This window comes from Astatotilapia calliptera, chromosome 7 (genome assembly GCF_964374335.1).
Source record: "Astatotilapia calliptera chromosome 7, fAstCal68.1, whole genome shotgun sequence".
NCBI classification, from domain to species: domain Eukaryota; kingdom Metazoa; phylum Chordata; class Actinopteri; order Cichliformes; family Cichlidae; genus Astatotilapia; species Astatotilapia calliptera.
Genome location: NC_137428.1, coordinates 39,819,141 through 39,963,319, shown reverse-complemented (window position 1 = coordinate 39,963,319; position 144,179 = coordinate 39,819,141). Strand labels below are relative to the sequence as shown.

General features: G+C 43.1%; 2 protein-coding genes and 6 long non-coding RNA genes across 10 annotated transcripts; 5 read left to right on the top strand and 3 right to left on the bottom strand.

Annotated features, from left to right (window-relative positions):
• Nucleotides 1–29,299: 29,299 nt before the first annotated feature.
• Nucleotides 29,300–70,145, bottom strand: LOC113026160 (plancitoxin-1-like). The gene is made up of 8 exons (XM_026174622.2): nt 69,987–70,145; nt 69,717–69,831; nt 68,387–68,484; nt 58,077–58,236; nt 57,551–57,629; nt 36,215–36,379; nt 35,934–36,119; nt 29,300–30,273 (listed from the first exon to the last, which is right to left on the bottom strand). The coding sequence occupies exons 3-8, from the start codon at nt 68,476–68,478 to the stop codon at nt 29,855–29,857; spliced, it is 1,101 nt and encodes a 366-aa protein (XP_026030407.1). The 5' UTR covers nt 68,479–68,484; nt 69,717–69,831; nt 69,987–70,145; the 3' UTR covers nt 29,300–29,854.
• Nucleotides 31,216–34,841, top strand: LOC145429709 (uncharacterized). Its single transcript, XR_013909988.1, has 2 exons — nt 31,216–33,903; nt 34,515–34,841. It is a non-coding gene; the product is annotated as an uncharacterized LOC145429709 (long non-coding RNA).
• Nucleotides 70,146–70,642: 497 nt separating the features above from the next.
• Nucleotides 70,643–73,196, top strand: LOC145429708 (uncharacterized). Its single transcript, XR_013909987.1, has 2 exons — nt 70,643–71,743; nt 72,631–73,196. It is a non-coding gene; the product is annotated as an uncharacterized LOC145429708 (long non-coding RNA).
• Nucleotides 73,197–77,405: 4,209 nt separating this feature from the next.
• Nucleotides 77,406–90,299, top strand: LOC113026159 (uncharacterized). 2 transcript variants are annotated; one of them, XR_013909986.1, is made up of 3 exons: nt 77,406–77,663; nt 86,486–86,613; nt 90,085–90,299. It is a non-coding gene; the product is annotated as an uncharacterized LOC113026159 (long non-coding RNA). The 2 variants fall into 2 exon arrangements; XR_013909985.1 differs by lacking the exon at nt 90,085–90,299 and adding an exon at nt 88,050–88,550 and having other exon boundaries at nt 77,408–77,663.
• LOC113026158 (uncharacterized) lies at nt 81,811–124,253 on the bottom strand. The gene is made up of 10 exons (XR_013909984.1): nt 122,638–124,253; nt 122,448–122,557; nt 121,477–121,558; nt 120,755–120,851; nt 119,723–119,894; nt 118,912–119,271; nt 90,063–90,168; nt 89,816–89,947; nt 84,140–88,114; nt 81,811–84,007 (listed from the first exon to the last, which is right to left on the bottom strand). It is a non-coding gene; the product is annotated as an uncharacterized LOC113026158 (long non-coding RNA).
• LOC145429707 (uncharacterized) lies at nt 108,130–117,902 on the top strand. The gene is made up of 3 exons (XR_013909983.1): nt 108,130–108,873; nt 111,782–111,896; nt 113,893–117,902. It is a non-coding gene; the product is annotated as an uncharacterized LOC145429707 (long non-coding RNA).
• A 1,708-nt stretch (nt 124,254–125,961) lies between the features above and the next one.
• Nucleotides 125,962–142,969, bottom strand: LOC113026155 (alpha-mannosidase 2-like). 2 transcript variants are annotated; one of them, XM_026174618.2, is made up of 24 exons: nt 142,648–142,969; nt 139,553–139,695; nt 139,008–139,226; nt 137,773–137,917; nt 137,596–137,683; nt 136,870–136,953; nt 135,492–135,619; nt 135,234–135,407; nt 134,779–134,965; nt 133,919–134,096; nt 133,153–133,343; nt 132,867–133,064; nt 130,189–130,303; nt 129,827–129,894; nt 129,269–129,437; nt 128,961–129,197; nt 128,521–128,646; nt 128,325–128,439; nt 128,088–128,221; nt 127,864–128,005; nt 127,598–127,731; nt 127,150–127,344; nt 126,861–126,971; nt 125,962–126,775 (listed from the first exon to the last, which is right to left on the bottom strand). In XM_026174618.2, the coding sequence occupies exons 2-24, from the start codon at nt 139,691–139,693 to the stop codon at nt 126,605–126,607; spliced, it is 3,450 nt and encodes a 1,149-aa protein (XP_026030403.2). In that variant the 5' UTR covers nt 139,694–139,695; nt 142,648–142,969; the 3' UTR covers nt 125,962–126,604. The 2 variants fall into 2 exon arrangements, with proteins under 2 accessions (XP_026030403.2, XP_026030404.2); XM_026174619.2 differs by having other exon boundaries at nt 142,636–142,951.
• On the top strand, nt 140,146–140,939 carry LOC145429706 (uncharacterized). Its single transcript, XR_013909982.1, has 2 exons — nt 140,146–140,406; nt 140,482–140,939. It is a non-coding gene; the product is annotated as an uncharacterized LOC145429706 (long non-coding RNA).
• Nucleotides 142,970–144,179: the final 1,210 nt, after the last annotated feature.

Below are 144,179 nucleotides of genomic sequence, written 5' to 3'. Positions count from 1 at the left end.
TCAGCACCTGAGGTGTATCACAAGACAATACACATGATCTATGAACACCTGGAAGGAGTCGACACGTCAATGGATGACATCATTGTGTGGGGTAGCACAAAAGCTGAACATGACATGAGACTGAGAAATGTTCTTGAAGCAACCAGAAAAGCCAATCTGAAGCTGAACAAAGAGAAATGTCAGCTTGGGGCGAAGGAACTGACATTCGTTGGAGATATCCTGAGCAGTGAAGGCATCAGACCAGATCCTCAAAAGGTGTCTGCAATTGAAAACATGCTGAAGCCCCAATGCAAGAAAGATGTGCAGGGATTTAATGACATGATAAACTACATGGGAAAATTCATACCGAATCTCTCGGGAAAAAATGGCACCACTGAGACAGCTAACTGAAAAGAGAATTGCATGGGAGTGGAATCATGAACATGAGAAAGCATGGCGTGACTTGAAAGATCTGCTTACAAAGGAACCAGTTCTGAAGTTTTATGATCCAATGAGACCTATTAAGATCTCATCAGATGCATCAGAGAGTGGGCTTGGAGCTGTTCTTCTGCAGAGGTATGATGAGTGGCAGCCTGTTGCATATGCATCGCGATCCATGACAGATGCAGAGACAAGATATGCACAGATTGAAAAAGAACTGCTTAACATATCAGGCCCCATCTTATCTTAATGACCTTGTAGTACCATATCACCCTATTAGAGCACTTCGCTCTCGCACTGCAGGCCTACTTGTTGTTCCTAGAGTATTTAAAAGTAGAATGGGAGGGAGAGCCTTCAATTTTCAGGCCCCTCTTCTGTGGAACCAGCTTCCAGTTTGGAGTCGGGAGACAGACACTATCTCTACTTTTAAGATTAGGCTTAAAACTTTTTGCTAAAGCATATAGTTAGGGCTGGACCAGGTGACCCTGAATCCTCCCTTAGTTATACTGCAGTAGACGTAGGCTGCCGGGGATTCCCATGATGCACTGAATATTTCTTTGTCAGTCACCTTTCTCACTCACTATGTGTTAATAGACCTCTCTGCATTGAATCATATCTGTTCTTAACCTCTGTCTCTCTTCCACAGCATGTCTTTATCCTGTCTTCATTCTCTCACCCCAACTGGTCGCAGCAGATGGCCGCTCCTCCCTGAGCCTGGTTCTGCCGGAGGTTTCTTCCTGTTAAAAGGGAGTTTTTCCTCCCCACTGTAGCCAAAGTGCTTGCTCATAGGGGGTCATATGATTGTTGGGCTTTTCTCTGTATCTATTATTGTACGATCTACTGTACAATATAAAGCGCCTTGAGGCGACTGTTGTTTGATTTGGCGCTATATAAATAAAATTGAATTGAAATTGAATATAGATCCACCACAGCTCCTTGAGGTTACCACACAAACTGGCTTCATGGCTAATCTGCATCGCTACCAAATAAACATTAAATATACAATAAAATGCACTAAAAATACACAATAAATAAACACTACACATAATGGGAATTAACAGCCAACTTTCCCACATTCTCTGCAACCCTGTGGACTTATCTTTAGACCAAAGTCAAGTTATTTAGTATTTTGTATCTGCTTACCTGCAAATATATAGATATAGTACATCGTTACACATTTGTACACAGTCTCACACAGCTCTTGTTAGTCGTACTGTATGAGTGGCCTGGCTTGTTTGCTCCCACTGCTCCTGCTATTCATTTCAGGAGATACTCCCTCTTGTGGTGTAACAGAGGAATAAGTACACTTCCAGCACACTGGCTGTCTCCCAATTCAGGGTCTGCAGCCTTAAAGTACGCAGCTTCAACGATCTTCAAGGGCCGCGTACTCAAAGACCGCTAAGGCCGGAAGTGCGAGGCTTGTGTAATGGGACGGTCTAGCCTCCGTTGCGCTGATACTGTTGTTTGTCAATAAAGTTTAAAAAAAAAAAGCCTCCGTTGCGCTGCCCAGGTTGCCTAGCAACCATGATACTAACCACTGGAAACGTGTCATACAGCTTTGTTTGACAGAAATGAAGGAGAAAATATTTTGTTCATTTGTTTGTTTGTTTCTACATGAGCTTTGATCATTCTCTGTAAGATTAAGCTCAGCTATTGAACGGCGTATATTTTAAAGTAAAGATAAGATAAGATAAGATAAGATAAGATAAGATAAGATAAGATAAGATAAGATAAGATAGAACTTTATTAATCCCTCGGGTGGGTTCCTCTGGGAAATTCGATTTCCAAAAAAGCACAGCACCGACAGAAGTTACAGAGTTATACACACACACATATATATAAATACAGAGACAATATAAATAAAATATACGAAGGGGATAAATAGAATAAATAGGAATAAAAATAAAAATACAAGTGAATTTGTCATGGTCCTGGGCCATGTTGGCCCAGCGTTCTTAGTTTCCTTGTATGTTTGTATTTTATTCCATGCTTCCCCTGCCCATTATGTCTAAGTTCTCCCCGTGCTCTCTCTTCCCCCTGTGTACCCTCTATGTATTTATGAGCCCTCGTCCCCTTTCGTGTTTATTCCATGTCTCCCCTGCCTGTTACGTTGGGGTTCTACTCGTGCTCTCTCTCCTCCTGTACTTCCTGTTTCACCTCTCCCGTCAGTGTTCAGTTCACCCCGCCCTGTCTCGTTATGATTATCAGTGTCACCTGTGTTCCCCGTGTGTTCCCACTTCCCTCGTTAACCCTCTGTGTATTTCTGTCTGCGTCTCCCTCTGTTCAGTGTGACGTCGTCCCTCATGCCGTGTGTGGATCTCCCTGTGTCTCTCTGTGAGTTCTTAGTTTGGTTTCCCAGTTTAGTTTAGGTTTGTAAATTTGTTCTGCCGGCAAATAAAGCTGAGTTTTGAGTTCATTCCCTCGTGCCTGTGAGTCCTGCATTTTGGGTCCTACTCCTGCCTGCCGCACGGCGATTCATGACAGTACGACGTCACCAGTAATGGATCCAGCGGACTCACCGTGGAAGCGCAGCTCCCGTTTTGACGGGACTCGGCTAGCGCTTGGAGGGCCTCCGTGCTGCCGCTCCTCACTAGCTGCTTACCCTTCGGTCCACTCACCTGCTTCCTCTCCGCGGACGCCCAGGTCTCGCAGAAAACGCTCCAGCCGGTCCCGGGAGGATTACTACGAGCCTGCAAGCAATCAGCTCACGCCTGCACAAGCCTTCTACAAGATGTTAGGGATTATTATCGTGCCGCCCGACTCACCCAGCGTTTCCACTTCACAGCAGGAGCCTGGGACTCTTCTCGACCAACCGCCTAGGGTGAGTGACAAAGTCCCCCTACATTCGCCTTCTGTGTCGAGGGATAAACGTACCGTTTCCCCCAAGGCCGCTAACGTCGGCTTCATGAACTCTAGATCTTCTGTTCCTCCTGTTCCAGAAAATGACAGTATTTATTTTGAGAGCGATCGTTTCCACTTTGGTTCAAAAGACTGTGCTTCTGATGCTCCTTCGGACCCAGGAGTTAAGACTGTTTCATCTGGAACTGTTTATTCTGGAGCTATGTTTATTCAGTCAGCTGCCCGTACGCTTTCAGCTCAGTCCCCTGCTCAGCAGCCGTCTGTAGCTCAGTCTCCAGTGTCACCTGCTCAGCAGCCACCTGTAGCTCAGTGTCCTGTGTTTCCTGCTCAGAAGCCGCCTGTAGCCCAGACACCAACTCCACCACCACCATTTTCGCCCCAAGCTCTGTTAGCCGCCCGGCCCGAAGCTCTGTTAGCCGCCCGGCCCGAAGCTCTGTTAGCCGCCCGGCCCGAAGCTCTGTTAGCCGCCCGGCCCGAAGCTCAGTCGCCACCTCCACCACATTCAGCCTCGCTTCCCATAGCACAGTCACATCCACAGCCTGACTTACTACAAACCTTATTTCAATCCCTAGCCCAGTCAATAGCTCAGTTGGTAGAGGAATCATCAGCCTTATCGACGGCTCAGTTAGCTCCCTCGCAGCCCTTCACAGCTCAGTTAGCTCCCTCGCAGCCCTTCACAGCTCAGTTAGCTCCCTCGCAGCCACCCTCAGTTCAGTCTCCAGTGTCCCCAGTGCAGTCTCCAGTGTCCCCAGTGCAGTCTCCAGTGTCCCCAGTGCAGTCCCCAGTGCAGTCCCCAGTGCAGTCCCCAGTGCAGTCCCCAGTGCAGTCTCCTTTAGCACAGTCACCCACTCAACCACCAGCACCACAACCGTCACTACCTCTAGTTCATTCCCCTGTGGAGTCATTAACTCCACCACCTACTCCACTCTCACCACCACCGTTACTACAGACATCAGTTCAGGTCCCCGTGTGTCCGGCAGCTCAGGTCCCCGTGTGTCCGGCAGCTCAGCTCGCACCTGAACCTTTGGCCCAGTTCCCCGTAGCAGTGCGGTTTTTTAGCCAGCTTAACATTGAGCCCGGGGTCCCAATCCTCTCTGGCTCTACATCAGCTCCTGCTGGAAGCTCGGATGAGCTCATCCAGGACTCCGTGGCTCCCACGCCGCCATCTACCTCGTCCGCTGGGGGTTCCAGTGAGCCCGGCCAGCACCCCCTCGTCTCCGCTGGAGGGTCCGAGGGGCCCGTTCAGCCTCCTGTCTCCGCTGGAGGGTCCGAGGGGCCCGTTCAGCCTCCTGTCTCCGCTGGAGGGTCCGAGGGGCCCGTTCAGCCTCACGCCGCATCAGCTGGAGGGCCCGAGGAGCCTGTCCAGCCGCCATCTGCGACCGCCTCGTCATCGCCTGGCCCGGCCTCAGCCTCTGCGTCCTCGCCTGGCCCGGCCTCAGCCTCTGCGTCCTCGCCTGGTCCGGCCTCCGAGTCTTCGTCCTCGTCTGGTCCGGCCTCCGAGTCTTCGTCCTCGTCTGGTCCGGCCTCCGAGTCTTCGTCCTCGTCTGGTCCGGCCTCCGAGTCTTCGCCCTCGTCTGGTCCGGCCTCCGAGTCTTCGCCCTCGTCCGCTGCAGCCTCCTCAGAGCCTTCGTCTGCTGCAGCCTCCTCAGAGCCTTCGTCTGCTGCAGCCTCCTCAGAGCCTTCGTCTGCTGCAGCCTCCTCATCAGCTGCTTCGTCTGGTCCAGCCTCCTCATCAGCTGCTTCGTCTGGTCCAGCCTCCTCATCAGCTGCTTCGTCTGGTCCAGCCTCCTCATCAGCTGCTTCGTCTGGTCCAGCTTCCGCCTCGTCTGGTCCAGCTTCCGCCTCGTCTGGCCCTGTGCCCACCAGGCCATGGCCAGCACGCCTGAGACTGGAGGGCCGCCGCTGCCTTCCGCGCGGTCGGCCCCCTGAACTGCTCTGTCGTCTCCTTCGCCGCCGCCGCTGCCTTCCGCGCGGTCGGCCTCCTGAACTGCTCCGTCGTCTCCTTCGCCGCCGCCGCTGCCTTCCGCGCGGTCGGCCTCCTGAACTGCTCCGTCGTCTCCTTCGCCGCCGCCGCTGCCTTCCGCGCGGTCGGCCTCCTGAACTGCTCCGTCGTCTCCTTCGCCGCCGCCGTTGCCTTGCGCACGGCCGGCCTCCTGAACTGTTTCCGCGTCGCCGCCGTTGCCTTGCGCACGGCCGGCCTCCTGTACTGTTTCCGCATCGCCGCCGTTGCCTTGCGCACGGCCGGCCTCCTGAACTGTTTCCGCGTCGCCGCCGTTGCCTTCCGCACGGTCGGCCCCCTGAACTGGTTCCACGTCTCCGCCGTTGCCTTCCGCATGGTCGGCCCCCTGAACTGCTCTGTGTTTGGGTTGTTTTCTTGGGCTCCGGTGTTTGCTGTGCTCCTCTTTTGTTTTCTGTTCCGGGCCCTCCGTCCTGGGCCCCCGCCGCCCGCCCTGGGTTGTTTTCTGTTTGGTTTTGTTTTTCTGTGTTTGGGCTGTCTGGAGCCAGCCCTTGAGGGGGGGGTACTGTCATGGTCCTGGGCCATGTTGGCCCAGCGTTCTTAGTTTCCTTGTATGTTTGTATTTTATTCCATGCTTCCCCTGCCCATTATGTCTAAGTTCTCCTCGTGCTCTCTCTTCCCCCTGTGTACCCTCTATGTATTTATGAGCCCTCGTCCCCTTTCGTGTTTATTCCATGTCTCCCCTGCCTGTTACGTTGGGGTTCTACTCGTGCTCTCTCTCCTCCTGTACTTCCTGTTTCACCTCTCCCATCAGTGTTCAGTTCACCCCGCCCTGTCTCGTTATGATTATCAGTGTCACCTGTGTTCCCCGTGTGTTCCCACTTCCCTCGTTAACCCTCTGTGTATTTCTGTCTGCGTCTCCCTCTGTTCAGTGTGACGTCGTCCCTCATGCCGTGTGTGGATCTCCCTGTGTCTCTCTGTGAGTTCTTAGTTTGGTTTCCCAGTTTAGTTTAGGTTTGTAAATTTGTTCTGCCGGCAAATAAAGCTGAGTTTTGAGTTCATTCCCTCGTGCCTGTGAGTCCTGCATTTTGGGTCCTACTCCTGCCTGCCGCACGGCGATTCATGACAGAATTGCACATTTCAAGTATTGAGTCTATTGCACCGTTGACTATTTACAAAAGTATTGCACAAAAGGTATTGCACAGTGAGGTGAAGAGGCACTACAGCTTAGTTGTTCCCTCCTTTGTCCTCCTGTTTCCCCTCCCTCTCCCCTCCAGAGAGGAGTTAAACAGTCTGATGGCGTGTGGGACAAAGGAGTTTTTAAGTCTGTTAGTTCTTGTCTTTGGGAGAAGCAACCTGTCACTGAACAGACTCTTCTGGTTGTTAATGGCCGTGTGCAGAGGATGCCTGGCATTGTCCATAATGTCCATCAGTTTCTTTAGTGTCCTTTTCTCTGCCACTGTCACCAGAGTGTCCAGCTTCATGCCGACCACAGAGCTAGCCCTCCTGATCAGTTTCTCCAGCCTGGATGAGTCCTTCTTTGCTGTGCTGCTCCCCCAGCACACCACAGCATAGAAAAGTACTCCAGCAACCACCGACTGGTAAAACATCCTCAGGAGCTTCCTGCAGATGTTAAAAGACCTCAGCCTCCTGAGGAAGTACAGTCGGCTTTGGGCTTTTTTATACAGGTGCTCTGTGTTGCATGACCAGTCCAGTTTATTGTCCACCCACAGCCCGAGGTACTTGTACTTGTTGACCACCTCCACCTCCTCCCCCTCTATCTGAACCGGCAGTGGACCTGCTCTAGACCTCCCGAAGTCCACAACCAGTTCCTTAGTCTTTGAGGTGTTGAGTTGCAGGTGGTTTGTGTGACTCCATGCGACAAAGTTCCTCACCAGACTTCTGTACTCCTCTTCCTGATCATCCCAGATACACCCCATGATGGCTGTGTCGTCTGCAAACTTCTGAATGTGGCATAATTCAGAGTTGTAGCAGAAGTCAGAGGTGTACAGGGTGAAGAGAAGAGGGGACAGCACAGTTCCCTGTGGTGCTCCTGTGCTGCTGACCACTGTGTCAGACGTGATGTCCTTCAGCCTGACGTACTGTGGTCTGTCGGTGAGGTAGTCGGAGATCCAAGCCACCAGGCAGGGGTCCACCTCCATCCTGTTCAGTTTTTCTTGAAGCATACAGGGCCGGATGGTATTAAAGGCACTGGAAAAGTCAAGAAACAGGATGCTGACCGTGCCTTTTCCCCCATCCAGGTGTGAGTGGGCTCTGTGTAGGTGGTACAGGATGGCATCCTCCACTCCGACACCCGCCTTGTATGCAAACTGTAGTGGGTCCTGGGCATGTTGTACCTGTGGTCGGAGGAGGTTGAGGAAGAGCCGCTCTAGAGTCTTCATAAGATGTGACGTCAGTGCCACCGGTCGGAAGTCATTCAGCTCATTGGGCCGGTTCTTTTTGGGGACCGGGACGATGCAGGATGTCTTCCATAGGGCGGGCACTCTCCCCAGTCGCAGACTGAGGTTGAAGACTCGTTGTAGCGGCTCCCCAAGTTCAGCAGCACACGCCTTTAGCATCCTAGGACACACCTTGTCTGGGCCTGCTGCCTTTCTGGGGCGAAGCTTCCTCAGTTGTCTCCTGACCTGATCCACTGTGACACTGGGAGATGTTTGGGAAGAGGGGAGGGGGGGAGATGTCTTGCTGCTGAGAGAGGGATTGGAGGAGGGGGGTGTCATGGTGTCAGGAAGGGGGGGAAGCGAGGGAGGTAGGAGAGTGGGGATTGGACTCTGTAGTGAAGGTGAGGGTGGGGGGGTTGTGGGCTGGTCAAACCTGTTGAAGAAGTTGTTGAGTTCGTTTGCCTTCTCCACAGTCCCCCCCACTGTGCTTTTCTTGGTGTTGTGGCCTGTGATGGTTTTCACACCATTCCAGACCTCCCTCATATTGTTCCTCTCCAACTTCTGCTCCACCTTCCTCCTGTAGGTGTCCTTTGCTTCCCTCAGGCAGCGTTTCACCTCCCGCTGTGCTGCCTTCATCTCCTCCTTCACTTTGCTCCTGAAAGCCTTCTTCTTCATGTTGAGGACAGCTTTGACTTCCTGTGTTACCCACGGTTTGTTATTAGGATAACACCGTACCGTCTTAGCAGGGGCGACCGTGTCCACACAAAAGTTGAGGTAGTCTGTAAGACAGTGTGTCGCCCCCTCTATGTCCTCACCATGTGGGCTCAGGAGCACATCCCAGTCTGTGGTGTCATAACAGTCCCTCAGAGCATCCTCCTTTTCTGGGGTCCATCTCCGGATGGAGCGCGTTGTGACCGGCTGCCTTTGGACGAGGGGTGTGTATTGTGGCTGTAAAACCAAGTTAGTACAAACGTCACTAATGTCACATAACTTTGCCGACATGTGGCCAACAGTAATGTTTAATGTTCTTCGTTATTAAACATTTGCACATAAATAAGTGACATAATATTCAGTACTTACTTTTCACAGTTTACTCTTCGGCCGCTCCGCTTCTGCCGTCTGCGGCAGAATTCTCCACACCAACTGCCGTGCTATGAATTGTGGGATATATGGGACCACGAAGTCTACACTGCCACAGCCTTAAAATTCAGGGAAATGAAGGACGCATTTCAGGGCCGCATTTTGAGCAGCCTTTGAATTGGGACAGCCTTCGGCGCGCCGCTGTAACGTAATCGGCCTTGAAATGCGTACTTTAAGGCTGCAGACCCTGAATTGGGAGACAGCCTATGTCTCATTGGAGATTGGGGCACACATTATTTTACAACATCCATCCATTCACTTCCGCTTATCCTTTTCAGGGTCGCGGGGGGCGCTGGAGCCTATCCCAGCTGTCATAGGGCGAGAGGCGGGGTACACCCTGGACAGGTCGCCAGTCTGTCGTAGGGCCAACACACAGGGACAGACAACCATTCACGCTCACATTCACTCCCACATTCACACCTATGGGCAATTTGGATTAACCAATTAACCTATCCCCACTAACTGCATTATTTTACAACAGCTAATGAAAATTGTTATGGTACGGCTGTGTGGTAGGCAGCATGTAGGACCCAAACGCATGTCACTCAAATGGAGGAATAGACTTAAAGAGGCTGCTTTATTGCGGTGCAAAAACTCCACAAAAATAAACACGCAAAAAACAAACAAACTAGAAGCTAATGCTAGACACATGGAAACGGAGCCCAGGGAGAAACACACACAGCATGAAGAGGGTGCAACACAACACTGACAGAGAGAAACGCTGCACCTAAATACAGTGAGGGATGACGAGGGAATGAGACACAGAAGGAGAGCACAGCTGGGAGTAATCAGACCAGACGAGACAAGGGAAGAAAAACCAGACACATGCACACAGGACAGGAACTATCAAACTATCACAGAAGCAAAAGGAACTACTAGAGCTTACAAATACAGAATCATAAACCAAAAGACTAGTAGTGATAAATCATGATGAAATCAAAACACAATAAATAATACAAAAATCGCCGACCAATGACCGTGACAAAAGTATTTGAACAATCAAAACATTTTAACCAAATATTATATTGTAAATAAAAGATTATGTGGGGTGTCTTGTTTTTGTCAATAATGCCTTTCTTGTCCTTACACTAATGTCCCCTCAAACTTCAAACTGACATCATTTTACCAGCTAACACAGGACTCGTGCTTTCAGTGATGATAAACCTACACGCATTCATCTCTCTCCAGTCCAAACAAGTACCGACACGTCCATTTAGGGATGCGGATTTTGTTGGTTTGTGTGATGTTGTGGGCTTGGTCTCTTATTTTTCCTGTTTTTGTTTAACTGGTCTGTGTCATACTTTGGTCATTTTTCTTTACATTGAATTTTTATAGCTATTTTGGCCTTTGCCCAGTTTGACTTCTATCGAGGAATGTTGTAAAATGACCACCATTATGTAGAAAGGCACCACAGACAACCTGATGCTGTTTCAACAGCAAAATTTCATTTAGTAAGTCTCTTCAAAAAAATTACTGATACTTTTTTAAAAATTTGTTCTTTAGAGTTTTGTCATCATACAGATGCAAACATGTTTTATGGCCCAAACATTCCTTGTACAGACTAGCCCCCGCTGTAAAGCCATCAAGCGCCCACCCAACCAAGCTTCATGTAAAGTAAAAATGATGGGGACAGTAATGCTAAGATCATGAAAAGTCAAAGTTTCACACTGATCAAAAGGCCTGATTCTCGGGGACAGCGGCTAATAGGAGTTCTGCTCACCTGTTTACTACCGAGGAGAATAAATGAGAGTATGGCACAGAATAAAAATATATCAATAATCCATGGAGGAAAATAATCCCCAGGCGATCTCTAGAGGCTTCAAACTACTACTGCTTCAAAGCTTGCTTCGGTATGGATCATTACAAGTGACTGATGACATCTGAAGTAGGAAGCTCTGATTAAATCACATGACTGGTCAAAGCCATCGATACAGCCATTTAACCATCCCAGCACACTGTAGTAAAGCTTGTAATGAACCACCGGTCTGTTCCATAAATTGCCAATACTGGAGTTGTTTGGAGCTCTGTGTGCAGTAGCGTTAGTGATGGGCACGCTCGGAGGCGTGCTCCATAACCTGTACAGAGTAATCTGTCGTGCACAGGAATAAGCTGCATAAAGTCTTGGTTAGTTACAATAATACCTTGATAAAATTCAGTGTTGAGTCTTTACTTGAGTCACCATCAACAAAGGTCGTCCTGCTGCCTCTTCTCTAATCCCGATTCATTTTAGGAACAGAGACATCTTTCAACATGGAGCACCTACACCTCTCTCAGGAGGGAAGATTAAGGCACAAATTAGAGACAGGACAAAAACCCTGATGTCTAATGTGTTCAGGTTCAGACAATCAATAACCTGACTTATGGAGACTGAAAAGTCTCTTATTGGTTGTAATAGTTGTTTATCCAAAGGGTGGAGCTCCACACAGTAAAGTTTAAGGACATTTCCGTGCAGAGTCATTAGCTGATGAACTTGTAATAAAGAGACTTTAACTGAGGTGAAAGTGAACCTTTGTCAGGCCTCCTGTCTCAGATTCTCGTTATTTCTTACCAGGACAAACAAAATGAGAGGAAAGCATTAGCACTGACACACACACTGTTTTGTTCTTCACTTCCAGCTGGGATTCAGCTTCATCTGAATAGTTCACATAGAACAGGATAAAAGCTTCTGATTAATGATTATTGGTCTATATAACTTTTTTTAAACAAAGTTTACAAAGAGCTCTGAAATAAGAGCAGAGAGCTGAACACTAACCTTAAACACAAAGACAAAAGGAAAAATCAAATATAGAAACACAAACTGTCACCATGATTCATTAAAAATAAGAGTAATAAAGCTCTCATAACAGATACATTAAAGCTGCAAGAAGTAGTAACTCTCCCTTTGGAAACTGTAACAACACCCAAAACATATTTCAGCCCAAATATTAATCTGTGATTCTATAAAGCAGGGGTGTCAAACTCAAATACACAGTGGGCCAAAATTCAAAACTGGAACAAAGTCGCGGGCTAACATTAATATTTATTGAAAAAAAAATCTTCCTCCAGATATAAGAATGAATCTTTTCTTATGGACTCAAATAAGTTTTGCTGGAAAACTGAATATGGAACAAGCAAAGTTTAATACTAAACAATATATATATTAGCTGTATAATACTAGTAGGCCAGCTCTGATAGTAATTTGGTATGGCTTCGCGGGCCAAATGTAATTAGGCGGCCAGAGTTTGACACCTATGGTATAAAGGAAGAAATACATGAACATAACTTTTCTAGTGAAAATAAAAACAGTCAGTGATGAAGCTCAGAGTTCAGTCATATTAAAAGTGCAGTAAAAACTGTCAGATAAATGGTGTTGATTAGGGGTGTCAACATCAGGCTGGGAGGGGCCAGAATCAGCCAACACTGTATGGTTATGGAAAACATGAGGGAGGGCATAGTTTTTGGACTTTTAACTTTATGAAAAAAGACCACAACAAAATGTTTTTGTTTTGTTTGTTTGTTTTAGTTTTACAGCTTTTCCAGCCTCCCCCGTTATAATAATAAACAACAATGAGCTACCAGAACTTGTAATTTTACAGATTTATTTCTTACAATTTAAGTCCAAAGAGTCATGCTGGCGGATATCTTTTTTTAATACAGCAGAATTCTTTTTTTAGGACGAAAATCAAAAAGACATAATGTTGAAATTACCCTTTTTTTCTTATGTTAATATATCTCAGTGATTAAATGTTCAGTTAAGCTTCTTTACATTGACAGAAAGGAGGGTTTCACTGGTCCAACCCACTAAGATCAAAGTGGGCTGTAAGTGGCCCACACTGTGAAATGAGTTTGACGTCCCGGGTGAGATCAGCAGAGAACATGGAGGAAAGCAGCTCTTTGTGAGGCTGTGGATCCTCTTCATACGACCTCTCTGTGACATCAGGCTGCTGTGGATCAGCTTTACATGAATATACAACAACATCCTGTCTATGAACAGAGGACATGGGGAAGCTTCAGACTCAAACTCTACAAGTCCGTTATACAGTCCAGGTCAAAGTCTGATGATCCTTTATTAATAAAACTTTATTGGTTAGTCAGTGTGAACAGTAAGGCTCACAGGGTGATGGAGGGGGGGGATGGGTGGAGGTGACTTTTCTTTTATTTGATGTAAACTCTTTCAGTTTTGTTCTCATCTTATGAAACTCCTCAATGATCTTCTGACTCTGATCAGCTGCCTTTTTGATGGCGTCTCTTAACTTTTGATCTTCTTCAGGAGTCGCAGTCACTCTGAAGACTTCCTTGATGAGCATTACCAGACCACCCATAACATCCAGCAGGGTTTCAGTTATAATCAGAAGTCCTGAACTCATCTCTTTCAGGTGCGACACCTGTCTGAGGGTCCTCTGAAACTCGTCCACATCAATCTGAGAGTCTCTGGCCTGAGCTTCAGCTGATTCCTTTTCCAGCTTTTCACATATCGTCTTTATTTCTTCCAGGTTCTTCATCATTGGTCTGACTTTGGCCATGAATTCTTCTCCCCACTTTTCTACTTTCTTTGCTTTTCCTTCCTCTGACAGAATTTTTATTACATTGGTAGTAACAACAGTGGCTCCACCTCCGGCAGCTGCAGCTAAACTCACTCCTGCAGTAAACGGAGCTGCTAAGATCCCACCAATAAGAAATCCAACTCCCACTTTTCTCGCAGTGTTAGTTTTTCTCTGCATTTCATCTACTTCATCAGAAATCCTCCTAAACTCTCTCATAATCTCTCTCATGCTTGATTCACTCCTGTCAAACTCTGCAGTGAATGACTTTGCAGAATCTTCAAGTTTGTTCTTTAATTTATGCAATTCAGGAGGCGGGTCATTGCTAATTCTTGCATTTTTTGGAGCTGAGGCCATTTTGCACAGCTTCCTCTGAAGTGGACGTGTGGTGAAAGTTTTACCGTGGGTGAGTAGGTAAGCAGTCTTATGGGAAGCAGCTTGAACTCTGACCTTTGGTTTGGATTGTAAATCAAACTGTTCAGCAAGACTCTGTGGACACAAACAGAAACAGAAACAGGTCATTTTCAAAAACGTTAAAACACTGATGCTCACCTCTGCTGTTAGCTGACAGCCAGCAGCTGTTACCCCGTATGCACTGATTTAAATGTATTCATTTCCTTCCACTTATCCAATTCAGGGTCACAGAGGGGGGCTGGAGCTTATTACAGCTGCTACAAGGCAGGTCACCAGTCTGCGGCAGAGCTAACACAGAGGGTACGTCCACACTAATGTGTTTTCGTTTGTAAACGCATCTTTTTCTCTCCGTTTTGGCTTCCTGTCCACACTGAGACAACGTTTTCTGTCAAGGAAAATGCAGCATTTTGAAAACGCTCTCCAAAGCGGATAGATTTGAAAACGCCATTTTCGTGTTGCACTGTGGACAGTGAACCCGGAGCCTTTTCAAAAACGATGATGCATTTTAGTCATGTGATGCAGTCACGTGACCAATTAAACAAAGATAGCGGAGGGCATTATACAGCAGTTGCTTTGTTTGCTCTCAATTTTGACAGCCCTATTAGAGATTAATATCAGTTTGTACATGCTCTGGAAAGCTTTTCTTCAAATTCTGTAATTCTCACTCGCTTTTGCAACTTTGTACTTTTGTGTTACTCGCAGCAACAATGCCACCTCATTGTTAGTCCATTTAAATACCCGGTGCTTTTCCTCGACCTTTTGCCGCGACGTCTCAAAGAGCCGGAAAGTAAATAAACGGCAGACAGAAATGAGGCAGGCCAAATCTTCTTGATCTTCATCTGTGGGAGGAAGCTGGTGTACCCGGCGAGAACCCACACAGACACAGGGAGAACATGCAAACACAATGCAAATGGTGGAATTCAACTCACGGCCTTCTTGCTGCAAGAAAATAAAAGTCAATAGTAAATAAAATATTTTTTGACATTTACCTGAAAATAAATTTTAAACAACAGCAGATCTTCTTTGCGTTGCTTGATTGATTAATCTTTCTCACTGATGATGATAGAAATACAAACACTGTCAAGGTTCAGCAGGAGGATCAGGCAGGATTCTGGAAACCAGGAATGAACTCAAAAATATAGCTTTACTGCTGAAAGCCCGCCGGAAGACAAAAAAATATCTGCTGAGCTGATTCAAAGGAGACCACAGGAAACACAGAGCAATGAAACACACTACCACGAGGGAGGATGCGACAACTAACAGAGGAAGATTTACATAATAAATACATGAGAGCTAATGAGATGCTGAGATAATCACTGAAGACGAGACAAGAAGGACCTGATACAAGGATCAGAACAAAAGGAACACAGGGAGCTATCCAGGTCTCAGGGCAAAAACTGGAGGCTTAGAGGACATCAGAGGGACAGCTCAGGGAGCAGTTTGGAGACAAAGTTAGAGAGGTGAGTCTGACATGACTTAGACGCGTGCAGAGGAGGGAGAGTGGAGGTGTCAGGCAGGTGGAAGATTACAGAGAAGGTTCATGGACTCCATCCACAACGTGCAAAAGGTGCACAGGCCAGCTTGGGACTCTTTTAACTCAAACAGCTTGAGTAGGAAACACGAAGGCAAGACACTCACTCTTTTATCAGTGAGCTCCAAACATTCTGCACATCACTGCAGAGATTTCAAGTCAAGTCAAGTCAACTTTATTTGTCAATTCTGCCACATGTACAGGACATACACAGAATAGAAATTGCGTTACTCTCAAACCCTAGTGATTAGAAAAATGCAAATAAAATAATTAAAAAGTAAAAATTTAAATAAATACAATACAATTTTACGTATAACAAAAAAAAAAAAAGCTATGCAATATACAATATACAATATTCAAGTAAGAAGGCATAGTGGTGCAAAATAGGCAAATAGTGCAAATGGAGATTTAGTAGTATACGGTAAGAGATAGTGTAACAGCAAAGTCTTATGAGGTAATGGCAGTCCAATGCTCCACAAAGTGACTGGAGCAGGCCAGTGAGTGCGTCAGAGAGTGTGTGTGTGTGTGTGTGTGACAGAGTTCAGTGAGACCGTGGAGGAGAGAGGGGAGAGGGGGCAGAATCGGGAGGGAGTTAAGCTTCCTGACAGCCTGATGGATGAAGCTGTCCTTCAGTCTGCTGGTCCTGGCCTGGAGACTCCGCAGTCTCCTCCCTGACGGCAGCAGCTTGAAGAAGCTTTGCATTGGGTGCGTGGGATCAGCCGCTATGCAAAGGGCTTTTTTAGTGAGACGGGTGCTGTAAATGTCCTGGAGGGAGGGGAGAGAGACACCAATGATCCTCTCTGCAGCTCTCACTATGCGTTGGAGGGTTCTATGGCAGGACGCATTGCAGGCTCCAAACCACACAGTGATGCAGCTCGACAGGATGCTCTCGATGGTGCCTCTGTAGAAAGTGTGCATGATGGGGGCTGGAGCTCCTGCTCTTCTTAGTTTGCGGAGAAAGAAGAGACGCTGCTGTGATTTCTTGGCCAGTGCTGTGGTGTTGTACGTCCAGGAGAGATCCTCTGTGATGTGCACACCCAAGAACTTGGTGCTGCTCACTCTCTCCACAGACGCTCCGTCAATGGTCAGAGGAGCATGTTGGGTGTGCATTCTCCTGAAGTCCACAACAATCTCCTTCGTCTTCTCCACATTCAGAGAGAGATTGTTGTCAGCACACCACGTGGCCAGGCGTCTCACCTCACTTCTGTAGTCGGTCACAGTTAAACAAACTCTGCTGTTCTGTGAGTGATGACGAGCAGCTTCATTCCAGTCAATGAGCATGTCAGCGACAGTAAGACGAACATTTCACATCTAAAAGAAGCTAAACCTCAGTGTTTCTTCAGTTTGTAACAACAATAGAGCTTTGTGTTTTCTCTTTTAATATTTAATCTGGTTTGATATGGATTTATGACATTTAATCTCACACATTCTTGGACTTTGCTGTAGGGCTGTGCGATATGACGAAATATATCAGATGATGAAATTAAAACGTCTATCGTTTCATATTATACACTATTGTTCATTTCGTGGTGTTGCAAAATACACTGTTTACAGCAATATTTTTTCATCGTTTGGATCGTCACCGTGTTGATGCAGGCACAGAGAATAGCAGCATGGCCAGTGAAGATGAGGAAGAACCAAGTAGCTCCAAACAGAAGGACCTCTGTAGCATGCACATGATTTGGTTGTGCTGCAAACAGGTCCCCACCACAGACTCAAACAAACCTCTTCTACCATCCACGCAAGAATCATGTGAAAGAGTATGGAGAGAGTTTACGGATGAGAAGCAAAAAAGAGCTGTCAGGTGCTCAAAATAAACCTTAGACTCAAACTTTAGAACAGGCTTTCCCCGCAGCAAACCGTGTAATAAATACAAAGTAAATGGCAGCCGTTACAACTTTTATCTCAAAACACTGCAGGGACACAACGCCCAGCTGAAAACACTTCACACAAGTCAAGTTGGCCAAGGCTCACAGAAATTACAGAAAAAGAACTATTTTGTGATATATGTCGTTATCGGGATGAGAAATGTCTTATAACGGGATATGAGATTTTGGTCATATCGTACAGCCCTACTTTGCTGGCATTTTTTTTATTAGGAAGGCTGTAAATTAATGTTTTCCCGTTTCTATTCAGTACTTCACCTTCACGTTTCTCTGTCACAGTGATCCTCCACCACTTTTTCTCCAAGAAAATAAATAAAAATATAAAATGAAACCATCATGCAGTGACAATAACAATTAAACAATGATTAAAACACACTAGGACTAGATTTTAAAATATTTTTCATCAACAAGTAAAAAAATGCATATACGCATAGACTTACATTGGAAATAGCAATAAAAACAATAGTAGTAATAACACTAACAACAACTATTTATACAGCGTCTTTCAAGAAGAACTAAGGTTGCTTTACACACAAAGGCGGACAGGTGTGTTGAGTCATGTTTACCTTTCACATGGTCTGAAATGCTCGTGAAAATGTTTGATCACTCTTGTTCACAAATTGTTGAGTTCATAATTTGACAGACTTAAATAAATAAATAATTCACTGCTCACGTTTAGGCATCAAAGCAAACTCCTTCATTAGGATTAGAAAAAGATGAGTTTAGGTTCGGGTGCACTGGCTGTACCTTGTTTAATGACTGAGCAGTAGTCAAACTCAAACTCTCACAGCTCATCCGGAAGAGAAATAGAAATGCAAAGGAAAAGCTAAAACACTGAAAAGATTTATTTTTTAATGAAGAACTTCGAGAAAATTCTGCACTTACTTGGACAGCAGAGCTTGTGGATTGATGGGAGAGAGTTAGTCAGGATGCTTTTGAGTGGTCTGACTTCAGGAATAAGCTGTGAGGTGAATTATTAACTTCTCCACCTTGCTTCATCAGTCACATGACCCGGTATCCCCTCTGTCAGCCTTCAGTCTGCATCGGTGTTTGTGTTCAGTTACAACAGTGATTAACTTTGATCTGATATGCTGGACTGCTGGAATCCAGTTTAAAGTTTGACCATGATTGAAATCTGTATTTCACAGTTCTTTAAACAGTGATAAAGCTGTTCATATGGTATTGGTGGGTTTCTGAGAGGTTATTAATGAGGTGCAGACACACGAGGGAGGGAAAGACTGGCTTTGATAAACTGTCTGTGATCAGAAGTACACTTTACATTTGTATGTATGTACTGTTGAGATGAGATTGCTGAGGCGCCTCAATGCTGTGCTTTATATTTACCAAAGTGTCATATAATTACATAGTGTAGTATTGAATGGAAGCGGTCCTGATATTAAAGGCCTTAGACTACGTGTCCTTTAGTGATAGAAATGTAGGAGACTCTCGCCCACGCTTGTCTGCAGGAGTTGATAACAGGGAACCATCTGCCAGTGGAAATTTACTAGAAGGGAGTAGGGCAAGGATGCAGCCTCGCTGGAGCTGAGTGAAGATGTTTTGCAGCTAATAGACAATAACCTCTGAGTACTCCATGCAACGTGACTACTGAATGCATGTGTAACACTGTTGTTTCGACTAGAGTGGGACAGCTTGTAATAAAACTGTTAAGCGCACACCGCCTTTTCGAGATTTGTGTCAGAATGTCATGCAGGACGCCTCTCCCTTCCGGAAGTAATAAAAGTGTTTAAATGATCTACTGAGCCGTGTGTTGTCTTCCATCAGATGCCTATGAGGAATCAAAAAAATGCAGTGAAGTGTTATGGTAATGGTAAATGGCCTGTATTTGTATAGTGCTTTACTAGTCCCTAAGGACCCCAAAGCGCTTTACACATCCAGTCATCCACCCATTCACGCACTGGTGATGGCAAGCTACATTGTAGCCACAGCCACCCTGGGGCGCACTGACAGAGGCGAGGCTGCCGGACACTGGCGCCACCGGGCCCTCTGACCACCACCAGTAGGCAACGGGTGAAGTGTCTTGCCCAAGGACACAACGACCGAGACTGTTGGAGCCGGGGCTCGAACCGGCAACCTTCCGATTACAAGGCGAACTCCCAACTCTTGAGCCACAATCGCTGTGGTTGATATTTAACAGTACATATGGCTGCACAGGATCACCAAGTCACAGCAGGATCACCTTTTTCAACTTTTGGATTTAACACTTTCCAGTCGCTGCTGCTGAGAGCTATCATGGGAACCCTCAATTATCAGTCTAGGAAACAAACTTCAGACATATTAGTCTGTCGGGTTAGAAATCATAAACCGCTGGGACTCCATTTCACCTGCTTTGTTGCCACTGACAGTAATAACAGGTGCACTGAAGACACATCAACCCACAAACAGGGAGAGGTTAGTATGAGATAGTATCTGCAGCCCCAGCTCCTCCATATGTGCTGTCACAAGAAGCATCCCTGTGTCTCTCCACATGTACATAGCCTGTCTGTCCTCTCTGTCCACATGTGACCCTCTAAACAATCTCAATGTTGATGAATACCTGTACCTATAACCACAGGCAGTATAAAAGACGGATGTAGCTACAGTGATGTCAGCCAATGGTGACGACCTGTTTTGTAGCTCCAAGCATTCGGGCAAAGAAGTGGTTCAACTCATCCGCTAGCAAAGCGTAACCATTAGCAGCTTTGAATCACATCTGTACTGCCACATTTGCCGTGTACTGCTGTAGAAGTAGTTCCCAGTCTTCCTCTTGTAAGCAGCCGTGGTTTCCTTCATGCCTCTTTTCAGGTTATTTGATTCCGGCTGCTAATCTGAATTTTTGATGTTGTATTTTTAGGGTTAGTGCAACTTGCAAAAGTTTAAAAAAACAAACTCAGTCTCTGTCTTCTCCTTTGAACTATAAACTCCTGCTGACGGCCCTTTACAAACTGCTACTGGTAAGTCATATTGTTGTACAGGCAGGCCTGATCAGCTGAACTAATGAACTAAACAAAGATATTAAATGTATTTAATCTAAATCTCTAATCTAAATATATCACCTCAACCTTTAGCCTGTCATCTAAAAGAAAAGCAAATTTTACCACTGCCTTCATTACACTTTGGTTCCATCCAGAAGCTTTAAAAGGTGCTCAGGCCAGCCTGAATACCTTGGAGAGGTGTCTTCATAAACTCTTTTCTCTAGCTATGTTTGCCTGACCTCGATGAAAACATCAAACCTGTCCCAGGTCAGGGCGATGGATCATGATGGTGGAGTGTGAGTGGATTTTCTTCTTCGTTTTTCTCTCCTTTCTAACAATTCAGAGTTCAGAATGAGCAGGTGTGGAGCAGGTCAGCACTTTGGCCTTGGCCCCAAGCCTGAGCCACGGGTCCTGTGGGTTTGCTTAAGGACCGAGCTATGGAAGTGTGGTGTTGTCAGGATCGCAGGGGGCCTCTGCAGCCTGGGAATCCAGCAGGAGTACATTCTCCTGGATTTGGTAAAGGTTGGATATCTGACCTTCCAGCTGGGATCTTTTCTGTCTGAACCAAAGGCATGTTAAGCATTAGCTGTCAAAATCAAATTGAATCTTTATTTTGAACATGTTAAAAAAAGCACAGCAACACAGAAATAAAAAGAGACAAACAAACAAACAAAGGAAAACAAAAGGAAAACAAGCAACCACAACTACACCCTCCCCCCAAAAAACAACAACTTTCATGTTCAAAAAGGAGCAGGAAGTAGCATAACCTTATTTAATCCCACTCCCTTTCCACTATCTAGTAATCCATAGACGACACTTTTTCGACTTGTTTATGCCCTGATCATCAGAAATATCTGATTACAAATACATTATATGTTAGATGTATTTTTCATGTATTAATCATTCAGTTATTCAAGTAGAAACAAAGTAAAACAGACGAGTAGAAATAAGCAGACAGCAGTCGACCGGATAGTGTAGCGTCGCAATGACATAATACATTATTCATAAAACTTTATTTGTTGTTGTTAGTTAGTTAGTTACTGCTGTCTGTAAGTTCATGTGAACTCTCTCAGTTCTTTTCTCATCTTATCAAACTCAGTAACGACCGTCTGACTCTGAGCAGCTGACTGCAGGATGGCGTTGCTTAACTTTTGATCCTCTTCAGGAGTCGCAGTCACTCTGAAGACTTTCTTGATGAGCATTACCACGTTGTCCATAACAACCAGCAGGTTTTCAGTTACAACCAGAAGTCCTGAACTCATCTCTTTCAGGTGAGACACTCGTATGAGGATCCTCTGAAACTTGTCCACATCAGTCTGAGTGTCTCTGGCCTGAGCTTCAGCTGATTCCTTCTCCAGCTTTTCACATATCGTCTTTATGTCCTCCAGGTTCTTTTTCAGTGGTCTGACTTTGGCCAGGAATTCTTCTCCCCACTTTTCTACTTTCTTTGCTTTTCCTTTCTCTGACAGAATATTTATTACATTGGTAGTAAAAACAGTGGCTCCACCTCCGGCAACTGCAGCTAAACTCACTCCTGCAGTGAATGGAGCTGCTAAGATCCCACCAATAAGAAATCCAACTCCCACTTTTCTCGCAGTGTCAGTTTTACTCTGCATTTCTCTGAGTTCCTTTGCAATCTTCAGGAACTCTCTCACAATCTGTCTCATCTGTGACTCGCTGCTGTTGAACTGTTGGATGAATGAAGTTGCATGTCGGACGAAAGAAGCGACCTGTGAACACATGAACATTTTTCGATAATAATAACCACCAAACTAAATAAGTGGATCTAAAAAAATCTGAGACTGGAGTAGTCCAGATTTACCCCATTTATCAAAAGAGAAACCTGAAATAAACAGAGTTCAGCAATAAAGACTGATCACAGTTTCAGAATATATGATGTCTGGAAGCTCAACTGTCAGCCATGAGTTAGCATCCTCAGTGTTGTAACTCCACCAATACACCATCAGAAGGTCAAGGAAAGGGTGAGAGATAATTTATGTGTGTTGCACAGAGAATTGGACTGGTCTTACATAATACAGTTTAATAATTACCCTAATTTATTGATGCAAATGATGGTTTTGCAGTGGTAAAACTAAAACAGCAACATTTTTTCATGTATTATGCTGCTAACATAAATTGGCTCTTTGCAAGCCAAGAACCCAGAGTGATGATACAGCTGAGTGTCAGAAGAATGTGAGAGTCTCTGGCATGTTTGTCACAAATGGAAATAAGGGAAGTTGTTGTGTCTGTTAAAGCGTAGAATCAAATAAAAAGAGTTATGTATGCATTGCATTGCTAAAAGATTAATAAAAAATCATAATGTGTGTGTATGAGTTAAACGGTCCTTAAGACATGAGAAAAAGGAGAAGTAATTTCTGTCTGTATGAAACTTAAGAGTTATTAGGGAAGTTGAGCTGCAGCATTGTTGGGTGGAGTGGAAGAAAAGAAATGCACCAAAATTGCAAGTCATGCCAGTGCGTCAAAGAGCAAAAAGGGGGGGGGGGGGCAAAGGAGGAACATGACATGTCCATAGATGGTGTTTCCATCTAGAAGATGTCTTGACATGTCTGGACAGGTCTGTGGAGGTGTATAAAGATGGGAGGCAAAAACAGAGAGGGTTTTTAGGAAAATTGGGGGAAATAAACTGTTGTACTTGTATGGGAAAGAGTTGGAAAGGGTGGATTGTTTTCGTTTTTTAGGTGTGGTTTTTGACAAGAGATTAACTTGGAAAGATCACATAGAGCACGTTGTGGGGAAAAGTAAAAAGGTTCTTAATATTTTGAGGTGTTTAGCGGGACTGACATGGGGTGCTAATTTTGATGCACTTAAGAGTATTTATATCACGATGATTCGATCAAGATTGGATTATGGGTGTGTGGTATATGGATCAGCGGCTAAGACTTCCTTGAAGACGCTGGATGTAATTCAAGCTCGAGCACTGAGACTTTGCTTAGGGGCAGTTAAAACAACACCAATATGTGCTCTACAAGTGGAATCGGGAGAAATGCAACAGCTGATGGTTAATTATTGGATAAATTTGAAAGGTCATGACGAAAACCATCCTGTTAAGAAAGTGTTAGGGACTTGTTGGGAAAGAGGGAAGGTTTTTAAAAATAGTTTTGGGTGGGTTGGGGATGATAGAGCGAGAACATTTAAAGTGTATGACAAAGACTTCAGTCAGACAGTGTTGTGGCCTTTACGACCCATATGGACAATGAGATATGTTGACGTAGACCGATCATTAACAGACACTGGAAAGAGGAAATTGACCACAGATATTTGTCAAAAACTTTATAACAGATTGGAGAGCAAATACAGTGAATTTTTACAGGTTTATACAGATGGATCAAAAGATCCTAAGACTGAAGCAACTAGTGTAGCAGTGGTAATTCCAGAGTTAAATATCAAGATTGCAAAAAGAACGTCAAATCGTCTGGGTACATATGCAGTTGAATTGTATGCCATACTGCTGGCTCTAGAATGGGTGGAAGACAGCAGAGTCTCAAAAGTACTGATATGTAAGGCAAGGCAAGGCAAGGCAAGTTTATTTGTATAGCACAATTCAACAACAAGGTGATTCAAAGTGCTTTACAGAGACATTAGAAACAAAAACAAATAAAAAGCATGATTTAAAATTGATTAAAACAAGCAAATAAACTAACTAATTATCAAACAAACAAACAAACAAACAAACAAACAAACAAACAAAACAGTATATAAAATCAAAACAGATAAAATCAGAACAGTAGATAAAATCAGTAGTTAAATGTAAGTTTTGAAATTTAAGCTTAAAAGTGTGGATTTGGTGCTTTATTCAAATGCAGCTGAGAACAGGTGAGTCTTCAACCTGGATTTAAATAAACTGAGTGTTTCAGCTGATCTGAGGCTTTCTGGGAGTTTGTTCCAGATATAAGGAGCATAAAAGCTGAATGCAGCTTCTCCGTGTCTGGTTCTGACTCTGGGAACTGATAAAAGACCGGATCCAGATGACCTGAGGGATCTGGAAGGTTCATACTGGGTCAGGAGGTCATTGATGTATTTTGGTCCTAAACCATTCAGAGCTTTATAGACCAGCATCAGAACTTTAAAGTCTATCCTCTGACGGACAGGCAGCCAGTGTAAGAACCTCAGAGCTGGACTGATGTGGTCCACTTTTTTGGTCTTAGTGAGGACTCGAGCAGCAGAGTTCTGAATGAGCTGTAGTTGTCTGACTGATTTTTTAGGTAGACCTGTAAAGATGCTGTTACAGTAATCAAGCCTGCTAAAGATGAATGCATGGACTAGTTTTTCCAGGTCCTGTTGAGACATCAGATCTTTTATCCTTGAAATATTCTTGAGGTGATAGTAAGCTGACTTTGTTATTGTCTTAATGTGTTTTTCTAAGTTTAGGTCTGCATCCATCACTACACCCAAATTTCTCGCCTGGTTTGTGGTTTTTAGATGTATAGATTGAAGTTCTCTGGTGACCTGTAATTGTTTTTCTTTGGCGCCAAAGACTATTACTTCAGTTTTGTTTTTGTTTAGTTGGAGAAAATTGTGGCACAACCAGTCATTAATTTCCTCAATGCATTTACCAAGAGCCTGTACAGGGCCTCGGTCTCCTGGTGACATTGTGATATATATTTGTGTGTCATCTGCATAGCTGTGATAGTTTATTTTGTTGTTCTTTATAATCTGTGCCAGTGGGAGCATGTAAATGTTAAACAGAGGGGGTCCCAAGATGGAACCTTGGGGAACTCCACATGTGATACTTGTCTGCTCGGATGTGAAGTTACCTATTGATACAAAGTATTTCCTGTTTTCTAAGTATGTTTTGAACCAGTTTAGTACAGTTCCTGAAAGACCTGCCCAGTTCTCCAGTCGTTTGAGTAATATGTTGTGGTCAACTGTGTCAAATGCTGCACTGAGATCCAGTAAAACTAAGACTGACATTTTTCCACTGTCTGTGTTCAGACATATGTCATTAAACACTTTTGTCAGAGCGGTTTCAGTGCTGTGGTTCTGTCTAAAACCTGACTGGAAGGCATCATAGCAGTTATTCTGTTTTAAGAAGTAATTGAGCTGTTGGGAAACTGCTTTTTCAATGATCTTACTTAAAAATGGGAGATTTGAGATCGGCCTGTAGTTTTTCATTTGTGTCTTGTCAAGATTGTCCTTTTTCAGTATAGGTTTGATTACAGCAGTTTTTAGTGGTTCTGGAAACACACCTGACATTAAGGAAAAGTTGACGATCTGTAACAGGTCTGACTCTAAAGTCTTTAAGACCTTTTTGAAAAAACTTGTTGGCAGGACATCTAAACAGCAAGAGGAGGAGTTCAGTTGACCTAAGATGTCCTCCAGGTCTTTGCTGTTAATCGGGTGAAACTGTTTGATGGTGTTTAAACAGTTTTTCGGTGGACACAGTACATATCCCGGATCTGCTGTTGATGTACCAACTGCTTGTCTAATCTTTTGGATTTTGTCTGTGAAGAATTTGGCAAAGTCATTGCAGGCCATGGTTGAATGAAGTTCAGCTGCCACTGGCACAGGAGGGTTTGTTAGCCTGTCAACTGTAGAAAATAAGACCCGAGCATTATGGCTGTTTTTAGTGATGATGTCAGAGAAGTAGGACCTTCTTGCTCTCCACAGTTGTAAATTATAATTGTGAAGTTTCTCTTTATAGATGTCATAATGAACCTGGAGGTTTGTTTTTCTCCATCTGCGCTCAGCTTTCCTACACTCTCTTTTTTCATTTTTCACCAGTGTGGAGTTTCTCCATGGAGACTTTTTCCTTCCAGAGATAACCTTCACCTTAATGGGGGCAATAGTATCCATTACATTTAACAGTTTTGCATTAAAGCTATTGACGAGCTCATTGACTGAACCTTTGGACAGGTCAGGTGTTAATGGGAAGACCTGGTTAAAGATCTCACTACTGTCTTCAGTTATACACCGTTTTGTGATCACTGCTGTTGATATATTTGTGTGGGCTGAGATTTTACTTTCAAAGAAAACACAGTAATGATCAGATAAGCCCACATCAGACACAGTAATGTTTGAAATGCTCAGGCTCTTGGAGATCAGTAGGTCAAGAGTGTGTCCTCTATTATGTGTGGCCTCTGTTACATGCTGAGTCAGCCCAAAGTTGCCCAGAGTGTTACTCAGGTCTTTAGTCCCTTTGTCCTGAGGGTTGTCCACATGGATGTTAAAATCCCCAGCAATAATTACACAGTCGAAATCAACACAGATCACAGACAGCAGTTCACTGAGATCATTAAAAAAGTCTGTGCAGTATTTGGGAGGCCTGTAAACATTAAGAAACACAACTTTGGATGGGGCCTTCAGCTGTAAAGCCACATATTCAAAAGACTGAAAACTTCCAGGAGATAGCTGCTTACATTGAAATGATTCATTAAATAAGACAGCAACCCCTCCTCCTCTCCTGCTCACCCTGACCTCACTGATAAAACTGTAGTTAGGAGGGGTCGTCTCGATGAGAACAGCTCCACTGTTACTTTGGTCCAACCAAGTTTCAGTTAAAAACATAAAATCAAGGCTGTGCTCAGTGATTAAATCATTAATTAAAAATGTTTTCCCAGCTAAAGATCTAACGTTTAATAAAGCCAACTTAAGTGTTTTAGAGGCATTACTTGTCCCCTCGTGTTTGGGAGCAGTCTGTGGCACACAAGGTATGTTTACTATATTTAAAGATCTTTTAGAGTGCAGCTCTCTGTGTTTTGACCAGGCCACATGTCTCCTTCTGTCACCTAAAAGTACAGAGATTTTAAAACCTTCTAGTAAACAGGGTCCCAGCTTCTCCTGGGAAAATTCACCACTGCCATAATCCTCGCAGCCCGGACCCTCCACACATCACACATCAGACTGCGGAGACAAAGCAGTGTGTGATTTTGATTGGTCAGACCAGAGGACAGTTTTCCACTTGGCCTCAGTCCATCTTAATTGAGCCTGGGTCCCTGCTCATTGTTGCACTGTGGTTTTATTTCTTTACAAAGAAGAGTCTGAACTTCATGATCCAGTGATGACCCATGTCTGTGTTGATGGTGTTCATAGGTGTTCCTGAACACCACCAACATCAAAGCTCTCCAGCCTGATCCTCGTGTGCACAGATCCTCTGAAGCTTTTCATTCCACCATGCAGATGGTGGAATTCACTAATTCTTTATGTTCTCACAGTCTTTTACTAAACTTGGATTCCCTCGCATTGCAATTTACAAAGACAGTAGAAAACTAAATTTAAAAATAAAATGAACAAAACTTGAAAAACACAGCTGCAGGCTTTACACAAAGTTACTTTATTATTTAGTTACTTTATGGTCTTCCATCCTGCAGATGGCTGGCTGATAACGATGGAAAGACAAGTTTTCCCTAAAAAAATCTATTTTTGTTTCAGGTGTTTTTTGATCTGATGCCATCACATGCTCTGGGTGCTGGATATTAATGGCTGGAGACCAACTTGCCAGGCCCGACAGAGATCACATTGAAAAACTCAATGGACATTACACTGCAAGGCCCTGCACTCCCTACACCCAGGACAGTTAACACCAGTCCCCACCCTGTTGCTCTACTTGGAATGGTTGATGCTAGGCCCTCTCCTGAGACTAGTCTGGCCAGGGCCTCCCCAGAGTCCTCTCAGCCAGTGGATGCTTCTGTGCCTGCTCAGCTTGGTGCCTTCCTTACACCTGTCCTGCACGGTGACAGTCCCCAGTTCTCTGGGGTCCTGCAGTCAGCACCCTCAGTATCTGAATCTGACCTGGCTTCCCATGACACAGTTGTGCCTGGGCCCAAGCTGGCCTCATTTGAGACTATGCACCTCATACCAGAACTGGCTAACTCTGAGCCAATGTATCCTGTGCAGTCTGAACTGGCTGACGTTGTTAATCCTGTGCCCAAGTCAGCTGTCCCTGAGCCTGAAAGTTCTGGGTTGTTTGAACCCGACCGTGTTGTGCTGCCAGACACAGATGCACCTGAGGCTGAGCATCTTCTGCTGCTGCCAGATCATGAGCCAGAGTCTGCTGAGCTGTCTGAGTTGGCCATTCTTGGGCCCATGTATCCTGAGCCCAAGTTGACCGTTCCTGAGAATATACTTCCTGTGCCAGCTACACCTGTGACTGTGTTACGTACCTGGCCTCAAGACGTGGTCCGCCTGCACTGCTGGGCATCTGCTAGAAGGCGTCTGTGTCTGCTGCCGGCTTCCAGCCCAGCTTCCTGCCTGCCCTCCTGAGGAGCTCCGTGTCTGCTCCCGGGGCTTCCTGCATCGGCTCCGTCTCTGTTGCTATACACTGCTTCGCTGTCGCCCGGGTATGGCCCCCTGTGCATCTTATGTGCTTGGTTTTTTGTTACTTAATTTTTTTGGACTTTGTAACCCTAGACTATTGAACCCACCATATTAAATCATACTGACCTCATTAAACTAACAGCTGTTCTGGAACTGAAACCTGCCTTCCTGATGGGATAAAGAAAGTGTAAATGAAATAAAATGATGGGAGGAATACAATAAAGTGTTTCTCATCTTATTCAACACTTGCTCCACAGTTTGTGAAACACTCAACAAATGTGATGAAAAGGTGTTGATTAATGATCCTGAACATGGATCTGCTCATTTTTTTATTTCTTTGTTTTTTAATCATCCATCAGCTCTCTGTTCATTTGCACAAAGTTTTCCTGGTTTAAAGGACTAAAAAGGGTGAGTATGCCACAAAGTACCAGTCCCGTTTCCTTTCTTATCTGTTGTTTGACACATTTTGTTTCTACTTTTCATTTGATATCACATCATTTAAAAAAATATCAGACCGGTCTCATCACTTCTAATTCATGTTCTTCTAGAAATGAACAGATGTATTGAATGTGTAAGTGAATGAAGATTTTCCACTAGAAAAACGGAAACACTCCACATCTGGCACAGTTACTAAAAACTAGGTTTTGAAAAAGATTAGATATCAGTTAAAATGCAGTGGCTGGTAAATTTTCAAAGCTGCAACTTTTCTCTGAAGAGTCTCCAAACACACATGCTGCAGACAGGAAATCTATTATTCCGGCTGAAATACATGAGATTCAAATCTGTGCTGACTGTAACAAAAACAGGACAGTTCATTTACATGACGCACAGAAAGATTGCATATTTCTGTGAGGATTTCACTCTTTGCTCAGGCTGTGCATCAAAGAATCACTTTTTTTTAAATAACAGAATCATTTCAACATGTCATTTGCTTCACTTTAAATATGATTAAAGTTTATTTTCAAGGCAAACACACATCATCTGTTTTCACACGACAACAATAATCCTACAGTTAGATGTTACAAACCAGACATGTGACTTCAGATGTCGGTTACACTGTATATCCACACATCTGGATTGGTTGTTGCATATAAAACATTAGCAGAGGATGAGCATGTTCCTGTTATAAGTTTATTTCTATAATAATACATTTCAGATCGCAACATATTTTCCAAAAGTTTTTGCTTCTTGACATAATTTTTCAACATTTAGTTTCATATTAAATTTCCAGGCAAGATACATGTGAACATAACAGAACCATGAATATGAATATAAGAGATTACTTTACTTTATCATCATTAGGTAGTTATTAATCTGCAGTGCATTTATCTAATTATTTCTCTTGTAATTCTACCCCATCTTTCTGTATGGTCATGGGTTAAAACATGCAGGAAAAGAGCTCATTAGATTTAAGATATAAATTATTTTTAGACATGCCAAATGCTTTAGAGTAACACAGACTTTTTTTTAGTCAGTGTGTAGCTATGGATCACAGTCGGGGTTCAGGATGTTCAGGAAATTTCGAAGATTCAGGACATCCAGGATGTCCAGGAGGCTCCTGTTTTGACAGTCCTCACTTTCTTTTGCAAGATTTTTAAAAATGTCTTTTATTCTTTTATCATTAATACACAGTGCACCTCCATGCCTAGTGTACTGGCTTTGGGCTCTGTTTACATCAGCAACACACACCCAGTTATTCTGTGGATCTTTAGCTACACACCACTTGGAATGGTCCTGTGTATTCTTCCATTGACTGAGGCTAGTTTCTATCATTTTGATATTTTCCACTTTGAATTTATTCTTTCTGCAGAAGGATTTATCCCGGCCAGCCTGGCAGCCCCACGTCTGGACGAGCAGATCGCTGCTGACTCTCTGTGAAATAGTGACATAAAGATCTCCACCTGTAATAACAACAGCAACAGCACTGGTGTTACATGGGCTGCCTCAGTGTTCGTATATTAGCATTCACTCTTTAGTCCAGTTATATCAGACTGTGGTTCTGATTTAACTGGATTATTATTTGAACATATGTACACATAGGAATCAAATTCAAACCCACTGAGCAGTTTTCTATTGATCTGCGGTCTAAAAAGAGTCTAAATGGCACACAGAAATCTTCACAAAAGTCCACATGTGGTTCAGAAATAAACTTTAGCAGACCTTACCTCAGAATTAAATGAGGTTTCATCATTCACACTTGAATATGCTGCAAAGATCATTTTGACCCGCTGGCATTTTCAACTATACATATTATTATTAATATTTCGCAACTTTAAAAAAAATGGTTTATTTATTATACGACAAATTCTGGGATCCGTGCCATAAAAAGGAAAAACAAAAAGTGATATTTATACCCTTCAAAAAAGTAACTGAGTTAGAAGATTCTAAAAGTAATTAATTACTTGAAAAGTAACTATTGCGTTACTTTAAAAAAAAATGTTTAACCCTCTGGGGTCCAGGGTATAATTGGCAATTTTTAACAAATTTTGATGTTTCCTCTAGATTTCACCTTTAAAACTATTTACTTTGTGTTAAGATTCGTTCGACTTGGGTAAGAGAAGAAAGCAGGCCGAGTCCGGGTAGGTGCCAAAAATAGTGATCTTTATTACACACTTTGCGCAGAAGTGTGGGAAGACAACGTACAACAACAATCTCCGCAGGGCGGATGCTTTTTCATTCTTATATTACCCTGATGACGTCAAGTTAAATCTTACTGGAAATGATATCAGTTCTCCACATTCAAAAAGTTCTCCTTATCAATGGCGTGTCCAGCGGGGTGGCCTGGGGGGGGCACAGGCCACCCCCCAAACCAGACTGGCCACCCCAGGTGCCACCCCAAAGGTAAAACAATAAAATTCAATCAAATATCAAATGTCCGATTATATTTTCACGGTGACGCTCAGATATCCGAGTGTAAGTGAATGCAGCATCGCTTCTGCGCTATGCGCATCACGTTAGCAAAGGTAGGAGAGCCAAGCGCGAAAGATGGCACTGCAGGAAACAATTTTTCGGTGAAAGAAAATGAGGACAGAATAAATGTCCCGGTAAGTAATATCAAGTTTGTTGAGTTTAGTAAACTTCGGTGAAATTAGAATACCAAGGAAAAAACACTTAAAGAATTATTGCAGCCGTCGAATATTTCAGACAGTATGCTACTGAGGGCAGCTAACATATAAGAGTTATGAGTTATAAGATATAATCTAAGTCGTAACATTGCTGTATGGAGCTGCAGATTTGGTTGCAGGTTAACATAGCTGGACTGGCCATCGGGCATACCGGGCATATCCCCAGTGACTTGTTTTTTATTTTTTTTGTAATGGCATGAACAATGAGAGGTGGTGGATTGGCCAGATGCAGGTCGATGTGTAGAAATAACTCCGTTGTTTGGTGGTGGCTATGACGGGGCTTCCACAGAGGCAACAGGTGGATGAGGGAAGGGGAGGCAGGAGGAGAGACCCGAAGCAGCCACCAGTCCGAGTGTCAGGTGAACTGAACTTCAGGTAAGAAGTTATGACCTGCAGTCTATCTGGGTCAGATATAAACCAAGTTTAGGTGGAGTTTATTTTCATGTTGCTGACTTTTTACTGTCAGTTGCAATAACTCATACTGCGTTCTAGCCAGTTTGACGGAGTTTTTATACAGCTGGGTGGGTGCTATGATGTTACTGATAGTGAACTTTATTTTATTCATAAGGTTAGTAGAGTTGCCAACGGCTCCTTAAAAAAATGGAATGGTCCCTCATTCAGAGAAAATATTACACGTTTCGTATTGAGCTGAGAAGAGACGCAGTTTGTCCCGGACTTTAGCTAGAATGGAAAAAAGACACAAAGCTGGATTTATTCTGTCTTTATGCTGCACAGCTGCCTCTTCTCTCATTCTCTCCCCCTCTCTCTCCTGTTGCTACTTCAATCATGAAACTGATCAATGATCAGCTGATCGGCTTTTCTCTCTTGTTTATCGCCCACTTTGCGCCAGAAAGAGGAAACCAGCAGATGTCGCGCTAAACAACAGCAGCACGTTTAAGCTTGATCAGCTGTTGTTAGAATGTATTTAATATTAATTTCTAGTATCAGCTGATGTTTGCTGGAGCCACAGCTGTAAAGCTGCTGGTCATGATGTTGGTTTGGATATGTGGTGAGAGGGAAACATGAAGATGAAACCAGGAGATGTCCTTACTGAACCATCAGAGCTGAACAGGTGATGGAGAAACAGGTTTACCTTTTAGGTGACATGAATGAGTTGAAGGGAAGTTATGAACTGTTTCTGAGAGATAAATAACACCAGGATCCTTTTTTATGTAGCTGACAGCTGGTAACTGTGCAGGGGCGGGTCTAGCAAAGTTTTGCCAGGGGGCCAGGTAGGGCATTAACAGGGAAAGGTGGGCACAAAGAAATACTTTTCTTTCTTATTCTCATTTAAAATATCTAGTTTTTATTAAATAATTATCTAAATCTTACAACCAAAGTTTTTATCTGACGTAAAATGTATAGAAATCATACATATACCAACAAGACTGTACATCACTGTCACAACAGGGTTTGTTTTCAGTCAAAGTCTTTATGGCTTTACTACCTGGTGGGTCGGTCTGTAGTAAAAATGCCCAATTTTTTTGTCCCAGTCCAGCCCTGCAGGTTAATACTGGCAGTGTCACCATGCCAGCTGACTGTATTTTATCATCAGCCAGTGTTGTTCTTTATCAATATTAGCAAAGTTTACGATAAGGCAGCATAGAAAGTATTTACTTGCTTTCAGGTTTTATTCAAATGTTAGTCTTTTCAGTTGTTTCCCCACTTTTTTCCTGTTTCAAAATCAAACACCAGTTTGTGAGAAGATTATCTTCTTTTTTTAACAGGCAGATAAAGTTTTGCATTGGCATTGGCTAATTTGTCAATTGTTTGTTACAAATGTTCGTATTTTAATTTTCAAAAATGTTTTTGCCCAAAACATATGTGCACTATATGTCAGTAAAAATACTATGCAAATATTGCTGTCCTTGAATGCTGAGTAAACACTGACAAAGCACTGATTGTATCTCTTGTACTTTATCAACGCAGTATCTAAAAACTTTGCACCGTAGTGGTTAAAATCTCATTCTAATAAGAGTTAAAAGTGCATTTGGTTATTAGGTTTATAGGATTATTGAATTATGGTTAAGGGTTGGTAGAATTTTTTTTTAAACATTATCTGCCAATTAAATCTGCCACCCTTCTCCAAATCTGTGCCCCTACCTGGCCCCCCCAACAAAAATTTTCTAGACACGCCACTGCTCCTTATATAGACATCAGATGCTACCTTATGTAACCACGGTAACTTCTGACCCCACTTCCGCCAGTCCCTTTATTGTGGCGGGAATGAATCCTGTATAAGTTCCGGGTCAATCAGCTGCATGTCCCTGCTCCTCTGGCTGCTGTTGTCCCTGTGGTTGGCGTACTTGTCAGATATCGACAAATTTTGCACTACAGGCCAGTTGACAGCGTGCAATAACCCGGCCGATTCATTCATCTTTACACTACCTCACACTCGACTCAACGGTGAGTTATTTGTTTGTTTTGTTTTGTCACAATTAATGTACATGCGGAGCCGCGATCGCACATCCTACAATGCCGGTAAGCTAATGCTAGGCTAGCGACAGTAAGTGCAATTACTAGTGTCATCTATTGAATATTGTTGTTTTTGTTTATTCCATTATGGCCGAATGTTGACTTAACGTATCTAGAGTTGAACGAGTGATTTGATTTTTGTAGTTTTGTCCGTTTTGGATGTTTTTTGTTACTTTTCTGATGAAATGCCGAAATGGCCTATGAGATTTTGCATTGAGTTAAATTCCATTTACATTATTGAATCTGTTGCGCAACACCTGTGATTAAATGAGTTTTGTAAATATATTTGATTAACTTTGGATAATATTTATTAGCTTTAACGCTGATATACTTTGATGGGACCCATGAGAATGTCTTTCTAGAATAGTATTTAGAATGACATTCATTATAAGAGATGATGGTTTATTGATTGTTGTATGAAACGTGGCATTGATTACTTGACTTTGTTATTTATGGATTTATGTATTTATTTTGTCACAGCAGTAGAATGCTGTTTCATTTTCTTCTGTGAATGATAATTTCTGTTTTTTGACCTTGTGTAGGTCAGGTTTTTTTTGTTCTCCCGCGATCAGCCCTGATCAGCGCGAGATGGCGAGCCACCCGACCACCGCTACGTTGCGGTAGGAATTGTGAACCTATGGACTGAATCACAAATTGTTGACACATGACCTATCACAGGTCCATGGAACTAAACTAAATCACATACTGGACTACACCTCATCCCACCTCCTTTTGGAACCTACTAAGCTGTTTTGTATTGTCAACATTATTTTTGTTTGTGATATATATGCATATGTTTTTATTTCTTTTGTACATCCGTCTATACACTTCTCATAACAAACATAATATATATATATATTTGAGCTCTACTTTCGTTTCCTGTGTTTTATTCACACCCTCAGGCTCCATAGTCGAATCTTATTCTGATAGCTCATTGTCTATGAGGCTGCAGTCAGGCGCCCTGGTCCTTTAACCGCGTTACACTTAGAGACAAACAAGTGTGTGATATGTTGTGTATTTTGTGAAATTGTGTATCCAAGTAGAGAGGATGTCCTAAGACGACCCCCCTGTGTTAATAAGTGTGTGTGAACGTGCGTGTGTTACATGACTCTCTGTGCATGTTGGTGTAGGCCTGACTACGTGCAAAACTGAATGTAGAAGGCCCAGCTGGACCCACCAGTTCAGACGGTGATACAATGCTGTGGATTCCATTTGAGACTGATTAAAAGATGATAATATGCATACATTAATCTTTACTCAGATTACCATAGATATACTTCAGAGATTATGCTGTCATCAGATTCAACAATGATAAATGATTGATCACTGATAGTTCTGATTATAAACTGTCACCATAGGAATACAAAATAAAATATCTCTTGTCCACATTTGCCTTGTTTGGTATCATCCTTTTCAGCACAACCTCAGGTGTCTGAATTTATAGTTATGTTTTCATTTTGACATACTGTATTAACACAATTGATCTAAAATCAGACAAAAAACATAAAATCCAAGTGGAAAAAGTTATATTTTTCACTGTAACAACCACAAACATGTTTAATGAATCATATTTCATAAAACAGCAAACAGCAGCACTCATGCGATTGTTTTGCCCCCTTAGCTCCAGGTGTTGTGCCAAAAGTGATCGGGCAGAAAGTGATTGCCGCCCACGGAAGCATGAAGCTGCTTAAAGCTATAGCGCCCAGATTACTTACAGCTACTTCCGTGCAACTGATATAAGGTGCGGTAAGCTGAACACAGCTTCAACCGTCTGTTTGTTGGAAAATAGTAACACGACCGTACCGCATTTTCTTGTTAGTAACGGTAACGGCGTTGTAACGATAGGAATAGTAAATAGTTAGATTACGCGTTACTGAAAAATGTAACGCCAGTACTTGTAACGCCGTTATTCCCATCACTGCTTGAACTATTGTTATTTATTAAACATGCAGATGTCTCACCGTAATCAGGACCTTGGATTTTTTTTGCGATGCTGTAAAAGTTGACCCTTTTATTCGAGTTCAGTTCCTGAAAATGATCATCTGGAGGAACATGAACCTTGTTTACAACATCCAGTAGTTCTGTGTGAAAGTCTCCTGGAATACGATGGTCAAACGGGAAAGCTCGAATATACTGCAGATGTTTACCTAAAAAAAAACAGCCCCACATTAAAGTGCATCATTCATTACACTAATAAAATATAACCACACTATGAATATGAAAGGTTCTGTGAATACGTTACCAATTTTATCAAACTGTTCATAGCGAAATGTTACACAGATAAATGTCTGTGCATTTTTTACTCCAGTTGAAGGCCAGAATGAATTTTCATCTTTTGCACAAGGAAACTTTGGTGTGCTGTGCAGGAGCCAGATTCCAGTTCCACTTTTATCCACAAGCAGAACTCCTGGAAAAAAATGTGATATATCGTAGTCAACTGAAACAGAACCTACAGAACAATTTTTGCTAAACAGGTGATCAACAAATTCCAGACTGAAAACAAAACAAAAAAAATTTGTGTGTTTTCAAAGACACAAGCACCTTGTAATACTAACAGTTAATGTAGCTATTTAGACAATGGCATAACTTTAGTAGTTTTGCCTGTGTACATCACCAAAGTGGATTTTGAGTCAAACAATTAAGATATGGTAGACAGACCTTCAGTTTTAATTCGAAGGGTTTGATGAGCAATGGTAGTAATTTTCATATATAGTTCCCCATTTTCAGTTCAAAAATAACTGGACAATTATTGACAAGCTAATTTGTCATTTAATGACAAATTGAGCAGGTAAAACATCAAACACGAGTGTAGAATCTGTATTTCGAAGCTGCCAACTGGAATGAGGTCCAAGGAATGTCAATAAAAGCAAAGGAGACTTTAAAGTGGGCAAAACTCATTCTTAATAGAATGAATATAAAGGCTAGTGTCATGTTTCGGCTGTGTGGCAGGCAGGGATTGGACCCAAACGCAAACTCACTGGAGACAGGATTGAACTCAAAGGGCAGCTTTTATTGCTGAACACAAAAACTCTACAAAATCTAAACTGGGAAGACTAACAAATCACACAGGGAGCTACAGGTAGAAACACACAGCATGAGGGAGACTACAACACTGACAAAGAGAAACATAGGGCTTAAATACACAGAGGGATAACGAGGGAATGAGGCACAGAAGGAGAGCACAGCTGGGAGTAATCAGGCTGGACGAGACAAGGGAAGCAAAACTAGAAACACTCACATGAGACATGGACCTTCAAAGTAAAACAGGAAACACACTGACTGAACTCTAAACATGCAAACTTAACAGCAACTGAGAAGACAGACTATAGGGACCAGAAACATGGTACAAAGAGGTCACAGTAGACACAACATTGAACACAGGGAAGCCATATTACAAAGCCAAAGAACTAAACCTATGATAACCATAACTGAAATCTAGGGAAACAAGAAACAGTACAACAAAGGACTCAAAACATAATCCATAATATAAAAACACGAGATCTCTTCAAAATAAAACAGGAAACATGAGAGGCAGACATGACAACATAAGACAACAGACATGAAACACACGAAGGGCAAGGGAGACTTCACAGGGGTTGAAAACACAAGGGGGAGCTAATAAGCAAATGAACATAGGAAACCTAATAAGCTTAAACATACACTATAAACATCAAAAGAACTAAAACTCAAAACACTGGGTCATAAGACCCAGGATCGTGACAGCTAGTTCAGCAGCACCAAAAGATTTGAAACACCACACAGGACGAATAAAGTGCATGATCACAGAATTATTTCTGTGGTTAAGAAACCTTTTTTTTAATATCATCTAACTGAGTCAAAAACACTCTGAACGAGTTACAGCTGCACAATAGAGATTGAAAATGTGACATCATTTTGGGGTAAAACCGCAAAGGATTGCAGGTACGAGTGGCAAGCGGTACTAGCGCACGCAGGCTTTCACAAGAAAACAGTCACACAGCGATAAAAAGAAACACAAAGAATGGCAAGAAGCTGTTGTTTTATTAACTGCAATAGCTGGTCGCATGACAGCCACGGGAAGTCGACGGGTAAAGAGATCGGTTTATATCGGATTCCATCGTGGAAGAAAAATTGTTCAAGCCATGTTTACGAAGTAACAGAGAGCCGACGGATGCCCTGGATCACAGCCGTTCGAAGACCAAATATAACGTCCCAGAACACCCCAGCTCACATGTTAGTCTGCTCCAAGCATTTCCACAAAGGTAAGTCTTCTGTTGTAGTTATTACGTAATTTATCATAACATATTTGTTGATATAGGCTACAAATAAGTCTTATATTGATTTGAATTGAATTCGTTGCGCTATGCTGCTTTGTTTACTGTGGCTTTGCGGGCTGTTTGTTGTGTTTTGTAGGAAAACCAGCCTACAAAAGGCTGGAATGCGATCCAGACTGGGCACCCTCTATCAACCTGGGTCATACCGAGTTTAAAGCTGCTACCACAGCCAGATTTGATCGGTTAAGAGAGAGAGCGATATCAAAACAGCCACGAAAAGTCCCGCATATATGTGCCCAAGGGTTGTATTGAAGTGTAAAAAGTATAATATTATTTTATGCCATGTTATACCCCTAATTAAAGACTGTGAATTATTATGTAGTTTTAGTTTGCATTATTCTCCTTTTGCCCCCTGGTAGGGTCTCCCATGGCAAATTGGTCCTGGGTGAGGGACCAGACAAAGAGCGATTCAGAAGACCCTATGAAAAAGACATCGAGGGAACAGTTTACCCTGCCCGGGATAGGGTTACCGGGGCCTCGCCCTGGAGCCAGGCCCGGGGAGGGTGCCCGAGGGCGAGCGTCTGGTGGCCGGGCCTTAGTCCATGGGGCCCGGCCGGGCACAGCCCGAAGAGGAGACATGGGCCCATCCTCCCGCAGGCCCACCACCCGCAGGAGGCGCCATAGGGGTCGGGTGCATTGTGTGTCGGGTGGCGGCCAGGAGCGGAGGCCCTGGCGGACTGACCCCCGGCTGCCAAGACTGGCAATAGGGACATGGAATGTCACCTCTCTGGTGGGGAAGGAGCCTGAGTTAGTGCGTGAGGTTGAGAGGTACCGGCTAGATATAGTCGGGCTCACCTCTACGCATGGCTTGGGCTCTGGAACCAGTCTCCTGGAGAGGGGCTGGACTCTGTCTCAGTCTGGAGTTGCCCCTGGTGAGAGGCGGCGGGCTGGGGTGGGTATTCTAATATCCCCTCGGCTTGCTGCCGGTTCGTTGGGGTTTTTCCCGGTGGACGAGAGGGTTTGTTCCCTGCGCCTTAGGGTCGGGGAACGGGTCCTGACTGTCATCTGTGCTTATGCGCCGAGTGGCAGTTCAGAGTACCCAGCCTTCTTAGAGTCCCTGGGGGGGGGTGCTGGAAGGTGCTCCACCTGGAGACTCTGTTGTCCTGCTGGGAGACTTCAATGCTCACGTGGGTAACGACAGCGAGACCTGGAGGGGCGTGATTGGGAGGAACGGCCTCCCTGATCTGAACCCGAGCGGTGCTTTGTTATTGGACTTCTGTGCTAATCACAGTTTGGCCATAACGAACACCCTGTTCGAACATAAGAGCGTCCATAAGTGCACGTGGCACCAGGATGCTCTAGGCCGTAGGTCGATGATCGATTTTGTAATCGTATCACCAGACCTGCGACCATATGTTCTGGACACTCGGGTAAAGAGAGGGGCTGAGCTGTCAACTGATCACCACCTGGTGGTGAGTTGGATCAGGTGGCGGGGGAGGACACTGGACAGACCTGGTGCACCTAAACGCGTAGTGAGGGTGTGCTGGGAACGTCTAGCAGAGGCCCCAGTCCGCGAGATCTTCAACGCAAACCTCCGGCAGAGCTTCGACAGCATTCCGAGGGAGACTGGGGACATCGAGTCCGAATGGACCATGTTCAGCGTCTCCATTGCCGAAGCTGCTGCATTGAGCTGCGGCCGCAGGGTGGTTGGTGCCTGCCGTGGTGGTAATCCCCGAACCAAATGGTGGACACCAGAGGTGAAGGGAGCCACCAGGCTGAAGAAGGAGTCCTATCGGGCTTGGTTAGCCTGTGGGACTCCGGAGGCAGCCGACAGGTATCGACAGGCCAAGCGGAATGCGGCTCGGGCAGTGGCTGAAGCAAAAACTCGGGTGTGGGAGGAGTTCGGAGAGGCCATGGAAAAAGACTTTCGGACTGCCTCGAAGAGATTCTGGCAAACCGTCAGGCGTCTCAGGAGGGGAAAGCGGTGCTCTACCTGCGCTGTGTATAGTGCTGGCGGAGCGCTGTTGACGTCGACTGAGAAAATTGTCAGGCGGTGGAAGGAATACTTCGAGGACCTCCTTAATCCCACTGACACGTCTTCCGAGGAGGAAGCAGAGTCTGGGGATGAGGGGAATGACCCGCCAATTTCCGGGGGCGAGGTCACTGAGGCAGTTAAACAACTCCTTGGTGGCAGAGCCCCTGGTGTTGATGAGGTCCGCCCCGAGTTCCTGAAGGCTCTGGACGTTGTAGGGCTGTCCTGGTTGACACGCCTTTGCAATGTTGCGTGGAGATCAGGGGCAGTACCTGTGGACTGGCAGACCGGGGTGGTGGTCCCCATCTTTAAGAAGGGGGACCGGAGGGTGTGTTCCAACTACAGGGGGATCACACTCCTCAGCCTCCCTGGGAAAGTCTATGCCAGGGTGCTGGAAAGGAGAGTTCGTCCGCTAGTCGAACCTCGGATACAGGAGGAACAATGCGGTTTTCGTCCTGGTCGCGGAACACTGGACCAGCTCTTTATCCTCTCGAGGATACTTGAGGGTGCATGGGAGTTTGCCCAACCAGTCTACATGTGTTTTGTGGACTTGGAGAAGGCATTCGACCGTGTCCCTCGGGGTGTCCTGTGGGAGGTGCTGCGGGAGTATGCGGTGTCTGGCCCATTGCTACGGGCCATTCGATCCCTATACAACCGTTGCAAGAGCTTGGTTCGCATTGCCGGCAATAAGTCGGACTCGTTCCCGGTGGGTGATGGGCTCCGCCAGGGCTGCCCTTTGTCTCCGGTTCTGTTCATAATTTTTATGGACAGGATTTCTAGGCGCAGCCAAGGGGCGGAGGGCTTTCGCTTTGGTGGCCTCAGAATCTCATCTCTGATTTTTGCGGATGATGTGGTTCTGTTGGCTTCATCGGGTGAGGGCCTCCAGCTCGCACTGGAGCGGTTCGCAGCCGAGTGTGAAGCAGCGGGAATGAGGATCAGCACCTCCAAATCTGAGGCCATGGTTCTCAGCCGGAAAAGGGTGGAGTGCCCACTCCGGGTCGGGGATGAGTTCCTGCCCCAAGTGGAGGAGTTCAAGTATCTCGGGGTCTTGTTCGCGAGTGATGGGAGAAGGGAGCCGGAGATCGACAGACGGATTGGGGCTGCAGCTGCAGTAATGCAGACGCTGCACCGGTCCGTCGTGGTGAAGAGGGAGCTGAGTGTAAAAGCGAAGCTCTCAATTTACCGGTCGATCTACGTCCCTACCCTCACCTATGGCCACGAGCTGTGGGTAGTGACCGAAAGAACAAGATCGCGGATACAAGCGGCAGAAATGAGCTTCCTCCGAAGGGTGGCTGGCCTCTCCCTTAGAGATAGGGTGAGAAGTTCGGCCATCCGGGAGGGGCTCAGAGTAGAGCCGCTGCTGCTCCACATCGAAAGGAGTCAGCTGAGGTGGTTCGGGCATCTGACAAGGATGCCCCCTGGGCGCCTCCTGGGTGAGGTGTTCGAGGCATGTCCCACCGGGAGGAGGCCCCGGGGCAGACCCAGGACACGCTGGAGAGATTATATCTCTCGGCTGGCCTGGGAACGCCTTGGTATTCCCCCGGATAAGCTGGAAGAGGTGGCTGGGGAGAGGGAGGTCTGGGCCTCTTTGCTTAGGCTGCTGCCCCCGCGACCCGGCCGCGGATAAAGCGGATGAAAATGGATGGATGGATATTCTCCTGAATTAGAAGAAGTTGATAACTATTGCATTAGTTAAACTGATTTGCATTACATTAAACTGCTGATTTATTGTGAATGAATGATATTGTTTTATGATGCATTATACTGCTGAGTTATAAGAAATACTGTTCGCAGAAAAGTCATCGCCTTATTTGTCTGATTAGAAGAGAACAGAATATGCTGGAGTTTTCTGCCCCATCTCAGCAGGAGCAGATAAACAGGGAGCCAAGGTCGTAGCTTAGGCGCCGTGTGAGAGAAAAGTATGTGAATGTTTAGGCTTTTATGATAAGGTGGGGGCACCAGAGGCTATAAAAGTTTGAGCAATGCTGCACCATTTTGAGATCTGAGGCTGTCTGCATACAGTGTCCATCTCCCACGCGTGTGTTCATTAAAATCATCGTTTGACTCAACCCGGCCGGACTAGTATTGTTATTGTGGTTTTTCTCTTGTCTCCATCCCCAATTTTGAACTCGTAACAGCTTGGGGGCTCGTCCTGAGGTATTGGGGTGGAATTTAAAGGTCTGGACGGTCCGAGGTTGTCGAACGGACAGGCACAAGCCAGTGGTCTGACGTGAGTGGGCATAAGCCGGCTTATCTAAAGGTAAGGCACTACCTGTTGAATTATTTCCAAAGTGTGCCAAATTGGATATGACTAAATTAAAGTCTACTCACTGAAATTACTGGTAGAGGGTCTGTTTTGATTTTGATGAGGATCCGTGTGTGTTATGCAGTTGAAGTTGCTTAAGAGTATTTAGTGAAGTTGAAAAAGTATGAAGGTAATAATGCTGGGTTAGAGTCCCAAGGAATTGAGCTAGAGTCTCAAGTAGTTTGGTAGGGAATTGGTTATGTGTTGTTTTAGAAAATTAGGCCAGAGACTGTTCCAGAAGAAACAGAGGCTGGGATTGGCCGCAAAAAAGTTATCTTTCTTCGGTGAGACCCGTTATGGTAAAATTTTTCAAATTGTGTAGGTGAAAATTATTATAGGACGGCACCAGAAGTTGCTAAGAAGCGCATAGCCCGGGGGTTACGCCCCCTCCTGGCCGTGGACGCGCGGCTTTGACCTGTCGGCGAACAGGGTTAGTTCAGTTTGGCTTATCTGTGGGGTACAGGGCATCCTGAAATAAGCTAGGAGTTAGAGTCTCCTCATCGTTGGAAACGGTGTCATGTGCTTTTTTGGACAAAGTTAAATTGAGTTAGGGATTTTAGAAGTTAGGTCAGAAACTGTTCCAGAAGTAACAGATACTGTTTGATTGATTACAAAAAAGTGAGACTTTCTTCGGTGAGACCCGTTAACTTAAATTTGTCGAAATTGTTAGGTGCTGAATCTGTCAGGCCTGTCAGTGGTTGTAAATATAAGACGTCTTTGTAATATAAAATAATAGAGTTTTGTCTGAGCTTTGTGTGAGACTGTGTGATGTGCAGCTGCAGCGCTGCGAGCTATTTTTAGACTGTGTGTGAACATGCAAATGAGCTGTGAAGCGCACAGAGGACTTTTGTTGCTGTTTAGCGTGTTTTTGAGTTTATAATTATGAGTTGCAAACAATGATACATGCCTGTAAGTAAAACGCTGACTTTGTTGATTATAATATTACAAATAAGGTTTTGAATGACTACGCTGAATGTTTGATGTTTGGCTGGGTTTTGATTTAGAAGAGACAAATCGTGTATGATTAAGACCGGCACCTCAGTCGGCAGAGTAAGATTGTGATGAAAATGATATTAAATAAACCTCTCAGTGTGTTGATACAGGTGGCTACGGGCCTGGACCAATTGCCCCCACAAGCACAGTGGCCGAAGCAAATTATAGTAATGGAAACCAAACTCAGCAAGAATCAGCAGCTGTGGAAAAGACAGCAGCTAGCAGAGAATTAAAGGAGAAATTAAGAGGAGTTTTTAACATATAACATTGGGCCCAACAAACTTGTGGAGGTTGGGAAGGCGTCCGGAGCATCACAACAAAAGGTGAAACAAAACACACAAGCAGAGAAATGTGAGAGAGAGGCACATTTCAGAGAAATGCCTTGTTTGAGAAAAAAGTTAAATTAACCCACCTACAAACGCACATACATGCAATGAAGAAACAGCTTGCACTCATTAACGTGTGAAGATTTTCCAGCAAGGTTAAAGAAGCGAAACTTAACGTACACCTGTTGTTACAGGATAAAGTTTATCCACTACTAACAAATAAACTCTTTGGGTTGCAGGACAACAACTTAACTTCAAAAAAAAAAAAAAAAAGACACTGGTCTGACCAACCAGTGACGATACAACAAATTTAGTGGCAAAAAGATTCAAATTGTGACATGTTTTTGTTGATTGATTAATACAAGTGATTACTTAATGAATGAAAATTCTATTTTTGCTTTTAAACTTGATCTTAAGAATTTTAACATGTACCTGTGTTGTCCTGTCAGCTTGGTGGGTTATGAGTTGAATATATAATATATTATATATATATGAGAAAAAACAAAAAAAGGGGGAGAGAAGGTTGACACAGGGCTTGGCCCCGGTGTTTCTCCCCTCTCTGAATAACGCAGCCAATAAAACATCATTCTGGTTCGTTCGTTTTTGTTTTGTTTTGTTTTGTTTTTTCTCTTTCTCTCTTTTTTCTCTTTATGCTTGATTGCAGGCTGCTTTGTCAGCCCAGTAAGCCAGGCGGACCCTGGACTCCTGCTCTCCCTCCCTACCATCTTTGCTCTCTCCTCCACCATCTTGGATGTGACCCGGACCAAATGCTATAGCAGCTGGACCTACAACAACAACTTGAAGATGTCAACAGTGCTGCAGGAAAACGATCTTATGCAGCGGAGACGGAGAGCGTTAAACCCAAGGCCCGTTTCATTAAACGGGGGAGATTTCCAGACAGCTTCAGCTGACAGAGCTGTGACGAGACGCCTATTAAGCCCGGAGGAAAAGTGAGGCCGAGCAAAACAATGCTGACCTTAACCACTCTGCATTAAAACTGTGCAGGACAGTGACGGACCAACATTGATGATCGGGCAGAGAAAAATGGCGTGCCAGAGACACGAGGAGTAACTGAGGTCAGGAGGCACCTCAGAATGGACAAAAGCACCAGGAGAAAATAAGCTGAAGGCACAGGTGTCGGGGCTCGACCAGGAGCTCACCTCTGAGAAGAGCCGAACAGCAGAGCTGCAGAAGGCCGTGGAGCAGAGCAAGGGAAACATCAATGGACTTCAATCTGATGTGTACGGAAAAGACTGAGGTTTCTGTCCTCAGTAAGAGCTCAAGACATCAGAGCAGAAACTGAGCATGGCTCAAGAGGAGCTGGCTGATAATCGAACCCATCAGACTTGCAGTCCCAGCCACTGGACGTGAAGTCAGGCCGGAGCTTGCTGGGGCCAGATGAGCATCCCAGAAACTCCCTTGAGGCCTTTGTTAAGCTAACAGAACAAACTCTGAGGTCTTCCACTGGGGAAGTTGCTGCTGCAGACTCTCATTTACACCCTCTGGAGGTCAGCCGTTTCCGCCTGCAACAAACGGACAGCAGCTGCACTTGTGCAGGCACAGAAACGGACTGCTCACACATGGGATATCTGCGACTGAGGGGTGAGTGTCGTGGAGGTATTGACACAGTGAGGAGGAAGAGGATACGGTGTCTGGACTGGCAGATCCCAGCAGCTCAGACCCCCAGACTTCAGGAGTGATGGAGCGCTGGGAGCTTCTGCAGGCTCAGGACCTCAGCAAGGAGATGAGAACAAAGCACAATGAGCAGCAGTGGCTGCAGCTGAACTCTGACCTGAACACAAAATCTTGACTTAGTTGGGAGAAACAGAGGAAGAGCTGGCGCAGCAGCGTAGACTGGAGCTTGGCACGGACATCCAGACGATTGAGCTGCGTATCAAAACCCTGAAGGAGTTACAGAAGCAAAAGGGTCAAGTTAAGGAGGAGCCGAACAAGGAGAAGATGCAGGACACTGGAGAAAAGGACTGCCCCAATCGGGGCCAGAACCAGTATGGACAGAACTTTAATCAGCATCACCAGTGGATGCAAACAGACGGAGAGGGAGGAGGGCAGGACCCCAGGGCACGCTTCAGGCCGTGGTTTATCCAGAACACCAGAACAGGAAAGTGATGAACACAAACACCCACACAAACACACACATCTACATGCACTGACTCAGAATGAAAAGAAACATATATATGAACATATGCACTCGTTGATTGAGTGAGAACTGACGCACATACACAAATCGAAATGCTGATTCAATTCACTGAGAAGTGATACACACACACGCTGATGCAATGAAGAATGCTTTACTAACAAATGCTGCACACAAACATCCAAATACGGAGTCGGTTACAACAACAAGAACCCATTGATTATCTATTGGTTAAATGCATTTCATGTCGCCCAGAGGGCATTTGTGTAGATTTAGGGGACAGGGTCTAAAGCAGTTTGGCTATGAAAACAATGTCTGTGTGTGATGTCTGTTTATGGCTCAAGGCCTCCACTGAATTGTTTACTGTGCTTCACACAGTCTAACAAGGAGCAGTGGGACAGAGTGAAAATGATGAATGAATGGTGTGAGTTTATTTCGGAGAGAATATGAAAAGGTTGTGTTGATTTAACTTAGTTGTTTAAGTTTCTGCCAAAGCAAAACGTTTGTGTGTAACCAGTGTCCACTGTTGAAGCAAGTAAATCCAACATGTTTTGTTGGTGCAAAAAGAAAAAAGGAGTTACGGTAATTGTATGCCTACACAATATTGGGTGTGAAGTTTTGGTTGGTTTTTGGGTTTTGCTTGACACAAGGTGTATTTTATCAGTGAAGTTTGGATTGTTTTCTTTCTCCAAGAGAGGGGAAGATGGTTTATGCTTGGACATGTTTGCAATGGGCCCCAGTATTGGGTATTATATGAGTACTTTATTGGCTACGTTTGTTTTTGCTTTTGTTACAGTGCACTGAGATAAGAACATCTGAGAGGTGTGATCCACCGGTGGTGATATTTTGGTATTTTGTGAGTTCCTGATTTAACAAATCGGCTCCTTAATCCAGGCCTGAGAGATTGAACTTTAAAGCGCTATAAAATATTCTTACTGAAAACAGTCGTAAAGTGTTTTTCTCCATGATTATAATGGGCTTGGGAGAAATTCACTTATGTGGGACACTGATCGGATGAGAAGTCCTGAGTCTAAAAGGATTGCAGCGAGTCAATCCAGTCCAAGAAAAAACAACAAACAAGGAACTGTTTCCTTTAAAATGATGACGTCATCTTGCTGGTGAGGGAGCTTCGAGTAGGTTGCGCGTGGAGCTCCATAATCAGCAATATCTGGTATGAATGTGTGTGGATGTATGTATGTGACTGGACTGTGATGGACTGACGACGAAGTTTTAACTGACTTGATACTGAGACAAAAATGGTACCGACTTTAGGATTAGTAGATGTCCACAAACAATTCACCCAGCCTGTAAAAGAAGGGTGGATGTTTTGTCTTGCTTTGTTTTGTTTTTGCGAGAACAGAAGGTTGACAGAGACTAAGGGGGGAGGCTGTAGCTTCACAGGAGTGTGAACTGCAGACTTAACCCTTTGGTTGCTAATGTTGAGTTACTGATGTTTACATTGGGAAAATTGTGTTTTAGTAGCTGTGTTTCGATTAATGTATCACATTATATTGTTGGGAATGATAAATGCTAAAGTGAAGAAAAGGTCCGTTTTCATTCATGGCTGAACATGTTATTGTTAACCATAGCAGGCCACTGTAAGAAGTCAATTAACGGTTATAAAATTAAAAATAAAAAATCCCCCACTGAGGTCTATGAATAATAGGGAAATGATAGACTTGCCAAACTCAAAAGAGAGATATGTAATGATAAACACTGGTCCCCGCCTTTCGGGTACTTTCTTGAAATAGTCAGCAATTTAAAAGTAAGATAGAACCGACAGAGGTGGTGCTGCACAAGAACAAGAGTAAGATAAAGTAAAATATTGTGTTTAGCTTTGAGAAGTTTAAATTAAAATGTAACATTACACTCAGAGGATCAATATGAAGTTCAATATATGCTTATTTTGTATGAAGTACATGACTGGTGACTGTTCTGTCCTGAGCTTTTGTTTTTACAGCACCCACTTGACCACACCAACAGTTTCTCGCCACCAAAAAAGGGTTCTTGCAGAGAATAGAGAATGGGGAGGAATATCATCAGAACTGGGAAAGGTAAGCCCCAAAGGGGGTGATAGCGCCATAACTTTCATTTATGGTCAAATTCTCAAAAGTTGACCCCAAACTTGAAAATTGTTCAAATATTTAGAGACAGGCTGGATAAATATAATGTCATAAACCGCATAAGGATAGAGTATTTGACTCAATAAGATGGTGAAATAACACGCAGTAAAATATTGATCAGGTTCGGTATGTTTAGTCCAGTGTGCAGAGTAAGGTTGTTGTTGTTGGGGAGGGCAGAGGAAGTGATGAGGACTGGAGGTGGAGGAGCGTTTGCTTTGACGTAAATGACGGGTAAAGTGGCGGGAAGCTAGCTGGAGCTGTGATGGATGTTCACAGAATTGGCCAGGGTCAGTTGGATTTGTTGTAAGTTGTGTTTGGTTTCATTGATGTGTGCGTACCCTAAAGTGGCTGGGTCGGGGCGCTGTGGTAGTCGAGTCGTCTGTGTTGCTGCTCCGTCCACGCGCAGAATCATGTCAGGGAGGTCGGGAGAAAGCGCCTGAGTCCAATTGAGGATCATTTTAATATGACTGTTTTTTAGATATAGCAAGAGTCTTGTGGTGGAGAGAGACATAATGTCCTCCTGAGACCCAGAGAAAAAGAGGGAAAAAGGGAAAAAATATTTTCGTTTTTTCTTTTTCTTTTTTCTTTTAAATAAATCAAGTGTTATTAAAATAACAATCTCATAAGATGAAGATCAGGGACCAACCTAGAAGTCACTGACACTTCATTGGCTGTAAACCATTGGTTCAGGAATAAGTGATTGCACTGGGCTTTCTATTTCACAAAAGTCAATTCATTTATGATATTTGAGGAAGTACTGTGAGTTTTATTTGAAGACACAAAGGAACATTTGGCACTTCCCACATCCCACATATGTTTTATTGTTGCACCCAACCATTCTACAACTGAAATGCCTTGGACTGTTAACCAGTTCAGGCAAGCGGAGTGAACCATATTTTGTTACACTCTCATCTGATGGGGGCCTTCTTTTCTTGAGTTTTGGAGAGAACTCTTCATTACTGATATCATTCAGGTCATGTCTACAGGTTTGTCCCAGGTTTTTCAGTTAAGAGGAGCTTGAACTCCAGATACGGTGAATCCTTTTCGCATATTGAGATCACTGATAACTTTCAGCAACGACGTGATCTTGTAGGAACAATTAGGGGCCATGGATTCATCTATAATTGCGACTCTTATTTTTTTACTTTATTGGAAAACATTTCTGCATTTACCCATATTTTATTTTTAACGTAAAATCAAAATCCCAGATTCTTCTACATATCGGTTTTGAACCAGATAGGATGATAGATATCAGGTGGCCACTGCGTTTTGATAATCTTTGTGTAGTTCCTACTGGGGTCTCACCCTCTCCTATTTGGCTCACATGACTCTCATTCTTTGAAAAAACTATGCTTGAATCTCGCTCAGTTATTCTGTTAAGAATTCTCCCTGCCTTTGTCAAAGAGTTGTCTACTAGAAAAAAGTGAAATAAATATAAATACCAGGTCCCAATGTACATTAGAGCACACATTAATAAATTAGTCATGTTCTCCGGGAAACTAAATAAGCTTAAAAAACCCTTAAATTGTTTATTAGATGTTTATTTCCGAAAAATAAAAATCTGAGTTTAACAAAACGTTTCAGATGAAAATATCAAGTTTATCTCTTTTGCTTCCATAAAATGTGCTTGTGGGTATGCCGGCCATTTAAAAAAGGTGGGAAAAAACAATTGGTAAGGCCACAACCCCACACATGCGATATAATTTTAAAGGTACTGTTGTCCTCTTTAAGAAACATCAGGACTTAGAAGAGTGGTAAGTGGAGTATGAGAGCTACAAGCGAAAACTAAATGTACACCAGAGTGCGCTAAAATAAATTACTGGGTCGTCAGGGGGTTATGAGGGACATTTATAAAACAAAAGTCCCACAAACCTTGAAGTGCACTTGAAAAGCTCACACAAGAAGGTTATTCTAGCTTACCTTGAAGAGCTCATCAGGGGGAGCACACTCCCCCTTTTGAAGAGCTCCCCCACTTAACCAGCATCCTCAGGAAACACCTAACCCCAGATAGTGCAGCGTGATGCATCCCGGGACAACGGGATTGGGACATCTAAATAATTGGGTGACTCAATCACCTTCAAAAAGGTTTATCAATTAACTTGAACCAAAATTAGGAACACGCAGTGCTGCAAGAGTTAATAGTCTTAATACCCAAGGATAAGCAGAAGAGCATGGCTGATATGATGAAACCGGGATTTTGTTACACTTAATTTTTGCAAAATACAAATAAAACTATAACTGACACTAATCATAATTAAACTGAAACTGAGGATTTTCAGAAAATAAAAACTAGACTAAACTAGCAAAGAATTGGTAAAAACTGATTACAACTGGTATAAACATCAGGACTGATGACTATTGAAAATCTGGAGTTGAAATAAAATAAAATAAAAACTAATGGAAATGGCAAAAACGATTATAACCCTGGTGCAGAGATTGACAAATCTGACCAGGATATGTTATAAAATGGATTGTCGTAACAGTCAGCGTTAAAGTCACTTTTGGCAGTCCAGACTAAGATGGCGTTGAACATCATTAGGGCAGAAAAGGGTTGGTGTGACCAAGGTGTGGTTTGGCTTGTTATATGTATATTTTGAGATCATGTGGCTCTGGATGGACCAGTTACCAGGGCATGGAAGGAGGACAGACTCATTAAAGGAGGAGAAGGAATTTCCTGGGATTGAAGATCCTCTGGGTGAGTGGTTGACTAATAGCATGCATAAAATAAAAGCTATCTGTTGTTATTAATTAGGAATAGATTGATAATTGGCCACATTTACAGCTGTATTGACTTGTTGTGGACGTAGTCTGCTTCATGTTTAAGCACTCTAATTAACAGATTGAAAATAGACACATTAAAGGAAGAATATGCAGCGCCACCCTGTCAGACGCCAGTGACGGTGGAGCTCAGTGATGAATCAGGTGAGCTGCATTCGTGGCTGAATCAAAACAGAGTTTCCCCTGGTGTGGTCAGTGAGGGAGAAACCAGGGGAAAGTCAAATTTAAGAGGGCCATTTATAAACGTTTATGTGTTAAATTAAACGGGACAAAAGGGGGTGTTTTACTGTTATTTTCACATCGGCATTATTATTGTATCAGAATCAAGTAACAAGCATTGCATTGACCATCATTTATTGAAGCTTTTGACACTATACTAACATTTGCGTTCCAGTGATTGCTATAACCTCAGGTTGATCTTTTATTCACAGGTGTCAGGATAATCATATAATCTTTCTTTGCAGGTGTAACTATGATTATTTTATACATATTGCAGTTTGTTGCTCATTATAGAGTTGTGCTCAAGCTAATAAGGGTTAAAAGCTACAGTCAGCGCGATGTTTGGCTGATCTATGGATTTGAGTGACTTGGAGCAAAGAAGGCCGCACGCGCTTACACACCACTGATATTATATTGTTGTTTGTGATCTTTTATTGAATTATCAAGTTCAAGTTCAAGTTCAACTTTATTGTCACTTCAACCATATACAGTTTAAAAATACACAGTGAGGCGAAACAACGTTCCTCCAGGAACCAAGGTGCTACAAGACAAGTTAGTGCAAAAAAAAAAAATATATATAATATATCTAGTAATAATATTGTGCAAAAGAGCATTTACAGGTTGGTGTGTGCGATGGTTTGGTGGTGTAGGTCAGTGTGTTTGCGCTTGTGTTGGTTAGTCAGTCCAGTCTCAATGTTTTGAGGTATTTGAGTTAAGCTGAGTGATAATGTTAGTGTATGTGTGTGTGTGCGTGTTTATCAGTCAGTCCCTTTTTGCTGAGGAGACGGATGGCTTGTGGAAAAAAGCTGTTGCACAGTCTGGATGTGCGTGCCCGAATGCTTCGGTACCTTTTTCCAGATGGCAGGAGTGTAAAGAGTGTGTGAGAGGGGTGTGTCCGATCAGCCACAATGCTGGTGGCTTTGCGAATGCAGCGTGTGGTGTAGATGTCCTCAATAGAGGGTAGAGAGACCCCGATGGTCTTCTCTGCTGTTCCCACTATCCGCTGTAGGGTCTTGCGGTCTGATATGGCACAGCTCCCAAACCAGACAGTGATGCAGCCGCTCAGGATGCTCTCAATAGTTCCTCTATAGAAGGTGGTCAGGATCGGTGGTGGAAGCCGGGCCTTTCTCAGTCTTCTCAGAAAGAAGAGACGCTGTTGGGCTTTCTTGTGCAGGGAGCTGGTGTTGAGGGACCAGCCGAGGTCCTTCTCCAGGTGTACGCCCAGGAATTTGGTGCTGTCAACGATCTCCACAGAGGAGCCGTTGATGCTCAGCGGTGAGTGGTCGCCTCGTGTCCTCCTAAAGTCAACAACCATCTCTTTTGTCTTGTCAACATTCAGAGACAGGTTGTTGTCCTTACACCAGTCCGTTAGTCTCTGCACTTCCTCTCTGTACGCTGACTCGTCGTTCTTGCTAATGAGACCCACCACGGTCGTGTCATCAGCGAATTTAATGATGTGATTTGAACTGTGTGTTGCTACACAGTCATGAGTCAGCAGTGTGAACAGCAGAGGACTGAGCACACAGCCTTGTGGGGCCCCAGTGCTCAGTGTGGTGGTGCTGGAGGTGCAGTTCCCGATCCGTACTGACTGAGGCCTTCCGGTCAGAAAGTCCAGGATCCAGTTGCAGAGGGAGGTGTTCAGGCCTAACAGGCTCAGCTTTCCGATCAGTTGTTGGGGGATGATCGTGTTAAATGCTGAGCTGAAATCTATGTACAGCATTCGGACGTGTGAGTCCTTCTTGTCCAAGTGTGTCAGGGCAAGATGGAGTGCAGTGGAGATGGCGTCGTCCGTTGAGCGGTTATGGTGGTATGCAAATTGCATTGGGTCCAGTGAGGGGGGCAGCAGGGTCTTGATGTGTCTCATGACGAGCCGTTCGAAGCACTTCATGATGGTGGGTGTAAGTGCGATAGGGCGGTAGTCATTGAGACAGGACACAGAAGACTTCTTGGGCACGGGGACGATGGTGGTGGCCTTGAAGCACGTGGGGACAACGGCACTGCTCAGAGAGATGTTGAAGATGTCGGTGAGAACATTTGCCAGCTGATCAGCACATTCTCTGAGCACTCTGCCTGGGATGTTGTCTGGTCCAGCAGCTTTACGTGGATTGACTCTGTGTAGAGTTTTCCTCACCTCAGCTGTAGTGAGACACAGGACCTGGTCGTTCGGAGGAGGGGTGGTCTTCCTCGCCGCCACGTCGTTCTGCCTGTCGAACCGAGCATAGAAGTTGTTAAGCACATCTGGGAGGGAGCCGTCACTGTCACAGGCAGGTGGTGTCGTCCTGTAGTTAGCGATGGCTTGTAAGCCCTGCCACATGCGTCGTGTGTCGCCGCTGTCCTTGAAGTGGTTGTGGATTCTCTGGGCTATGTCTTTTGCTAAGCTTAGGTAGTGGTAGTTGATTAAACGACATTTATAAAAATAGTAAATACTTGAGTCAGAACATTACGTGCAGGTTGACTTGTACATAACCTTTTCTTTGCATGTTTTAGCTACGTTGATTTGACACATTGGAATGTGTCAAAAAAGGGGGGGAAGTTGGGTTTTAATATGAAACAAGGATTATTTGAACAGTTTTATAACTTGATTGGTGTCTTGAATACCTTAGGTATGGTAAAGCTTAAGCTAATAGTGGCCCGAGAAGTTTCCGGACTTTTTAGAGAATCAGTGAGAAGCATAAATCATTATTTCCATGTTTAAGCATCAATCATTGAAATGAACTAAAGAGCGTTTAGAAGATTCGTTAATTTGTTTGTCTTTTGTTAAAAAGAGTGGTTTCAATAATTTTCAGACACACCTTGCAAATGTGCTTATAATGAGTTGGCACTTGGTCTTTTGAAGGTCATAAGCTTCGTTCGGCGTGATGGTCCGGACTGATATATTGCAGGTATTGACTTTGAGTGCAGAGGGCTAAATGCGAACACGCTTACACACACACAGGATATGATTAGAATAAGTCCCTGGAACATTCTGAATGTTTTAAACCAATTCTGAATCACTAGAAGGTCAGTAGATAACAACATTAGATTATTAGAGCTAGGCAGAGAGGTGTTTTGGTTTTCTGTCTCTTACAGCGAAAGGAACAGACACCAGACGAGGTTACAGATATGCGAGGATCCTTCGCAGCGGAAACAGATACGGTGACTGCCGAGACACCAACTGGGTCCAAAGGTCATGGCGTTTGGGCTCCGGGTAGTCACCTCAAAAGGATGGATCCCATAAATACAGCAATAACCATGAAGGGGTTGGCGGAAATCCGGGAACACCAGACCAACGAGGTTCGAGAGGCTCTTGGGCAAAAGGGGGACGCGTTCCTGATCTTTTTCTGGAGGACACACAGGACCCGAGGATACACAGATCGTTGTTTGAAATCGGGGCAGAATAATCCCCTGATCTGTGCCACGACTGAAGGGTCGTCTAACCCCTGAGGTTGAAGGAAAAGAGCAGAGGATCAGCCAACTGGAAGACACTGGCAGCTGCAGCAATAAAATAAAGGTTAAAAGCTCCTTGGACAGAGGTTCTAGTTTGACTACGTCTGAAGGGTATAAGGTAGCACCAAATAAAGCTGTGGGAGAACTGGGGAGTGTCATCGGTACCTGCTATTGTTGTAATAATAGTTTTTCTTGCACCTGACCTGCGCAAATACAGAGGTCATCTCACATATGGTTCGCCCATCAGGGGGACAAAGGACCTCAGGAGTGAGAAGAGATGAACCTGGCCACACTGGATTACAGGGTGTTGGTGAGCTCGTTATTCTAACGAGCTCATCAGGGGGAGTGTAAAAAGTATATTATTTTATGCCATGTTATACCCCTAATTAAAGACTGTGAATTATTATGTAGTTTTAGTTTGCATTATTCTCCTGAATTAGAAGAAGTTGATAACTATTGCATTAGTTAAACTGATTTGCATTACATTAAACTGCTGATTTATTGTGAATGAATGATATTGTTTTATGATGCATTATACTGCTGAGTTATAAGAAATACTGTTCGCAGAAAAGTCATCGCCTTATTTGTCTGATTAGAAGAGAACAGAACATGCTGGAGTTTTCTGCCCCATCTCAGCAGGAGCAGATAAACAGGGAGCCAAGGTCGTAGCTTAGGCGCTGTGTGAGAGAAAAGTATGTGAATGTTTAGGCTTTTATGATAAGGTGGGGGCACCAGAGGCTATAAAAGTTTGAGCAATGCTGCACCATTTTGAGATCTGAGGCTGTCTGCATACAGTGTCCATCTCCCACGCGTGTGTTCATTAAAATCATCGTTTGACTCAACCCGGCCGGACCAGTGTTGTTATTGTGGTTTTTCTCTTGTCTCCATCCCCAATTTTGAACTCGTAACAGAAGCAATCAAGTGATGAATAACTGTTTTCCACTATGTTGTTTTGCAATGGTTATTTATTTATTTTTGCATTGTTGATTTGTTTTTCTTTCTTGTAAGATTCTATAATAGAATGAAACAATAATGCCAGTTATAAATAAAGACAATAAATTTAATGAATTACGAAACACTTATTTTATTTCTATTAGATCTGAAAATGTTGTGTAATACTACAACCTGAAATGACAAATAGATTGCGTTGGCCTGTACAGGAGATAAAGAAAAACAATTTAACAACAGCTGTGAAATGGAATAGTCCAAATCACCAAAGTAAACTGGACCTGGGCTTGTTGCAGGGATCTGAAGTTACTAAACATTTTGTGAGTGTATGCACTCACACTTAGGACCATATAATAATAAATATGTGTGTGATGAAAGTTGGGCAGCATGCTAACGTCCTTACTCCACTATGTGTGCTCGTATGGGTCTGACCCTTTCACTCCTTTGATTTTTTCCTCCTACTTTTTTTTTCCGCCTTTTCGTCAAGTCTGACTTTTGCCATGTTCTCTGTCGTTTTGTACATAACTGTTTTTGGGGCAAATAAAATGCAAGTAGGGATTAAAACCGCAGAATTAATGATTACCAGTGCTGGAAATGCTAGCGCTTGATGCAGTGTTTTGATTTTGGTGCCACTCGTACCCACAATGCAATGCGCGAAAGTCACGTGGTCTGTCGATCTCTATTGTCAAGGGCTACAATCAACAGACACCTTCATGAATTTAAATACAGAGGGTTTATAAACAAGGTGCAAACCTCTGCTTACAAGAACAGGAAGGCCAATGTAAACTTTATGTATGTAAGAATTCAGGGGGCAACTACTGCTATTTCCATTTTATTTTTTATTATATATATTTTGATTCACATTTTTCTAACTTTAGTAGTATTAGTAGTATTAGTAATAGTATTTTAAAGTTATGACATGTAAACTGCATGTAATAAGAAATGCATTGTCATAGGATAGGATAACTTTTTGCCATTCCTGGACTGCACCGTGCGCATTGAAGAGAATGGAAACCTCAACATTGAAGTTTACCGGAAGAACACAAACTTGGAGTAATCAGGACCCTACACCACCCGGGAAGAAATTGTTACCTCTAAGCCTGAAGGGAAAAAGAGGGAACACACACATATAAAGGAAGATCTTAAAACATGTGATTATCCTAATTGGGCTTTCAACAAGTCAGCAAAGATGCAGAGAAAAGAAGATCAGACATCAACTAGGGAGGATCAGAAAGACAAACGCAACAACATTGTCTTCCCCTATGTAGCCGGTGTATCAGAAAAACTCAGGGGAGTTTTCTCCAAGCATGACATCCCGGTGTATTTCAGATCCAGCAACTTCACTTCACTTCATAAATGCATGGCAGAACATAGAAGTGCCACCTCCATGGGACAAGACTCGGCGGTCCATCTGCATCTAAAGGACAACGGTCACTCTTTCGAGGAAAGAAAGCCATCTATGTCCACTGTGAGCGACCATCTTTGAACAGAGGCGGTGGCTTACAACACCAACTGTCTGCCATCTATAATCCAGTTTTTGAGATCCCTTCCCAGACGCCTTAACGCACACTCACATCCTGGGCCTTCGACCTCAGGAAATCACATGAGAGGGTGCGGCTAAGTTTCACAATGAGCTCGTCCGAAACACTGGCTGATTGTGACCCACACCCGTTTTCACACCTTGGCTCATGTGATTGGGTAAGGGATCATTAGGGGGTCCGTTGTCCCTCTTTGGGGGGTTACTCTCACAGAGCTTAAATCTGGAACTCCATGGGCACCATTGGACCCTAGAACTGAAGAAGCTTCTCGGATGAGAGGTGAAACATCTTCAAGCAACTTAAAGAAGTCCAGACGCTTTTCTTTCCAAGCTCCTTAAACTACGATGACCTGGATGACTGAGAACCTTCGCAGACATAACTATGAACCTAGGAATCACCATAGAATATTCAAAATGAACAGTATCATGTCCAGAAACTAGAGACACTGAGGCTATACTATGAAATACTTATATTGTTCTTACCTTTACTGTGACCAAAATTTTGAGAAGCTGTACCGCTTGGAGGTTGATCACTGTAGCTGATAAAACCAAAGTTTGGTGGCTGCAGAGGATGCGAAATTGGCACAATCAAAATGTTTTTCTTAGTCTATACATAGTTTTATGTTAAAATTGGAAAAAACAAATTGGAATCCTCTGCTGTCTTGATTTGTCAAAAGAGAATTAATTTATTTAACCAATTTAAAATCATATTCTGTTTTTTTCTGAAAAACAAACTTTTAAAAAAGTTACGTTTAGGTGCTCCCTCATTCACAGGCGATCACCACAGTAGTTAAAACTGAACCAGCAATCTTTCACTTGCCAAGCAAAATGTGAAAATCACTGCACTACAGTGTTTTTTGTTTTGTTTTGTTTTTATTTTCCGGACCTAATTCATCAAAATAAGACACTGCGGTCCCTGTAGCCATGGTGATAAATATGGAAAAATCTTAAACAGATGTATAATCACTTCAAGAAAATAGAAGCAGAAGGCTGCAGTTTTGTTTCTCACCATTGTATCAACTGGCTTAAAAAGGGGTTTGAGAGTATTGGCCAGGACACCCTGAGGATCGTTGATGGTCTTCATGGCTGTTTTCATTTCATCTGGATCTATGTAAAGATTCTCCAGACCCTGTAAAGTATTTGTCTTGGGCATCTTGTATAAGATGTACCTAAGGACAAACAGTTGAAATGACACTGAAACTTTCACTGCTGGTACCATCCATGTGCAGCAGGAACTGTGTCACAACCTGATCACATCACCATAAACATGAGATGTTTATAACATATTACAATAATCACTTACTGGTGCTTCTATAAGAGGTATAGCTGATTTGCACCTTGCATGAATCTAATTAACAGTGTTCACATTGATGTTTTGCAATCACGTAGATACTTTTTACCTTTCCCACATGGACTCATGCTGCAATCATGAAGAAAATAGAAATACTCACCGTTAACTTTACTGTGGGAGTCATCTCCATAAATAAGTATTGAAGTAAAACTGGGGATTATACTGTTATACTGACCTGTGTATGTATATATATATATATATATATATATATATATACACACACACACACACATACATAATATATATTGTATATATATAAAAAACACCCAGCGCGCCCCTGCGGGCGGTTTATCCTTCAAGCTCGGGTCCTCTACCAGAGGCCTGGGAGCTTGAGGGTCCTGCGCAGTATCTTAGCTGTTCCCAGGACTGCGCTCTTCTGGACAGAGATCTCCGATGTTATTCCCGGGATCTGCTGGAGCCACTCGCCTAGCTTGGGAGTCACCGCACCTAGTGCTCCGATTACCACGGGGACCACCGTTACCTTCACCCTCCACATCCTCTCGAGCTCTTCTCTGAGCCCTTGGTATTTCTCCAGCTTCTCGTGTTCCTTCTTCCTGATATTGCTGTCATTCGGAACCGCTACATCGATCACTACGGCCGTCTTCTTCTGTTATATATATATATATATATATATATATATATATATATATATATATATATATATATACGTCGCCCGGATCAACAAGGTCCGCGTCAGGTGTTGAGGAACCAGGGCACCCTGACGAAAAGTGGGCTACTGGAACAAGAAGGCATCGGTGGGCAAGAGACGAAAACAGGGCGTTGTTGGAATGCTACTACGCAAGTAACCCCGGCGGAAGGGGCTACATGAATAGGATGACGGACCTATGGATTCTTCGATACCCAACATCCACAATGACGGCGAAACAACTAGTAGCTCAGTGTTCCAACATTTGAAAGAAGGGACTGCTCTCACAGCTAGAGATTGCTCGAGGTACAACACAAATGCTATGGCAAGGAGGAGTCAGGACGCCAGGTCAGGGGGGAGATATCATCACCCCCACCCGAGATTGGGTACATAGCCCCAAGTGCGATAGGAGAAGGATCGTTGAGTGCGAGAGGAACTGACCTGAAAAATAGGATCATGGCCAAGCTTGAAACCTGGATCCCCCGTAGCCGGTTACCAAGATTACGTGAAGTACCCTCAGAAGGTCTGCTAGATGATGTTAATGCAGCACTACGGACAATACCTACAACCACGATTACCGACACTAACAAGCTCATCTACAATACGGCAGCAGTGATCAGTGAGATGCTTGGCTACAAGTTGAACAGCCACAAGGGGCAGTACCCTCCATGGAGAAGGAGGCTAGAGGGCAAGATCAAAGTAACACGGAGGGAGGTTAGCCAACTAACGGAGTTACAGAAAGGTGCGACAAAGAAGGTGCATAAGAAATACAGCAAGCTGTCCATACCTGAGGCCTTGGAAACTGCCAAGCAAAGACTCACAGCCTTGGCCAGCCGCTTGAGGAGGTACACCAGAGAGATAGAAGGCAGGAGAATAAACCAGCTGTTCTCCACAGAACCAGCAAAGGTGTACTCTCAGTGGCAAGGGAACAATAATAAGAGAACAGCACCACCAAGGCTGGAGACGGAGCAATACTGGAAGAGCATATGGGAGAAGGACGCAACCCATAACGGCAATGCTCAGTGGCTAGTGGATCTGAGGGCAGACCACAGCGACCTCCCTGAACAGGGTCCAGTAACCATCACAGTGGCAGATATCCAAGAAAGGGTCTCCAGTATGAAGAGCTGGACAGCACCAGGGCCCGACATGGTTCACGCCTACTGGCTAAAGAAGCTGACTGCACTCCACGAGCATCTGGCAGCACAAATGAACCAGCTGCTAGTTAACGAGAGACACCCGGAATGGCTAACCGAAGGTAGGACGGTCCTGATCCCCAAGGACCCCAAGAAGGGACCGGTCCCCTCCAACTACCGACCAATAACCTGCCTCAGTACTACATGGAAGCTCCTGTCAGGCATCATATTGGCTAAGATGAACAGGCACATGGGTCAATACATGAGCGGGACACAGAAAGGAATTGGCAAGAATACCAGAGGCGCAAAACACCAGCTACTGGTAGACAGAACAGTCAGCCGAGACTGCAAGACCAGACTGACCAACCTGTGCACTGCCTGGATTGATTACAAGAAGGCCTATGACTCAATGCCCCACAGCTGGATACTGGAGTGCCTAGAATTGTACAAGATCAATGGGACCCTAAGAGCCTTCATCAGGAACTCAATGGGGATGTGGCGTACAACACTAGAGGCCAACTCCAAGCCCATAGCACAAGTCACCATCAAGTGTGGGATCTACCAAGGAGATGCTCTGTCCCCACTGCTGTTCTGCATAGGCCTGAACCCCCTCAGTGAGATCATTAACAAGACTGGCTACGGATACCGACTACGGAACGGAGCAGTTGTCAGCCACCTCCTCTACATGGATGATCAAGCTGTATGCCAAGAGTGAACGAGACATCGATTCACTGATCCACACTACCAGGCTATACAGCAATGACATTGGAATGTCGTTCGGACTGGAGAAGTGTAGTCGGATGGTAACAAAGAGAGGGAAGGTAGTCAGAACTGAGGGGATTGAACTACCAGAAGGCAACATTGCAGACATAGAGGACAGTTACAAGTACCTGGGGATCCCGCAGGCAAATGGGAACCATGAAGAGGCCGCTAGAAAGGCTGCAACCACCAAGTACCTGCAGAGGGTCAGGCAAGTCCTGAGGAGTCAGCTGAATGGTAAGAACAAGATCCGGGCCATCAACACGTACGCCCTGCCCGTGATCAGGTACCCTGCTGGGGTAATAGGCTGGCCAAAGGAGGAGATAGAAGCCACTGACATAAAGACAAGAAAGCTCCTTACCATGCATGGAGGGTTTCACCCCAAGTCCAGCACCCTGAGGCTGTACGCTAAGCGGAAGGAAGGGGGCCGGGGACTGGTGAGTGTCAGCACCACAGTCCAGGATGAGACAACGAACATCCAAGAATACATTGGGAAGATGGCCCCAACTGACCGAGTGCTCAGTGAATACCTCAGGCAGCAGAAACCCAAGAAAGAGGAAGGAGACGAGGAACCATCATGGAAGGACAGGCCCCTGCACGGTATGTACCACCGGCAGATAGAGGAGGTGGCTGATATCCAGAAATCCTACCAGTGGCTGGACAAAGCTGGACTGAAAGACAGCACAGAGGCACTAATCATGGCAGCACAAGAACAAGCTCTGAGTACAAGATCCATAGAGGCGGGGTCTATCACACCAGGCAAGACCCCAGGTGCAGGCTGTGTAAAGATGCCCCAGAGACAATCCAGCACATAACAGCAGGGTGCAAGATGCTAGCAGGCAAGGCATACATGGAACGCCATAACCAAGTGGCCGGCATAGTGTACAGGAACATCTGTGCCGAGTATAACCTGGAAGTCCCGAGGTCAAAATGGGAGATGCCCCCAAGGGTGGTGGAGAATGACCGAGCTAAGATCCTGTGGGACTTCCAGATACAGACGGACAAAATGGTGGTGGCTAACCAACCGGACATAGTGGTGGTAGACAAACAGAAGAAGACGGCCGTAGTGATTGATGTAGCGGTTCCGAATGACAGCAATATCAGGAAGAAGGAACACGAGAAGCTGGAGAAATACCAAGGACTCAGAGAAGAGCTCGAGAGGATGTGGAGGGTGAAGGTAACGGTGGTCCCCGTGGTAATCGGAGCACTAGGTGCGGTGACTCCCAAGCTAGGCGAGTGGCTCCAGCAGATCCCGGGAATAACATCGGAGATCTCTGTCCAGAAGAGCGCAGTCCTGGGAACAGCTAAGATACTGCGCAGGACCCTCAAGCTCCCAGGCCTCTGGTAGAGGACCCGAGCTTGAAGGATAAACCGCCCGCAGGGGCGTGCTGGGTGTTTTTTTATATATATATATATATATATTAGGTGTGCAACAATATATGTATCGATATTGAACCGTTCGATACAGTGCTTTCGGTTTGATACGCATATGTATTGAACAATTCAAATTTTTTTATTTATTTTATCAACTTTTCTTCTGACGATGCTGTCTGTGTTGAGAGCTGAGTGGATCTGCACTCGACAATGCAGCCTAGGCGAGTAGTCAAACGCGAGCTATAGCGAGACAAGTTAAGTTCACAGGCAGTGTTACCAACTTAGCGACTTTGTCGCTATATTTAGTGAGTTTTCAGACCCCCTTAGCGACTTTTTTTTTCTAAAAAGCGACTAGCGACAAATCTGGCGACTTTTTCTGGTGTTATTGGAGACTTATTTATGACGACTTTTTGAGGTGAAAGGGCGTGTTGCTCTTACTCTCAACAAGTAGCGGTGCTGCCATGGGCACCTCACCCATGCTAAAGCGCTCACGGGCGGGGGATAGTCCTCCCCCAGCTGCAGGAGATGTTCACACCTATGCGTCCAAACTGCAAATGAATCGCGCATGAGCGAAGCCGCTGCTCCCGCACTTACTGTAGCTCCTTAAAGCGTTAACACCGTCCAGCCCCACGTATGGGCCAAACTTGTTAACGGAGATTTGCCGCCTTAATGCAGTTATGGTGTTAACGTCATTTTAACGAGATTAACGCTGACAGATCTAGTGGGAACACAACGAATATGACTGCACATTTACGCTGACATCACGCTAGTGCAAAGACAAGTGGAAGCAGACAAAAACAACAACAAGCACACATGCTACACATAGAGCAGGGCCCTGTTTCAGAAAGCCGGTTTAGTGCAAACTCTGAGTAAGTATACCCTGAGTTAACGAAAACTCTGGGTTTTCGGTTTCACAAAGCGAGTTTAGATTAATCCTGAGTGAGTGACTATGACGACACACTCCGTGAAGCTAACCTGCCCCCTAGCAGGTTTACTTCAACTAACCCTGACGTTCTCCGCCTCTTTGTCGGAAACCTGACTGTAGGAAGTGTCAGACATGGCGTGCCCCTTCCTTGAAGAGCCAGTAGATGTTGAAGCCCAAATTCTCCGCAGAGCTCTCTGCCGGGAGAGAGTGATTAGAGCGCGTTTGGACATTTTATCATTTCCTGATGATTTTCTGTGTGAACGTTACCGTTTTTCAGCACAATCTATAATTTATTTGAATAACATCCTCAGGCCTAATATTGCTCATGTGACACATCGCGGACATTCTCTCAGTTCTGTACATATTATTTGTATTGCACTTCGGTTTTTTGCAAACGGGAGCTTTCTGTATAATATTGGTGACGCTGAGCACGTTTCCAAGGCTACCGTCTGTCGGGCAGTCAGGAATGTTACAGTTGCACTGAAACGTCTCCTGCACTCGTCTGTGGTGTTCCCCGGTCATAGACCCACAAGATTTATCAAAGAGGGATTCCACAAAATTGCAGGTATCAGGATGAACGACACTTAATTCATGATGTGGTGATACTTGAACTACTACTTAAATTTTACATTTATTTTCACGGTTCCCAGGCGTGATTGGCTGTATAGATGGCACTCACATTCCAATCATTGCTCCTTCAGTAAATGAAGGAGACTATGTGAACAGGAAGTCTTTCCACAGCATTAATGTGCAGGTACATAGTTCCCTGTAACATTTCAAACTAACAAATTATTTCATTATAGTAATGGATGCTAATTTGTGTTCTCTGCACTGTGAAGATCATATGTGATGCTGCCAACATTATCACAAATGTGGAAGCCAACTGCTCAGCCTCTGTGCGTGGTGGTGGTGGAGGACCCCCACCTGTTTTTCGGGCCTCCGCTTTTTTTCTAGTGGCTATAACGGGTCACATTTGAGCATACAGAGTAAGAAAATATGTACTTGTAATGTGCTCAGATAATTTCAATAAGTGCTTACAGAAAGAAAATTAATGTAGCCTCTAACTGCAATTGATTTACATAGGACAAACAGACCAAGCACTATGGCTCATAATACAATTACACCTTACCTGTTTGAACTATATTTTTATATTTCATTTTTACTTGCTACCAGGAACGTTTGGGGCCTGTTGGGTTGCACCTGCGCTCACATCACATCACAAAATAAAATGTATAAAATAAAAAATAAAATAAAATATAATAAAATAACGTGTTAAATGGGTGGAAATCCCTAGATCAATGTTTAAATTAACACTCACGCATTGACTCTGTCGGCTATGTTTTGCCATGCATGCTCCCTTTCTTTTGCAGCTGAGGCTGTGTTACTTTTTTTCCGCAAAATTTGCATGTTATCGGCATATGCTGCCATCAGAATTTCGGCCTCAAGCGCTGTAAAATACATTGACCGCGCCTTCTTTCCCTCCGTCTCCATGGTGACTCGCTTAATCTGTGCCCCACTAATCAGGGCTTTATGTATCCTCGTGCGCGCGCTTAACTTGGGGTTAAAGCAACTCCGCGTTGATTGAACTAATTGTTATCAGCCTTTCTGAAACCGAATATTCCGAGTTGGTCAGTTCGGGGTTACTCAACCCTGAGTATCGTTTTTCACTCTGAGTTTTCTAAACCGGCTTCCTGAAATAGGGCCCAGGTCAATATGACCCAAAATATTTATCACAATATACATTTGAAAATTTGCGATAATGATATAACTGGCGATATAATTGACACCAGACAAAATACTCAACAACTTTATTAGTGCAAAAAAACCAAAAAAACAAACATCAATGTATTTTCACTTAAACAAGCAGCTGTTTTTTATGTGCATTAAAGTTGTATAAAAATGTAACAGTGCAAATGCAAATTCCTTGCTGACAGTTTAACCAAAAGGCATTTCCAGTGGAAATTGGCCGACATATCCTCAGCATAACCATGGGCCTGTCTCAATATGCGTACTTATCCGTACTTGCGTTCTCGTGTACTTGTGATACTTCATCAGTCGGAGACCAAGTACTGTTCCAATTCAAAGTACGCATCAAGCCGAGAACGCGAAAAATTCCCGGATGTGTTCTCGCTCCACCTGTTTTGTCGAGCATGCATCGGTGGTGACTTGTGTGGACTTGGTACAGCTAAATATCCCAGAATGCAAGTCAGGCAAGTCTATACTCGCCGAGAACGTGAGTACGGACTCGCGTACTTGAGAATTGAGAAAGGGCCCATGTATAATATCCACAAAACTTAGAAAGAGGTTATACACACACAATACGGTAATATTATGTTGAAGCACAGTACGTATCACTCTGCGAGGCTCCTGCCTACGATAGCCGTAATGCTCTGAAAATCCATCAAGCGGTGCGGGTTTGTAGCTTAGCAAAGTCGTACTGAAACATTTGACAGATTTTCGAGCGCCGTGTACGACATAAAATCGTTTCGAGGTCAGTAAACACAACCAGAATTCATACATAAGGCACACGGGATTATAAGGGGTACTGTCGATTTTCAGAAAAATCAAAGGATTGGTTTTAAGTGTGCCGTATTTTCCAAAAAACACGGTAATAATAACGGCCTGCTAGCATGCTCTACCAATAATAGTGCTTTGTTGTGTATCTGACAGACGAAAGCTAAACCAGTTCCACACCACTGAAGTTGCAGCATTTTTACAAACCAATTTTGGTTCAGCCGTTTCATTTAACGATCTGCTTTCGCCCTTCTTATTCTCTGTCGCCGCGGCATGCTTTTTCCGCCATGTACGAGCTGGCCCCAGTGTTTTCTGGCATTTTCAACTCCTCACTGCAGGCATGTCATGTGCCTGCCTGCTTCAAGTCCTCTACCATAATCCCTGTCCCCAAGAAACCTAGGATCACTGGACTAAATGACTACAGACCCGTGGCTCTGACATCTGTGGTCATGAAGTCATTTGAGCGCCTAGTTCTCTCCCATCTCAAGACCCTCACGGCCCCCCTCCTGGACCCCCTGCAGTTTGCATACAGAGCCAACAGGTCTGTAGACGACGCCATCAACATGGCCCTACACTTCATCCTGCAGCATCTGGACTCCCCAGGAACCTACGCCAGGATCCTGTTTGTGGACTTCAGCTCTGCCTTCAACACCATCCTTCCAGACCATCTCCGAGGCAAGCTTTCCCAGATGAATGTGCCTGATCCCACCTGCCGGTGGATCACTGACTTCCTGACGGACAGGAAGCAGCATGTGAGGCTGGGAAAGAATGTCTCGGACTCCCGGACCATCAGCACCGGCTCCCCTCAGGGCTGTGTTCTTTCTCCTCTGCTCTTCTCCCTGTACACCAACTGCTGCACCTCCACCCACCAGTCTGTCAAGCTAATCAAGTTTGCAGATGACACCACCGTGATTGGGCTCATCTCGGACGGGGATGAGTCTGCCTACAGGAGGGAGGTTGAACATCTGGTGTCCTGGTGCAGCCACAACAACCTGGTGCTGAATGCCCAGAAGACAGTGGAGATTATTGTGGACTTCAGGAAGCACACAGCCCCACTCCCCCCCATCATCCTGACTGACACCCCCATCACCTCTGTGGACTCATTCCGCTTCCTGGGTACCACCATCACCCAGGACCTGAAGTGGGAGCCCACCATCACCTCCGTCATCAAGAAAGCCCAGCAGAGGATGTACTTCCTGAGGCAGCTGAAGAAATTCAACCTGCCAACACAGACGATGATGCAGTTCTACACTGCAATCATCGAGTCCATCCTCACCTCCTCCATCACCGTGTGGTACGCTGGAGCCACTATCAGGGACAAACAGAGACTGCAGCGTGTTGTGCGCTCTGCTGAGAAGGTGATTGGCTGCAGACTCCCATCTCTGCAGGACCTGTACACCTCCAGGACATTGCGGCGTGCAGCTCGGATCTCAGCTGACCCTTCTCACCCTGGACACAGTCTGTTTGACCTGCTCCCCTCAGGCAGGAGGCTCCGGTCCATTCGCACCAGAACCTCTCGCCATAAGAACAGTTTCTTCCCCTCTGCTGTTGGACACATGAACAATAACCATATGACTGTTCCCACCACTAACACATGACCCTACGCTGTGTTCACTGCATCATTCCATGTTTGGCACTGATCACCACCTGCACTCATGTATATATCTTTCTACGTAGCACTCTTAATTCTTATTCTCATGTATATATCTCATGTATATATCATGCACATATCTTTCTATGTAGCACTTTTAATTCTTATTCTTACTTTTATTTTTCCATGTCTATTTAAGCGCAATTTATGACACTATGTTTGCACTGAAGCACCGCAGCAATTTCCTAATGTTGTAAACCTGCTCAACATTTGGCAATAAACCCCTTTCTGATTCTGATTCTGATTCTGATTCTGATACGTATGAAAACAAAGGCACTGCGCATGCACGTTTTACCCATATTCTATCGCGATATTTCATTTTCTTATTGTTGCCCAACATTATACTGGTATTACCATGAACGGTATGATATGGCCCAGCCCTAGCTACAAACTTTACCCGAGTCATTTAGACAGCCGTTAGCACATGATTCTAAGAGGGCAAAAGAAATAGGGCAATTGCTACTTTTATTGCTGTCGACACGCGACCATTTTCTGTTGTAGAAAACCTCCCCCTTATGGGGACCTGATATATTTAATATGCTGCTGAGAATATACTGAGAAGGGTATTGTATAACTTTTATTTTGGAAAAGAGCCATTTCTCTATAATAAACTCTCTTATCCAAAAATTAGTGATTTCTCGAACAGATAGATTTATTTTTTTTAACTATTTTGTTGTTTCGGCAACATTAAATTTAAAAACTGTACTTTTGAGTTAAAAGAAATATTTATATTTTTAATAAATTACAAATTAAAAAAGGCATGAACATTTTTTGTATCGAAAAAATATCGAACCGTGACACCAAAGTATTGAACCGAACCGTGAATTTTGTGTATCATTGCACCCCTAATATATATATATATATATATATATATATATATATATATATATATATATATATATATATATTTATATATCTATGTATATTACATATATACATACATATGTGTGCTATGAGGAGACTTACCAGTCCACTTCACCATTGTTTTCATTTCTGCAGGTCACACTGCCCTCAGATGTCCAGCAAAGCAGACTGAAGGTCAACAGCAGCTTCCACATGACTTCCTGAAATAAACTGTGCTTTAGTTATTTTGAAATATGTGTGTATGAGCTTTGTTGTTTATGTGATTCTTTCTATATTTAACAGGGAGGAGATGGCAGCATAAGGTTTTTATAGAAATGAATGTGACTCTTCCCTTCCTGCTGCACCTGAAACAGCTGACTGACACTCAGATTCATTTCCTGGTTAATAATGTCACTGTCAAAGTGCATAAAGGAGCAAATTATAAGATTGACATCCCCTTTAGCCAATTTTTTTTGTACTTGACAGAAACATTTAATGTATGTTACCGTGGCAATCAATGTTTAAATAAAACACTGTTATAAAGCTTTAGACACAATTGGATGTTGGAGATGATGTGAACGTTTGAGTGAAGATGAGGCTGAAATTACTTAAAAATTCTAAAAAGGATTTAAAGTCACTTTTTAAATGCAGCACTAGTCTGATTGTAATCTTATTATATTTCATATTAAAACAGGTTCACAGATTCAGATTATGACACCATTAAATGATCTCAAAGAGGATTTGAAAGGACCAGAGTCTATAATTCAGACTCTGAACCTCAAAATACAGCATCAGTCTCAGTGGGTCAACCCTGATAAAAGCAGCACGGATCCAAAATGGATGCAGGTGTTTTCTCAAGGTACAATCCATTTGACCTCTCAGGGCCACCATAAGATGATGGGTCAATGCTCTGAAATGTGTTCTGATGACACAAATAATGAAATCCTATACAAAAAGTGAGGTGAGGTCAGAGTTTCTCATTAATCTACTTAGAGTTACTTTTTAAACTTAGAGTTTGAACTTGTTTCCTGGAATACAACCCTGCAGCTTTCACACTCAATAATATCATACAGTAGGAGATTTTGGGGTCATATTTTGACTTCTGGGCTTTATTGTCCATGTCGAACGATTCTGTCTGAGAGGTCAACAGTTTCTGCATGTTTCTATATAACCTGCATGCTAAATTAATAACATTCAGTCCCTTAAGTGTGTGAGCAGTATGAGCTGCACACGTACCTCCCCCTTGGCAAATATGAGCAGTCAGTGACTGAAAATGACATGGGAATTTTTGCACAACCTTTCCACAAAAGATCATTATAGGCAGCCTGTTTATATTTTATCAGATTTTAATTGTCTATAATCAGCCTTCAGACAGCAGATTATCTGTTTATGCATACATGTAATTGTAAACAAACTTATATTTATGTATCATATCAAAGGAAATCAGTCAGACCTGTGAGAGTCGAGGACGAGTGAAGCTGCTTTAGCATCGGTGTAGAAAAGACCTCTTCTCTTTTATGATTGTCACAGGTTCCTGCACAGTTATTCTCAGCACTGCAGGACTGAATCTAACAAAAGCCAAACACATTATATTGATTTAAATAATAACTTAGAATCCGAATCATTCTGGTTCTGCCTGCAGGAAGCATACACCCCAATGAGGGTCAAAATAAAGGAAACAATCAATCTTTCTTAACTGTAATAGATATGAAGAGCAGCTTACATTATTATCACTTCTAGAGGATTTCCCTGCTGGCTGTGACCACAGAGCCTGCTGAGCTGAATCTGCTGATTCTGCTTGAGGTTGATGGACCCTGTACCTCTCCACCTACCTTGATTCCTGTTTAATGTGTGAGTCACACAGCATCATCATCATATGGCTGGATTTTACCAACCCAGTCCAGATGCAGAAGCAGTTTTGTGCAAAAGATGACATTTGAACTGAGCTTATTACTAATGTTTATGAACTGGCTGTAGTTGAAAGTTACACAGATGAACGTTTGAGCATTTCTAAATCCGATGTCAGGCCAGAAATTGTTTTGGTGTCTTCTGAAGGGGAGTTGAGGCGTACTGTGTAAGATTCAGACCCCAGAACTGTTTTTTTTTAACCATCAGAACCCCTGTAGACTGGAACAGTTACACAGCTGGTCATAAAATGAGGAATGAGATGCAATTTATTCAAAGCATTTTGGTCCTTCCTCAGTCTTCATATGAATGACTCAGTCTGATAATAGAAGATCTTCTTTTTAGTGTTTTCTTTGATGCTTTCAGCAAGTTTCATTTAAGAGTTGAACTGGCTTTGGCCCAGAGGGATCTTTTTGGTATCCTAACAAAAATGCTTTACAAATTTCTGAGCTTTACGCTCTTACAGATATCACACAGAACACAGACTGCTGGACTCTTTTAACAAACTAATGAGTTGTGAAAACATATAATATTTACAGAGTTAAAAAAAAAGGGCTCAAACATTGACTTCTACAAATTAGTGATTGTAAGACTCCGGTTTCCCCTTGGGACCTGCAGGTTCCTGTTAACAAGCTGCAGGTTTTACTGAAGTATTAGAACAACAAACAAAACAGAAATCAAGAAACAAAACCAAATAAACAAAAAAAACCCTCCTATATCCATCCATCCATCCATCCATCCATCTTCATCCGCTTTATCCGAGGCCGGGTCGCGGGGGCAGCAGCCTAAGCAAAGAGGCCCAGACCTCCCTCTCCCCAGCTACCTCCTCCAGCTTATCCGGGGGAACACCAAGGCGTTCCCAGGCCAGCCGAGAGATATAATCTCTCCAGCGTGTCCTGGGTCTGCCCCGGGGCCTCCTCCCGGTGGGACATGCCTGGAACACCTCACCCAGGAGGCGCCCAGGGGGCATCCTTGTCAGATGCCCGAACCACCTCAGCTGGCTCCTTTCGATGTGGAGCAGCAGCTGCTCTACTCTGAGCCCCTCCCGGATGGCCGAACTTCTCACCCTATCTCTAACGGTGTGTTCACACCGAACGCGATGGACGCGAATAAAACGCCCCAAACGCCCCTAATTTGACGCGTGCACATTCGCGTCTCAACGCGTGTCCAAGAAAAATCCATCGCGCGTCAAAATATCATATTTTGACGCGCGTCAACCGGAAATGTGGGAGGAATGTGGGAGGAAGTTGTGCCAGACATCTTTGCAAGATGGCAGCTGTCGAGCTAGCGCTTGAAGAGAGACTCTCCCTTCTCTATGTACTGTGGAGAGCAGAGCAGCAGCGTAAAAGATGTCCTCGCCATACCTGGGTCCATCAGGTCCTCCAGAGGCGTGAGCAGTTTGGTGAGTTTCACCATTTGCTCCAGGAGCTGCGCCTGGATGACGGCCGATTCCAGCGCTATCACCGTCGGCCAGTTTGAGGACCTGCTTTCCCTCGTCGGTCCCAGCATCGCCCGCCTAGACACCAACTACAGGCGCTCAATCCCACCTGCAGAGCGCCTGTCCGTCTGCCTGAGGTTAGTAAAAGTGTTTAATACGGTAGTCCTTTATTGATACCTGTGCTAATATGCTAAACCATCCAGTTATACACTGCTAACATGGATGTGCTATGCTAACAGTGAATGCTGTCGGTGTTTACTGAAAGAAAACTGTGGTATGGAGACTGTTTATAATATTTCTAGTGATACTCAGAAGCTCTCATCAAGTCCCGATTTAATTCGATTTATGCTGTTATCAGTGTTTGCGATGATAGCATGGCTGTGGTGTCACATCAATGTATGCGCTCGGTGTTTGCTGATATCAAACTGTAGCATTAGGACCACTGAGTTAACCTTTGTAGTGATACTCACTCCTTTTTATTTAGACCTGGTTTGATTCTGGGATAGTTGAATATTTGTATATAATCCCTGCAGCTGTCAGACTATAACAGGGGTCACCAGCCTTTATTAAAACAGAGTTAGATAAAACTGTGAACAGTTTGGTTCATCTTTAGTTACATGGTTCTATCTTGATAAGCTATGTCTTATCACAGATTAATTTTTCAAAAATATTAATGATTTAAGCAAGGAAAGGGCTACATGTCAACATACAACTCTTTATTTCTATTAATGTTTTACTTCATTCCTACCTGATTGACATGTTTAGGAATTATGAGTGATTGGCTCACTGTAGTTGTGAAAGTTGCTACCAATCAAATTATGATATGTTAAAGTTAAAACAAAATACAACTGTTTTAGATATTATCTAATATACATTTTGTAATTATCCTTATAATTACAAAATGTTTTATGTAAGATTTAAGTTTTGTGATTTAAATCTGACATCACAAAAGTATTTTGGAATTTGAATAATGTATTTTGTAACTGCAGTACACATAATACTGATTTTGAACAATTTTGTCCAGGTTCCTTGTCACCAGGGACTCCTTCACGACCAAGCGTTCAGTTACAGAGTTGGTGTGTCCACGGTGAGCCAGATCATCCCCCAGGTAGCGACGGCCATCTGGGACTGTCTAGTGGACGATTTCATGGCTGTGCCTTCACCTGGAGACTGGCGGTCCATCACAGAGGGATTCCAGGAGCGCTGGAACTTTCCTCTCTGCTGTGCAGCTCTGGATGGGAAGCACGTCCAGACAAAGGCACCCCATATATCATATAGGAGACACACACATTGATATACACTAAATATTTATTTCATTTCTTTTTTGTGGTGCCCAAATTTATGCACCTGCTTGATTTTGTTTAAACAATTATTGCACACTTTCTGTAAATCCAGTAAACTTCTTTTCACTTCTCAAATATCACTGTGTGTGTCTCCTGTATGATATTTAACTGACATTTTTTATTGTAACAACCAACGATTTATACAGGAAAATGATGTCTATTAACAAGGTTGCCCAAACTTCTGCATCCCACTGTATTAGTATATTTTGTCATTAGTATAATATGAAATAAATTCTACATGTGTCAAGTCGTGTGCCAACATTTGCTGTGTAGTAGAACTGAGACATTAGTCATTATAAAAATTTATTTGAAATAATATTAAAATTCTCAAACAGAAAAACATTAAACATAAATATATAAAATATAAGAATTTACAGAGAGACAGGAATAAAAAGGACCAGCTGCTCTCCAGAGCAGGAACAAGGCTGAGGAGGAAATGCTCTGGAGACTGGTGTGAACTCTTCAGGGATACCAGGATGGCCAGCTCCACCGCCGATGGACCGTCCTGGGACCCGTCCCTCATCTGCCTCGGAGCCGTCCTCCCCTGTGGGCCTGTAAAACAGCACAAAACACAAAGAAATGAGAAGGCTGCTACTAGATTTTAATTTCAACATTGAAAAAAACAAAAACAGGATATAATCAGATTGGTTTTAGATATTTAGTAAACGTGATCACAAGGCAATCCCACTGACTAAAAAGGTATCAGTGCTTGCTGTACATATCTGTGGGTGCAGCAGCAGGAGCTCAGGGACTGGGGATGCTCTGCTGCAGAATCAGTTGGTTCTATCAATACAGTATTAAATGTTAACAGGTTGAATATAATAATCGTAGAGTAGACAGTGGTCCCTCATTTATTGCAGCAGGGGTTCTCAGAATAACTAGCCCCTGGTCACGCACTTTATACACTGTTTTCCACACACACACATGAACATTGGTCACAGTTCTCACAATTGATTCTCAAAGTGCAAACCTTTGTAGATTGCAAAACGTAAAAGTATTATTATGCCGCGGTTTGTCTTCATCTGCCCGCCACTTTCGTGCACCTTTTTCCCTCGCGGTGCAGGTGTTTATTTCCGAATGAGGGTCACAGTTATGGGTGTTTTTGTGCTGTTTTTTCTATTGAACGTGATGGTTATCAAAACCAAACGTGATAAATTTGGCAAGCGCAGGAGACACGACACAGAGCAGATTTGTCAATCAGGCTGCAGAATGCAATGCTGTACGGTGCAATAAAAAAATCAGCGAAAAAGCGAAGCAGTGACGGATGAGCGGGACCACTGTGTGCTGTTTATTAATAAAAAATATATATTCCTATATGACAACATGCATAAAAGCAGAACGGTATTTGTACGTCAGTGGGAAAATAGCGGTGGCTTGCTAGCTTTTGTGCGGCTTCCCCGGGTCAGTGAAAACTTTCAAAAGAGAAATGAATGAACTTACCAGGTTGCCCGATCTCTTCCCATATCTTCCTCCAAGCTCGGTCCTTTTTATTCCTGTCTCGGTACAGAAAGCAGCTGGTGTCGTACAGCTCCGAGTTGTTTGCTACCGCATTGATTAGCCTTCCCTCCATTGAAGTATGAAGGGATTTGGCTGGATCTGCCCCTTTGACCTAGGTCACAGCCACGTCACCAGGCTCCTGATTGGTTGTCGCGGCGCGATTTGACGCTGGAGTTCAGCTTTTTCCAACTCGAGCGGTAGACGCGAAACGCGCGTATGCACAAAATGCAACACAAAAACTCACGCGCGTGGTTTTATTCGCGCGTCAAACGCGCCAGACGCGCTACACTGACGCGCGTTTCACGCGTTTTGGCGTTTTCGCGACGCAAATCTGCTTCCGAATTTTCGCGGGACCCGCAATCGCGCGTCATCGCGCCTTTCCATTGACTTTACATGTAAACCTGACGCTCTATTCGCGTCCATCGCGTTCGGTGTGAACACACCGTAAGGGAGAGGCCAGCCACCCTTCGGAGGAAGCTCATTTCTGCCACTTGTATCCGCGATCTCGTTCTTTCGGTCACTACCCACAGCTCGTGGCCATAGGTGAGGGTAGGGATGTAGATCGACCGGTAAATTGAGAGCTTCGCTTTTACACTCAGCTCCCTCTTCACCACGACGGACCGGTGCAGCGTCCGCATTACTGCAGCTGCAGCCCCAATCCGTCTGTCGATCTCCGGCTCCCTTCTCCCATCACTCGCGAACAAGACCCCAAGATACTTGAACTCCTCCACTTGGGGCAGGAACTCATCCCCGACCCGGAGTGGGCACTCCACCCTTTTCCGGCTGAGAACCATGGCCTCAGATTTGGAGGTGCTGATCCTCATTCCCGCTGCTTCACACTCGGCTGCGAACCGTTCCAGTGCGATCTGGAGGCTCTCACCCGATGAAGCCAACAGAACCACATCATCCGCAAAAATCAGAGATGAGATTCTGAGGCCACCAAAGCGAAAGCCCTCCGCCACTTGGCTGCGCCTAGAAATCCTGTCCATAAAAATTATGAACAGAACCGGAGACAAAGGGCAGCCCTGGCGGAGCCCATCACCCACCGGGAACGAGTCCGACTTATTGCCGGCAATGCGAACCAAGCTCTTGCAACGGTTGTATAGGGATCGAATGGCCCGTAGCAATGGGCCAGACACCCCATACTCCCGCAACACCTCCCACAGGACACCCCGAGGGACACGGTCGAATGCCTTCTCCAAGTCCACAAAACACATGTAGACTGGTTGGGCAAACTCCCATGCACCCTCAAGTATCCTCGAGAGGATAAAGAGCTGGTCCAGTGTTCCGCGACCAGGACGAAAACCGCATTGTTCCTCCTGTATCCGAGGTTCGACTAGCGGATGAACTCTCCTTTCCAGCACCCTGGCATAGACTTTCCCAGGGAGGCTGAGGAGTGTGATCCCCCTGTAGTTGGAACACACCCTCCGGTCCCCCTTCTTAAAGATGGGGACCACCACCCCGGTCTGCCAGTCCACAGGTACTGCCCCTGATCTCCACGCAACATTACAGAGGCGTGTCAACCAGGACAGCCCTACAACGTCCAGAGCCTTCAGGAACTCGGGGCGGACCTCATCAACACCAGGGGCTCTGCCACCAAGGAGTTGTTTAACTGCCTCAGTGACCTCGCCCCCGGAAATTGGCGGGTCATTCCCCTCATCCCCAGACTCTGCTTCCTCCTCGGAAGACGTGTCAGTGGGATTAAGGAGGTCCTCGAAGTATTCCTTCCACCGCCTGACAATTTTCTCAGTCGACGTCAGCAGCGCTCCGCCAGCACTATACACAGTGCAGGTAGTGCACCGCTTTCCCCTCCCGAGACGCCTGACGGTTTGCCAGAATCTCTTCGAGGCAGTCCGAAAGTCTTTTTCCATGGCCTCTCCGAACTCCTCCCACACCCGAGTTTTTGCTTCAGCCACTGCCCGAGCCGCATTCCGCTTGGCCTGTCGATACCTGTCGGCTGCCTCCGGAGTCCCACAGGCTAACCAAGCCCGATAGGACTCCTTCTTCAGCCTGGTGGCTCCCTTCACCTCTGGTGTCCACCATTTGGTTCGGGGATTACCACCACGGCAGGCACCAACCACCTTGCGGCCGCAGCTCAATGCAGCAGCTTCGGCAATGGAGACGCTGAACATGGTCCATTCGGACTCAATGTCCCCAGTCTCCCTCGGAATGCTGTTGAAGCTCTGCCGGAGGTGTGCGTTGAAGATCTCGCGGACTGGGGCCTCTGCTAGACGTTCCCAGCACACCCTCACTACGCGTTTAGGTGCACCAGGTCTGTCCAGCGTCCTCCCCCGCCACCTGATCCAACTCACCACCAGGTGGTGATCAGTTGACAGCTCAGCCCCTCTCTTTACCCGAGTGTCCAGAACATATGGTCGCAGGTCTGGTGATACGATTACAAAATCGATCATCGACCTACGGCCTAGAGCGTCCTGGTGCCACGTGCACTTATGGACACTCTTATGTTCGAACAGGGTGTTCGTTATGGCCAAACTCCTATATCCACTTTTTTTAAAAAACACAGATCTCCACCATGTTTCCTTCTGAGCTTCATCAACACCTTCAACACTCTGTGTCTGAGGGGAAGTGACTAGCTGCTTTTAATTTTAACTGAATTAAAATAAATCAATTAAATAAATTAATAGAAGAAGAAAAGGGAACAAATTCTCATATTTAAAATTTAATGAAATGCCCCCATTTAAAACACTTATATTAATTAAGCTCCAGATGTTTTCAGCTGGGGACAGGTCTGAATTACAGGCAGACTCCTGACTGCTCCTGGAGTTAATCTGTGCTCGGACTGCTGCCCATTCAACCAGAAAAACAAGAATCAGTGGTGTTTTTTTCCAAATGCACTAATGGAGTTTTTTATTCAATATATATTTAAGTTATTAAGCTTGTACAGTAAACAATTTTTTAATATATATATATATATATATATATATAAGATAACATAAAGCATCATCACAATAAACCTGGTTACATTTTGTTTCAATATTCACTTTGATACCTGCTGGTTGTTCTGGCACTCTGCTTTCATTTACTGACAGTGTGATCAGATCATTGCTGCTGCTTCTGTGTTTGCTGCAGGACTGAAGATGAAGGATGCTGCCCTGCAGACGCTGGCAGACCTTCCTAAATTGACCCGTCGAGATCTGCTGCAAACACTTAGTAAGCTGGTGGAGGATGGAGATGACCCCTCTCTCTGAAGGAAACAGTAAGAAGAATATTTAAATAACTTTGTGCGTTTCTGGCATGCAGGACTGTTTGACATAATTTTATTTGAATCAACACCTTTCACTCACTAGAATTATTTCTGTTGTTCACTGGTGCAATTTTTTTTTTTTTTTTTTTGTCTTTTGTTTGACGAAATGCAGCAGCTCACATTTAAACAGAAAGGGAACAGCAGGATCACATCAAGTTTGTTCTGCCGTCCCAACACTGGCTTTCAGTCCATTTCAAGATCCAGTTTAAAATGTTATTACTTGTTCATCAGTCTCAGTTATTTGGTGGCCTGCAACTTAACTAAAGTTCAATGGGCCTACACTCCTGCCAGAGTCCCAGTGATTGGTTAGGGAAGAGAGTTGGCTGCGCACTGGCATCTAGTTAGAAAATATACAGTATAATATATAAGATGTTAAAGCTTTAGTAGAACAGAGCACTTTTATTTTATGTTGCTCACAGTTTTATTAGTCTAAGCACTGCAGAAATGAACCTCAGCCTGTACCTCCCACTCCCCCAAAATCAGTCAATCAGCATTCACTTGGCTTATTTTTATTTGATGTGACATTTACAGGAATCCGTCTGTTTACGGCGTATAAACCTCAAGGACAAACCTTCAGATCAGCAAACATTAGCAAACGTGGACCTTGTTCTGCACAAATAAATGATATAAACAGAAATGAACACGTGTTTTCTGCAGTTACAGTCACTCTGATATTACCTCACAGGCAAATCAAGGTTATTCATATGCACATTTTACAATGTACAGTGACGCAGGATACATTTTCTGATTTATACTGTAACACTCAGCAGTTATTTATTTATTTTTAAGTTATGAATTTATTGCAGTCATTTGAGTAAAAAGACCATTTGCTTATAATTAACAAACTATGATTAATTACAAGTACTAAATAAAAGTACAGCATTACTTACAGGCTGGATTCACAGACTTTTAATTCTGTCATAATAACAGAATTAAAAGTGGCTGCTGCCCATTCGACCTGGCTCTGAATCAATGGTGTATTTTTCCAAATGCACTAACGGAGTTTTTGATTCAATATGTATTTAAGTTATTAAACGTGTAGAGTGAAACAATTTCTTTTATATATATAAGATAACATAAAGCATCATCACAATAAACCTGGTTACATTTTATTTCAATATTCATTTGACACTTGCTGGTTGGACCTTATTGTTCCAGCACTCTCAGAGGCAGTGGACATGTCCACTGTGTACGACCATCTGTCTGCCATCTATTATCCAGTTTTGAGATCCTTTCCCAGACGCCTTAATGCCCATTCACATCCTGGGCCTTGTGACTGCAGGAAATCACATGACAGTGTGGGGCTAGGTTTCACAATGAGTTCATCCGAAACCTTGGCTGATTGTTACCTGTAGACTTGGGTTGGGTTGCCGATAATACTCAGCTTCTGTGCAGACCAGCTCATATGAATGACTCAGTCTGATAATAGAAGATCTTCTTTTTAGTGTTTTCTTTGATGCTTTCAGCAAGTTTCATTCAAGAGTTGAACTGGCTTTGGCCCAGAGAGATCTTTTTGGCATCCTAACAAAAATGCTTTACAAATTTCTGAGCTTTACGCTTTTACAGATATCACACAGAACACAGACTGCTGGACTCTTTTAACAAACTAATGAGTTGTGAAAACATATAATATTTACAGAGTTTAAAAAAAAGGGCTCAAACATTGACTTCTACAAATTAGTGATTGTAAGACTCCGGTTTCCCCTTGGGACCTGCAGGTTCCTGTTAACAAGCTGCAGGTTTTACTGAAGTATTAGAACAACAAACAAAACAGAAATCAAGAAACAAAACCAAATAAACAAAAAAAACCCTCCTATATCCACTTTTTTTAAAAAACACAGATCTCCACCATGTTTCCTTCTGAGCTTCATCAACACCTTCAACACTCTGTGTCTGAGGGGAAGTGACTAGCTGCTTTTAATTTTAACTGAATTAAAATAAATCAATTAATAAATTAATAGAAGAAGAAAAGGGAACAAATTCTCATATTTAAAATTTAATGAAATGCCCCCATTTAAAACACTTATATTAATTAAGCTCCAGATGTTTTCAGCTGGGGACAGGTCTGAATTACAGGCAGACTCCTGACTGCTCCTGGAGTTAATCTGTGCTCGGACTGCTGCCCATTCAACCAGAAAAACAAGGTTCAGTCTGTGAAATTAGTGTCAGAAGGCTCAGTTTAAGTCTCTGGGTCACTGTCTGGGACCTGAGGCAACTTGGGCTGTTGCCCTGCTTATTCCTAGAAGAGGGAGAAAGGTAGCAGGTTCCACGTCCTTGGTACAGCCCAACCAGGAAGGTAGGTGGACCTGATGGAGATAGCGGGATCTTCCTCTGATAGGATTGGCTAGAGAGATGAGTGGCAGAGCTAGATGCTAACGTCCCAGGACCAGGTCCAGCAAGAAGGACAGGTGGTCAGAGGTTAAGAAAAATCCTGCTTACAGTCACTAGCATGCTGCTGGAACCCTTGATTCCTTCTGAAGACAGCTGGTGATGAAGCTAGAGCACTGAGCAGCTGGGAAGCTGGGCTTTCTGTGTCTGGAGTTGGGATTCCATGCATAGTATTGAATTAAAAATGTCTGAGATGGTAGGACACTGACCCAGATGAGGATGCGTAAACAATCCCCTCATTGAAGAAAGTCCCACAGACAAAACAATCCAATCAAGTCATGTAGAAATCTAGAAAACAAAAAAATAAAAAACCCTGAAACTCCTTGTTAATCTCTCCTCATCCAGCCTGACAGAAATGTCTGCTGGGTCCATTGTGTGGCTACATTGCTCTGTCCTATTTAGTGAATTTAGTGAAAACCCAAAATGAAGACTGAACATGGTGAAACAGAAGGGCAGGAAAACAACCTCAGGGAATAAACAATAACTGAAGAGAGGATATTGTGGATGTTGGGTTCTGTGCTTAGCAGGCCCGCTAGTTCAGAGAATTATCACCTGTGAAGAAGGCAAGAAAAACAGCTTAACCGGTTTTAACCTGCTAGCAAGGGGAGCCTGTTTGGGATCTCAGAACAGCACCTTGCATCCATCCTCAGACGACTCCGACCCGGCCTCCGCTTGCCGCCTTTTATTGAAAATGCATACAGTTTGCACAAGCACCACCCATTGTAACCCCCCTATGGTTATAAAAGATAAGGCACTCTGTGTGTGTGTGTGTGTGTGTGTGTGTGTGTGTGTGTGTGTGTATGTGTGCATGTGAGTGAGTGTCTATCTCTCTGTGTGCGTGACTTCCTAGTTACAACTGTTTGGTCATAAAAAAGGGTCATCTCCCCTCACCCTGTATATGGCTTAACCCCTCTAATGGTCTAACCACACACAAGCACAGGTGAGGCCATACATGGAAAGAAGTAAACATCCTCACTAAATAAGGACAGAGAATCGTCACATAGGATGTGCCCCCCCCCCCCCACAACCTAGATGTGTAAGGGAAGGAGAACAGAAGAATATCTAAACATGCAGTTTAAGGCAAGGTTTACAAATTTAAGTACAACAATGGCAACATTATCAAAATCAACCTAACAGTGGAAAAATAAAAAAGAGAAAACAAGGCTAGATTATAAAAATATCATGTTTTCTCGTCAAATCTGACAAGGAACAGCCTGTGCAGAAAAAATAATAATAAACAAAACTAAAATATGAAACCTAAAGCATGAGGTCAAAGACCCCGGATTATGACATTAACTAACAAGTATGTTAGTTACATTAAGTGTAGTCGCTGATCTAAAAATCAAGGCAACAGTAGGTATATGTTCCTTTGCCTGTGAATTGTTCTCTTTCAAATTATATTATATAGTATTATATATTGTTTTTATTACATGATTTTTAAAAATCACTGATTAAAATTTACATGTGCTTGTAAACATATTTTGCCAAACTATTTTTAGTCCAGTTGCATTTTGCTGTCACTGGAATATGTTGCCATCAGTGTTGAGGAGTAACAGAATACATGTACCTGTAGCACTTACGTGGAGTTATATAAAGTACCAATGGATAATTACCAAGGTAATGAGTAATTTGGGCTAGTATCAGAAGATTAAGAACGACTCTTAGAGCTCTGGTACACGAATGGCAGAGAAACCAGACAAACACAGTTGTGTGGCTTTAAAAGTACTTTAGTGATGTTAAGCCTTGTAAAAGAAATTTGTAAACAACACAGTATTACAACAAGTTTTAACAGAATGTCAAGTATAAAAATTTCCCCCAAAGTAGCAAAAGATAGAATAAAATAAAATTGTGCACAAGTAAAAGAATTAGTCTTTTTTAAGTCCAAATGGTACCGGTGGGGCCCATGACAAACGGGTGTATTGCGATAGAATTGGTCCGACAAGGAGTGTGTGTGTGATTGTTTGTCCTACCGTACTACTTGTACAGTAGAGGATTGTAGTCCATCAATGTGTAAATGAGTGTGCATGTATATGTATATCGTCTCCTAGGATCTTGGGTTGGCTCGCCATCCAGTGAACACTGGAACACTCTGGGTTCCATATAAAAACCTGACCTATAAACAATGGTCAAATATATGTCACGTCCCCTTTAAGGATAACTCTCACAAATTAACCTAAAGTAGTGTCACAGTGCAGTAACTACTATTCAGATCAGCTATCATCAATTCAATCATCATCAGTTCAGTCATGTTGTACAACATTAAAATATCAAGTTTCAAAGGTCAAAGTATCAATATCCAAAATTTCACAGTATCAAGGTTCAATACTTATTTGTAACCTGCAGTAACATTAAAGATTATCTACAAGGTTGCAAACATTCAGGAATTATAGCCACCATATAATTCACTTTCATTGTAAACATTAATTACATCCATCAAAATAAACTCACTGTACATATATATCTTATCACAAATAAATAAGTATATTACCCCTTTTAAGAAATGGAATAATATGCAAACGCTTATCAGAAATGAACAAAGTGCAAATAATCAATTTCAATAACACGTAAACACAAGGACTCAGTCCACAAATAGGAGTATTAAAATAGACGTGCTTAATCCCGCTTGTACCATAGGCCTACTGGTACAAGTGGAAATGCACTAAAAATTACCTCCAAGTGTTCAATACTGAGTATTGTAAAACAACTGATTGACATCACAAAATTAAACAGGAAGCAGGATAAAGTCTGCTTACAATTATCTCGCATAAAGTTATTTTTAGCTGCTTTAACCATTTACAGCTTTTCACATGTTAATGACTTAGTTAACGATCTAACTAGCATAACAACAGTGAATTTCAGAGACATCCAACAACTGTACCCACACTCCGCACATCACGTGTCTGATTAGCCACATTTAGCTTACCGCCGCCAAGTGGATGCTCAGCGTTTACGTGAAGCCACAGCTCAGTAAACCTTCTGGTTTCGCTCTGCCCTTGACGACAAGTGCAAAACCATACTTTGTGAAAAATATCAGTTTAGATGGTATTTTTTAACTCGTTAGAGGTTAATTTCTCCAGCTTACCGATAACAAAGTTTTAGTCCGCCTGCTCTGTTCGGCTGTAGAAGCTGTTTTATCTTGTTCTCTCTATAAACTTCACAATCAGTATCAGCAAGTAGCATGTCGCGGCCTGGAACATATGTTATGGTTATATCATATTTTTGCAGCCTTAATAACATCCTTTGCAGTCTCTTAGGTGCAAGTAACAGTGGCTTTTTAATAACGTTCTCGAGTGGCTTGTGGTCTGATTGCACTCTCACAAGACGACCATATGTATATTGGTGGAATTTCTCCATCCCAAACACAATAGCTAAACATTCCTTTTCAATTTGTGCATAACCTCTTTCAGTGAGCGTCAGTGCACGACTTGCAAATGCCACTGGTTTTCCATGTTGAGTCAGAGCTGCTCCCAGTCCTGTCTCGCTGGCATCACACTGCAGCGTCAGCTCTTCTTCAGGGCTGTAATATTTCAAAACTGGGACTTGTGTTAGTTTTTCTTTCAGTCTTGTAAATGCATCTTCCTGCACGTCTGTCCACTCCCATAGGCTGTCTCTGTGCGTCAGTTGTCTGAGAGGCTCACAGTCGTCTGACAGATGCTTGTAAAACTTTGATAAATAGTTGACCATTCCAACTAGTCTCTGCACCCCTTTTATGTCAGTTGGTGCTGGCATCTCTGTGATGGCCCGTACCTTCTCTGGGTCAGCTCTCAGCCCCTCTGCTGTGAGTAGATGTCCGATGTATGGTACTTCCTGTCTTCTAAGCTTGAGTTTTACCACATTTAACTTGATGTTTCTCTCTCTGCAGCATTCCAGGAAAAGTCTCAGGTTTCTGTCATGATCCATTTCTGCCTCTATATATATATATATATATATATATATATATATATATATATATATAGAGAGAGAGAGAGAGAGAGAGAGAGAGAGAGATACATATAGATATATGGATATAGATATCTATAGGCTGCAGCTTTGTTGCTCACCATGGATCCGCCTGGGTTAAAAAGGGGTTTGAGAGTATTGGCCAGGACACCCTGAGAATCGCTGATGGCCTTGTTGGCTGTTCTCATTCCATGTGAATCGATATAAAGATACTCCACACCCTGTAATTGATTTTTTATACTGGGCGTCTTGTATAAGATGTACCTAATGACAAAAAGTTGAAATGACAATTTTTAAAAAGTTATAGTTATTGGGAAGTATACACATGACATATGGTCAACCAGTTCTCTGACTGTGCCTGTAAAATCCAAAATGTCCATGACATGCATGGGATGCATCTTGAAGCCCGCTCTGTCAGTGCTTCAAACACAAATCGCCTCAAATCCAAAACAGCAACTCTGAAATTTGGAATTATTTCTGGGAAGAGCATGAGGAAGTTGCAGGGATCTAAATCTTGTGAGTAGCATGAACAACACTTACATTTTTTAAAATCTTGTGTGTTTAGGTGGTTTGTATTGAAATTTCCCCCTTACAGCAGAACACTGACTATTTGAATTCTGACTCCGTCACTTCTGTTACCATCTATGTGCAGAAACTGAGTCATAACCTTTTGATCACAGCATAAACATGACATGCACATAACACAGTAACCAGTTACTGATGCTTCCATATGAGATACAACTGATTTGCACCTTGCATGAATAAAATTGATAGTATTCACATTAATGTTTTGCACTCACGTAGAGACTTTTGGCCTTGCCCAAGTGGACTCATGCCACTCTCTATGCTCATGAACAAAATATAACTGCTCCCAACAAAACTGCTAACTTTATTGTGGAGTAAAGCTTCACTCAGTGGCTGCTTTTCTTAAGTGTCAGGGATTGACCTCACTTTGTCTTCAAACTGTATTGGGTATAGCAAAGCCCACTTCATCTCATACCAGCTCGATAGTTCAGTCTGCAGACTGCTCTTCATCACCTAAAGGTCATAGTCTCAGGAATTTTGTGTTTATATTTATTTTGAGGTTTAATTATTCTAGTGTTTAAAGTTTTGGATACCTGTCTGTTTGTGATTCATTGTAATTTTGTTGTTGCTCCAATTTCTGTAATGAAGTGTGATTTTCTTTGTAAGCAGTTTGTTTTTCGGGTCATGATTTCATTATTTTTTAGTATGTTGAGCTTTGGTTTTATTGCTCTGGTAGTTTTCACAGAGTTGTGAACGCCTGTTTATGATTTGCTGTTGTAGAGTTTAGAAATGTTGGTCTTTATTTAGCTCCAGTTTCCTTTTTTTTGTCTCTGTCTTTGAGTGTTCCTTTGGGTCTGTCTTTACACGCAAGTCCTTGTCTCTGCATTTTAATGTAGCCAGATGGGCTACTCGCCTTCCGTTTTTTTTCTTCTCTCATTCTCTCTCTCTCTCGCTCGCTCTACCACCCTCGCTCTCTTTCCGCTGCACTCGCTCCTTGTATCAGGTGATTGGGTTAATTGGGAACCCACCTGCACATTGATTGCAGGGTGGCGCTAGCCTGTATAAAGCTAAGCCGATGTCTTGTTGGATTAATTCCTCCCGAGCTTCTGGTACGATACAGCAGTAAATGCTGGCGTACTGCGACGGACTGATCAGCAAGAGCCGATTATATGACAGCTACAGGTATGCTCTCGCTTAACCTCAGATTCCCTCCGAATACTGGAATTGGTGTTAATATCCTTTTCCGGCCTGTTGTAGCGCGGCAGTCTGTTTAATTCTGCCATTGCGGAGAGAGGTGTTCGTGGTATCTCCACCAATGAGAGTATAGTGCCTCCGGTCCTGGGGTAAGCCGTTAGAACTACTTTTATTAGCATTCATAGCTATAAGAGTTTAAGGTTACATTTATCTGTTTCAGGGTTCACTGCTGTACTCACCTCTCCATGGTAAATTGTCCAACCTAAATTGGAAGAGTGGACTGCCTTCTCAGCTGCTGTTGTGAACTCCTCCTTGGTGGAGTCTGCTGTCTTGTCTTGTTTTGTCTTATCTTGTTTTTATTAAGTAGGCTTACCTTTTTTGGGTTCGCCTGGTGTTTTATTTTACCCTGGACTGTTGCTCGTACCCATACTTCTGTGATCGGGCTGAAGTGATTCTCTGCCCGAGTGTCGTGCTGGGACTCTAAATCGCCTGGGTGGCCGGTCTCAGCCGGTGGGGAGCCAGACCGGCCTACGCCTGAGAATAATTATTACCAGCACGAGTGGTAGTTTGACCCGTGGGGAATAAGCCTTTCCCGTGTGTGTGTGTGTGTGTGTGTGTGATTTCTTTTATTAAAGTTATTAAAGTGTGTTTTAGTCTTTTTATGATTTGTAGCGAGCCTGACGCTCAGCGTCCTTTTATTCTTTTAACATTTCTGTGTTTTATTTCAGTGAAGGAGGACGAGCCAGTGGCCCTGGGACCTCAGGTGGTGGGTCGTTTTCACACTTTCTTTTGTACAGCACTGGGTGGTCTGCAGTGATTCTTGTGGTGTGATTTTCTTTTGGTTCCACGGCTGCTGGTAAGTCCAAGTTCCACGATTGTTTATTTTTACTGTAGGACACTGTCAATAATGACGCTACATCTTGACTTTTAATATTTTATTTATAAAATATTATTTATAATATTTTATTCATTTCTATAAATAAAACTGTTTTAATATTGGAAGCCAACCTGCCTCAGTGTGCATCCTTGAATCTGTGCGGTCTTCTTTTATTCCTTTTATTTATTTTTCTTAAATATATTTCCTGGGGGTGTAATTCCCCTAGGTGGCGTTGTCAAGTTTATTTATTTTGTTCATAACCCCGCCGACCACTTGGTCACATTAGGGTTTGCCTTCATTTATGTCCTGTTTGAGATTATTCTCCTGTCTGTTGCCACCTGAATTTCAGATTATCGTCATCTGTGTTTATCTGTGTGTATTATATTGTTTTATATTATTGTATTAAAATTTTTCTTTTGGATATCTATCTATCTATCTATCTATCAATCATCTGCTTGTCCAGGCACGGCGGTCTATCGTTTCATTCAAGCTCGTGTCCTCTACCAGAGGCCTGGGAACTTGCGGGTCCTGCACAGTATCTTAGCCGTTCCTAGGACTGCGCTCTTCTGGACAGAGATCTCCGATGTTGTTCCCGGGATCTGCTGGAGCCACTTGCCTAGCTTGGGAGTCACCGCACCTAGTGCTCCGATTACCACTGCGACCTATGTTAACTTCATCCTCCACATCTTCTCAAGCTCTTCTCTGAGCCCTTGGTATTTTTCGTGTTTCTTCTTTCTGATGTTGCTGTCATTCAGAACCGCTACATCGATCACTACGGCCGTGCTCTTGTTTGTCTACCACCACTACGTCCGGTTGGTTAGCCATCACCATTTTGTCCGTCTGTATCTGGAAGTCCCACAGGATCTTAGCTCGGTCATTCTCCACCACCCTTGGGGGCATCTCCCATTTTGACCTCGGGACTTCCAGGTTATACTCGGCACAGATGTTCCTGTACACTATGCCGGCCACTTGGTTATGGCAAATTAGAAATAGCTATAAACTTATGTGCTTCACATCAGTTTCATGTTTTTTACTTGGACTATGTTAAACTGCACGGACATTTTAAATAAATTCCATGTACGCCCTGCCTGCTAGCATCTTGCACCCTGCTGTTATCTGCTGGATTGTCTCAGGGGCATCTTTACACAGCCAGCACCTGGGGTCTTTCCTGGTGTGATAGACCCCAGCCTCTATGGATCTTGTGCTCAGAGTTTGTTCCTGTGCTGCCATGATTTGTGCCCCCGTGCTGTCTTTCAGTCCAGCTTTTTCAAGCCATTGATAGGACTTCTGGATATCAGCCACTTCCTCTGTCTGCCAGTGGTACATACCATGCAGGGGCCCGTCCTTCCATACACATATATGTATATTATGAGGAGACTTACCAGTCCACTTCACCATTGTTTTCATTTCTGCAGGTCACACTGCCCTCAGACGTCCAGCAAAGCAGACTGAAGATCAACAGCAGCTCCCACATGACTTCCTGAAATGAACTGTGGTTTAGTTATTTTGAAACATGTGTATGAGCTTCGTTGTTTATGTGATTCTTTCTATATTTAACTGGGAGGTGATGGCAGCATAAGGTTATTATAGAAATGAATGTGACTCTTCCCTTCCTGGTGCACCTGAACCAGCTGACTGACACTCAGATTCATAAAATCACTGTCAAAGTGATAAAGGAGCAAATTGTAACATTGTTATCCTGGCAATCAGTGTTCAAATAAAACAAGCTTTAGACACAGTTGGAAGTTGGAGATGATGTGAACATTTGAGTGAAGATGAGGCTGAAATTACTTTAAAATTCTAAAAGCATTTAAAGTAACTTCTTAAATGCAGCTGTAGACTGATTGTAATCTAATTACATTTCATGTTAAAATATGTTCACAGATTATGATGTCATTAAATGATCTTAAACAGAATTTGAGAGGACCAGAGTCTTTAATTCAGACTATGAACCTCAAAATATTTCTCACTGAAAATCCCATCAGTCCCAGTGCATTGACCCTGATAAAAGTGACACAGATCCAAAATGGATGACAGACTCAGAACGGAGATCCAGTAATTTCCCAGCTCACTGCATCTGGATCCTCTTTGATATTCAGTCCCAGTGACTTATTATGTCCCAAGATGATCTGCATCAATTATTCTAAATTACACTGAAATATATGATATGATATCTAAAGTATAGCGGACCAACATGTAGACAGCTCCACAAAAAAAATCTTTGGTAATTCTTTTAATATATTTGGATTCTACCAGTTAAATGTGAAATTATGACTGAACTTCGACTATTAACAGTAACTGAAAAAAACATCTCTGCTGTAGCTGTAAGTTAGTCATCATCTTTCAGTGAAGGGTCTGATTAGAAGTTATTAGACGACATTAACAAGGTTAGATCAGAACTTTTCTTCCATCCATTCAGGACATCAAACACAAATGCTGTCTCAGCAGAGCCCATAACAACATCGAAGAATCCACCCACCCCACCCATCTCATTGCTGCCCTCTTGGAAGAGGTTTTGCAGCATCAGGACCAGGAGAGCCAGAATCTGCATTACTTTAATTCACCAAGCTGTCAGACTCTTGAACTCTTAATAACACCCAGCAAGCCCACCGCAACCACTCCCCTCTCCCCTCTCTCGAAAGTGAAACTGCTCCTGCACTGTTTTAAATGTGCTATGTATCTGGAATGGTAATGAATACTAACTATACAATATATTTATTTATAATTTTCTACCGTTTTAAAAAAAATCTATCTATCTATACTGGTGCATGTTCTGAATGACAGTAAAGTAGCTGTGCTATTCTACTCTGTTGAAGCAGAGTCATTCTGATAGCAGAAATCTGAATTTTTCAATTAACATTTGAAACTTCTTCCCAGCAGATAACACTGCAGCTTTCAGACTCAATAATATCAGACCGTAGAAATTCAAAAGGAGATTTTAGGGCTTTATTTTGACTTTGGGGCTCTGTTGTCCATTTGTAACAATCCTGTCAACATTTTCTGCATGCTTCAACATAACCCGAATGCTGCTTTAATGACATTCAGTTCTTATATTTTGTACCACTACAGTGTGTGCGCAATATGAGCTGCACATGTACCTCCCCTTGGATAATATATCAGGAGTCATACATGTAATTGTAAACAAGCTTATATTTGTGTATCATATCAAAGGAAATCAAACCTGTGAGAGTCTACGATGAGTGAAGCTGCTCTTTGTTGAGGATGTTAAAGCTTTAGCTCGAGTGCAGAAAGCAGCTCTTCTCTTCTCTTCTGTCCTGCTCACAGTTTCCTGCACAGCACTGCAGGACTGAATCTAACACAAAAACACACAGCATTGATTTTTGATCAAGTCTTAAACAATGAGGGTCAAAATAAATTGAATGATGCATCTTTCTTTTTAACTGTAGTACATATGACGAGCAGCTTACATTATCATCACTTTCCTACTAGATGTGATCAAAGAGCCTGCTGAGCTGAATCTGCTGAGTCTGCTTGAGCTTGATGGACCCTGCACCTTTCCACCTACCCTGTTTCCTGTTTAATGTGTGATGTCACAAAGCATTAGCATCATATGACTGGAATTCACCAACGGTTTACATCCTCCCACTCTCATCTCCCACGGACATTGTTATTACAAAAATCTGTGAAATAAAATGTTTCATTGATTTTTGCTTCTTTCTTTATTTGTTATCAGCAAGCAGTGAGAGTTTAATAGTCCAATGCTGGTGTGTTTGCCAGTATCAATCAAACAATTGAAACTCCCAAAATAAAGACCTCAAATAGCTTTTCACCAAGATTTGTGCTTTGTGATTTGTGCTTTGTGATATGGGAATGTGGCTGAAACAGAATCTACGCCATCAATGATGATGCAGCGACTTCATGGACTTAATGGAGAGGCTGAGACTGGAAGCTTGTGATGTGTAATGAGGAATAATGATTCACTGAGATTGAAAAATAATTTGAAATCTTCATTAATTAAAGAAAACAAATCATGAAAGCAACTTAATACAAACTCAAAAAGGCAATTTAAAGCTCCCCAAATCAGATAACACTTAGAAAAATTGCAGTGACCCATGTTCACCCGCTCCCTCCCTGCTGGTTCCAGGTGAACAGGCGGATCATAACCACAGTCAATACTGCCCCAATCATATAACCAGCCACAATATTATCACAAAATCCCTTTAAACATCTCCTTTAAAAATTACAGTTGACAGCATAATAATGTAATTTCATACATTTACAGCATGGAAACACTTTTTTAAATAGATAATTATAGATAAAAATGCTTCTTCAGCAAGTTTTGAGTAAAGAGATCTGAAGTCTTCTACTTTTCAAAGGTTGCAGGGCTGCTTAGAGAGGATCACTGATGCAGAAAAATATTCAAATATGACAATGAGACCAAGGTTTGACTGATTCCTGTTCTGTTGCGTATAAAAGTTATACTATTTTTAAGAGCATTAAATTACATTAAACTAAACTCTGAGATGGACTTCCTGTAAGTCCTCCAGTAAAATAGGGTGGTGGTAGTGTGATGATCTAGGGACTTGCTGTGATAAATGAAACCATGAATTCTGCCCTCTGCCAAAACATCCTGAAGGAGACTGTCCGGCCTTCTGTTCATGATCTCCAGTTGTAGCACATTTGGTTCTGCAGCAGAACAATGATCCAAAACAAACCAGCGAGTCCACCTCTAAATGGCTTAAGAAAACCAAAATGAAGAGTTTGGAGTGGCCAAGTCAAAGTCCTGACCTGAATCTAATTGAGATGCTGTGGCATGACCTTAAAAAGTCGGTTCATGCTTGAAAATAGTCCAATATGGCTGAATTACAACAATTTTGCAAAGATGAGTGGGCCAAAATTCCACCACAACTGTAAAAGACTCACTGCCAGTTATCACACACACTTGATTGCAGTTATTGCTGCTAAGGGTGAAGCAGCCAGTTATTAGGTTTGAGGGCCAATTACTTTGTCACAAAGGGCTATGTAGGTTTGGATTTTTCTCCTTAATCATGAACACCTTCATTAGATGCCAAAAAAAAGAAAGAAAGAAAATCAGGAATGAGGGCAAACACTTTCTCGCCACTGTAGATACAGACATTCAGATGCCATAAAGTGTCAGTGAAAGATGCAAAACAACTGATTAAGAACAAAAGAAGGGCTCAGCACTGTCGCGGGGTGCCGCCGGTGCATCGAGCCACCTGAGGGGCTCTTCAGCTGGTGGGAGAACTGACTCTGCAGGTGGGGGAGAGTTATAGGAGAGGTGGAGGAAGAAGTGACGGAAGGAGAGGTAAGTGACGGAAGTGATGTTGTAGGTGACGTCAGACGCCGGAGATTTTGGCGGAGAAAAAGCAAATGGTAGCATAGAGTTTAACAAAGGTTTTCCAAGCTTCAGTATTTCCAAATATTTTCCAAATATACTAATCAATTGTCATATAACTAACAACATCTGTTTTATCATCTCCAACACCCTGGAGGACAACGGGGAGAGTTTAGACGCTCTCCAAGATTACATCGACCGCTGTTTTCAAGATTTAGTAATGCATAAGGCCCAGAGTGCATCTTCCCCGGCCAAAATCGAGACGCCGTCATCGAAGAGAAGTCGCCAGGCAGACTCCCCCGGTACAACATCGCCTGCCGGCAAAGACATCGCAGAAATCCTGGAGTCCATCGACAAGCGATTGTCCAGTTTCGATGCGAGGCTGTCCCTGGTGGAGATCTTACACCGGGAATTTAAATCTCTGAGAGAATCCCTGGAATTCAGCCAGCGGCAGGTGGAAACGCTTGCCGCTGAAAATGCCACGCTACGGGAGTCGGTTAAATCTCTCACCGATAACGTGACCCAGCTAAACATTGAAAATAAAAAAATAAAAGAGTCCGTTATCGATTTACAAGCCCGTAGCATGAGAGATAATCTTGTGTTTTCTGGTATTCCAGAAACTGCCGGAGAGGACGCAGAGGCAACGGTGAAAAGCTTCATTAAAATCCACCTGAAGCTGCCGGAGGACACCGTAAAGAACATCGACTTCGATAGAGTACATCGCTTGGGGGGCGTGAGGTCGCGGACCGGGAGACCACGGCCTATTGTGGCCAAATTCAGCCAATTCAAACAAAAGGAACAGGTGAAGAGTCGCGGCAGAGAGCTGAAAGGAACGGACTTCAGCGTGAACGACCAGTTCCCCAAAGAGATCCTGGAACGACGCAAGGTCCTGTTCCCAGTTCGACGTAGCTTTATCCAGAAAGGCTCCCGTGCTGTCATCGCTGTGGACCGGCTCTACGTGGACGGACAGCTGTACCGCGACCCCGGCACCACACCGTGGTTATACTGACTGCACTCCAGATAAGAACCCGCTACACTCTTTTCTTATTCATTCACACTTTCTCCTTTAAAATGTGTTTAACCTAGTAATATCAGTAGGATGTCATAGCAGATATAATACCGTCACCCTCCGTCATTGCTTTAATTGGAATGTTTCCGTTTCGTTTCCTTTTTTTTGTTGTCGCTCACAGTTCATGTGGTTTCTTTCTTTCTCTTGTCTTTCACTGCTGTGATCACCTACTTCCCCACTCACCTACAAACAACACCCTCTATTTCTCCATATTTTCACAACACGATCACGCAAACACATCAGCTCAACGGCAGCACATTCACAACAGCCTCACAGCACGCACAGACTTGCAGGACACATAAGCAAGCCACGCTTGTTCATATTAGTGAATATTCACACACATAGTCAGACTTATGGAGTCTCTCACCACACTTCTTTTTCTCTTTCTATTTACAAACAAGGGATGTTTCCATATTCTCTCCACCTGTCTAAACGAAACACCCAGCATACATCATTAAACATACACGCACAATTAAGGGCATGCTGAGGTTTGTCACATGGAATGTAAATGGAGCTGGCACCAGAGGAAAGAGGTTAAAAATATTTAACCAGCTTAAAAAACTACAGGCAGATGTTGTTTTATTACAAGAAACTCACAAACCTGTCACAGGTTTAAACGAACTTAAAACACCTGAGTTTCCTAACGCGTTTGCAGCCGGTTATAATTCTAGACAACGGGGAGTAGCAATTTTAATACATAAAAATGTTAATTTTACAGTACTCGATACAGTTATAGATCCAGAGGGTAGATTTCTAATTATTAAACTATCAATATTGAACAAAAAACTATGTATTGTTAGTATATATGGTCCAAATGTTGATGAACCCTCATTCTTCCACGGTTTTTTTAGTGCACTCTCTGAACACCTTGATTGCACACTCATTCTTGGCGGTGACCTCAACCTTGGACTAAATGAAGAAATGGATAGGCTCAACACAACAGGAACTCAGCGTAATTGGCAGTCCACAAATATAATCAAACAGTATATGAACGACTTTGGTCTTTGCGATGCATGGCGCTCTCTTCACCCCACCAGTAAGGAATATACTTTTTTCTCGCATGTTCATCACTCTTACTCTCGTCTGGATTATTTTTTGGTCAGCAGCTCACTGCTGTGTGACATTTCAGACACTGAGATTCATCCTATAGCTGTCAGCGATCATGCTCCTGTATCTTTAACACTAATGCACAAGAATAATACTACGCCAAGTAAAAACTGGAGATTTAATATATCACTACTTAAAGATGAAGACTTTATTAAATACTTTAAAAAGGAATGGACTTCATATTTAGACTTTAATGACACTCCCGGAATATCTGCTTCTGTTCTATGGGAAGCAGGGAAAGCTGTGATGAGAGGTAAAATAATTTCTTTCTCATCACACAAAAAGAAAGAAGAAAACAAAAATATTCAGGAATTAGAAAAAAACATCAAATCACTAGAAGAAGCCTACGCGTGCGACCAAGATCAGGAAACATTGAACAAAATATGCAAAACAAAACTAGAATTAAATGAAATTATTAATAAAAAAACACAATTCCTTATACAAAGACTTCGCTTGCAGAATTTTGAACACAGTAACAAATCAGGTCGATTTCTAGCTAACCAGCTAAAAATAAATAAAGAAAAAACAACTATATGTGCTGCTAAAGATTTATCGGGGAACACAATATATGATCCTGGAAGAATAAACAACATTTTTAGGGATTTCTATGAAACTTTATACTCACCACAAATAAACCCATCTAAAAATGAAATTGATCTGTTTCTTGACAACGTAACTCTTCCAAAATTACTAGACAGTCAAGCAATGGAATTGGATTCGCCACTGACGCCAAGTGAACTCCAGGAAGCCCTGATAAGTATGCCCAATAATAAGGCTCCAGGTCCAGACGGCTTCCCTGCAGAATTCTACAAAGAATTCTGGACAATTTTGGCACCAGTATTCCACAGCATGTTGCAGGAAATCGAGGAAAATGGCAGACTACCACCAAATATGAATTCTGCCAACATTAGTCTCCTGCTAAAACCAGGCAAAGACCCTTTATTTCCCTCAAGCTATCGTCCAATTTCTCTTTTAAATGTAGACCTTAAAATAATCTGCAAAGCTCTCTCAAAGAGATTAGAGAAAATGACCCCCCTCTTAATTCATCCTGACCAAACTGGTTTCATAAAGGGTCGGCACTCCTCAACAAACACTCGTAGATTACTTAATTTAATAGACTACTCATACGATAAAAACATCGAAGCCATAATATTATCTCTAGATGCAGAAAAAGCATTTGACAGAGTTAATTGGAAATTTTTATTCGCAACTTTACACAAATTTGGTTTTGGAAACTCTTTCATAAACTGGATAAGAATATTATACAATTCCCCAACGGCTCGTATCAGAACAAATGACCAGACATCCTCCAGCTTCTATCTCCTGAGGGGCACCAGACAGGGATGCCCACTCTCCCCCTCACTTTTTGCAATTTTTATCGAACCTCTAGCAGCAGCATTTAGACAGGCTACAACAATTAAGGGCATAAAATGTAAGAACATAGAACATAAAATCAGTCTCTATGCGGATGATGTGTTGCTTTTTCTGCAAAACACACAAACCAACCTCTCTGAGGTAATTACTTTAATAAACTGGTTTTCAAGAGTTTCAGATTATTCAATTAACTGGCCAAAATCTACAGTTCTCCCCATTAACTGCTCCTTCCATAATTCTTCCTCTGCCCCACTGCAATCCGGAAATATTAAATATTTAGGTATTAATGTCTCTCCTAAGCTTTCAGACTTAACTAAACTAAACCACATCCCACTTCTAAAGAAAGTAGAAGGCGATCTGACTAGATGGAAATCTTTACCCATATCACTCATGGGAAGGGTCGCCACTATAAAAATGATGATCTTGCCAAAAATAAATTACTTATTTTTGATGATCCCTAACAAACCATCACAAGATTGGTTCAGATCTCTGGATTCATATATTTCCAAATTCCTTTGGAAAGATAAACCCCCGCGTATTAGCTTAAAAACGCTACAAAGAACCAAGGATAGAGGAGGATTAGATCTGCCTAATTTTCACCAATACTTCTTAGCCAACAGGCTTCAGTTCATCTCAGAATGGTTAAAACATACCTTCTTAGTTGAGCCCTGGCTAGATGTTGAACAGGCACTATGCAAGGATCTAGAGATTTCAGACCTACCATTTATTAGCTCAAACATCAAAAGACATGAATGCTTTAAAAGTATCAACATCAGCTTTTCTCTAACAGCATGGTGGGAGTTTCTAAAAATAACGGAGTCTTCATTAATCCCATGCAAACGTACACCTATCTGGAATAACCCTGACATATTACAAAACAATAATATGATTAATTTCCCAGAATGGAGTTGTAAAGGAATTAAATACTTAGAACATATATTAGAGGGAACAGAATTTATTCCATTTGACAGACTAGTTGAACAATATGGGATCAACAAGACAAGGTTTTTAGAATATCAACAAATTAAATCCATAGTAAAAAAGAAATTTAACCTCAGTCAAGTTGAATTACAAACACCACTAAGTGCGGCACATTTTCTTACTCTTAAATCCCCCAAATTATTATCTAAAATATACAGAACACTTTCTAAATTAGATGAATCAATATCCCTTCCTACTGCAAAGTGGGAAGCAGATTTATCAGTCAACCTAGACCAAAACTTCTGGTCTCAGATTTGCTTAAAAACTTTTAAATTAATTAAAAATCCCAGTCTGCAATTAATACAATACAAAATACTTCATAGAGTGCACTATACAGGTCATCGGATGTTTAAGATGGGCTTTACATCTTCCAACAACTGCTCACACTGTCAAGGCAATACACCAGACAATTACATCCACGCTCTTTGGTTCTGTCCACCAGTGCAAAAGTTTTGGCGCGAGATATGTGAAGACTTATCAAAATGTCTGAAATGTAACATTCCAACTTCCCCCTTAGTGTGTTTGTTGGGCAGCTTAGATAATGTCACTTCAGAAAAGAATATAGCCCATATGATCTTCACTGCCCTATGCATAGCCAAGAAAACAGTCCTCATGAACTGGAAAAATAAAAATAATCTTAATTCTAACCAATATAGAAATTATCTATTAGATTACATTAGTCTTGACACAGCCTCTGCCACCACATCAGATCAATTGCTCTGGGCCCCTTTTATCAGCTCCATCACCTAGTGGGGGTGGGGGGTCATAGTTTGGTCCCGCCTTCACTGTTGTGATTGGTGAGGGGGTAGGGACAGGCTTAGGGCGTCGGGGGGTTCCCCGGAGGCATCTTCCTTGGGGGGCTCAACCCGGGGTAGCGGTCACGTCCGGTTGAGGGCTCTGTTGGCTCTCAGGTGACTGTTTCCTCGCGGCTGCGTGCAGCGGGGCTAGGGGAGGGTCTGTGCTGACGGACGTGGGTTACTGACCTGGCAACCTGGCTGCCCCTGGGTGGGTCCGGGATGGGCGTGAGGTTCTGGGGGTGCTCCGTCTCTGGGCGGGGGCCCGGGCCGGGCCTCGGGGGCTCGGGTCCTGGTTGGTGTGTTGCCGGGGTTGTGGGCGGGTGGGTGCATGGGGGCCCGGCCCTGGAGCAGGGTGCCGCCGGTGCATCGAGCCGCCTGGGGGGCTCTTCAACTGGTGGGGGGGATGGTCACATCTGGCAGGAGCTTTCTTCTCTCAGGAACTCTCTGCAGGAGGGGGAGATACAGGAGAGGTGGAGGAAGATCTCAGCCTGGGCGTTTACCGTCTTATGTAGTCTGGAAGATGTGTGGTTGGTGGGGTGGGTGCAGTTTTCTCTGTGGTGGGGTTGGGTGGACTGTCCAGGGCTCTGTGGAGCCGGGGGGCGCTACTGCACTGGGCCCCGGTCTGATGGGCCTGGGCCCCCCTTCCCTGGCGGGTCGCGGAGGGTGGGAGTGCCTACTGGGGTCAGCGGGGGAGCTGGCCCCAGGGAGGGGTTACCTGCCCCTCCCTTCCTTCCCTCCCCATCTCCAGCTGCCTCCCTCTTCCCGCTCCTCCACAACCACCCACACATGCAGGGCCTTGGAGTGGGGGTATGTCACCAGGGTGCAGAGGAGGCTACCCCCCCCCCCCCCCCTGTCCCCTTCTGGCTGCCTCTGCCTCAATTTTATCCCACAACTTAGACATTCACATTATTCACACTCTCATTACACATACATATAGGATCTTGGGGGTGGGCACAATCACGGAGTCCAAATCACCATCAGGGTGTATACCTCACCCCTGACGTCGTTGTCCACCTCTCAATTTTAAATACACTTAGTCATTGAGGGCTAGCAGGAGGGACCATGCGCTTACCTGCTGCTCCTTGGCAAGTAGCTCCATGCCCTCCTGGGTTTTAATTGCACCTTAGAACACATATGCATCAACACTACAATGAGCGGGTGGAGGGAGGTTTGGAGTCTTCTCCCACCCCCATTCTCTGCGGCCTGCTGGAGCGGGGGGGCTAGTAGGAGGAGTTGGCCGTCCGACTGCGGTCTGGGGTGTGGGGCCTCCCTGCTGCTGCGGAGTCGGGGTGGTCTGCCTCTCCCCACCGCAGGGAAAAGGGTAACACCACCTGGGTCTGGGTGCAATTCCCCCCTCCAGGGGCAAGGGTACCTAGACCCGGTTTGTAGAGTACGCTTGGGGAGTGTGATTGTGTGTACAGCGTCTCTTTATGTCTGTCTCCACGTTGGTTGAGTGTGGAGTGAGTGCATATGAGAGCATGAGGGTGGGAATGGATGTTTGTGTCTGTGTGTGCCTGTATGTCTGTGTCTATATGTCAGGTTGGGTATCAGACGCCACCTCTCTGGGGACACCTCAGGCCCTCCAAGGTTTGGAGGCCTATCTCCACCCACCACCACTTCCCCTGCCGGTGGCGGACTCCCTCAGGTGTCGGTGTGTTGGTGGTTCTTTGTGTCTGGGGGTGGGCGTCCGGGTACACACCGGCTCACTCCTTGGCGGCCGCTTGTCGGGGCCTGGGGCCTGGGGCTCGCTCGGGCCCCTTTGGAGGTGGGGTGCCCCCGGCCTCTCGGCCTAGGGCTCGGTCACTCAGGCGCAGCTGGGGGCCGGCGGAGCTCACGGGCGCGTCACTGCAACCCCCCCTGGCTTCTGCTCCGCGGCTGCTGAGTGAGCCCTCATCTGGGACTCTCCTCAGCTCTTACTGGAACAGTGGCGCGGCTGCCCCTCTGTTGGTCTTCCATGGTCTCTTGTGTTCTGGGGGCCTCTGGATGTCTGGAGTTTTGATCTCCTCCATACCCGCTTCACACCCTGGAGGATGGGGCTGTGGCCCCCCCACACTCCCTAGCAGATCATTACATGGAGAAACCTTTGGAATGCAAGCATGCTGATCCACACAGGTATGCACACATGGGTATTCACAGACGCGGACTAAAGCTTTCTTGGCTGCTGCCTCAAAGCACACTGTGCGCTGTCTATCTTGCGTGCTGCACAATATCGTTTATTACTTAGTAAATACTGATATCTATGACTAGCTAGTTTATTGTGATGGTGCTTTGTTTTCTCTATTATTATGTTGCTCTTTGTTGTTTGCTGTCTCCTCTGTTTGTTTGTTTGTTTGTTTGTTTGTTTTTTCTCCATACAGGTGACCCAGGAGTTTTTTTTTTTTTTTTTGTCTCTCTTCCCCCCCCTTCTCACCGTCTCTTCTCCCCTTGGGTTTTCTTTCTTTCTCTCCCCCTCTCTCTCTCATTCATTCCCCCTGTCCTATTTATTAAAAAAAAAAAAAAAAAAAAAAAATGACAAAGGATGAACTGAAGCTCTGCCATCACGTAATGTCGCATACTGCTGTTTCTGATGTCATTTAAAAAAAAAAAAAAAAAAAAAAAAAAAAGGAGAGGTGGAGGAAGAACTCAACGTGGGTGTCTATTGTCTTGTGTAGTCTGGGGGATGAGTGGATGATGGGGTGGGTGCAGTTTTCTCTGTGGTGGGGTCGGATGGCCTTCCCGGGCTGGGCAGGGCTGCTGAACTGGGCCCTGGTCCGGATGGGCCTAGTGGGTTCCAGAGTGTGGGGGTGCCTACTGGGGTCAGCGGGGGAGCTGGCTCCAGGGAGGGGCCACTTGCCCCTCTCTTCCTTCCCTCCCCATCTCCAGCTGCCTCCCTCTGCCCGCTCCACCACAATCACCCACACATGCAGGGCCTTGGGGTGCAGGTGTCTCACCAGGGTGCAGGAGATGATCCCCCCCCTCTGTCCCCTTCTGGCTGCCTGTGCCTCAATTTTATCCCAGAACTTAGACATTCACATTACTCACACTCTCATAACACATACAGGACCTTGGGGATGGGCACGGTACACGGCATCCAGAAGACCGACAGGGTGTACAACCTCACTTCTGGCGCCGTTGCCCACCTCTCAATTTTAACCTCCTAGGACCTGGCGTCCACATATCTGGACATCACATTTTGGGTTGTCTAGACCAAAATACTCAATTTTGCTCTACAACTGCCTGATATCCACTCACGAGGACATTATACTGCCTCTGTTTCATCAAAATTTAAAACAAATATCCTCATACGTGGCTCTCATTTTTCTTAGGAACAAAAATCAGGTAAAAAAAAAATCTGGTGATTCTTTGTTTTTACATTCATCGGGTCCCAATATGCCCAAATATCAAAGAGAAATTAAAAATGCATGCCATGGAAGATTTTGGGTATTAGGAGGTTAAATACACATATACTTTGAGGGCTATCAGGAGGGGCTATGCGCTTACCTGCTGCTCTCTGGCAGGTAGCTCCATGCCCTCCTGGGTTTTAAATGCACCTTAGAACACACATGCATCAACACTACATATGAGAGGGCGGAGGGAGGTTTGGAGTCTTCACACACCCCGTTCTCTGTTGCCTGTTGGGACGGGGGGCAGGGAGGAGTTAGGGTACCAGAACTTGTTTTGGTCTCTTCTGAAGGGGAATTGAGGCATGCTGTGTAAGAGCCAGACCCCATAATTGTTTTTTTGAACCATCAGAACCCCTGTGAACCGGAACAGTTACACAGCTGGTCATTAAACAGTAGAATGGATACCCATTCATCAAATACTTTAGTCCTTGCTAGCCCACTCATGGATGACTCAACCAGTCAACAGACTTTGTTTCTAGTATTGTCCCTAAATTCATGCGCAGATGGCATGGAGTGGAGTGTGATGAGGACCCAAATGCAGGGCCCAAAATGTAGTCTTAACAAAAGGCCAGCTGTTTATTGGCGGAGCACAAACAAGGAAAGTGAAAATGAAGATAACGATAAATAAACTGAGTAAAAACCAAACAATGGGGAAAATAAAACCCCAAAAAACCTGTAACATGGATGTCACGGCCAGGTGGCCAGTGTGTTGTAGTCATTCTCGTTTGGCTCTCAGCAAAGGCGGTCGCACTTTTTCTCCTCTCCTCTCCCTTATCTTCCCTGCTTAGCTCCTCATGTCCTTGTCTTGTCTTGTGTTTTTTATTACTTTTCCCTGGAACATTCTCTCACAGTCTGTTCTCTAAAACCTAAAAGAATTATGGATTGGATCAACTGGTCCCTAAATGCAATTGACACCCCTTTCTCAACGAGAAGTTTGGGCTTGGGTGAGCCTGAGTGCTGAAGATATCTACCTATTCGGAACCATGGTAACAGGGTTCTGGCGGATCGGAGCTGGCCTGTCCCTGACTTATCGAAGAATTAAGAAAGCGGAACCAGCTGTTCGAACCCCCACAAAGCTGCCCGCTGGGATTGGAATGATGGGAGAGGCGTGTTTCTCAAAATGGGCTCATTGAGTGCAGCACAGATAAGATCTTGGAGAGGCTACGGATGCTGTGAATACTCAGAATAAGATCTCTGACTGCAGAATGGATACATCTCGGAAGGGCTAGCTCGGAATAAGATCTCTGGGCGCAAATTGGATGACATCTCGGGGAGGCACACTGCCGTGAGTTCTCAGAAATCGGCTCCTTGAGCACAAGAAATGACAACATCCCCCCGTTCTCTGTTGCCTGTTGGGACGGGGGGCAGGGAGGAGGAGTTGGCCGTCCGATTGGGGTCTGGAATGTGGGGCCTCCCTGCTGCTGTGGAGTCGGGGCGGTCTGCTTTTCTCCACCTCAGGGAAGAGGGTAACACTACCTGGGTCTGGGTGCAGTTTCCCCCTCTAGGGGCAAGGGTACCCAGACCTGGGGTACAGAGTACGCTTGGGGAGTGTGATTGTGTGTACAGTGTCTATTTATGTCTGTCTCCACGTTGGGTGAGTGCTGAGTAATTGCATATGAGAGCATGAGGGTGGGAATGGATGTTTGTATCTGTGTGTGCCTGTTTGTCTGTGTCTATATGTCAGGTCGGGTATCAGACGCCACCTCTCTAAGGACATCCCAGGCCCTCCAAGGTATGGAGGCCTATCTTCCCCCACCACTCCCCCTGTCAGTGGCAGACGCCCTCAGACATCGGTGCATTGGTGGTTCTTGGTGTCCGGGGATGGGCATTCAGGTACGCTCCGGCTCAGTCCTAGTGGCTGCTTGATGGGGGGTGGGGTGCCCTCAGCCTCTCGGCCTGGAGCTCGGTCACTCTGGCACAGCCGGCTGCCGGCGGACCTCACAGGCACGTCACTGCAACCCCCCCGGCTTCTGCTCCGCCGCTGCTGATTGACCCCACATCTGGGGCTCTCCTCAGCTCTTTCCGGGAGAGTGGCACGGTTGCCCCTCCGTTGGTCTTCCTTGGTGTCTTATGCTCTGAGGGTTTCTGGATGTCTGGAGCCTGGATCTCATCCATACCTGCTTCATGTCCTGGAGGACGGGGCTATGGCTCCCCACACCCTCAAAAGGGGAGCCATAGCCCCGCTTGTATTCAAAAGGTTCCTTACATAAAGGAACCTTTTGAATACAAGTGCGCTCATGCTCACAGGGGTACACATGGGGACTCACAGACAAACTACAACCTTTTTGCCTCCTGCCTCAAAGAACACTGTGCGCTGTTGATATTACATGCTGCACAATACTATTCAATATTTAGTATAGGGCTGGGCTATATCATACCGTTCACGGTAATACCGGTGTAATTTTGGGCAACGATAGGAAAATGAAATATCGCGATAGAACATGGGTAAAACGCGCATGCGCAGTGCCTATGTTTACATACGCACATGGCGGCGATGCAGAATGAGAAGAGCGAAAGTGGATCGTTAAATGAAACGGATGAACCAGAATTGGTTTGTAAAAATGCTGCAGCTTCAGTGGTGTGGAACTGGTTTAGCTTTCGTCCGTCAGATACACAACAAAGCACTATTTTTGGTAGAGCATGCTAGCGGGCCGTCGTTATTACTGTGTTGTTTGGAAAATACGGCACACTTAAAATCAATCCTTTGATTTTTCTGAAAATCGACAGTGCCTCTTATAATCCCGTGTGCCTTATGTATGAATTCTGGCTGTGTTTACTGACCTCGAAACGATTTTATGTCGTACACGGCGCTCGAAAATCTGTCAAATGTTTTAGTACGACTTTGCTAAGCTACGAACCCGCATTGCTTGATGCATTGTCGGAGCATTACGGCTATCGTAGGCAGGAGCCTCGCGGAGTGATACATACCGTGCTTCAACATAATATTACCGTATTGTGTGTGTATAACCTCTTTTTAAGTTTTGTGGATATTATACATGGTTATGCTGAGGATCTGTCGGCCAGTTTCCACTGGAAATGCCTTTTGGTTAAACTGTCAGCAAGGAATTTGCACTGTTACATTTTTATACAACTTTAATGCACATAAAAAACAGCTGCTTGTTTAAGTGAAAATACATTGATGGGTTTTTTTGCATATCGCCCTGCTCTAATTTAGTATTTACTGTTATATTCACATAGATTATCGCAATGATGTTGTTTATCATATTGCTCTCTTTTTTTGCTTGTTTTCTCTTTTTTCTTTCTCAACAGGTGATCCAGGTGATTGATATATGTATTTTTTGTCTGTTTGTTTTGTTGGTTTTTGTTTTTTGCCCTTTATCACCATTCCTCTTCCCCGCTGTTTTTCTTTCCCTGCCTCTATTTCTTTCTCCCTTCCCCCCCCAGTCATGTCTGTCCCGTATTTAGTGAGTGAAAATGAAATAAAATAAACAATAAAAAAATGTGAATCAAATTGACCATTATGGCAAGGCTGGGATGGTCCATTTGGTAAAGTAAATCCGTTAGGCATCTTTCTTCGCCTTTAGACAACAATTCTGATGGCAAAAGAGCAAAACGGGACAGATAAAAAAAAATAAAAAAAAATAAAAAAATAAATCCTGGATTCTCCAAAGTGTTCACCTGCTTACCAAATTGGCCATAAAAAAGATAAGTATAAATTAGTTTCTCTTTGAAATTTTACTATGTTAAAATATTTGGAATTATTTTGACACTGAACACTGAACAAAATTAGATTTTTTTTTTTTTTTTGAAAAACACATTCCTCATATCTGGGCTGGAGCCTATCCATGCTGTCATAGGGGAAGAGGGGCGGTACACCATGGACCCTCGACAGTTGTAGGGCTAACACACAGACAACCAACCACACTGAGACTGTATTTGCTCCCTCATGCAGTGGCGTGTCCAGCGGGGTGGCCTGGGGGGGCACAGGCCACCCCCCCAACCAGACTGGCCACCCCAGGTGCCACCCCAAAGGCAAAACAATAAAATTCAATCAAATATCAAATGTACGATTATATTTTCACGGTGAAGCTCAGATATCCGAGTGTAAGTGAATGCAGCATCGGCTTCTGCGCTATGTGTATCACGTTAGCAAAGGTAGGAGAGCCAAGCAGAAAGACGGCACTGCAGGAAACAATTTTTCGGTGAAAGAAAATGAGGACAGAATAAATGTCCCGGTAAGTAATATTAAGTTTGTTGAGTTTAGTAAACTTCCGTGAAATTAGAATACCAAGGAAAAAATAACACTTAAAGAATTATTGCAGCCGTGGAGTATATCACACAGTATGCTACTGAGGGGAGCTAACATAAGAGTTATGAGTTATAAGATATAATCTAAGTCGTAACATTGCTGTATGGAGCTGCAGATTTGGTTGCAGGCTAACATAGCTGGACTGGCCATCGGGCATACCGGGCATATGCCCGGTGACTTATTTTTTTTGTAATGGCATGAACAATGAGAGGTGGTGGATTGGCCAGATGCAGGTCGATGTGTAAAAATAACTCAGTTGTTTGGTGGTGGCTATGGCGGGGCTTCCACAGAGGCAACAGGTGGATGAGGGAAGGGGAGGCAGGAGGAGAGACCCGAGGAGGCCGCCAGTCCGAGTGTCAGGTGAACTGAACTTCAGGTAAGAAGTTATGACCTGCAGTCTATCTGGGTCAGATATAAACCAAGTTTAGGTGGAGTTTATTTTCGTTGTGCTGACTTTTTACCGTCAGTTGCAATAACTCGTACTGCGTTCTAGCCAGTTTGACAGAGTTTTTATACAGCTGGGTGGGTGCTATGATGTTACTGATAGTGAACTTTATTTTATTCATAAGGTTAGTTAGTAGAGTTGCCAACGGCTCCTTAAAAAAATGGAATGGTCCCTCATTCAGAGAAAATATTACACGTTTCGTATTGAGCTGAGAAGAGACGCAGTTTGTCCCAGACTTTCGCTATAATGAAAAAAAGACACAAAGCTGGAGTTATTCTGTCTTTATGCTGCACAGCTGCCTCTTCTTCTCTCATTCTCTCCCCCTCCCTCTCCTGTTGCTACTTCAATCATGAAACTGATCAATGATCAGCTGATCGGCTTTTCTCTCTTGTTTGTCGCCCACTTTGCACCAGAAAGAGGAAACCAGCGGATGTCGCGCTAAACAACAGCAGCACGTTTAAGCTTGATCAGCTGTTGTTAGAATTTATTTAATATTAATTTCTAGTATCAGCTGATGTTTGCTGGAGCCACAGCTGTAAAGCTGCTGGTCATGATGTTGGTTTGGATATGTGGTGAGAGGGAAACATGAAGATGAAACCAGGAGATGTCCTTACTGAATCATCAGAGCTGTGATGGAGAAACAGGTTTACCTTTTAGGTGACATGAATGAGTTGAAGGGAAGTTATGAACTGTTTCTGAGAGACAAATAACACCAGGATCCTTTTCTAAGCAGCTGACAGCTGATAGCTGTGCAGGGGCGGATCTAGGAAAGTGTTGCCAGGGGGCCAGGTAGGGCATTAACAGGGAAAGGTGGGCACAAAGAAATACTTTTCTTTCTTATTCTCATTTAAAATACCTAGTTTTTATTAAATAATTATCTAAATCTTACAACCAAAGTTTTTATCTGACGTAAAATGTATAGAAATCATACATATACCAACAAGACTGTGTACATCACTGTCACAACAGCATTTGTTTTCATTCAAAGTCTTTATGGCTTTAATACCTGGTGGGCCGGTCTCTAGTCAAAATGCCCGATTTTCTGTCCCAGTCCAGCCCTGCAGGTTAATACTGGCAGTGTCACCATGCCAGCTGACTGTATTTCATCATCAGCCAGTGTTGTTCTTTATCAATATTACCAAAGTTTACCATAAGGCAGCATAGAAAGTATTTACTTGCTTTCAGGTTTTATTCAAATGTTAGTCTTTTCAGTTGTTTCCCCACTTTTTTCCTGTTTCAAAACCAAACACCAGTTTGTGAGAAGATTATCTTCTTTTTTTAAACAGGCAGATAAAGTTTTACATTGGAACTGGCTAATTTGTCAATTGTTTGTTACAAATGTTCGTATTTTAATATTCAAAAATGTTTTTGCCCAAAACATATGTGCACTATATGTCAGTAAAAATACTATGCAAATATTGATGTCCTTGAATGCTGAGTAAACACTGACAAAGCACTGATTGTATCTCTTGTACTTTATCAACGCAGTATCTAAAAACTTTGCACCGTAGTGGTTGAAATCTCATTCTAATAAGAGTTAAAAGCGCATTCGGTTATTAGGTTTATAGGGTTATTGAATTATGGTTAACAGTTGGTAGAATTATTTTTACAACAACAACAACAATCTTTATTTATAGAGCACATTTAAAAGCCTTGGGCATACCAAAGTGCTTTACATAAAACAATAAAAAATAAAACAGTTCACACATTAACATCAAATTCATAAAAGTAACGGATTATGTTCACAGATAAAAGCCACCAATAAGAGTAAACTGCAGCACATAGGTTATAGCAAGGTAAGACTGTACCACCATGATAAAAGACACCAATAATGGAAAGATAGCAGAGAATTTAATACAATAGGTCACTGCAAGCAAGCCAGCATTTTAAACATTATCTGCCAATTACATCTGCCACCCTTCTCCAAATCTGTGCCCCTACCTGGCCCCCCCAACAAAAATTTTCTAGACACGCCACTGGTATGAGGCCCAACAAATTAGGAAGGGACATTACACCCCAGTGACATGAACAATCCACTCTATTTGGAGAGAATCTTCAGCAGGAAGATGCTTTCTAAAATCTGCATCAGTAAACAGCAAAGCACTAATGGCATCATACAAAGTCACATACGAAATTGCCCAGAGCAAGAAACCTCACAGGATAGCAGAGAAGCTCATACAGCAACTTTAGATATGGTGTCATCGATGCTCAATGAGACAATTCAGATGTTTTTGGAAGCGGAGCTTAATGATGAAAACGTTTTGATGAAAGTGGCCTATCTTAGCGATATATTTGGAAAGCTATATGATTTAAATCTTCCGTTTAAAGGCAGAGACAAGAATCTTCCTTGTAGCAAACAAAATCAGTGATTGAGGCTGAATATTGAACATGACTTGAGAGCAGCAGTATTAAGCCTCAAAAAACATTTTGAAAAGCTGCGCAGTGAAAAACAGGCTCACTGCAGCCACTAAGAGTGAAACGTTTTAAACTCTCACTAAACAATTTTTCCATCTTTCTTCACAAGTTTCTGGATTTGCTCTTTTTTATAAGACTGAACTTTATTATTGCATTTCTGATAAAGGACCCCGTCTATTTAATTTGTCACTGGTTTTTAAAAAAAAGAAAAGGGAGGACTGATGTAGCAGTATAGTGATGCAAACAGTTGTTCGAAATTAAAGTTTTTCTTTTATTTTTACAAGAAAAACTACTGAAGAATTCAATGTGAATGAGTTATTATCTAAATAAAGTTACACCTCTCTTATTGTTTTTGTTAGGTATTTTAGTACCATGGGAGCATTTACTGGATATTGTTTTATAGTGACATCATGCAGGAAAACTCTGTCATTCAATAAGGCCCCTTTGTTTCAGTGTTTTTCTCTTTGACCCAAGAATTGATGTGTGAGAATCACAGGCTGGTACAAGGTTGAAATACCACAGAGATCACTCCCTCAGCTACATTAGTTTCTTAATCTTTTAGACGCCTGTTGAAGGCCAAATGGTTTGTTTCAGATTTCACTAATGTACGAACTCTTCGTTTTGTGCCTTGAAAATATGTCGCTGAGATAATCACAATTGTAGCTGAACTAATAAACTACACAAAGGATGCTTCTTCACCCAAGGGCAGGAAGACGCTGCCTTATCTTGGTCTGTACTGGTTTAAACTGATAATCTGCTGTCTCATGAATTTTACCCTCTATATAAACTGTTGTACTTGTGAATAAAGTTGAGTCACTTTGGGAAGACAATCTAAAGCAGTCTCTGTTTTCTTGTTCTCCCAAGCTGCTCCCGAGCTCGTACTAACACGCTGAATGGCATGCTTGAATATTACTTGAGAATATATTTGACTGTGTTACAGACTAAGGGACATTCTCTGCTGATAGGTGAAGGTACATTCTCTGCTGATAGACGTCCACGCCTCGGAGGAAGCCGATCCACGGAGTAGGCCCTGGAAACAGTTTCCTTCAATTTTGGTGTCAGAAGTGGGATCCTGACGAAGGTAGGCACGTGTCTTTTATTTTATAAGACTGTGTTATGCCTTTCTCAGTGATCCACATAGAAACGGGATACGCTGACGAGGCCTTCTTCGGTGGCCCACATAGTAACAAGTGGGATACACTGAGGAGCCTTATTTAGTGGCCCACATAGAAACACAGGAAGTTGCCTGTTGTTTTGTAAAATAAAAGCAGAAAGGACACAGGAAGTTGCCTGCTGTCATAAACTAAGAAGTTGCTCACCAGCAGAAAGGACACAGGAAGTTGCCTGGGGTCATAAAACGAGAAGTTGCTCGTTAAAAAGTGAGAAGTTGCTCACTAAAAACATAAAATTGCTAGCAAAAAATCAAGTAACCTCAGGTGTGCCACAGCAAAAATAGATACTAACTTAAATCCTTCAAAGCGTCTAAACCCCTCTGGAAATCACTGACCATGGGTCAGAATAATTCAAAGACCTTAGACGGGTCCGATAAAAACTCAAAATTAACTGTAAAACCGAAAAAAATAAAATATAAAATCACAAATAGCGGCTCAGTACGACTCCCACTTCCGGTTACGTTTAACCCACGCTCGCGAATCAATGAAGACTTCCATGATTACGTATCCAGAACATGCGGAAGTGCTTACGTGACTGATTTCGTCTCGAACTTAAGAACTATAACTTTAATGCATCCTAATGTATTTCCGGAGCCCTATCCCGAACGATTATCGCCAGAAAACAGGTCAGTAGAAATGTTAAATACTATTTGTGATAAGAAAAGTAGGCTGATTAAAAAGTCCTGTAAAAAATATATGATAGAATGTCGTGATGTGACCAATCGCATGCTACCACTATGGAAAAAAGGACCCGAGCCAGACGTAAATGCTTTAAATCAAGCCAGTGTAGGCTCTAGTAAATCCACTGCAGAAAAAACTAGCCTTATATGCCCATCCGTTCAACCTACGGCTCCGCCGCCTTATGATGAAAAAACAGAATTAATAGCTGCTGCGGCGGCTGCACGTCATCAGCGCGTATATCCTGATTTAACAGCAGAATCCCAAAAGAGTGAGGAAGGCACTGAAATGACACCTAAATCAGAAGAAGATGACTGGTTTAACCTAGATCAAAGACAGGAACGAGAATACACTGAACGAGAAAGAGAGTTACAGGAACATAAAAAGCAAACAAAACAGTTAATGACAGAGTGTGAGGAAATCATGAAAGATCCTTTAACTGAACGTACGGAAGCCGAACTGCAGGAAGCCGTTTCTGTCATAGATAATCATGTTCAGCGCCACACTAGAGTAGCGAATGGTTTAACTGTGCCAAAAGCAATAACTAACACCAGAAATTTAATAAGGAACTACTTAAAGCAGAAAAAAGAGGAAAAAACTCAAGAGGGCCCCCACAAAAACACCCGTTATAAAGAAAAGCAGGGATCACAATTTAATGACGTCAGCACCTCCCTCCCGTTCATGATAATAGGGGACATGTGTTGCATTCAACCCCCTAAAATTTCAGAGTTAGCAGCAACCATTAAAGAACTTCCCGATCCTCTACAAAATCCTACAGCCTTTGTTTCTGCATTACAGAGAAGTACCAGATACCACCACTTGGGTGGGCCTGACTATAGATATATATTATGTCAACGAATCCCAGGTGTGACTGAATCTCAGCTTATTGAAGAAGTAGAGGAACTAGACCCTAAAAATGACCAAGCAGCCAACACCACCTCGTTTTTGTGGATAAATGATGACAAAATCACAGCCTTTTTTCAAAATCTAAAGAGATTTCTGCTCACAATGTCTAGAGATAAAATTGATTTAAATGCAGTAACCATGTGTAAGCAAAAGCCAGATGAATCCATTCTAGTGTTTATGAAACGTTTCACACACTGCTGGACTAATGAGGCATGCATGCCTGAAGGAGGAAATGATCAGATTTTCATAACAACATTCTTAAACAATATTCATCCAGAATGTTCACAACTATTGAAGCTGACTGCCACTGATAATCTCTATGACATGAAAATAAAGAACTTTATCACACTTGTCAAAACAAAAGCTGGTGCAGATCTTTTCCCCAACAGCACGAAGGCTAAAACTGTTAAGATGTTGTTGAATTTTGATGTTGAAGGCTCAGAGGAAAGTGAAAAAATGATGTATGCAGGGGCCCCGCCCCCTCAACAAGCGCAGCAGGGAGATTTCAGAAGGAGAGATAGGAGTGGAGACGTATGTTTTTATTGTGGAAAAATAGGACACTGGAGGACGGAATGCAAATCAGCAGCAGGTAGATCTCAACCACAGAACACAGGACCAGCTCCTGCCACTAGGCGTAAGCAGAGCTCTTACAGACAAGGTAACTGGCAACGCAGACAGGAATCACATCAAAATAATGGCCCCTTTGCACTTAGGCAGCAACCTTATAATCCACATTTTAATCCCCACCCATATGATACCGAAAGACTGGACCAACAATAGGGAGGCCCAGGTGAAGATGAGGGACAGTGTGAAGCACTACACACGATGCTGCATTTGCAATTGTCCCGTAACACAGAAGGCTTGCCCATGTTAGATATAGAGATAGGTGAAAAGATTTATTCCTTTTTAGTTGACAGTGGAGCCACTAAAAGTTCACTGTCTGGAAAATTCTATAGTGGGCCTGTTTCCTCTGTGTGCATCAACACCATGGGAATAAACGGAACTCTAGTGCAATGCCCCAAAACTCATTCTCTAAAAACACGCTGGGGCCCAAAACCAGATGAAATTACATATCATCCATTCATAATTATTCCAAACTCGCCTGTGAATCTATTAGGCAGAGATTTAATGGCAAAAATGAACTTGTGTATTTCATTTAACACAAAGGGTGAAATGTTTGCTGACACTGATAACAGCTATGTTTTCTCTGCCCTATGCACCGACACCATGGAGAAGGAACATCCTCTGTGTCAGCTGGACGCCTCAGCGGAGAATGAACTCAATATCCATCTGACTGGTACCCCACGTCACACACTGTGCCAAACACGTGTACAGACACCACTACCAGGTAGCCCCATGCCTGGAAGCCACATATTTGTTTCTCTCACACTGTTCAACAACATGATAACTGCTCACACCAGTGAAGGCCAAACAGTGGTTTTGTCACATAACTCAGACATAGGCTATGACATCACTGCACCATGTCAACACATGGATCTAACCTACCCCATACACTGTACTATCTCTGCTGTCACATTGCCAGCTGAATATCAAAACATGACATTATGGTCAAGAGGTGAGAATGATGTAGGATTTATTGACTGTACACCTTATCATGCTCAGCTGAAAAACAACAAGCCGGTATATGTCAAGCAATATCCCATTTCCGCTGAAAAAGCCGCAGCCTTAGACATCATCATAGGAGATTTATTGACAGCTGGAGTAATAAAGCCCACAGTATCTCCATATAACACTCCTGTCAATCCTGTGCCAAAGCCTAACAAACCTGGCGTATGGCGTTTCACACAAGACTTAAGGCAAGTTAATGCAGTCATCATGCCTCTGCCACCTCTGGTTCCAGATGTTCCCAGCATACTGACATCTATTCCAGCAACAGCTACACATTTTACTGTGGTGGATTTGTGCTCCGCCTTTTTCTCAGTGCCTGTGCATAAAGACACACAGCCGATATTTGCTTTTACACATAGAGATAAGCAGTACACATGGACTCGCTTACCCCAAGGCATGGTAGACAGCCCTGCGGCTTTCTCAATGGTAGTACGTGCTACCCTGGACGGCTTCATTCCTCCAGAGGGCTGTACTCTGATCCAGTATGTAGATGATCTCCTCCTCTGTGCTGATAGTGAAAAACTATGTCAAACTGCCACACACATGCTACTCCAGCACCTCCAACAGACTGGCCACAAAGCATCAGCAAAGAAAATGCAGTACTGTCAGACTTCTGTTCAATATTTGGGATTCACACTGTCTCACGGACAACGTTCTATGACTACAGACAGGGTCAAAGCTGTGACCTCTGTCCCTAAGCCCACTACACAGAAAGAAATGCTGTCTTTCCTAGGCATGGTGAACTATTGCAGACAGTGGATACCAGACTGTTCTTTTCATGACCACATTCTGCGTGAATGCTGCAAAAAAGACAAGCCTCCTCGAATACTGTGGTCCACAGAAATGACTGCCTCTTTCAATGCATTACAGGGAGCGCTGACCTCCGCCCCTTGTTTGGGTCTGCCTGACTACCACTTACCGTTCCACCTGTACGTCACAGAGAACGGCACGACCTGTGCAGGTGTATTGGCCCAAGAGCATGGCTGTGGCTACCGTCCAGTAGCCTTCTACTCAAAGGTGCTGCCAGCAGTAGTTCAGGGGATGCCGGCCTGCCTGAGAGCAGTAGCAGCTTGCTCTATCATGATAAGGGACTGCGAGAAGCTCACACTCTCACATGACACTATTCTACACACCAATCACCAGGTCACGACCATTCTAGCAAACATAACTACACAACACATGACCGCACAACGTCACTCAGGTTATGAAGCTACACTGACTTCAACAGCAAATCTCACTATAAAAGCAAGCAGCACACCCAATTCGCCAGCACACTTACTTATTCGTATGCTGTGTTCTTCTGACCGACAGGATGGTTCAGACGACCCTGACGTTCATGATTGTATGACACGTATACAGGAATCCACAGCACCACGCCCAGACTTAGAGCAGACACCAATCCCAGACTCAGTCATTGTTTATGTGGACGGGTCCTGTTCAAAACCAAATGACAACTTATTTCTTTGTGGCTATTCGGTGGTGACATTGCCTGACATCATACTAGAGGCTCACTCATTACCATTTCACTCAGCACAAAAAGCAGAACTCATGGCTTTAATACGCGCCTGTGAGCTAAATTTGGATAAGCATGTAACAGTTTACACTGATAGCCGTTATGCATTCGGTGTGGTGCATGACTTTGGCACATTGTGGAGACAAAGAGGATTTAGATCTGCTGATGGAAAATCGATCGCTAATTCTGACCTTGTTCAAAGACTTTTGCAGGCTATACAGCTGCCATCGGCAATTGCAGTTGTTAAAACGAAGGGGCACAGCACGGCTGACACAGACGAAGCAGTGGGAAATGCTCTTGCAGACGTAACCGCGAAAGCAGCTGCTGCCTCACAGCAACCACCCAGAAGGGAAGTATTATCTTTGCCTTTACAGCTGCCACTTGTCACGCTCCCAGACTATTTAGAAACAAATGTTGACCTAAAATTCATACAAGAGCAAGCCTCTGCCTTAGATTACACTTACTGGGAAAGTAATGATTGTACCTTAGATAACAGAGACGGCTTATACAAAAACCTTGAGGGTTTGATTGCCCTCCCATCTTCACTACTGCCAATCCTTGTCCGCCATTTTCACGGTGTGAGTCATGTCGGACAAAGAGGGGTAATAGGAGCAATAAAATCAAGATTTGTAATCAAGAAAACATCACACGCAGTAAAACGCATATTAGCAACCTGTCTAACATGTGCACGAACTAATGTAGGAAAACCAAAAGCAAAACATCAGCATTTACCACAACCAGATTTCCCATTTCATACATTACAAATTGATTTTACACACATGCCAGCACAAGGAAGCATCAAGTACTTACTGGTAATAGTGGACCAATTTAGTAAATGGGTAGAAGCTTACCCAACATCAAAAGAAACTGCAGAAGTAGTCTGTCAAAAGTTGTGCAATGAAATAATACCCAGATTTGGAATACCTCACCAAATTAACAGTGATAGAGGACCTTCATTCACATCAGAAGTAATTCAAAAGTGTGCTAAAACTTTAGCAATAGACTGGAAATATCATGTGCCATACCATCCTCAGAGTTCAGGAGTTGTAGAAAGAATGAATAGGACCATAAAAAATCGCCTGACTAAAGCAATGATAGAAACAGGAATGACCTGGATCAAACTACTTCCTCAAATCCTCTGCGAGATTAGAATGACTCCATCCGCAGCAACCAAATTATCTCCATTTGAAATAATCATGGGAAGACCGTTTCCAACACCATGGTCAGCCTCCAGAGGGGCACCGCTATTGGAAGGGGACATAGACACTGCATTGTCTGACTATGTTCATAACCTGGTAGAAACACTGAATAATAACTATCAGAAAGTTTGTCTCTCTCAGCCTCTCCCTTCCATAGATCCAACCCATCCGTGGAAACCAGGAGATGCGGTGTTGGTACAGTCGCTAAAACCAAGGGCACTCGGGGAGGCCGCGTGTTCCAGCCCCCAGACTGTACTTGCAGTGACGAGAACCAGCATCCTAACAGACGGACAACCTCAGTGGATTCATGCCAGCAGGGTTAAGACCAGCCCCACCAAACCACCTAAGGCGTTGGATCAAGTAGATGACGACTCAGGCGAGCCAGCGCCCGGATTCAATACACCTATAGATGACGACTCAGGCGAGCCAGCGCCCGGATCCAATCCACCTACACACACACAATCACTGATTAACACACAACGCCTGAAAGAGCCAAGACTCAGAAAGCCCTTTGATCCCCCACCTGAACAACAACAAGGTACTCGAACATCCAGCAGGAACAGAAAGCCTAGAGTACCACACAATGTCTAACCTGATAAAGATAGACTCGTTTCATCCTGATAATGGAGAAAATGAAATGCCCATTGTCATCACACAACGCTTATACGGTGTCTCTCGAACCTGGGACCAGGCCAGGAGACGACTAAAGAACTGTCTTTTTTATATATTTAGGTTATTAATCATATCTACTGCATTAACCTTAGGATTTTTATTTACTATTTCGTATTGTAAAGTGCAACCCTGTTCACATTTCTGCAAGCCACATTTTGCTGACAATACCTCATGCTCCACTTGGCAAGACACCCACCTAGTACACTCGTCACGTTCTCTAAAATCAGTAGAAAGCAACACAGACACCACCAATAAACCATCTTATGCACCCCCTAGAACAGGAACTAACGCCTGGTATGACAATGCCAGAACAGCCGCTCGTGACTTAGGAAACAGTAACTGTTATGTCTGTTCAAAGGGTAATCCAGAACAGGTCATAGTGGGATATCCAATTTCAGGTTTTCCCTTAACAAAGATGCTATTCAAAAATGATAAAAAGGGGCCCTTAACGGTAACCCTGATTGAAGCGCTGCGAGTAGAACTAAGTCCTTTAGATTGTTTATTCATATACACAGCACAAGTCTCTAGTAAGGATGTTAGCATGATTAATGATTCTACCCACCCCTGCAACCAAATGAAGCGCCCCGAAGACCGCACTGAACCTCTTTCGCCCCCAACACAGGTGCGCCATCACCCAAATATCTTGATGACATGCATACACCGACCAAAACTTGAAAACATAAATTATGACACACAAAACTATACGTTCTTTTCTGACTCTCCAGGAGCACGCTGTAACGAAACATGGCTAGCAGCGAGTGTTGACAGGACACAATATAAACATATGTTTTCTTATATATATGCATATATAAGTACGCATTCAGATAACTCAACAATCCTGCATTCGCCCAACACACTAAACGACTCGTACTGGGGAGGCATATTAAAAGGCTTTACAGCTTCGCGCCTGACCAGACCAATCCCACATGCTTATTGGATGTGCAATAATACTCTTAGATTAGCCTTACCTGTTAATTGGACCGGTACCTGCGGTCTAGTAACTTTAGCTCAAGAACTACTGATACAACAAACCTCGGATCTGCCTGTATCCAGCAGACGGACGGAACGCTCCGCTTATTCACATAACGTTTACATAGATGCTATAGGAGTTCCACGCGGGATACCAAATGAATTAAAGGCACAAGGAGAAATATCAGCAGGGTTTGTCTCAATACTACCGTGGATACAGGTAAACAAAAATGTAGGCTGGATCAATTATGTTTATTACAATCAGCAAAGACTTACTAATTTGACCAATACGGCCCTTAAAGCCCTAGGAGAACAGATGTCTGCTGCCTCCTTAATGACCATGCAAAATAGAATGGCCTTAGATATGCTGTTAGCTGAGAAAGGAGGTGTTTGTGCTATGTTTGAGGATTTTTGTTGTACTTTTATTCCCAATAATACCGCCCCTGACGGTTCATTTACACAAGCTATGAATAAACTTGAAGCATTGCAGATAGAACTAAGAGCCAATACAGGTCACGGTCTGTGGCTAGACAAGTGGATGCAGGACACGTTTGGAAAATGGAAGGAACTCATTGTAGCCTTTGTAACAGTTGTAGCATGTATTATTTTGTTTTTGATGATTATTGCCTGTTGTGTGATACCCTGTGTACGCTCAATGATAACCCATATAGCTACCAGTACAGCTACTTCAATGTATTTGCAATTAGCACAAATTGATCCTGAGGATGTGCCAGATGTTACCAATGATGTTCCTGATGTGTATATTGAACATTAGGTTGTGAACTATTACATTTTATGATTTGCTTTTTATATTATATTATTACATTTGTGATTTTTCCTTTCTATTTGAGTTATTATTTTTTTTTAAAAAATAATAATAAAAAAAGAGTGGAACTGTTAGGTATTTTAGTACCATGGGAGCATTTACTGGATATTGTTTTATAGTGACATCATGCAGGAAAACTCTGTCATTCAATAAGGCCCCTTTGTTTCAGTGTTTTTCTCTTTGACCCAAGAATTGATGTGTGAGAATCACAGGCTGGTACAAGGTTGAAATACCACAGAGATCACTCCCTCAGCTACATTAGTTTCTTAATCTTTTAGACGCCTGTTGAAGGCCAAATGGTTTGTTTCAGATTTCACTAATGTACGAACTCTTCGTTTTGTGCCTTGAAAATATGTCGCTGAGATAATCACAATTGTAGCTGAACTAATAAACTACACAAAGGATGCTTCTTCACCCAAGGGCAGGAAGACGCTGCCTTATCTTGGTCTGTACTGGTTTAAACTGATAATCTGCTGTCTCATGAATTTTACCCTCTATATAAACTGTTGTACTTGTGAATAAAGTTGAGTCACTTTGGGAAGACAATCTAAAGCAGTCTCTGTTTTCTTGTTCTCCCAAGCTGCTCCCGAGCTCGTACTAACACGCTGAATGGCATGCTTGAATATTACTTGAGAATATATTTGACTGTGTTACAGACTAAGGGACATTCTCTGCTGATAGGTGAAGGTACATTCTCTGCTGATAGACGTCCACGCCTCGGAGGAAGCCGATCCACGGAGTAGGCCCTGGAAACAGTTTCCTTCAGTTTTGTTGAGATGGGGCGTGAAAATATTTGTTATTAATATTTTGCTCTAGTGCAAAAATGATGACAGTTTTCTAGCAGTGATGCACACACATTATGATTATGACACATGGACTGAGGTTTCTTAATCATACTCTCATCTTCTCTTTCACATTGTGCTGTACAGTCAGTGCATCATAGTCTCTTTAGGTTAATTTTATTTGGCAAAACTGAATTACTTGGCCTTTAAACGTGTAGATTTACTAGTTAAAATTAATTTTCTAGCTTATTTAGAAGCAGAAATATTAAGACTTATGGTGATAATTTTATAAAACATTTCAGCCTCATAGATGTCTGTGTAAATGTTAATGTTGCTGTTATCATTACTTTGATATAGCACAGAATTTAATTTATGTATCTTCCACACATCTTAGATCTTCCCAGTGAGGGTGTAAGGTAGAGAGAGAAGAGATGCAAGGAAGCAGGACAAGCAACGCAGCGCTTCACCTTGTGAATTATCACAGGAAGAAATTTAAGTTTCCTTAATGAAAAGAGTCTAGAGGGGGTTTGGTCTCTCTGTCAGTCATCATGTTGTCTGTGTTCACAGAATCTAGTGTTCAGTTTTACATCTTTGTCATTATTCTCTTACAGTTGTGTTACTTGTAGTGTGTCTTTTGTTTCTTAAGTGTCCAACATTTTGGTCTTCCTCTTGATGGAACTCATCAATTAAAAAAATGTGAACACAGTGTGATTACACTGTGATTAGAGATTACTAGTGATTACTGTGTGATGGGAAACTCTGCTTTTACTTACCTCTCTGAGGTCAGTCTTCATTACAGCACACTCATCAACCAGGCTCTGAGTCTTGTTAGCTGATTGGATGATACAATTTCTTAACTTTTCATCTTCTTCAGGGGTTGAATGTACTTCTTCAGAAATCCCCTTAAGCTTTTCTACAATCTCTCTCATCCTTGATTGATGACTTTTAAATTGTTGGAAGAATGAATCTGCATCTTTAATAAGTTTTTCCATTACTGTAGATAAGCATTGCATGTCTGTGCCTTCTGCTGTTTTTGGAGCCAAGGCCATTTTCTGCAGTTTCCTCGAAACTGGATGTACTGACAAGTTTTTCTCTGCCCAGTCTGGTGAACAGCTTCACGTCTGACAGGTTAACTGTGGATAAGCGTTGATGCAGGTGAGTTAAACACATTCAAGACTGGAAAAACCCAGTCAAAGAAAGTCAAGACACTTTATATTGTAAAGCAAAGACCAGTGTTGGTGTAGTTACTTGAAAAAAGTAATGTATTATACATTACTTGTTACTTTTCATAAAAGTAATTTAGTATGTTACTTAAACAAAAATAAACTACATTGTCACATAATTATCATTTAACAATAATAACCTGAGGCTACAGCCCTACACAAACAACACAGATCCCTATCCTAATGAGGACACACTTATTATCCTCCTCCTAGTATTCATGTATGAACACAGTCAACAGCACAAATCAAAGATGAAAACCAGCACAAAAAGAGTTTAAAGCGGTCGTCACAGTGATTCTACTGTAGAAGTATGAGCAGGTAAAAACAGTGGCTGCAGCCTGACTGTTCATCAGGTTCTTACCTGTTAGATTTCAGGGCGTGCTGGGGTTTGCATTCACTCAGCTGTATCATCACTGGGTTCTTGGCTAGTTTGTGCAGGTGCTTGCGACTAGCCAAAGTTGTGTTAACAGTATAATGCAGATGTTTCTGTCCTGGACGTAGTTTGCACTTCACCCTCGCACTCTCGTCCTTTTCTGCAATAAAAATAAAAGTAATGTCTATATCCCCACTGCTCAAAAGCTTTATTGTTGTATCACTCCATCATTTTCCTCCTCACATGTGAACTAAAACTCTTTCTTCCCCCTTCTATCCACCTGGCATACAGATAACTGAAAACACTTTTTATTGTAACTAACAACATAATTGTAACTGTAATGTAATTACTGAATAATAGGTAATGGGTTACACTCAACACTGGTAAAGAGTCTACAACAGCGGTCCCCAACCTTTTTTGCGCCACGGACCGGTTTATGCTCGACAATATTTTCACGGACCGGCCTTTAAGGTGTCGCGGATAAATACAACAAAATAAAACTAGTACCGGTACCGAAAAAAAGAAGATTTATTCATAACACACGTGAAAAGACCCAGGAAAACCGAGTAAACGATAAAAACAATAACAAAATAACGCTGACAACCGATAAAAACCCTGAAAACCATACATTTCACACCGGAGCCTTTACTCTCGCGGCCCGAGGCCCGGGGGTTGGGGACCGCTGGTCTACAACATTACTCTGAGAAACCCAACAACCCAGTGGCAATAGTTCAAGATGTAATGACAACACCAAAGAGCATTCTTCGGTTATACATCAACACTGAAAATGACAGTTTGTCATTATGAAAGAAGGGCAAACTCTAGAAGCTGCATTCAACTCAACATTCCTGAGCCAACACCCAGAAACTTTTAGCATCACTTTCTTTGCTGTCACAATCATTAAGCTGATGCAAACATTAAGCTGTATGTCCAGCTTAATGTCCAGCTCCAAGTTAAACTGTGACTATAATTTATATTTGACCTGAAAACCGAATGGATACTATAATCTTTGGGACCCACCTGTTAAATTCCTGCAGACTCGTTACTGTATTTATTGCAGGCAGTCTGACAGACGGATGGAAACTGCAGTTGAACCAGTTGGTGGAGATGTACAACCCTGAGGCAGTACTGCAACTTTTAATAGAGTTTTGCAAAGGGAAACATTCCAGACAATATAAATATGTTTTGAAACTAGACTTAAGGTTGCAGCTGCAATGACATAACAGAAAAGGGAAAAGACAGAGTGGATGAACCAACTACTGACTAACACTGTAAAAGACATTCACCATTAGACCAAGAATCACATTCATAACTGCTCAGAAACTTCATCTTTTTTAATGATCCTGTTATCCTAATAACTAAGGTGAAGTGGAGATGGAAAGATGCACACTAGAGACCTTTGAAGCCACCCTGAACAACCCTGATCACCCACTTTATAACATCTCCATGAAACAAAAAACATCGGTACTGGAAGACTCCTCTCCCTCCCTTTGTTGTAAAACAGAAACAGAAAATCATTCACACCCACAGGTATCACAATAACAGCGTCAGTATCAGTTCTCAAACTGATGTTTATGAGTGTTGGCCATATGATTTACTGCCAAAGTCCTGCAGAGAAACACAGATTTACCTTTTGGGTAAAATTTAGTTTCAGTTCCACAGTTTATGTACTGTTTGCCAACCAGCCCTTTGTCTCCATCCTGCTGTCAGCTGTTAGTTTGATATTGTGTGCTGATTCTTACCTGTTTGGCTGTAGAAGCTGTGTGCCTGAGGAACACTGAGTCTTCAGAAAGCTGAAGCCTTTGATGGAGTGTTATCACAACCCTGCCAGGTGGGAAACATTGACACCCGAGTGTGTGAATGCGATAACTCGAGGATGAAGCGATGTAGCTTTTTCAAATTGATACCTTAGGTGTGACTATTAAAAATCTCAGATCTCAGAGTTTGAATGTAAGTAACCTTGTCCTCAAGGTTGAAGGTCAGAGGTCAAGTTTTTTTAAAACTTGTAAATGCAATAATTTGAGAATACGGCTATATATGATTTTTTTTAATTGATACCATAGGTGCATCTCCTAGGAGGCTGAGGTGTACAACTGGCCGCCACCAATATTTTTATTCAGTCACTTACGCATCACAGTTACGCGTCTCGTCTCAACACATATAACACCTCTCAGGTGAGTCTTAGTGCTTCACATGGGAATAATAGCATATCCAATAAAACAGTTTACTACACATCAATATTACCTAAATGCCTGTCTAAACAGATGTGCTTTGAGCTGTTTTAAGTAGCTACATCAAAAAGAACATCAAAGTGATTACAGATATGTTTATTCCAACTAAGGAAAATGAACCAAAGCAGCCTTTTAAACAACCATATGTCTTCGGGAGAATGGTTTGCTGAATTTGCACCTAAAGGCACCAGCAATAGCGATATACATAACGCTGACATAGCCCACAAGGAACATCAGCGTGTGGCTCGTGAACGTCGCACAAAGAGCAGCTGGAAGCCGCTGAAGCAGCGCTATGTGACGTTGACGCTCCAGCTTCTCAGTGGGAAAAGGATCGCTCAGAAAGAAAAGGCGTCGGAATCCCTCTCTGTGTGGATGGCGCAAAGAGAAGTAGCACGTAGGCATGACGACAGCCTCTTCGTACCTTAAACACACGTTTAAGGTACGAAGCGGCTACCACCCCGCACACAGCGCATTTAGCCTACCTGGGAGCGATGATAACAGAAATAAATCCAAGTTGAAGTTTCTCATTGATGAAGCAGCGTCGCTTGGTCATAGGAAGAAGCAGCCAGTGCCAGACTTCCCCAGCTACAGCCTACAATCAGAACACCTGTTTACACCTGAGGGAAAGAATTCAGCTTTCAGCACAAAATAATAAACGACATACCAACAAACCTCAGAGGGACAGCCTCCAGGATATGGAACGCCAGGACTGCCAACATAAATACAAATCAGGAACAACCTGATCAGGCCGAGGGGACGGGGCATAAACAAGACTCCTACCTGCGACAGGTATGAGAGTCAGGTGAGCAGAAACCCGGATGCAGAGTCAGCAACAGGAGAGCAAAAGAGAGAGAGAGAGAGATGTTCAGATGGCAGCTACTATTTATCAGCCATAAAGCATAGCAAAGTGACACTGATCAAAGTATTAATTCTGCTACATTTAAAAGTCTTAACAGTGTGAACTGTTAAATTTAAATATGACATTTAATGTTAAATCTAAATATTGTATAGCAATTGATTAGATTTCATTTATTACATTTAAGATGCTTTTATGTTTCCACTTGCCTCTTTGTAAAAGTCACCATAACTCCCAAAATTATTCCTTGCTCTCATAAACATGAAGCAATATTTTCAGTAAACACCAACTGAAATATATCAAGTCAAAGATTTATTTATTCAAATAATTAATCAGTAAGGAGTCTTATGATAGTCAAGTGATTAAATCCTAGCTTTGTCCTAATTCATAGGCTGTATCCATCGGAGGACTGGGCCTTTGCAGTCTACATGGGCCAGGTCCTTTGAAGACCGAGAAGGGCGGAAGTGTGAGGCTGTGAAATGGGACGGTCTAGCCAGATTTTCGTCATCAGCTGTCTCGGTGCAGTTTAATAAACTCAGCCATCTGCTCCTCTCTCGCTAATATATAACACAGCATTGGAGTAAATTCTCGACCATCTCACACTTTTGTTTAATCAGTTTTCTGTTTGACGTTTATTCAGCTGTGTGAAAACTATAGCCAGCTGACTTCTGGCATGGTAAGTGGCATGTCATCCAGAGATGAGCCAGGCCTGGCAATGATAGCACTGTTTATGTGATGGCATGCCATATCTGGTTCGATTGGTTTTTGGTTTATGTGGCCCAGGCTCATAGAAAACATCACTTGATGTCGGATCCGGGCCACACCTGTTGCCTGATGCCTGTCATGGCAGGGTGTATGTCAACCAGATGTGGGCAAGGTCTGGCAATAATGGCACTATTTATGTTCCTATTTTAGTTAGAAGACCCAAATGCCATATTGCAATACTATACTGCTATGGTGGCCAACGTTTCAAATGCAGGTTTGACAGGTTTGTGAGTGTACACTTTATCCAAAACCTAGTTAGGGTTTACTGATGTTTACCACCGGGTGGCTGTAGCTCAGGAGGTAGAGCAGGTCACCTATTGAACAGAAGGTTAGTGATTCAATCCCTGGCTCCTCCAGTCTGCATGTCAAAAGTGTGAACGTGTATGAATGTAGTTAGGAAGCACTCAGTTTAAAGACAGTGGGTGAACATGGCATGTTGTAGAGAGCACTTTGAGTAATCCGGGAGAGTAGAAAAGTGCTATATAAGAATCAGTCTATTCACTGTCTGAACAGAGTTTCATCATGTTTCTTTTGCACTATCATGTTCCAGCAAATTTTTATTACATTGTTTGATGAAGGTACACATTAGGCTGACATCTGGGGCCAGAGCTGAAACTGTTCTGAGCCAGCACAGGGCCAGCAGTGTGTTTGCAACTGGCCCATGGCTGCACACAACTTACACATGGCCCACATACCGCAAAGAATGACAGCCCTTTGGTGACCCAGATCAGGTTTGCCAGGTAATCCACACGTGGCTCAGCACAGGACCACCAGTGTGTCTGCAACTGGCCTTGTGCTGGCCCATGTGTGGGCCAACTCTGGCAAACCAGATCTGGGCCACCAAAGGGCCGTCATTCTTTGCGGTATGTGGGCCATGTGTAAGCACATTGTGTGGGCCAGATCCGGGCCATACCAATTTTGCTATGTGGGTTATATATCATGTTTAACCTGAGTAGCGAGAAAGACCGCGCGGGGGGGGAGGGGTTGAAAACATTGTGCCGGGAGTCCGCTGTTCTCGCCGTCAGAGCACTTTTGAAAATATGTGGTCTTGATAAACCGATTATATTTGAAGTTTACACAGCTACATTCTTGCATGAAAATATGTTAAAAGTTTATTTTGCAACCCAGAAAGAGTAAGAAGAGTAATATTAAAACTAAGTAGCTGCAGTAGTAGTAGCCATTGTTGGAAACTGGAAGTGGCTGGGCTAATCTGAGACATGGTTTTTCAATTTTGCTGTCCGGGTGGAAAATCAGGAGAAATTCGGGAGAATGGTGACTCTGGGAGATTTTCGGAAGGGACACTGAAATTCAGGATTCTCCTGAAAAAAATCGGGAGGGTTGGCATGTATGGGGGTGGATTAACCTGAAATAGCTTTCTAATGTTTCATGTTGTCTTCCTTGTTTGTACCTTTTTTCTGATTTTTAGTTGTTATGTAATGAAGAAATGTTATTATTTTAAGTCAAGTTAAGAAGATCCAAGCTTAAAATTTACAGTTATCTAAAGAGCTCACACAGATCTGCCATATATAAATAAATAAACCATAGCCAACCTGTTATTTTCATACTTAGTTTTTGAGCCGTTTTTTCCCCGATTTTCAGACTATCCCACAGCCACTAGGGGGCCCTTAAGCTGCAAATTCAGCCTCAGTGTAACTGTAAATATTAACTGGTCTTAATCTGTATCCAGATAAACTGCCAAATGTGTTTAATGAAGCAGCTCTGGGAGGCCGATTCTTGACCGATTGTGTTCCACTGTGTGTTTTTTCTGTTCAGATTTGCTTTTACTGCACTGTCGGTGTGTTTTAGGGTCGCTGTCACACTGAAACATGAAGCGTTTGCCAATCAGATTCTTTCCAGATGGTTTAACATGGTGAATCAAAATCTGTGTTCATAACTCCACCAATTTTACCAAAGATCTCCCACCACGGGCTCAAACGCAGACACAAACCATGACTGAGCCACCACTGTGTTTTACAGAGGGCTAGACACTCACTGTTGGACTTCTCTTGTACATGCTGACAATAATTTGAACCAAAACTTTCAAATTTGGACTCATCGCTCCATTAGACCTGTTTTCACTGATTTTTAGTTCAGTTCTTGTGTATCTGTATTTGTGGCCCCTCAAACCAGAGAGGCGGGCACAGGAAGAGATAAGCAGAAAAAAGGAACGAGTCGTTTAAGAAAATGCAACTTTTTGTTTCCACCCTGAATTTTGTTATTTTTAATTTTGAAGGTTTGAAACTATTTTTAAAGATATTTACAATTACCACCTTAAAAATGAACCTGTGTGACCAGACTGAAGCCTTCAAACACAAAGCATCACTGAGTCCTTAAACAGGAAACTCTGAACCTTATTGTAAAAAATTATTCAGAAATATAAAAAAACTTTTTTTATTTATATTAACACAAATTTATCCAGCAGTAAAAGCATTTTAACAAATCGTTTCTGTTTTTTTCTTTCACCCGAGAGAATCTCTCTACATTAAAAAAAGCTTTCCCAGAATTCCCTGCAACTTCTCTTTTCACAGCGACAACAAACTAAATCATAAAAAAAAAAAAATCAATATGTGCATTTAGAAGCAGAGCAATGAGACAAAATTACACACACTTCCACTCTCACAGGTAAAACAGCAGTAACAGACCATCACCATAGAAACACTCTCGCACACGCTCATTGGACACCGAACGGACAAACCAACTGGTCACAGTTTCAGTGTTTCTTCATTTGAATAAATAATGTGACCTTTGATTGGACTAAAACTAGAAAACATCATGGCTTTTATTTTGAAAGAATCCTTTCTTACTATTTGTTTCCTGTTTTGTTTTGGTCCCTGAAAGATTTTCTCTCCGAGTCTGACAATCATCTGAGATAAAAAAAAAAATTCTCTGTTAAATCTTTTAATTTTCTGCTTCTTTTCACCTTAAATGTGACTTTTTTCAGTCCCTGTTTGTCTGCTCTCTGATTGTGAGAACCATAAGTACCAATCTCTGCTCAGTGGCTGCAGCAGCGTCAGCATTTCAGTCCATTTGTACGCGGAAAGCGCTGATTTCCATTGGCCGCAGCTGTGCGATGCGCGGCGGATGCCGTTGTTGGGCAGACTCTGGCTCGTCGTCAGCTCGCAGCAGCGTGAGACCCGACCGACGGACTGATTGGAACTGAAGCGGAGAGAAAAGGTCGTCCAGGTTCACCTGGAAACACAACAAGAAGAAAATTAAGTCATACAATCTTTTAATGTCATTTTAAATCTTAAATAAATGGCGAGCGTGTCATCACCTCTTCATGCTCGCTCCACGTGCACTGAGGCGCCGGCTCGGGGGCGGTGCTACAGTCAAACCCCTTCCTGTGGAGGAACAGGGCGGTTTCCTGTGATGGTGTATCTGCTTCCTGTTTACACAAACACAAAAAAATGACCTCGTTTCTGACAGGTGATCGAGTCGCGCTGATCGAGAACCTTGACAGGAAGTTTGAGCCACAGGTGTTTCCTTACCGTTACCGCAGTGACATCACACAGGTTATTATCTCATCATTTATTTTATACCTTTACTCCAGGTGCATCTCTCACCTGCGTGTCCTCCAGCGTCCTCAGGTTCAGCAGGTGGATGTCGCACGGCAGCGACGAGTGGAGTGGCTGGAAAGGGCGGAGCTTTAGCAGCTGGCTGTTGCTGGTAGCAACCATGGTCATGGGCGGGTGGCAGAGGGAGAGGGAGGCCAGGTGGGCAAGCAGCGACAGGTGATCAACTGAGGCTCCTCCCACTTCCTGTCAGAACAAAAACACAATAAAACCAGAGTGAGAAAAAATATTTGTTGTTATTGTCGAAGCTCCGACGGCGGTTTGTTTCTGTGTCGAAAACTTTGAGTATTTTCTGCTCAAAGTAATCAAGTCACCTTTGATTTAAAAACAAAAGCGAAAAAGTGATGAGTGTTGATCTCACAAAACACTGTGCCGTGAGACTAGGCCCCACCGACAAATCTAGCTATTATTTCTGCCAACTATTATTTCTGTCCCTTACCTTAGCCCCGCCCCCACGGTCCTCCAGCAGCAAGTGGTACAGGCTCGCTGTCAGCTTGTTGTCGGTGACACCCTGCCCAAGGCCGCGGTTATCGTCCTGTTGCAGGCGCCGGTCCAACACCAGCTCCAGTTCACCTGCACAGTTAAGGAGTCCCACAGGTCAAAGGTCCACCAACTGCAGTGACTCTTTAAACAGCAACGTTACTGATCTGATAATTTTGCTACTATTAAAACAGAATAGAAATGTGATGTAAACTGTGGGCTCACCTGGTTTGAGTGACGCGACACCCTGACTCTGAGCCGACAGCAGCGACAGGCGACTCGTCGAGTCCTGCAGGAATACCGCTGATGTCATCGGGTAGAAGTTAGCCTGCAGGGGGAGCTTCGCCAGCGTTCGACGCTGCTGCATCTATACCGATAACAGATAACTCAGTAAGGAATCACAGAAGGGACTGCATTTCAAAATAAAAGCAGCAGAATTGTGTAAAAACCTGGAAACCGTTGAGGTCAGAGTAGAAGCGGTTGCCACTGGCAACGTCACTAACAATCTTCATGACGAGCTCACGATTGACCTGAGACCGAATGTCCACCAAGTTTGAAATCTCCAGGGATTTCCCAGCATGCCCTGGGACAGGCAGGCAGAGCAGATGCTTAAGAATTATTCAAAGCAAATTCATATTTACAATCATTTATAATTTATTTTATAAATTTATGAATGAAGTCATTACCATCCAGGTGGAAGAGTCGCACTGTGTGTGTAAAGTGTGGGAAATGGGAAGTGATGTCAGAGAAGATGGGACCTCTGGAGATGCGGACCAATGGAGGTTCAGAGGATGTATAGAGCTGCAGGAGACATTAACAACAAGTCAGAGGACAGAGCGAGAGAGAGAGCGAGAGTTTCAGGTGTGTTCATGCTGGTCTCACCTGAGCCCCCTCATCCGCGGGCAGGAACAGGTAGGCCCCGCTCTTGTCCCGGGATCCGGTTCTGGTTCCGTACCACAGGAACTGAACCTGGATCTTACGGACTAGACCAGACTGCAGGCGGAGCTTCTGGATTTCAAAGTAAAAGCAGGTCAACAAGATGCTTTAGTGAAAAAGAAACCTTATTTTGAAAATAAGATGATATCTAACCACACATGATTTTATTCACATTTTGTTTTCTTCTTTGCTGGTTTTGAAGGTGTAATCGTACAGAGACTGAAGCAATCTTGACTCAGATTTTTACATTTTATAGTCATGTTTTTGAATTTTCATTATTTTTAATCCCTTTTACTGAATGTATCAGTTCTTACAGTTTGTTACTAAGAACATGGAAGTCTGCCAACAACATTCACACAACAGACTTTTAGTTTGAAAATCCTGACCTCCAGCAGGCCCGTTTCAGGTGAGCTCCATATCTGGACGTGTTTGTTGCTAAGTGACAGGGGTGCGTCTGCCTCAGATCCTTGAAGGCTGGACACCTGGAAGTGCTCGGTGTGGATATCTAGCGGGTTGCCACGACGATGGACTGTGTAGCGTACCCGAGGGGTGGAGCCAGAGGATGCTTTGGTCACATGGTACACGACGAGTGACAGAGGAGGAAGTTCAGCCACGAAGGAGAGCTAGAGTGAGAGAAGAGGAAGTTAAAGCAAACCGCAGTGATCAATAACCTGATCAGTGAGCTGGTTCTCACCTGGAAAGTGTCTGTGGATGGCCGGCTTGGCTCCGCCCACACCGCAGAGATCTGAGTGGACATTTGTCGGCCCGTTTCAGCGTCAATAACCTGTGCGTCCGGAGAGTCAACGACGACGCTGATGACAGAGGTACGGAGCTGCTCGGTGGGGTTAAAGATGATCAATGACCTGAAGCAGAATCCAATAATCAATAGAAGTGATTGTGATTGAAGTCAGCCGCTAACAGGAGTTACTGACATTTACACTCCCAGAGGCCCGCCATTTTTTTCTCACTCATTTTATTACTTTTTAAAGACACTTTTTCTACTTTGTTTTGTGTTTTGACATAAAGACGATCGTCTAAAATCTGAACTGTAAATACGAAATTGAGATTATATCTGCTCTTTCCCCCCTTTGTTCAATTTACACATTCACAATATGAAAAGTATTAATAAAGCTCAGTTTAAACAGCAGTAGTAAAATAATAAAATAACCGGATTATTTCATTATTAAATTCACACCTTAAAATTTTTTTAAAAAAAGGGGAAAAAAAGGCCTCTTCAGTTCCACCCACATACCTCGGCTCATAACTGAGTGAGAGCGTGGTCTTCTGAGGCAGAGCGTCCTGCGCCGAGATCACTTCGTCCTGGAGGAAAGTCACAACATTAAAACAGTTTATCGTTTCTAACATTAAAACTTTCTAAACTCATCTTTTAACTTCAAAAGTTACTAAAGTCAGTGAAGCCTCTTTAAGGAGTAAAGACATGGAGGATGGCCTGAGGATCTGCACCAAGGCCCAGTATGACATAAGGATTATTGTGAACTAAGCTGCGCCACCAAGAATAAAAACATGGACTTGGATATAAATCACGTTAAAGGATGAAAGCATTAAAAACATTCTTCATAAATATATGAAGTCCAGAGGAAAGTTAAAAGTCACCATTTGTAAGAAGGGCTTTGATTGGTCGTGGTGATATTGGCTCTTGTCCAATAGGAGCAGCCAATGAGCGGAGCTCTGCAACACCTGGTGTAGATTCAGGATCGACTGGAATAACCTGGAAAACAAACAAACATTAGCTAAAAATTTCTGTTTCTTTATGTTTTTTCCTTTAATTTTAAATTCAGGAAACAGTTCAATATTTAAAGTCTCCAAACACACGACAACTGAGAGTCTACACGGCAAAAACATGCCAGCAACACGCTTATTTAACAGGAGTGATGGACTATTAGTGTTAGATGCTAAATCTAGATGAATGGGTGTCATGGGAGGCTAATGCTAAATGCTAACTGCACACACTAGATGTGGTGGTACCTGTTACCGTTGCCAGTGGCGACGCCGTCCTTCAACAGAAAGCATGGAGGAAACAAATGAGACAAAAAAAACAGGCTAATGCTAAAAATAATACACAGATACAGGTGATGCTAACACTGATGTGCTGTGAAAAGGTATTTTTTCCCCCATACCTGATATTTCTTTGCAGTTTTGTTACATTTACATGTCTAACAAATTTTGATATTAGGCAATTTGTTTAAATAGAAAATGAATCTGTTTAAATTATAACTTTATTTATTAAGAAAAAATGTTATCCTGTGTGAAAAAGTAATTATCCCTCTTGTTTAATTATGAAGTAACTGTGATTGAGCACATTTTTTGGAAAGTTGAGCTCAGTTTCACTGCCACTCGCAGACCTGACTCCTGGTAGACCTGCTGAATCAGAACTCACTTAAACAGAAACTGTTTTACAAACTGAAGCAGGCTAAAGGATCTCACGGGAGAATTCTAGAGGAAAACCACTGCTACCAAAAAGGCTTGTCTCACATATGCCAGAAAACATATGGATGATCCCGAGATCATCCATATGTGATTTCCGAGAGTGACGCTGAAAAACTAGTTCATGCATTTATTACTTCCAGGCTGGACTACTGTAATTCATTATTATCAGGATGTCCAAAAAACTCACTGAAAAGCCTTCAGCTAATCCAAAATGCTGCAGCAAGAGTACTGACAGGGACTAGAAAGAGAGAGCATATTTCTCCTGTTTTGGCTTCCCTTCATTGGCTTCCTGTTAAATCCAGAATTGAATTCAAAATCCTGCTCCTCACATACAAGGTCTTAAATAATCAGGCCCCATCTTATCTTAATGACCTTGTAGTACCATATCACCCTATTAGAGCACTTCGCTCTCACACTGCAGGCCTACTTGTTGTTCCTAGAGTATTTAAAAGTAGAATGGGAGGCAGAGCCTTCAGTTTTCAGGCCCCTCTTCTGTGGAACCAGCTTCCAGTTTGGATTCGGGAGACAGACACTATCTCTACTTTTAAGATTAGGCTTAAAACTTTCCTTTTTGCTAAAGCATATAGTTAGGGCTGGACCAGGTGACCCTGAATCCTCCCTTAGTTATGCTGCAATAGACGTAGGCTGCCGGGGGGGGATTCCCATGATGCATTGAGTTTTTCCTTTCCAGTCACCTTTCTCACTCACTATGTATTAACAGACCTCTCTGCATTGAATCATATCTGTTATTAGCCTCTGTCTCTCTTCCACAGCATGTCTTTATCCTGTCTTCCTTCTCTCACCCCAACCGGTCGCAGCAGATGGTCCCGCCCCTCCCTGAGCCTGGTTCTGCCGGAGGTTTCTTCCTGTTAAAAGGGAGTTTTTCCTTCCCACTGTTGCCAAAGTGCTTGCTCATAGGGGGTCTTGTGATTGTTGGGTTTTTCTCTGTATCTATGAAGCGCCTTGAGGCGACTTATGTTGTGATTTGGCGCTATATAAATAAAATTGAATTGAATTGAATTGAGATTGCTGGGAAAATACTCTGTGGGGGGAAAAAAGCTGCACCTTGATTCCGTTCCATTACATCTGGCATCAAACTAACAGCACTTCATAAAAAGATCATCAGAGCAACAGATGGGGGTGGTAGTGTGACGGTCTAGGCTGCTTTGGTCCTTTGGGACCCGTACGAGTTGCTGTAATTAATAAAACCACACATTTGTGGGTTATGCAGCAAGACAATGATCCAAAACACGCTAGCAACTCACCCCTCTGACTCAAAACAAAATCTAATTTTTAGGGTGACCGTTCATGTTAGGAAACCCTGCAGTGTAGCTGAATTATTACAATTCTGCAAAGAGGAATGGGCCAACACTATCACTTCTTATGATAAAAGGGAAAAACAAGACTTTATTTCAAATGCTACATTCCAGTTCTTGCTGCCAAGGCTGGCAGAATCAGTTATTAGGTTTAGGGAGCAATTGTTTCACTTTTTTTTTTTTTTTTTTATAAACACAGGAACAGATCAGCAGTTTTCCCTTAATAAATGAAATCATTTAGATATCATTATTTAAACACCGTATTTTGTATTTTCTCAGGTCATTTTTGTCAGTTTAAAAAAGTTATAAAAGCAATTCACTAAAGAAAGTGCTGTACATATTTTCTTCTATTGTTCCACCCTCCTTGCTAATGTGTCTACTGCAAGCTTCAATGTTTACCTGGCTGTTCTTTCACACGGCAGAGATTAATGCTCTGTTTGTGTTTGATTGACCTTTTAATAAGTTAAATGTATTGCTTTTATTTCCCGATTATCTTAACATGCTACTTTGCTAACATGAAGTAACTACCTGGTACCATAGTCAACCACCACATGCTCCCGTTCGGTGCCAGCGACGGCGTCATGGTGTTGGAAGAGCGCCAGGTTCCGCCTCCCCGTTGTCAGCCACTGGAAGTACTCACGTGCTGGAAAATTTTCAGCCAGACGACCATCGCTATGGGAACGACGCATCTCAGCCAGTGTCAGGCTGAAGAGGATTTCTGTTGCTCTGACACAGAAAGAAGACTCAGACAGTCACCATAAAAATAAAGACAACATCATGATGTGTATCGTGTAACCACACAGAGCGGCGGTACCTCAGCGTGGCCTCCAGCTTCCTGTCGAGGCGTTTGTAAAATGGCCGGGATGTGAAGTACCCGGTCCAGTAGTGATCGTCTCGGTCGGCATACGAGAAGAAGTCTCCTCGGAGCTTTGGCAGAGTCGTTCTCGTGGTGCTCAGACGCCGATGAAGAGCCTGGAAGTAATCAGAAAGTGTCCCGAAACGAGCCTGAAAATAAGAGAAGAGGAAAGCTGTCGATCAGCGAAGAGCTGATGTTGCTGACCTGACTGTTTGCACTGATAACAACCTCATTTGCTTTCTTTGTCACTTTTGTATTGCATGTCCAGATGTTGTTTCAAAATATTTTAGATATCATGAATCATATTTGTGTTTGCCATTTTTCACATGAGACATAAACACACTGATAGTTTTTAATCACATCAATTTTTGAAACAACAATGGCCAGAGTTGTGATTCATTATAATAATAATTTTAAAAAACTCTTTTGCATGGGTATTTACTGGATATTAGTGTGACATTCAACAAATGGAAAATAAAATAAAATATTCTAGAAAAGTGATCGAGACCCTGTGGAACTGCGTCAAGTTTGTCTGAGTCATTTTTGCAAAGAGAAACCTATTTGTCAGGCAGTAATGATAAATATTAGCAGGCAAAAATCACACGTGGAGTTCCACATGGCTGCATACTCGGGCCTCTTCAAGAACAGCAAAGACCAACATAATGTCTCCAAATGTTGATAATCAGTTGGTCCCACCTGGGAACCAGGTGTCCTGGGAGCTCACCTTGATGTGGAGCTCTGGGTGCTGGTTGAAGTAATCAAAGAGTTTCTGGTAGTTGTTGAACTGAACGTCCCACTCGCTTGACTCAACGTATCGAAAGTCATCGCCAAGAGGAACAAGAAGGACAGATGAGCGAAAGAGTCGCGACTTCTGACGGTATTGATCCAGCAGGAGGAGCGCTCTGAGAGGACGACAGGTGGATCAATAGAAGCTCTGATCAATCAGAGTGATTATTAACAACAAAACTAGCAGAAATACAGCAAAGTAACCGAAGAAGAAGAGAAGCTGCTATGTTAAATTAATGAAGTTTGTTAGAAAACTATTTGTATTATCACTGTCATTCTAGAAAATGACAATGATAATACAATAACCTTTACTCTACTTAGAATACCTGAAATTCAAAGTAAAGGTTAAAAAAAAGAAAATGTCAAGGAAAAATTAAAAGAAGAAAAGGAAAATAAAACTAAAAAAGATTAAAAAAGCAATCAAAATTTAAAATGTCAAGAAAAAAGTTCAAAGGAAGAAAAATAAAAAACTTAAAAAGGTGGAAATTATGTTAAAACATAAAACATCCATGAAACAGTTTTGAATAAAAAAATTTACATTTATTTTCAATAAAATTGCTTAATGTAAAAAAAAAAGTTTAAAACAATTTTAAAAGTTGCCTAAATTTGAATGGTAAATAAATAAATGAATCACGAAAATTCCTTAAAAATGAAAGTAAAATAAAATAAAATAACCCTTCTTTTAAAAAGAAGAAAGCTCCAAAATTCAATAATACACCTAATGATAATAATAATAATAATAATAATAACAGAATAATAATAATATTGTTATTCTCTTTGGCCCCGCTTCCTGCTCACCTCTCATGGACATTCTGGTCTGTGATTGGCTTTGGTGGGATCTTCCATGGACAGAAGGTCCGTCTCCCAGGCAACCGCTGGAAGTCAAACTGACAGCAGACCGCTGGGTTTGGACCGCACGTGTGCGGCACATCATAGCTGTAGAAGGGCATCATGTGACATGTGATGTCACTACGGGAGGTGGTGTCTGATGGACAGGAAGTGGGCAGAGTTAAACACTAACTGCCCCTTTTCCTTTTTGTATTTTATTGGTGATTAATAAAGTTTTTTGACTATATTTTCTTCAGTAACACCATTAAATTAAAAAAATTAATAAAAATCTGAATTTAATCCACATTTTTAAATGACTTACAATATTTAATCATTTAAATTATTATTTCAAATATTTGTCAAAATTCCAAATGTTTTGTATTGTTCATGATAAATTTTTCCATCACTGAAAAAACATTATTTACCCCAGCTTTGTCGCCATAGAAACTCGAGGGTCTGTTGCTGGGCAAAGTGCTTCTTGATAGAGTAGTGAACTCTCTGGATGAGCATGTTGTGAAGCCCCGCCCCCTTCAGCAGGTACGCCATAGAGGGGGAGTGGCCAAATGGGTCGATGGCCCAGCCGCTCCTCGGCTTCACACCTGCACAGAGAAAACGCCACGGTTAAGCACGCGAACAGGAAACACATCATCACGACAACGTGCCAAACAGGGGAGTCATGTGACCCAGGTGTTTCTGCAGCCACTGGTGTCCCTCCATCAGCTGATCCAGCATAGCGAAGTAATGAGAGTTTGCCTCATCGGGCATCACCCAGCCGCCCGTTACCAGCTCCAACTGCCCCGCCTCCACCAGGCTGGCCAATCACACGAAAGGAAACAGAAAACAGGGGAAAAAATGGCTTCAAATGATGAAAATATATTTTTTTTTAATTACAAAAATTAACAGAAAGAATGTAGTTACATTTATTTAAGCAGGTTAAAACTTACAAGTTTTTCTTTTAAAGGAAATATGACATAAGAGAAAAATTGAAATTAAACTGAAAGGAAAATTCAGAATAAGCAAGAAACAGCTTACAATTTTAGTTATAGTTTAAAAAAATAAAGTCTGCTTCTGTTTTTTTCCTCCCAGCTGTTACAATAAAGTTTAACATTCAGACAGCCACAATTTTCTGGGGTTAGCATCCATCTAAGGATGACATCTTGTACGACAGTCTGACTGAAGGATTTCAACAAAACTGAAAGGCGCTGATATCACTCTGGTTGTAAAAGAGGAAGAAAACTACACCGCAGCCATGTCTGGATGGTCAGTGAAGTCATGCTAGCTGACATTATGCTACTTGATGGTTAGCTACAAAGCTCTGGTTAGACTAACATTAACACATTAGCATTAATGAAGATAGAGGATGAGGGTTAAACTGTTTTAACAGCTGCCATCACAAGACAGGAAGTAGTTGCTGAAAACAGACCCAATGTTCAAAAAAGAGAAGGTCTGAGAGGATTGCCCCACAGCACGAGGTTGTTATTAATCTGCTGCTGAGCGCTTTATGTTTATATTAGAAAGTCCTGATCCTGAGCTTCATGTCCACTGAAATCTTCTGAATCCTTCAAATATTTGGGAAGCTGTGATGGGCTGTGATTTTAAAAACTGAGCATACAGACGAGCTGCACATGAACAGTGCTGATAAAAAGCTAGAGAGGACGAGAATGATGACTGCTGGGTTTTTGGATGGAGGCTGGTGTCTGCAGCATGTTATAAAGAGATGAGACTCAAAGCAGACGCTCAGACTAGAGAGAGGGGGGAAATGGCATCAGATACAGACTCAATGAACCAAAACTGTCTGCGGCTCGACTCCTGAGCTCTGCACATCCTTGCCTGTGTTTATCACTTCATTTTATTTTTGTGCTTCCTCCTGTTTTCCAGATGTTTCTGGTATATAAACAACATTGGTTAATTGTTTAATTTTCAGAAAATGAAATGAAGAATAATTACTTTTGGTTTTTCTGGACATGTTCAGAAGTGACTGGAAAAAACAAACAAACAACCAACCAAACAAAAAAACCTCAAACAAACATGAAAATGAAAGGAAGCTTGAGGAGAAGTTACCGTTTGACTGCTGCTCTCTTCTGGTCGTCGATGTCGTTCCACCACTTGGAGAAATAACTGATTTCAGCCCAGATTAACTTCCTCCTGAGGAGCAGAAAACATGACATGATCGATAATCTGTCAGGAACTCGATCAATAAACAGCATCACGAAGCACAAACTGATAAAGAAATCAAACTTCTGATAAACTTAATGTAAATAAGTTTTATTTTGGAAAAATATGAAGATCATTTCTTCCTATTCAGAGTCAAACCAACATCAGTCTGTGCTGCTGTGTCTTTGTTTCACGTCATGATTTTGTTTTTGTGTTTTATTGTTGTTGTTTTATCGTCAGTCTGATTTGTATTTTATTCCTGATCTCATTGGATGATGGCAAAACTCATAATTCACATCATACTTTTTTATAAAACTCTGAAAGCTCCAAACATTTTTAACAGGTGTCTAAAATGATCTAATTTCTGTGTCATGGTGGGAAAACCAAAGAAAAAAAAACATAAATAAATACATTTACACCATCAGAGAACAGAATGTTGGGTGGGGTTGTTTTCAGCTAGCCTGGTTATGAAGGTTGATTTTAACCTCTAAACCTTCTCTGTGGTTAATAAAAACATTAATATAATAAGATGCAAATCTGCTGATAAATGCTGCTTTAATATTAAACCTGACTTTAGTGTTAGGTTTAGGAAGCCGTCTGTGAGGCGCGTCAGTGCACAGGAAGTGGGCGTACCTGTTGTCCTCGCTCAGTTTGACCACCATGTTGTCGAGGATGTGTCTCGTCTGGTCGTGGTAGTACGCGTCGAACGTCTTTATCCAGCCTGTGACAACAAGAACAAAAAAAACCAAATCACCTCCACGTGTTAGTTCAGCCACCGTCACGCCATCAGAGTCTCAGAGTCTCACTCACCAGGGTCGTTGTGTGAATGTGGAATCAGGAAGAGCTCCAGAGGTTGCTCCGACCACTCGTCGCCCTTGTAAGTGATCTCAAAGCCCTGCTTCCAGGGACCGCCATCGGGGTTATCGAAGGGCAGGAGGTCATAAACATCCAGCAGCTGATGGAGGAGGGGTTATTATTAAAACTTTATTTCTATGTTAATAAAAACTTTGAATATGTTAATAAAGATTTACACACGTTTTCCTTTGAATATTTATATTTATTGTAACTTTCAGTTCTTCATTCAAACTTACGAAACCCATTTAAACTAAAAAATAAAATCATTATTAATGTATCCATTTGATGATTTTATCATGATTTTATCAATAAGAGAAACTCTCTGTCTCCAGACTCCAGCACTATGAACCCTTCAAGCTGTCCTCATCAAGATTCTTTTATTTAATTTTGTTCTAATCAATAAAAGGAGAAAATTCTCAAACACAGGAAGTCCAAGGATGTCCAGCAGACGGTGAGGTAACCCCTCTGATGTTAGCATGACTTTTCAAACTAGAGGTGGACACACTCAAACAACCGTTACTCTGCATAAAAATATTTGCTGGGATGCTATTCTAGATATTCAGAGAGTGAAAAAAGGACATTTCTGTCCTTACAGGCTGGATGTGTGCCAGAGTAACTTTCATAGTTTAGTGTATTATAATCTACAGAGATCAGAATGTGTGTTAGTATGTGAGGAGGATGAACTTTCACAGTGTATTCACCAGAGGTGCCAAACCAGAATCACGTAACTGTGACGTCAAGGAACCAAAGGTAAACAGGAAGCACGAACACATCCATGAAACTGACACAGTGTGTGCGAGCTGCTCGTTTACATCCACACCAGTGTGTTCTGAAAGATTCCCTGAGCCTGTGTTTGGATGCTGAACATCATTGATTTACTTTTTAGTTGTTCAGCAGCTACATGCTAAACATGCTAACCATATCTGCCTGTGTTCAGGGTCAAATACTTTTAAGATCAATAAATTTTATCTTAAATAAGTGTTTGATTCATTTGACATTACAGCCGATCCACGCCAACGCCATGTTAGTCACACGTTAAACTGCTGGTTCCCGTTTGATAAAGTGTTGATATCAGCATCTTTAAATAAAAAGTAATAAAAAATTAAAAACTGAAAAACTTGAGTAAATGTTGTCAGTTAAATCTTCTAAAGTTGAGACAGAACAAAATATAAATGTAAAATTTTGCAGACCTGAACTCCGTCCACTCCATCCTTCATCTCTTTAGCCAATCGGCAGCCAGGAAGAGCCTCACCCCTCCTGCCGAGGGCGGAGTCTATACTGTTGTTGGCTCTTTTCCACGCTGATGCTTTGCTTTGGAGCAGAGTGTCACGGAGCATGGCAACCAATCGGTTGTTGTCGCTAAGGAGACGCTCCAACCCGTCAATCTTCTGCTGGAGGTGGGCCAAATCCTAAAAAACCCCAGAGATCTGATTGGTTCAATTTTTATAATTAGTTTGAATTCGTTTCTCTTTCCTTGGTAATGAAATATTTATATAATTTTAAAAGTTACCACTATCACTTATTATTATTATTATTGTTGTTGTTGTTGTTGTTGTTGTTGTGGGCCAATTTTATTTTTATTATTATTATTATGAATAATGACAAGAATCACAGCTAAAAAGAAAATTTAAGTTAATGTGAAAAAAGAGTTTACATTTTCTTTCTCACAAATGACACTATTTTGAAAATCCACAGGCTCTTATTGTGAAAAAAATTAAAACTCTTATGGACGCACCTCATCCACCTGTCCACCAGGTGGCTCCCCATATCGCTTAGACTCTGACCCCTGCATGAGGTCCAGCATGCGGTACAGTGACATCACAGCCACGCAGAAGATTCCGCCCACCAGAACCGCCAACATCCGACTCCTCTTCATCGCTATGACAACAAAGAAACACATTTTCTATCAGTTAACTTTTTTTTTTTCCAATAATTTCTGCTTTGATTTTTAGGAAAACTGTAAGTTGTATGTCATGTAATAATTTTTATACATTACACTTATTTTATAATGTGCATGTGCAAAAATAATCAGGCTCATGAGCTCGATGCTGGAAATGTATTAAAAATGACCAAATAAAATTATTTAATTTAATTTCACTGATAAAACAACAGGTTGATCGTTCATGCTTAGCGGTGCAGTCGAGGCTCGTTCTGAGCAGGAAACACAGTTTAAAGTCAGGTCAGCACAAACAGACTGTGGAGACTTTGAACCTCAGAGTCCGTTTGTCAAAGTAAATATTTCAGAGCTGATATCAGAATTATTGACTCATGTTTTCTTATCAGTGCCCAGCAGCTGTCTGCTCTCACAGCTGCACCGGTTAAATGTTCAGAGAGCTGAAGGACTTATTTCTGCAATGTTTCACTGCTCAAGAGTTCAGAGGGACTAAAATAAACAAACTAAAAATAAATTACTGATCTTCTAACCGCCTGCATCGGCCCAGAAGTTTACGATCATCTCTATGTTAGTGCCGCAGAGTAATCAGACTACTTTTAGGCTTGATGTGTTAATGCACTGTCTGACCTCTTTAAAGACTCCACAGACCCTGTGACCAATGGGACCACAACAGATGGACAGGGTCTGCCCGACAGGTAGGACACCTGACAGGTGAACCCCAGGCTGACCTGACAGTCTAACACATGGTTCCTGTTTTTGTTCTTCTGTAGATCTGGAGGTTAAAGCAGTCGCTTCACCTGGCGTGACCTCTTCCTGCGGGAGGGCTGAATACTTCCTGACACTGATGACAGACTATCAGCTGATAATTAAAGCGTTTATGGCCACAAATACAAAGAAGAAAAGGACCAATCACATGAAAGCTGCAGGTGTTCAGATCTAAGGCTACGAGATAGCATCTGAAAACACTCAGTCATGATTTCTTAGTCTGGAAGTGACGCTGCCTCCATGGATCAAACGGAGCGGCTCAGCTCACAGAGGCGATTTTTGACTTGTTAATGAATTCTGTGCAATTCTCCTGACTCGCTTTACTTGTCCTCTGCTTTGCATAACATACAACAGGAAGTCAGCCATGTTGCAGGATGAATTTCATAGTCTTTCCCTTTTAAAAAAAAAAGGGGGGGGGGAATCTTTAAAGAAATAAAAGATATGATCAGAAGATCTAAGAAAACTCAGTTTTAAACATGCTGGGGCTTTTAAATATCGGAGACCTTCAGAGATCTGGATGTTTCCATCTGTCCGTGCAGCTGTGAGCACTTTCCTTCCTGAGGACAGTGAACTCAGAGTTTCTGCAGAAATAACTTTTTTTTTTTTTCCCCCCACTTTTCCTGAACCTGTTTTTCATTTCTGTGTCACTGCTCAGTCCAGGAAGATCAGTCATTTCCATAAAAGCAAAGTTTTCAGTCTCAAAACCAGCAGGTTAGCTCTGAGGGAGGAGTCAGGCTAAGTTTTTAGACATTAATAGAGTTCAGGAGGGTTACTGCACTGCTGCTGATATTATTAACAAGAAAAAACACACACACTCATTTTTTGCACACTTGGAACTTTTCTTCATGAAGTTGCTACTAGTTCTACAAACTGTGCTGTAAACAGTAATGATGATGATGATAAAGTCCAGAGTGTAATAAAGAAATTTAACCGAGGTAAAAACTCAACTTAACTTAAATTAAATAAAATCATCTGATATGAGTATTAAGTTTAACTCTTTACACATTTAAAAGCAAACATGCAGAGGAGAGCAGAGAGAGTCTGAGCAGGCAGAAAATGAACTGAAACCTTATTAATAATCATTAGTAAATGACGCAGAATCTCTGCTTTAAATATAAAGTACAGCCTGCTGTCTGACATTTGAATTTTCCTTTACACAGATAAAAACATTTACATCAAAATATTATCATTAATCACAGTGCAGGAAAAACAGGCCGGACTCTCAGAAGTCCTCCTCTAGGATCCAGCTGTGCACTCCAAAGCAGAGAGTGAGTTACAGCACATTACAGACCGTTTACCTAGCTGTTTGAAAGTTTTTAAGCTTTTCTCCCATAAAGTCGACATCTGACGCCCTCCTCTGTACGCCCCAGAGTAGCTTGTACACATCCAGTCATTTTGTTCTGAAATGTGATGGTTCAGAAAAAAGCTTCAATGGTTCCTCCTAGCACACTTTCAGGAGGAAAGAGTTAAATGTGAGACTCGCTGTGTTATATTTAGTCTTTATGTTGTCAGCTGCTGTCTGGTTTCTGTGTTTTCTGTAAGCTGATTCATTTAAAAAAGCACAAATTTCCTGCCAAAAACTTTACTAGCGAACAGGAAACGAAGCATCACGTGACGCACATCTGGAGAACATCCTCTGGCTCCAAACTCCGAGTTTAAAGGCGCGTTTGAAGAAATTTAATATGTGCAGACTTTTCACTTTTTAGTGCACATGAAGGAGAAAGCACAGTATTGAAGCGCTCACAGAGCATTACCCATAAAGTTACGTTTGTTTAAGTGTGTGTTTTTTCTTTAGGTTTACATTATTTGTCTAAACTCTGAGGTTTCCCATGTGTTTTATGTTGTATTATTTGATGTGTTAACTGGTTTTATGTCCTGTCCTCGTGTCTCGTGTACAGCAGCAGAGTGTCATTCCCTCTGTGGGACATTAAAAGGTGAGCACGTGATGAACAGGTGAGTTTCCGAGCTCGGATAAACTGCGCAAGTCTCCAGGGTTTCTGTGGATGTTTCACAATTTTCCTGCTCACAGGAAACTTTCACACGTTTCCTGCAGTAAAATCTGCCCGTCAGCTCTCCGGAGACCAAATAGCTGATCTTTAAGTCAAACTTGTCACGCAGCAGTAAAACTGACCAATAGAAATAATTTAGAATATTTTCACCTGCCGGCTCACCTGATGCTTTCCGCTGCAGGTCTAAGAACCTCCGACAGAAAATTCATCAAACTTTACTAACTTCCACTCAGACTTTTCCTTCCTTACTTCCGGGTGGTACAAACGCTGGCGGGTCTCGCGCTCTCACTGCGTCTCGTGCCGCAGTTTACGTGCGCAATGACGACACTGCGTGACCTCAGCCTCCCGCGAGAACGAACCGAATAAAAAACAATAAATAAATTAAAAGTTTCTTAAAATCGAACAAAAATAAAGTTCGGACTTTTGGCAGAGTCAGACCAGCCTGCTTCTGCTGCTGCGCCTGCGCACTGCCGTTTGTTTTCCTTCCTGCTTGGTTGAGCTTACTCAGCACGACGTCACTTCCGTTGAGTCACGTGGTGTAAAGGTGGCCCTCTTATATTTGACTTTTTTCACCTGCTATTGTCACCTGCTCACATTGGGAACAGATCTTTGTTCAGTAACATTCTTTGTTTAATACGTTCTGAAAGAAAAACAAAGGTGGCTCTGTTTTATGCTCGTTTCATTGTTCAGAGGTGTTCTCTGATTGTTGGGAACCTGTTGAATAATTAAAACATTTCTGTGTTCATCGGGAAACTTTTCTAATGTAAAAAACTTTTTATGTTCCCAATGTGTGAAAATAGTGTTCAGCAGGGGGCGACTCCTGTGACTCTACCCAGAAATGCCAATGTGTGCAGATGTTTTTCTTTGGTGTTCTGCACCAGCACAGCTGTTCTCCTCCCAGATGTTTGATATGGAACAATATTACCATCACACACAGAAAACATCTTCATTGGTCTGAAAACATGTTTATGGAACAGCTCCTGGTGACTGTAACTGTCACTCAAGTTAAATATTTATCACACTATAGTTCAGATTTAAGCGACTACGCTGTAACGTTAACCAACTACAGCATCACAGCTGACAACAGCATTTCAATCTGGGATTTTAAAAATTCAACACTCCTCCATCAGAACATCCCTCAGTCCCAGAACAATAATGGCATTTACACAGAAAAGGACTGAACGAGCTCTTAATGTAGAATGTTTTCACTCTCGCATACAAATATTGGTGGGTAGAACTGCTTCTCAAATGTGTGTAAATATGTCCTTGATAATACAGACACATGCTCTGTTTGTACACGGTGGAGACTCAAAGGGGTTTATTCATCCACTGTTCCTGACACTACTATGAAAAGATTTCCTTCTTTACCTGAAAACACATTTTGTTTAAAGAAACTGTACTTCACGTGTGAAAGTGTCGGGTGTCAGTGGTGCCTGTCATGTATGCGTGATGGTAAATGTGCGCATGAACGGGAATCATTTAAAAAAAAACATGCTTATCAGAAGGAGCAAAAGCTAGACAAGAAGAGCAGGTGTCACATCCTTGGCCACTTCCACTTCTCGGGTGGAGCAACTGAGGTTCAAAGTCTCTGCAGCCTCAATCAGAGATGCTCAAATCCTAAATTCTGACATAAGCAGCTTCTATTCTCCCTTTATTGCACATTACTTTTCTCAGTTTATATATATAACTTATTG

Coding starts and splice junctions, on each gene's coding strand:
- LOC113026160 (XM_026174622.2), bottom strand. CDS start 68,478: ATGTGGAAGCTGCTGTTGACCTTCAGTCTGCTTTGCTGGACATCTGAG. Junction 36,380..57,550: donor AAATTTTGGTCACAGTAAAG/GTAAGAACAATA, acceptor ATTTTTTTCCAG/GAGTTCTGCTTGTGGATAAA. Junction 30,274..35,933: donor AATCCAAGGTCCTGATTACG/GTGAGACATCTG, acceptor TTGTTATTACAG/GTGGAGATCTTTATGTCACT.
- LOC113026155 (XM_026174618.2), bottom strand. CDS start 139,693: ATGAAGAGGAGTCGGATGTTGGCGGTTCTGGTGGGCGGAATCTTCTGC. Junction 129,895..130,188: donor CAAAGCCCTTCTTACAAATG/GTGACTTTTAAC, acceptor ACTTTCCTCCAG/GACGAAGTGATCTCGGCGCA. Junction 129,438..129,826: donor TCACTCAGTTATGAGCCGAG/GTATGTGGGTGG, acceptor ATTCTGCTTCAG/GTCATTGATCATCTTTAACC.